Source organism: Chiloscyllium plagiosum, chromosome 39, assembly GCF_004010195.1.
Source record: "Chiloscyllium plagiosum isolate BGI_BamShark_2017 chromosome 39, ASM401019v2, whole genome shotgun sequence".
NCBI classification, from domain to species: Eukaryota; Metazoa; Chordata; class Chondrichthyes; order Orectolobiformes; family Hemiscylliidae; genus Chiloscyllium; species Chiloscyllium plagiosum.
The window spans coordinates 10,416,428-10,536,470 of record NC_057748.1 but is presented as its reverse complement, the minus strand read 5'-3'; the positions used below and the strand labels follow the sequence as shown (position 1 = coordinate 10,536,470).

Genomic DNA, 120,043 nt, shown 5'->3' with positions numbered 1-120,043 from the left:
GAAAGTGAATCAAAGGTGATGTGGGGGATAAAGCTTTCTCACGCAGTGAGTAGTTAGGGTATGACAGCCTGGAAAAGTGGGAGCAGCACGGTCAATTGAGGCATTGAGGAGGGCAATATTTGGACAGAACTCATGCGCAAAGATCCAGGGAAAAAGCAGGAGGTCGTTCTTGGTAATGATGCCCTTTTGAAGAGCTGCTATAGACACGTGGGCTGATTAGCCAGAAAAGGATGGCAATTTCCTTCCCCTAAAGGACATTAGTGAACCAGATGGGTTTTTCCTCACAATTGACAACAGGTTCATTAAACTCTTAATTCCAGATTCTCATTGAAATCAAATGCTATCATTTGCTATGGCAGGATTTGAACCAGGGTCCCCAGAACATTATCTGAGTCTCAGGAATAATAGTTCAGCGATAATACCACTCAGCCATTGCCTCCCTATAATATGGAGTATAAAAGATGGAGTTAAATAGAATACAACAAAGATCCTTGAGTTGGGTCTGAGAAAATGAAGGAATCGCTCACCGCTCCTGGTGGCGCAGTTGGCCTCTGATTGATCTGCAGCTCTCAGGGGGTTGGGAATACCCCACCTCCCTCCCCCTCAACACGCACCATCCAACACCCCTACCTGATTACACGGAAGCAATGTTGCTTAGGTTAGCATGGAAGGACTGATGTTGGTCCGTCCAGCTGAACCAGAGAACTCAAGTGGCCTCAGGGCATCTCCTGGGGAGGATTGTAGGGAGCGCTGCTCCTTGAGCAGTAGTTGGAGGTAGGGGGTGGAATGACACCAATTGCTGGAACCACGTGCTGCATTGTTTTGAAGGAGAATCGAAAAGGTTGTGGTGGTGGCCACGTTTGTATTTATTCCTCAATCAATGTCACAACAGAATTTCTGTCTGTTATCAAATAGGTGTTTGTGGGATCTTACTGTGTATACATTGGCTGTATATTACAGCAGCAGCTACATTTCAAAAAGCATTGCTTTGCTTGTTGAGACACTGCGTGGTGATGTCACTTTGTCAGTGCAAATCGCTTTTTCATGCTTTTAACTTGGATCCGTTTACATGTCCCCTTCTCTGCGGTTGGGTTAGTTCAGTTGGCTCGCAACTCATTGTACCCACAGCCATGGGTTCAATTCTCATAGCAGTTGAGCTGACCACAAAGGCCCTACCTTCTCGATCTCACCTGAGGCGTGGTGACCTTCAGGTTAAATTCTCTTTCTTTCTGTGTGTCTCTCTCTCTCTCTCTCTCTAATAAGACAGCAGTTCTGTGGAATGATGTTAAAAATCACACAACACCAGGTTATAGTCCAACAGGTTTAATTGGAAGCACACTAGCTTTCGGAGCGACGCTCCTTCATCAGGTGGTAGACCAGGTTGGACTCTATCCTGGTGCTGTGTGATTTTAACTTTGTACACCCCAGTCCAACACCGGCATCTCCAAACATGACTACTGTGGAATGATGACACCTTTACCTATTTCCTTCTGTCCCTGTTCAGCACAAGCAACACTCTACGTCTTCCCAGATGAGAGTGAGGGATCCATATTTAAACAGTTCGACTGTCTGTGCTCTCTGCAGAAGCCCATTGGCTGATTTTTCAGCATTTTGTGTTTGTTCCAGTCCCGCATTTTATTTTTTAAAAACCGGTTCCAGCCTGCTCACAAAACCCTCATACATTTTCTGACTGCAGCCGGCTGGGGTTTGGCGGTGGAAGTTGGGTGACCGGGTCCCCGCAGCGTGGCGTTTGACCCAAAGACAGAAAGATGGCGGCAGGGAGAGGGCCGCTTCCGAGACCTGGTGGGGTCTTCCAGAATTGGTGGCCGACTTGTCAAGTCAGCATTGGTTGTGGTGAAGTTCCTGTGAAGTAAGAAACTTTGTGGGTTGCAAGAAAAGGGGAAAACAGTGAGGATAAATCAACCTTTAAAAGAAAATTTAACTTATGCGTACCTGAGGAAATCTGCGGTGAAGACATTTGCTCCACTGGAAGAACCCTCTTCAGTCAGTGAAGAAACCTGTGATAAAGAAGCTTTTCGAGGGCTCCTGCTCCTGTTACGGTGCATAAACAAACACTAACATCCTGCTGGACCCAAAGCAAACCAAGCGTACTGCCAAGGACATGACAAACACTGAAAGCACTCACTGTTAAGGCACTGTTTGAGCAGTGTATAGGTGCAAGAGTTTACAGAACTATCCACACGTTTCCAGAATAAATTGAGCTCCCACAGCGTTTTAACATTTTGCCTTTTTTTAGCTGCAAAACATGAAAATCTCTCAAGAGGTTAAAAGGAGAAAAATGTGAATGCTGAGAATCTGAAACTAGCGCAGAATTCTACGGTAATGTCACTTGCTGAATAGTCCAGGAAATGATCTGGGGGGCAGGGGCTCAAGGTCCACCATGGGAGCTGGTGGGATTTCAATCCAATTAAGAGATCTAACATCTTGTAAAGGTGGCTACAAAGCTAGCATCAATGGCTTTTTAAAACCAACCTAGTTCACCGGTGTCATTTAGGGAAGGCAATCTGCTACTCTTACCCAGTCTGACCTATATGTGGCTACAGAAGGAGATGTGTAATAGTCTCTACTCTCCCCCCCACTGCCACTTCGAGGGTAGCGTGTGGTGGTACACAGATTCCAGGCATCCATGAAGGATCTGATGGGCAGCACCCTTCTCAACATCAGCCAAACGATGTCTTGGTGGCTGTTGGAAAGTTGTGATGACTTTGGCAGTCTGCTCAGGGAACAACTTGACAAGATCCACCCTGTCCTTTTCCCACAGGGTCTCAAGGTCGCTACGTGCTGACCACTCCCTGATGGACTTGTGGTCAAAGATATTTCTCTTTACAAATTTCTGCACAAAGGACGGGTCATATGGTACAGTCTAACTACTTGCAGCGTTCCATGGCAACAAGGCCAGACCCATCCTTTGCAACACGGCGGACATGTAGAACCTCAGTAAGTAGCGACACTTGGTGTTTGCGTACCGAGGGTCTATGCACAACTTGATGCAGCCGCACACAAAGGCGGCCATCAGGATGAGGGCAGTATTGGGTACGTTCTTCCCCCCACTTTACCCAGAGCTGCAAAGACAGTCTGGAGAAAGATCTAATGGTTTTTGTCAGGGTTCGTCCCAGGCAGCTCCATGATGTGGGACTCTGTGCTCTATGGTCTGTTCCCCGTGACACACACGAAGGCAAACAGCAATTGTCCTGGAGGACCATCAACTTGGTGAAATGAGTTGGTCTTCCAAAACAAGGAGTTGACCTTTGACTAAGTCATAGAGTCATAGAGATGTACAGCATGGAAACAGACCCTTTGGTCCAACTTGTCCATGCTGACCAGATATCCCAACCCAATCTAGTCCCACCTGACAGCACCCGGCCCATATCCCTCCAAACCCTTCCTATTCATATACCCATCCAAATGCCTTTTAAATGTTGCAATTGTACCAGCCTCCACCACTTCCTCTGGCAGCCCATTCCACACATGCACCACCCACTGTGTGAAAAAGTTGCTCCTTAGGTCCTTTTGATATCTTTCCCCTCTCACCCTAAACCTATGCCCTCTAGTTCTGGACTCCCCCACCCCAGGGAAAACACTTTTTCTATTTCCCCTATCTATGCCCTTCATAATTTTATAAACCTCTATAAGGTCACCCCTCAGCCTCTGACGTTCCAGGGAAAACAGCCCCAGCCTCTTCAATCTCTCCCTATAGTTCAGACCCTCCAACCCTGGCAACATCCTTGTAAATCCTTTCTGAACCCTTTCAAGTTTCACAACATCCTTCCGATAGGAAGGAGACCAGAATTGCCCGCAATATTCCAACAGTGGCCTAACCAATGTCCTGTACAGCCGCAACATGACCTCCCAACTCCTGTACTCAATACTCTGACCAATAAAGGAAAGCATACCAAACGCCTCCTTCACTATCCTATCTACCTGCGACTCCACTTTCAAGGAGCTATGACCCTGCACTCCAAGATGTCTTTGTTCAGCAACATTCCCTAGGACCTTACCATTAAGTGCATAAATGTATAAGTGCTAAGGTTTGCTTTCCCAAAATGCAGCACCTCGCATTTATCTAAATCTGCCACTCCTCAGCCCATTGGCTCATCTGATCAAGATCCCGTTGTGATCCAAGGTAACCTCCTTCCCTGTCCAGTACATCTCATGTTGCGGAATGGCACATTCCAAGGTCCAGGACTATGTGGTGAAGGACACAGTAGAGCTTGGGGCAGTGAGGATAAACCACCGTCTGAGGTCTTTCAGCCAAAGTACAATGGGGATCCAATCAGCTATCAGACCCTCCTGGTGCCTCAATGTATGTAAATGGTGTTCTGCACGAGGGAGAAATGCCTTTGGTTTTTGCAACTTGTTGGGCCTGTCGTTAGCCATGCCTCAAACTCTGTTGTCTTCTGAAAGATTATTATTCTCCATAAAAAGGATCATTCCAACACAACTGCAGGAAACGTCAATGTTTTTCTTGATGTGCAAAGACTGTACAGAACGACTTTACTACCTATAGAGGTAGATAAAGTTTTCTTTATGAATAAAGTACATTTTTGCAGTAAGAAATATACATGACTACAACATGGTTGCCTCTTAACTGCCCAGTTCTAACACGAGAGGCCGTGCATTTAAGGTGAAAGGTAGAAAACTCAAAGGAGATGTGAGGGGCAGGTTTCTCACACACACGAGAGTGGTCGGTGCCTGGACCGTGTTGCCAGGGCTGGTGGTGGAAGCTGACATAATAGGGGTGTTTAAGGGATTTTTAGTTAAGCACATGAATAAGCAAGGAATGGAGAGATAAGGACCATGGGTAGGCAGAGGGATTCGGTTAATTTCTTGTCATGTTCGACACAGCATCATGGGCCGAAGGGCCTGTTCCTGTACGGTACTATTTTGGGTTCCATAGTATGGCCGAGCAAGCCACTCACTTCAAGGGCAATTAGGTTGAGGAAGCACTTGCCGCTGAAAGCTGGCCAGAGATGTTCACATTCTATGAATTTATAAAAAAAATTGGACAGCATCTAAGAATAAGGTATTAGTTCATGTGACAGAGAGCTGAGCACAGCACCTACACTGACACTGCCAGTGCAGTGCCAAGGGAATGCTGCACAGTCCGGGCTGTTGCCTTCTGAATGAAATGGCTAACCAATGCCCTGCTTTAGGGGAACTTTAAATATCCCCCACCCACTGTTTTGAAGGAAAGGAGGGCAGCTTCCCCCCCCACACCCCCTCCACTTCAGTTGGCCAATATTTATCCTTCGGCCCACACCAATGAAATATTCTGAAAGGTTCATACACAAAGAAAGGTCAAAACCACAAAGGTTGGAGGGCGCGTTCTCCGGTGTTGGACGTTTTACAATAATCCTACCCTGGCACCTTGCCCATTCTGGTTCACTGGTTAGACAAAAGTAGCTAGATCCCTGGCCTGGTACTCACTACCCTGTTCCTTTCCAGGTAAAGGCCCCTTGAGTGGAGTTGGAAAATAAGAGTGTTTCCCACTTCCAGGAGGGCTTTTCATGGAGGTGCCAGCTTAATTAGAATCTCTATGATGCAAAAGGAGGCCATTTAGCCCATTAAAGTCTGTACTGACCCTCCAAAGTGCATCCCACCCTATCCCTATAACCTCGCATTTACCATGGCTAACGCATCCTTGGATACTACAGGACAATTTAGCATGGCGAATCCATCTAACTTGCACATCTTTGAACTGTGGGAGGAAACCAGAGCACCCGGAGGAAACCCACGCAGAAACAGGGAGAACGTGCAAACTCCATCCAGACTGTCACCCAAGGATAGTATTGAACCCGGGTCCCTGGCACTGTGAGGCAGCAGTGCTAACCACTGAGATACCATGCCACCCAACTGTCTTAACTATTATGAGACAGATTCTACATTCAATTCATGGGAGTGGGGCGGAGGTGTTGCTCAAAGACAGAGGACTTTTGGAGGAATGGCAGGCTGCAAAAGAGAGACAGCACTTCAGCATGGAAGTGAAGTGACCCATCATTCCATTTTTGGTCCAGCAGCTGGGTCGACCCAATGGGAATGGGAGAAGGGGATGAGTTAGGATCCACAGGATGGACTTTGACTGCTCCTGAATCTAGTCCAATAGGGAAGTCCTCCAAGACCCCGAGGAGAGCTGGCGCCATAGCATCCCACAGGATACTTGCCTCCAGGCAACTACACTACCCCCACCTCCCCCCATCCCCCCATCCGTCCAATTCAAAAGACGGTAACATTCCTGCAAAAAAGACAAGCGTTGGCAATGGAGTCAGGAAATGAGCACGTCAGGTAGTGCCAGTGCTTTCAGGCTATACCCAGCTCTGTGCCTGCCTGCCATTGGGCCTAAAAATCCAGGCCTTGATGTTGGCACTGTAGCCTCAAATAAGATCCCTTTGTTTTGCACTGGGCGCATTCTAATACTGTATTAGCCATCAATTTTTCCACAAAACATAAATTTAAATGGGAAGTTCTCAGGGATTTTGTCCAAACTCTTTCTGATTTACCTGGAATGACATGGTACACTGAGGTGAGTCAAGTCGATTGTATATTATTGACATTTGTGACACAATGGAAAAAATAGTGTGTCAGCTTCCAGAAAATTCCACGCCCCAACTAAAAACAGTTTTGCCAAATGTGTTTTCCTGGGAACAGTTGCATTTCTTATTTTGAGAAATCTAGAATTGCCAACGATTCTGGTTTAGTGCACTAACAATAATAAAGGGAAGCTATGTAGCTCCTCTAACTTAGTAAGATGTTCCAAGGTATTACAGGGGAGTTATCACCATCAGCCACAGAAGCAGGAAGAGACCACTCAGCCCCTCAGCTATTCTCTACCATTCAATATAGTCATGATTGATCTGTTTGGATTAAGCATTTGTTCCCATCTATCCCCCATAACTCTGTCTCTTCTTACTCATCAAAAATCTGTCCAACTCAGCCTTGAATATATTTAAAATTCTAGGTGAAAGTGAGGACTGCAGATGCTGGAGATTAGAGTCAAGATTAGAGTGGTGCTGGAAAAGCGCAGCAGGTTAGGCAGCATCCAGGAAAATCGACGTTTTGAGCAAAAGCCCATCAGGATGAAAGGCTGATTCCTGATTAAGGGCTGTTGCCTAAAATGTCGATTTTCCTGCTCCTCGGATACTGCCTGACCTGCTGTGCTTTTCCAGCACCACTCTAATTTATATTTAAAATGCTCTCCACTTCTTCAGTATAGAGAACTAAAGACCCTCTAAAAGATTAAATTCCTTCTCTTCTCTCTTATATTTGAGCAAAATCCTCGCTACTGTCACCATCTATGTTATGTTGCAGTTAAACCAACTGGGATGCCTGGGGTAGTGGTTGCAGCCTCTGATCTGGACTGTTAATCTGGTCAAATCAGGGAGCCCTGGCTGACAGATATAATGAGGTTGTGTTCACTCTGAGTTCTGAGGAAGGGTCACCTGACTTCTCTCCACAGATGCTGCCAAACCTGCTGAGTTTTTCCAGCAATTTCTGTTTTTTGCTTCTGTTCACTCTGAGAACTGGCTCTGAGAGAGCTGGATCAGCATCATGTAGTCTTCACGTGTAAATAAAGGGTGACTCGGTGACGGGATACCGGCTTCTGTGGAGTTCTGGGGTAGTTTCACTGGTGCTAATCCCTCTGCTTGGGGTTCATCTAAATTCCCAATGGTGAAGGACACCCCTCATGACATTTTCAGCAGAAGAGAAGCTCAATCTCGATGCACATTAAGGGTTTATTCTGAATCACTTATTAACCACACCACCTGTCTACCTCCACCTATCATTTACTCCTTGCTACCTACCCCAACCCTTTCTTCTGCAGAAACACCAATCTTTTTCTCACTGCTATCAGTCCTGAGGAACTCAACCCAAAACGTTAACTCTGATTTCTCTCCATAGATGCTGCCAGGCTTGCTGAGCTTTTCCAACAATTTTGTTTCTGATTTCCAGCATCAGCAGTTCTTTTGGTTTCACTTCTTAACTAGTTACATTATATCTGAGATACATGATGGGCTCTTGTGGCATCAAGCTCAACTTAAGAGTAAGAACACATTACTAATGCCAAAACATTGTGGTGCAGACAAAACAGCTCAACCTATCATTTAGGCATTAGTTAGCTCCTCCCAGGAACAGTCCTCAATATTTCAATAAAGGGCAGATCTCATCTTCTGACGTCACTTAACCCTTTCGATAACTGCTTTATATAACATCCTCCATTTTAAAATGGGAGACCCTTGATTCTGAAATCACGTCTCTCATTCTGGATTGCTCCACATGACCATGCACCGTCCCAAGCCCCTCAGAATCTTATGCGTTTCGATCAGATCACCTCTCACTCCTCAAAACTGCAATGAGTACAGGCCTAACTGGCTCAGCCTTTCTTCCAAAGTCAACGAGACACTCCAAGGATCAATCCAGTGAATGTTGACTGAACTGACTATATTGCACATATGTAAGGCCTAATAATCCAGTTCTGGGGACTTGGCTTTTAATTCTACCATAGCCTAATGACAACCATATAACCATTGTTGCAAAACCCCATTTGGCTCCATAATGTCCCTTTAAGAAAGGAAATCTGCTATTCTTACCTGTTCTGGCCTATGTGACTCCAGGCCCACAGCAATGAGTTGTCACTTCACTGACCTCTGGGCAATAAATGATGGCCGAGCCAGCAATGCCCAAATCTCATGAATCGTTTTTTTTTTTAAATTCATTCAACAAGAAGACTAAATTATAGTACATATTATTCTAGTTGCGGTCTCACTAATGCCAACATTCTATTTGTCTTCCTAATTACTTGTTGTACCTGTTTATGACTCATGTACAAGGACACCCAGATCACTCTGTATCAGAGCATTCTGTAATCTTTCTCCATTTAAATAATATTTGACACCGAGCCATAGAAGGAGATTTGAGGGAAAGTGGCCAAAATCATGATCAGGGTATTAGATACAAATCAGCTTCTAAAAGGAGAAAATTGAAGTTTAAGAAGGGAATTACAGAGAGTAGGAGCTGGAACAAGCAAGGCACAGCTGCTTACTGTGAACAATTAAAAGCAGGGACATACAAGATAGCAGAATTATCAAGTAGGGCTAGAAGGAATGACAAAGATCAGGAGGATCTGGGTCTGATTGAGGATGTGAGTGAGTGAATATCAATCTCTGTATGAGTGAGGGAGTTGAAATAACTCCACAGAGGCTGGTATCCCATCACCAAGTCATTCTTTATTGACACGTGGAGAGTCCTTTACACTGATCTAGCTCACTCAGAGTGAACAGGATGTCTGACACTGCTCTTTTTGTAACAGCCCCAATCAGGGATCTCACGTTCTATGAGGTCCACCGGGCTGACCTCATTATGTGAAGTCAGCGGCTAGTTCACAGTCCTGTGCAAAGAGTCCAGGTGTACCTGAAGGATCTCACAGGTAATGCCCTTCTTACCACCAGCCAAGCGATGTCTTGGTGCTTGTTAGAAAGTTCTGGTGATGAGGCATTCTGCCAAATGGCTTTGACAGTCTGTTCAGGGAATAACCCAGCAGGATCCACCCTGTCCTTTTCCCACAGGGTCTCAAGGACACTGTGTGCTGACCACTTCCTGATGGACTTGTGGTCAAAGGTATTTTTCTTTACAAATTTCTCCACAAAGGACAGATGATACTGAACAGTCCAACTACTTGGAGCGTTCCACGGCAATGAGGGCAGGCCCATCCTTCACGACACCAGGGACAGGTAGAACATTAGTACGTAGTGACACTTGGTGCTTGCATTCCGAGGGTCTATGCACAGCTTGATGCACCCACACACAAAGGTGGCCATCAGAGCTTTGCACCTGGTGTCACTGCTGACACAGTCCATTGTAAACCTCCAGATGCAGTGGAAGATGGGTGGGGTAACTGCAACAGTGCAGTTTCAGGGATTGGGCAAATCCACATCACGTTCAACAACTGAGGAAGTGCCTCACACCTGATGACAAGGTTTTTACCTGCAATGGAGAGGGAGCAGTGCTCCCAAAGGTCCAGTTTCTGCATCACCTTGCTGATGCGCGCTTCCTAAGATTAGATTAGATTAGATTAGATTACTTACAGTGTGGAAACAGGCCCTTCAGCCCAACAAGTCCACACCGACCCGCCACCCACCCATACCCCTACATTTACCCCTTTAACCTAACACTACGGGCAATTTAGCATGGCCAATTCACCTGACCTGCACATCTTTGGACTGTGGGAGGAAACCGGAGCACCCGGAGGAAACCCACGCAGACACGGGGAGAACGTGCCAACTCCACACAGTCAGTCGCCTGAGTCGGGAATTGAACCCGGGTCTCTGGCGCTGTGAGGCAGCAGTGCTAACCACTGTGCCACCGTGCCGCCTACCTGCCACCGTGCATGCCCCGGCCATGCTGATCTGAAGGAAGAAGATGGTTCGGTAACGTCATCTCAGCCTGACATCCTGAGGATCAGCAAATCCTTTTATGCCAGTCTGTATGACACAAAGCTGCTCCTGTCCTCTATCATGGAGGTCTTAGATAGCATGTGGGAGAGGCTGGACCAGCTGTTATCTCTGGATTAGCTGACCAAAGCCCTTAGAAAGAATAAAACTCCCAGAAATGACGGCTTACCAGCTGAGTTGTATTCAGCTCTGTGGGACTTGATTGGCCAGAACCTGCTGGAGGTGTTCAACAATATGTTTCTAGCAGGTAACATGTGCAAATCCATGAGGGAAGGTATCATCACCCTCACCTACAAGTGGAAGGGGAGAGGGAAGAAATTAGAAATTGGTGACCAATCTCACTGCTGAACGCAGATTCCAAAATCCTGTCTAAGGTCATCGCCAACTGGGTCAGGTCAGCTCTGGGATCAGTGATTCACCCTGACCAAACCTGCACTTTACTGAGCAAGACATTCTCTGGGAGCCTCACACTTCTCAGTCAGCTACGTGCACAATAAGGGGGTGGACCCCTGCCTCATCCTGGACCAGGAGGAGGCCTTTGACAGAATATCGCACCCCTTCTTATGGGACTTGCTGTCCAAAATGGGCTTTGGGGAGGCAATCTGTAATTGGATCCGACTGCTATAGGAAGTATGTTGTGAAACTTGAAAGGGTTCAGAAAAGATTTACGAAGATGTAAAAGCCAAAATAGTTGAGCTTTAAACGATCCCCAAATATATCAGATCATTTACTTGTTTGTGCTGTACTATGGATTCTTCTGGAAAAGAGCTTGAGACAGAATATTTTTTCACAAACCTTTATTTACACGTTTTCCAGTTTGAGCCATGAGGATTATTCATATATCCACCAGATTGTATCCACTTTGTCCCTCTTTAGATTGACTCACCACTCCCTCTTCTGTCTTTTCTGGATATTTCTATTTGAAAAGCACCTTCTGTCTATTTATGAGCCAAACAGTATGACCACAGAGAATCATACCATCTAAAGATCCACAGATTAGTCTTTTTCCACAAACTTTCATTTTATAATCATGATGTTATTACACACCTCTGGAGCAGCTGGGACTTGAATATAAGCGTCCTGGTTCAGAGAACAAAAATAGCTTGAAATCAGAGAGCTGCTCTGATGAAGAGTTATCTAGACTCGAAATGTTAGCTTGCTCTCTGTCCATGGAAGCTGCCTGACCCGCTGTGATCTCCAGCGTTTATTGTTTTCAGTAGATACCAACAGTAATTTGCTCCACCTGATTCAGAGGGGAACACTACCGCAAGACCCCTTTTCACAAATTTATGCTTCCATGTTTTGATAACTTCAGATATTTTCATTTAAACTTCTCAAGCATTTAACCTGTGGGACTGGAACCTAGGACCTGTGAGTCCAGAGGTTACCACGGCAGCACAAGACCCCCACACCCCGCCACTTACAGCTGGGCTGCCATTTATTTTCTTGAGATGTGTTCATTAGTGCCTTTTCTGTATTTTATCAGACATCCTTGGCAAGGGCAGCATTTGCAGTGGTCTGGAGTCACACGTAGGCCAAATCACGTAATGATGGCAGGCTCCTGGAATGGGGGCGAGGCATTGGCTGCAGTGATGGTGGAGTGGGGCTCCTGCTTGTTGGAGGCCCGGAGTGTGGGCTGTATCAGCGGCAGTGAGTTGTTGACTGCAGCGGTGTTGGTGCCTGGAGCGGGGACACCTGGTTGCAATAGGCCCTGAGCAGGAACCTTGCAGACATCCTGGAGCTGCGTTTGGCACCCCGGCCAATGAAGATGAACTTTACTTAAGTACTTCCTTTTTACTCTTTCCTACCTCAAAATGGCACCGGATCATGACAATGAAACACTTTCCACTGTATCTCCCTAGATATATGTTCATTCATTCATTAAAGAAAGGACGTGAATCTATTTGTCGAAGTTCAGGTTCTTATACACTTGAGGGAAGATCAGGGTGCACTGGCAGCGCCCCACCTCTGGGCCAGAAGGCCTTGATTTAAATACATGTGATGGTACACATCTGACCAGGTTGTTGAAGAAGATTGATAGCAGTTTCATGGTCATCATTGCTGAGACTAATATTCAACTCCAAATTTATTGATTGATTTTAAATTTCATCAGTTTGGCAGGATTCAAACCAATGCCTTCAGATTGTTAGCCTGAATTAGTCGCCCACTGATTTCTTTTTGTAGCTAGATTGCTTTGTAAAAGCCCATCCAGATATTCCTTCATTCTCTGAGGGGAATCTGAAGTTATTGTATCTCCCCATGACACTAGACGAAGGTACGATAGCTCACTGGCTAAGCTTCAGGATAAGTATGTGAGAAATCACCATAGCAACCTGTGAAATTAATTCTGAAAAATCCAGTTATTTGTAAACAGTCCATCTCATGGCGGTCAAAGGAAGTAAATATCAGGTGCTCTGTAGTAGTGGCAACAACATAACATGGCTCATTTTGCTCCACTATGTGAGATCATTTAGAGTCCATGGATGTTTACAAAGTAGAAGGAGGCCATTCAACCCATCACCCCAATGCCAGCTCTTTAACAGAGATTTTCTTTCTAGTTTGTGACATGCAGATGTTGCTTGCGTTAGCCATCCCTAATTGCCCTTGATAAGGGCGAATCACCTTCACAAACCAATGCAGGTGTAGGGACACCCTGGGTTTTGACTCAGCACTGACAAAGGACATCTTTCCAAGCGAGGATTCTGCGTGGCGATGACATGAATCAGTAATCAAAATGGCAAATATAGGAGACACTGCATCAGCATCCATGGAGACAACAGACTAGTAACTGAACCAGGGTATGAGCACAAGAAAAACAAAGCTGGAAATGAGTTGTGTTGCTGCAGATGCCATTTTACAGAAGAGATGTCAATTTAAGGGTCCATTTGACTGCTCAAATGGATGTAAAAGATTCCATGATGTTTTGAGAAGATGAGTTCTCTCCCTGGCTGATATTTATCCCTTGGACAGCATAATTTTAACAGATTAGGCATTATCATAATTTTGTTTGTGGGAGCTTACTGTGTGCAAATTGGTTACCACTTTTCCTAACATTCCGGCACAATCACTTCATTTGGCTATCAAGGACTTTGAGGAATCTGATGGTTGCAAGTAAGTACAAGGCTTTCTTTGTTTCATATTTATATGAAATGAATCAGATTTAAGTAGATTCAGACCGAAGCAAAAATTGGGGAGAAAATCAGAAAGGAGAAACATTAGAGAGGTGCTTGCAAAATAAGATGACATGGTTAACTGAAAGCATGAAAAAACATGAAACAGAGCATTTCAATAGTTGAAATAGGAAGGTCTTAAGAAACATCGGATAATGAAAGAGGCTAGGATCCAACAATGCAAAATGAATAAAGATAGGCTGACACTCCTCTCAACATAGTGTCCTGACAGCCTCCACTCCAAACATCACAGTGTCTCTCTCTGTGATTGTCTTGTCTATCAATTATAGCCCTTTCCCTCGTCTTATTACATACTTCATAGAATCCCTATAGTGCAGAAACAGGCCATTCCGCGCAACAAGTCCACTCTCTAAAGAGCATCCCACCAAGACTCACCCCCATACCTCCCCTCCCCAAACTCTGCATTTCTCATGGCTAATCCACCAGCCCTACACATCCCTGGACACTATGGGAAATTTAGCATGGCCAAACCATCTAACATGCATATCTTTCCAGACAAACAGTCACCCAAAGCTGGGATTGAACCTGGGACTGTGGCATTGTGAGGCAGCAGTACTAACCATGCTGCCCTTTTTTAAAAAATGGCTGACCCCATATCTTATCTGTACACCACATGTCAAACGTTTGGGTTTTCTCATACTATTTCATTCTTTCTTACCATTTTCTTTCTTTTCTTCTTTCACAAGATGTGGGCACACTGGCAAGGCCAACATTTATTGTCGATCCTAAATGCCTTCGAGATTGCGGTGATGAGCTGCCTTCTTGAATTGCTGCAATCCATGTAGTGCAGGGGCACCACAGTGCTCTTGGAACGAAGTTTCAGTATCCTGACTCTGCAATTATGAAGGAACAATGATATATTTCCAAGTCAGGAGGATGAGTGGCTTAAAGGGAAAGTTGCAGATCGTGATGTTCCCGTGTAACTGCTGCCCTTATCTTTCTACTTGTTTGAAGTCATAGGTTTGGAAGGTGCTGTCTAAGGGACATTGGTGAGTTATTGCAGTGCATCTTGTAAATGGTACCTACTGCTGCCATTGTGTGTCACTGGTGAAGAAAGTGAATGTTGTCGATTTTAGGTGGGTCAAGTGGTGTACTTTATCTTGGATGTTGTCCAGCTTTTTGAGTGTTGGTGGAGCTGCATTTATCCAGGTAACTTGGTAAATATTCCATCACGCTCCTGGACCATGCCTTATAGATGGTGGACAGGCTTTGAGAAGACAAGTGGTGAGTTACTCACTGCAGAATTCCCAGCCTCTGACCTGATCTTGCAGCCACATATGACTGGTTCAGTCCAGTTTCTGACCAAAGTAACCCTCAAGATGTTGGTAGAGGGGCTTTCCATATTGATAATGCCATTGAATGTCAAAATGATGGTTAGATTTTCTCTTGCTAGACATGACATTTTGTGGCGCAAATGTTACTTGCCCCTAATTAGCATAAGTTTGAATGTTGTTTAGGTCTTGTAGAAGAATTTGTGGTTGTGTTATGTATTATAGTTGTTGTATGTTATGTTGGGACCATTTCACTTTGAGGTGTAAATTATGTGACACTGGTGAGTGTTCAACCAGCACTCATGGGCTTGTTCTAACTTGTTTGAGCTTTTACAGATTACACAGCTTCAGAATAAAACCTCTCTTTTGGATTGCAACAAACAATTAGCTCGTATACCCTTAGTTCTGACTGGAGCTTAATAATTACCCAACACAAGACAGCTTCAGCATCGCAGGAGTTGCAAATGATGTGGAATATCATGCAATCATCAGTGAACTTCTGACCTTATAGTGGAGCGAGAGTCATTAATGAAGCAGCTAAAGATGGCTAGATTTAAGGCAGTGTCCTGAAGAACTGCAAATCTTCAAACCTGATAGACGTTTCTCAAACAAAGGGCTAAAGTTTCTCTTCCACAGATTCTAGCTGGCATAGAGTCATAGAGTCATAAAGATGTACAGCACAGAAACAGACCCTTCGGTCCAACTTGTCTATGCTGACCAGATATCCCAACCCAATCTAGTGCCACCTGCCAATACCTGGCCCATATCCCTCCAAACCCTTTCTATTGATATAGCCATCCAAATGCCTTTTAAATGTTGCAATTGTACCAGCCTCCACAACCTCCTCTGGCAGCTCATTCCGTACACACCACCCTCTGTGTGAAAAGATTGTCCCTTAGGTCTCTTTTATATCTTTCCCCTCTCACCCTAAACCTATGCCCTCTAGTGCTGGATTCCACCTCAGAGAAAAGACGTCTATTTATCCCCTCATGCCCCTCATGATTTTATAAACCTCTATCTGGTCACCCCTCAGCCTCCAATGTTCCAGGGAAAACATCCCCAGCCTATTCATCCTCTCCCCATAGCTCAAATTCTCCAACCCTAGCAACATCCTTGTAAATCTTTTCTGAACCCTTTCAAGTTTCACAACATCTTTGATAGGAAGGAGACCAGAACTGCACGCAATATTCCAACAGTGGCCTAACCAATGTTCTGTATAGCCGTAACATGACTTCCCAACTCCTGTACTCAATACTCTGACCAATAAAGGAAAGCATACCAAATGTCTTTTTCACTATCCTATCGACCTGTGACTCCACTTTCAAGGAGCTATGAACCTGCACTCCAAGTTGCCTTTGTTCAGCAACACTCCCTAGAACTTTATCATTAAGTGCTGAGTATTTTCATCATTTTCTATTTTCTTTCTTATATTCAGCAGTTTTCACTTTTACTTAACTGCACATTTAGTAAAAGAACTGAAAATTATGATTGCATGCGACTAGTCAGACGATAGCATTGATATTCTCAAGTTTATTCGCAGACTTACTACTCGCCCTGTGTTTGCAAACCTAGATGGAAACACTTCAATTTTAAAATTCTTTGAACCTTGTTTACAAATTTCTCCACAAGCCCTTCTTTATATTTGTAATCCTCTGAGAAGTTTGCAGCCCTCTAATTCTGGCCTTTTGGCTCACCTTGGTTCTAATTACTCCATTTTGCCGACTGCTTTTTCAAAAATCTGAGCCCTAAGTTCCGGAATTCCCTCCCTAAATCTGTCAGTGTTTTCACCTCCTGAAATAACATACAAACCAGGAGTAGGAGTAGTCCCTGAAAGGGTTTCTTGAGCCTGCTCTGCCAAACAATTGAGTCATAGAATCATACAGCACAGAAACAGTCCCTTCAGCCCAACCACTCCATGCCAACCAGATTTTCTAAACTTAACTGGTCCCATTTGCCTGCATTTAGCCCATAACCCTCTAAATCTTACCTATCCATGTATCTCTCCAAATGTCTTTTAAATATTGTAATTGTACCCCCTTCTATGACTTCCTCTGGCAGCTTGTTCCCTTTGTGTGAAAAAATTGCCCCTCAGATCCCTTTTAAATCTTTCCCCTCTCACTTTAAACTTATGCCCTCCAAGTTTTTGACTTCCCTACTGTGGGGAAAAGACCTTGGCAATTCACCTTATATATGCCCCTTATGATTTTATGAACCTCTGTAAGATTTCCATTCAAAAACACTTCTCAGGGTCCAACCATTAACTATGTAAATGATGCCCTGGTTTCTTCACCCAGAAACTTATTCACCCAGAGAGTGGTGGCTGTGTGGAATGCTCTGCCCCAGAGGGCAGTGGAGGACCAGTCTCTGGATTCATTTAAGAAAGAGTTGGATAGAGCTCTCAAAGATAGTGGAATTAAGGGTTATGGAGATAAGGCAGGAACAGGATATTGATTAGGAATGATCAGCCATGATCATATTGAATGGCGGTGCAGGCTCGAAGGGCTGAATGGCCTACTCCTGCACCTATTGTCTATTGTTTATCTCGCCAAAATGCAACGCCTCACACTTATCTGAATTCAACTCCATCTGCCATTCCTCAGCGCACTGACCCAGTTGTTCAAAATGGTGTTGCATTCTTCGATAACCTTCTGTACTGTCAACTATATCATCACTTTTGGTGTCATTTGCAAACTTACTAACCATCCATCCTATATTGTCATCTAAATTGTTTAGATAAATAATGAACAATGGTGGATCCAGCACCGAACCTTATCGCACACAGTTGGTCACAGGCCTCCAATCTGAACAATAACCTCTAAATTCATGGCTGAACTGACTCTAACCTCAAATCCACACTCTTGCCAATAATCTTTCAACATCTTGCTTACCAATAACTCTCTATCTCTCTCTTGAAAATGCCCACAGTAGTGAGGATTAAGCTGTAGCAAAATGGTTGAGTAGCCACCACAGTCAGGAGTGATTAGCAGGTATAGCATAGATTGTAAATGCTAGTTAAGAATTTTTTGTATGTAGACATTTTAGATTTGTGAAATGTTAAGACTTTAGTTACTTCTTTTTTTGGACAGTATTTATCACCCATATCCTACAAATGAATTAAAAAATGAATAGATTGGCAAAGTGGTGTTGTTCTCCTTGGAAAGCGATAAATTCAGAGGAGATTTGAAACAGGTATTCAAAGTGGAGATAAAAGTCAAAATAGACAGACAGACAGACAGAAATCATTGCCATTGGACATCGATATCAGCTGATCTGCAAACAAACATGGCACAATGGCTCAGTGGTTACTACTGCTGTATCACAGCAGCAGAGTTCCTGGTTCAATTCCAGTCTAGAGTGACTGTGTGGAGTTTTCACATTCTCCCTGTTTCTACTGGATGCTCTGCTTTTTCTTCCCAAAGTCCAAAGGCAAGCAGGTTAGACAAATTGCCTCATAGTGTCAAGGGCTGTGCAGGCTGGGTGAGTTAGCCATGGTAAATGTGGGGATAGGGTAGGCTGCTGTTCAGAGTCAGTGCAAACTTGATGGGCTGAATGTCTTCTTTCCCCACTGTAGGAATTCTATGATGAAACATTTTTTTTTTAAGAATAGGGCTTTGGAAAGGGAGTTGTATACCCAAAAATATAAAAATTTGCAAGTCAGTGGAGAAATGACAGGAAAATGGGACTGGTTAGCTCCAAGAGATCCGGCACAAGCACAATGGACCAAATGGCCATTATCAATGCTATAACGATCCTAGGATCTTATATGAAGAACATCAATGCAAGGGCTTTCAATGATGACCGTTGTCATCGACAGGGAAAAAAAAGTTTGTAGCTCTTAACCTGAGTCAATGTGGTTGCTGGAAGTGCTTTCAGAGAGACAGGTTAATAGTGAAAGGTAAACCTTGGGTAACCAGAGCTCAAGATAGATAATTAATTTTAAATAAAGAACATAATTCGTCAGGTTAAAAACTGGTAGTTGCAGCAGAAGTTAAATTTGTTTGCACTTATTTTCTTTTTTTTAAAATTGATGAATGGGTTGGAGAAAAAAGTCGCTTAGCAACGCAAGGTAGGCTCCGGGCGGCCTACACTTCTGGTACACCCGAACCTGCTGGCTGCCGGAAGTGGGAATTGCTTGACGTGCCGCTGATCAATCGGAGGACAGAACGATGAGGTGATGGAAGACACTCGACCAATCAACTTGTGCAGGAGGCGGGACCGGCTCGCCATCAGGTTTGGGTGGCGCGCGGAGCCACCTCGGGATTGTCTCAGTTGGTTTAAAGGTAAGTTTGTGACATCAGAAATATTTTTTAAAAAATGATAAATATTTTCCTAACTTTAACTTAGGGGTTGGGGATGTTTTCGATATTTTAAAAGTTATTCCAGCTGTTGGAAACGGAAACCTAAGCCATTGCTCTTTGTTTATAAATACATTGTAAATGTCCAACCCTTTTTTACACTGATTGTTTTTTCCTGAGTTAATGCAGTAATTCATTTTGCTAATATGATTTTCTCATTGTAATAATTTTCTTCCCAAAGAATATTGAGCACAATATCAGGAGTACTGGGCATTCCTTGCTCCAATACCTGTTCTCCCAGGTGAATGGTCATTTTCTATCTGTGAAACAAGACACACAGCAATATATATGTATATATGTTGAATGTTTAACTTTGTAAAATCATCCTTGGGTGCTTTGTGGGAGCGTTTGTTGAGCATTATTTGACCCTGTGTTACATATGTCAAAATCCTATAAGTGGTCTGCAGTGGGGAGAAACTGTTCCTGTTTTGCCAGATGGATCAAAAGCTGGATGGTATTAGTATAGGGTGATAAGCCACAGAAGTAATGGAGACCATGATGAACAACTTCAGTCATCAGTTAGGGTCTCAAATGCACGGCTTAAGAGTGTGGTGGAGGCAGATTCAGTTCAGGCTACCAAATGAGAATTGGATACTTATGTGAAGAGAAGAGGTTTGCTTGACTTTGAGCAAAGGTGGGAGATTGAGACACTTCTGGAGAATGAGCATAGACATCACTGACCAAATGGCCTCCTGTGCTGTAACTGTTCAATGCTATGACCTAAGGCTTGTCTAGAGAGCTCTCTTTTGAAAGAGGACGATAGACCTGAGGGGTTTAGGGATTGAATTCCAAAGTTTAGGGTTGAGCCAGCTGGGATGACATGACCAACAGTGACAGAGTAATTAAAATTGAGGTACACAAGATGCTGGAATTGGAGGACTGCTGGGATTTTGGAGGGTAGGGCAAAAACCAAGGATGAGAATTTAAAAATCTAGCTGTTGGCCAGTGTGGGCCAGTGAGCATGGGGCGCGATGAATGAATTGCAGTTGATGAAGTTAATTGGTAGATTGAATAGAGAGGAATCGTATTACATTATTTTAAAAATCTGGACAACAGTGAGGCTTGGTGCTTCCTGCCTGAAAAGTTGGTAGAGGCAGAAACACCAATATTTGAAAAGTGTTTAGGGAAGCACCATAAGTTTTGAAACCTATTGGGTGATGAAATCAAAGGCTAAAAAATTAGATAAAGCCAGATACTTTCTATGCCAGCAGAAAAGTTATGGGCCAAATGGTCTCCTATGCTGTAAATAGTTAAAAATCAAACAACACCAGGTTATAGTCCAACAGGTTTAATTGGAAGCACTAGCTTTCAGAGCGCCGCTCCATCATCAGGTCATTGTGAAGGAGCCGCGCTCCGAAAGCTAGTGGGCTGGAAGGCTGAGCTGATTGTCTGTTGTAAATATTCAAGTCTACTTTCATTGGGCTTCAAAGACTGGAATTGAGGGACATAACAAGGATAAGACCAAGGAGGTCATTTACTGGTTTAATGTAAATAAGGGCATCATCAGTAATGAGACTTTGATTGGTAGCTGGATTCTGGATTAGTGGGGCTGGAAGAGCACAGCAGTTCAGGCAACATCCAACGAGCTTCGAAATCGACGTTTCGGGCAAAAGCCTTTGGTAGCTGTAGAGATGTCATAGTGGAGGGCCATAGTGGGTGGAGAACCCATGTGAGATGGCAAGGTCAAGGTCTGACCATTAGTACACATGACTTTGAATATTGCTGTAATAGAGCAATCCTGTTAAAGCTTTGTCTTGCATTCATCAGGACAGTTGCAAGAGTGCTAAATTTTCAAAGGAGTTGACTTACCAACCAGTCAGCATACTTTTCTCATTTGCTGCTCTCTTTGAAATTTGGCATTCTTGTTTCTACCCTGACGAGTGCTGGATGAATAGGTTCAGTGGCATGTTTCCCTTTTTTCTTCCAATACTCGAAGTTCTTCATTTCCAGCAACTATACGTGAGTTTATACAGAGAGAAATATTAAAGAACGATGAAGGGAACTGAACACTGGAGAGAAAGACTGTTGAGATGACGATGGCAATCACCAATGAAGAGAAATTCCTTGGCGTGGAGATTGAGGGTAGAAACCATAATCATTAGTGAGTTATTGAGCTGATCGGGAAGCTCTATGCCAAAGTCTGATCCTGTTACAGTCGTGATTCGAGTGGTGCTGGAAAAGCACAGCAGGTCAAGCAGCATCCAAGAAGCAGGAAAATCAACATTTTGTGCAAAAGCCCTTCATCAGGAATAAAGCTGGGTGGCTCAGGGGTGGAGAGATAAATAGGAGGGGATGGAACTTGGGGGGGGGGAAGGTAGCTGGGAGCGCAATAGGTGGATGGAGGTGGGGGGAAGGTGATAAGTCAGAGAGGAAGGTGGAGCGGATAGGTGGGAAGGAAGATTGACAGATGGGACAGGTCATGAGAATGGTGCTGAGCTGGAAGGTTGAAACTGGGTAAGGGGGTGGAGGGGAAATGAGAAAACTGGTGAAGTCTACGCTGATGCCCTTGGGTTGGAGGGTCCCGAGGCAGAACATGAGGCGTTCTTCTTCCAGTCGTCAGGTGGTAAGGGAGCGGCGGTGGAGGAGGCCCAGGACATGCATGTCCTCGGCAGAGTGGGAGGGGGAGTTGAAATGTTCAGCCACGGGGCCATTTCAACTCCCCATCCCACTCTGCTGAGGACATGCAGGTCCTGGGCCTCCTCCATCGCTACTCCCTTACCACCCAACGCCTGGAGGAAGGATGCCACCCCTGAGGCTCCTAACTTCATTCCTGATAAAGGGCTTTTGGCTAAAACGTCGATTTTTCTGTTCCTCAGATGCTGTCTGACCCGCTGTGCTTTTCCAGCACCACTCTAACCTTGACTCTGATCTCCAGCACCTGTAGTACTCACTTTCGCCCTGTTACGGTCATGCCTGTATTTACCTCAACTGCTGCTGAAATCCTCATAACTGGTGACTCCTCCTCTTTCTCCATTAGAACTGAGAACTGCTTAAGGAACAGGGAGTGGTTCAGGCTTGTAACTATACATGCATTTAAAGGAAAACTAACTAATTACATAGTGGAGAAATGATCAGAGGCTAAAGTAGTGTGGGAGAGGCTCTTATGGACTGTAAGCACCAACATAAGTCAGTTGGTTTGAATGGCTTTACTGTTTAACTGCATTAGATGATAGTTAACTTGGCATATCTCTCGCCTTTCTTCATTCCAGACTCGACAGCTTTTCGTTTGAATCTTCCATTCCCTGAATTATCAAAGATTTTCCCTGGTCCTGAACTTTGCCTGTGCCCTACCTTGCAGCAAGCCCCATGGCCGTTACTTCACTCTCTCTTCTGCACTGCTTCCCTAATCGGAATATTGGCTTCTGTGCATCCTTCCCAAGCTATCAGATATGTTTTTGGGTTCAGGAGTCACAGGTATCTAAGATAGACAGTCAGCTATTTGTAAGTAGTTTATTAAGAACCAGTGGTTGATGTGATGCTTTTACTAAATAGTCAGAAAAGGAAGATGACCTGTGATCATTGGAAGCCTGAAACCAGAGGAGAGTCCAGAACTAGAGGGCATAGGTTTAACATGAGATGGGAAAATTTTAAAAGGGACCTGAGGGGCAACATTTTCACACAGAAGGTGTATGGAATGAGCTGCCAGAGGAATTGGTGGAGGCTAGTTTCAACATTTAAAAGGCATCTAGATGGGTATTGGAATAGAAAGGGTTTAGAGTGATTATGGGCCAAATGCTGGCAAATGGGACAAGGTTAATTTAGGATGGCATGGATGAGTTGGACTGAAGGGTCTGTGTCCATGCTGTACATCTCTAAGATTCTGAATCTATGACAAATGAACGGTTGGCATATTGTGTGTATTGATCTCTGTAGCTAGGGATGGCTACATCATGCTGCAGTTTTAGAGGACCCTTCCCTTCATCGAGTTCCATTTTGCCTGGTCCATCTTCTGACTGAAGAAGGCAGCCTCTTGACGAGGCCTACCACCTGGTAAGGACTTGATAGCATACTTTATTCCTGGGAGTTAGTATTTAATTTCTTTAAACTTTTCTCAGCAATGAATGCAGGAAAGTTACTCAAGATGTCACGCTGGTTCCTCCCCTGACCAGATCAATTTCCCAAAAGTAACTTGCTAGGTTATAGCTGACAGAGTTTTACTAATGTTCAATTTATTTCTTCCCAGTATAACTTCTTTTTGCGCTCAAAAGCCACCCAGACTGTTGGTTTTCCTATTAGTTTTTTTTACTGTAAATTAACATTAGTTAAACCTCAAGTAACTTTTCCCATGAGTACATGAAATAGCAACTCATATGAAGTGACTTTATCAATTCCAATTCCTTAATCATTTCTTTTTTTCATATATTAAAAAAAAATTCACTTTTTTACAAAAAGAAACCCAAAGAGATATAAAAGTACGGAAAAGTAGAAATACTATCGAGCTATTATATTGTACTACAGTAACGTTGACAATAAACTGCCTACTATTCTTCAAGAAAAAGTTGTCCCATATTTACTTAAACCAATTTAGCTTAAACTCAAATTAAATAAAATAACATTAAATTAAATTACAATCCACTCAAATTAAATTACACTACATTACTCCACTCACCGCACCCCCATCAAGGCTGCTGTCCATGGGAGCAACAGCTATTATACTTGTATTTACTAGGCTCCCTCTGCCCCCTCCCCGGGGTCCCGAGATCACCATGTACAGCCCTCGTGGCTATATAAAGGTCCTAATCAGTATTGCTGACAGATCCATGTCTATGTAATTTAGAAAGGGCTGCCATGTCTTATAAAATTGCTCTGTTCCATGGTGCACCGTACTCATCAGATAATCTTGAGGGACGTGCTCCATCACAAGTCTGTGCCACCCTGCGAGACCTGGTGGTTTTTCTGATATCCAATTCATTAGAATGTTCTTCCTCGCACAGTGTGTAAGAATATCGAATAACCTCTTCCCATGCTTACCCAGAGAGGGCAGATTCAGTAGTCTGAAAAAGAGGGACGCTGGATCTTCCCTAACTTCCATTCCCAAGATCCTTTCCAGCTCATTCACTATCTCCACTCCGCCACCCCCCCCCCCCCCCCACCACTCAGGGCGAGAAGTGGTGGAAATGTCTGTTCTGTAGTTTTTACGATGTTCACTGAGTGATGATTTGATCAGGCTTGCCATTATCAAGAAGAATAATGTTGATATCTCCAGTTCAAATTTCAGGAATGAGGTTGCTACCTTTAAGCAGTACATTCAACGAGCCAGAAATGCTTTCAGTGTTTAGAGGTAACTGCAGTTTCAAATGTAGAGTGTTGGAAAATAAATGATAATGAATGGCCAGATTGGTAAGACTCTGAAAGGCAAAGACTTTAGTCCGAATTTGATTCTGTTGATGCATTTTTCAAATGTGTAAGAGTCCTGTGGAAACAAAATCCATTGTGACACTGGTTAGAGATGAAATGAGTTAATAGTATGCAACCATATCTGTAAATTTCAAAACTTAAAATGCATTAATGTCCAAAAACTACATGAATGTTGTCTGAAGGAATGTTTTAAAAATGTAGCTGTCAGCAGAAATATTTAGTTTTCTTGTTTGTTTCTTCAAGGGACAGAGCGAAACATGCTCAAATTTACGTTTTTAAATAATCTTGCCCGATCAATAGTGAGCCAAAACACATTTTAATTTTGTTTTGTGAAATATGCTTGTTATTTTCTTCTTTGGTCGAATTTACCAACCCAGCTAGATCTGAAATCTGGCATGGACTGGATTTCATAATTGTCAGATTTGGGGTATTCTACTTGTACTTTAGACAAGTAAGCTAGTGCCCTGCTGACCTGTGAGATGCTTGAAAAGATTGGACTCAGAAGTAAAATGTTGCCTTATTGATTGTTGTGAGTCTCAACCTTGTGAATTTTAGTGGGCTATTTGACCACTGAGGCCATCACAAGTAAGCTTAATCTTGTCCTCCAAGCCTGGTTTGCATTGGATGGGAGACTGCCTAGGAACATCAAGTTCTGTAAGCTTTAAGGTCTCTTGTGGCACAGTGATAGCGTCCCTACCTCTACGGCAGAGATTCAAGTCTCACCTGTCTTAAATATGTGTCATAACATGTCTGCGCAGGTTGTTTAAAAACATCTGATCCTGTCCTGCTTCATAAACATTCAGGATGGGGCAAATGAAGGAAAGATGCTCCATTCCTGATGAAGGGCTTTTGCCCGAAACGTCGATTTTTCTGTTTCTCGGATGCTGCCTGACCGGCTGTGCTTTTCCAGCACCACTCTTATCTAGACTCTGATTTCCAGCATCTGCACTCCTCACTTTTGCTCAAATGAAGGAAAGGCTCCAGAATGAACAGGCTACAAAGCAACCCAATTTCATATTTTATAAAACTTATAAATATTATGAAAATGAATGAGAATTTAATGAACTCAGCCTGACACCATATAATCAGCCTTTAATTTCAAATGCAGTGTGCAGTGGACCTTTCAATTTCATTCTGTAAAATAAAGTGAGCTGCATTTTGCAAGGCACTATATGTATTTCTAAATGTTCATAATTGATAAATCCTTTTATTATTATGGAGTTCATTTTTACTTTGATAATTTTCTACAACTGTTATGAATAATGATGACTTGCTTTATTTGTCTCATTGTCACAGTTTGAGCACCTGCTGTCATTATTTTTCATAAATTATTGATCTATTTATCTATTCATGGCAATCAACTGCAAGGTCTAAACCACAACTCTTTACCCGAGGTACTCTTTAAAGTCTTCTATCTTTCTTCACTGCAAACTGCATTAATGCCACAAACAATGAAAGTGAATCTGGGGCTGGGGCTTAGAAGTGCTGCCTCCTTAACAGCTAATCAATTGCTGACAGCAGTTTACTTGTATTATGTGACAAAGCATTAGTTTGTTTTAAGAACAGAGTAAAACTTTGAAGCTTTTTGTTTTTGAGTTTCTGGGCCTGATGAAAGAGAGAAGAGCTTCAGGGATCTGGTTTGAATCCCAACCCTAATTTTAAAAGCAGCACGGTGGCTCAGTGGTTAGTACTGCTGCCTCACAGCTCCAAGGACCTGGGTTTGGTTCCACTTTGGGCAACTGTGTGAAGTTTGCACATTGTCCTCCGGTCTGCCCGAGTTTCCTCCAGATGCTCCAATTTCCTCCCACAGTCCAAAGATATCTAGGTTAGATGGATTGGCCATGCTAAATTGCCCATAGTGTCTAGGTGGATTATCAATGGTAAATGTAGGGTTTCTGAGATAGGATAGGGGTTGGATCCTGGTGGGATTAGATTAGATTAGATTACAGTGTGGAAACAGGCCCTTCGGCCCAACAAGTCCACACCGACCCGCCGAAGCGAAACCCACCCATACCCCTACATTTACCCCTTACCTAACACTATGGGCAATTTAGCATGGCCAATTCACCTGACCCTGCACATCTTTGGACTGTGGGAGGAAACCGGAGCACCCGGAGGAAACCCACGCAGACACGGGGAGAACGTGCAAACTCCACACAGTCAGTCGCCTGAGGCGGGAATTGAACCCGGGTCTCAGGCGCTGTGAGGCAGCAGTGCTAACCACTGTGCCACCGTGCTGCCCATAAATGCTCTTCAGAAGGTCGATGTGGACTCAATGGGCTGATTGGCCTGCTTCCAAATGATTGGGATTCTAAGATTCTATGAAGGCTTGAGCATGTCATTGTGACTTTGTGTGGTTCTTTATTCACATGTATTCTTTCCAAATGCAGTGCACAACAGTATGGTGATTGCAGGCCATGGAATCCATACGTGTAACAGCTAGAGATCTTTGCGAATATGATGATCTTGCAACAAGCCTGGTTTTGGATCCTTATCTGGGTTTTCAAACCCACAAAATGAATATCAGGTATGCCAGTTTTCTTTCCCTCATGTAGCCATAGTTGAGTGAGTGTGGTTGTCTCTGAAGCATAGCACAGATCAAAGGTTTTGGACAAAAGGGTGGAAATGAGAAGAACTTTTTTATGCAGCGGATAGTAATCTGGAAATCGCTGCCTACGAGAGTGGTGGAAGCAGAGACAATTGATTTCAGTAGGGAATTGGATAGGCACTTGGAGGGGGGAAATAAACATTCAGGGTTATGAGCATAGAATGAGGTGGTGGGTGGAGTCTGGATGGGCTGCAAGTGCTCTACGGAGTGGTGGCATGGATTCAGGAGGCTGAATGGCCTCCTTTGACTCCATAATGTCCCAAAGCAAATGTTGTGTATTAAAGTTCCACCCACAGGCTTAATGAATCCAGGTTAAGTACTGAGGGAATGCTGCGCTATTGGATGGGCTGTCATTCAAATGAGCTGTTGAGCTGAGCTCCCATTGCCTTGAGTTCTGATGACCCGAAATGTTAACTCCACTTTCCCACCACCAAAGCTGCCAGACCTGAGTTTCTCCCAGAAATTTAGGTTTTTGTTTCCTATTTCTTTCTCAGATTAACATAAAATATCTCATGGCATTATTTCAGAGAAGAACATGGATGTTCTCCCTAGTGCCCTCACCAATGTTTACCCTTTAATCAGCATTGGGAAAAACAGATGATCTAGTCATTATCACATTACTGTGTGGGTGGGGCTAGCTGGGGGCACATTTTCAGCTGCAGTTTCTATGCTACAGCAGTGACTACACTTCATGCCGTGGCTCATTGGCTGTTAAGTGCTTTGGGATATCCTGAGGATTTGAAATGCAGGCATTTGGTTTTTTTTTTGGCTGTAACCAATCTGTTTGAGTTCTATTATGCAAACCTCCATTTAAACTGCTTGTGCAGTTTAAGATGATTAAAGGATTTCTCCGAAACTACTTCATCATGGTGGGGGAGGCAAGGAATGTCGAACAAGTGGGTCTGACATTAAAACTAGATGTGGAGGTGCTGGTGTTGGACTGGGGTGGACAAAGTTAAAAGTCGCACAACATCAGGTTATAGTTCAACAGGTTTATTTGGTATAGGACTATAACCTGGTGTGTGATTTTTAACTTTAAAACTAGAGTTAGGCCATTGATAAATCACTTGTTCCCATGGCGGATATTGGAAGTTTGGAATTGTCCTTTCCAACAGACCAAGAATTAGAAACTAATGGGATGAGTTGGAGTTACAATATAGATCAGTCATGGGCTACTGGATAGAACCGGTTCAAAGGCCTGAATGGTCTTATCTCCATGCTATGCCCCCTTCATTCTGTCCAGCTTTGCTTTCTGCCTTTCTCCTAAGAGATTTCCTAAACGCTGTATTTTTGATTTCTCTGCTTTTCTCCAGCTTCTTCACTGCATTCGTCTTGTCTGATTCGGCCACACCACCGTGAACCATGATTTAAAAACCGAAGAAAAAACTGCCGATGCTGTAAATCAGAAACAACAACAGAAATTGCTGGAAAAGCTCAGCAGGTCTGGCAGCATCTGTGGAGAGAAAACAGAATTAACATTTTGGGCTGAGTGACCCTTCCTCAATTGTAAGGAAGTACCACTCTGCCCCAAAGCATTAACTCTGACCTCTCTCCATAGATGCTTCCAGCCCTGCTGAACTTTTCCACCAATTTCTGGGGTTTTTTTTTATTCCTAATAGTTTATGAAGCTACTCCTGGTAACGCTGTCTGTAAGCATGAAGCTTCTGCATGTCCATAAAATTCCACTGAGCCTGCGATATTAGCAACACAACCACAACACACAACTTAGTGTAACATTTAAGATTTGGATGAATTGAAATTTTCTTTTTTAACTAAAGCAAATTCATCAGCTCAAAGCCTCTCTCAGCCTTTCCTCTGCCTGCTTCAGCTCAGTATGGAGGTATGCAACACACAGTACCCTGCCCATGGCTTTATTCATCATCGTTCCACCATTCCCCCTCTGGTTATTGTGTGCAAAGAAGTACATACTGCTTGGAGCACCTGTTAGTGAAGTTGTCAGCTCAGTTTTTATGAAAAGAACTGCTCGAAGGTCATGGTGTCAGTTGTGGTGGTTTTACTGTGACGCCCTGTTAGAATAGATTAGATTAGATTACTTAGTGTGGAAACAGGCCCTTCGGCCCAACAAGTCCACACTGACCCTCTAAAGAGCAACCCGCCCAGACCTATTACCTTACATTTACCCCTTCACCTAACACTACGGGCGATTTACCATGGCCAATTCACCTAACCTGCACTTTTTTGGATTGTGGGAGGAAACCAGAGCACCCGGAGGAAACCCATGCAGACACGGGGCGAACGTGCAAACTCCACACAAACAGTTGCCTGAGGCGGGAATTGAACCCGGGTTTCTGGCGCTGTGAGGCAGCAGTGCTAACCACTGTGCCACCGTATTATGCTGGTCTTGACTGTCCAGCTGCTTCGCCTGTTCCCACTAGCTCTCAAAGACAGAGCAATGCCTCATCTTGTGTCAAGAGTAATGTAACTCCCAATTAACTAATATTTCTGAATATTCTGTACCACCCATTCCCCCAGTAGTGACTTGAGATAGGACTTTGTCCTATCTCAGCGATCTCTAAGAATATGTCCTGGCTTCTTTACTAGGGCTTTCCCAGTTTCTTGGTAATTTGTTAGCTCCTTGACTCTCTTCTCTAAATTAGCTTATACCGTTACCAACAGGCTCTGTGTCACCATTGTGATGGTGCACCTTAGATATGTTTTGTTGAATGTGAAACCCTGTTATATCCTGATTGGCTTGTTTGTCAACTTTTGGTGTATTTAACTGCTGACTACTAAGTCATGGAGAGTTATAGAGAACCCTTTGTTCTTATTTGACTTGGGGTTGAAGTATCGTGCCTAATTCTGGATGGTTCTGTGGTGATCTTTCATTCCAGCAACCGACCTGTTGTAAGGAGACACCAATACCTCAGGGACATTCTACAAAAGTTTCTTAAGACACGAGATTTGGAGACAGTGTATCGGGCCTTGACATTGGGAGACTGGGCTTGGCATTATTTCTTGCACAAAACTCCTCTCGAAGAAGAAATATTTAAAGCTCAGGTGAGTGAGCAGGTGGATCTATGCTAAATTTTCTCCCTTTCCTTGGGGCTTTCCTGCAGTAAGGATATTGGCAACCTTGTCATCTTACCCGAGTGCCCAGTTTTTACCTTAGGCTATACTGTTATTGAGATGATCACTGCCACATCCCATTGCAACTTCACCCAACGTTTGTATCTGTGTTTAGTAGCACAGGATAGATTAGGATAGGAAAGGCAAGAAGGCTATCGGGTTGTTATTCTCTTGTTTGCTTTTCCCTCACGCAGGATTGTTCAGGCCAACTGTGGAGTCCCTGCCACAACCTCAACAGCTTTCTCTGCCTCATTATCGGACTATGCAGTACACCTAGGGTAGAACTGCGTACCTGTGTTCTTTGTCATGATTCGGAGATGCTGGTATTGGACTGGGATGTACAAAGTTAAAAATCACACAACACCAGGTTATAGTCCAACAGGTTTAATTGGAAGCACACTAGCTTTCGGAGCGCCGCTCCTTCATCAGGTGATATTGGCACTATAACCTGGTGTTGTGTGATTTTTAACCGTGTTCTTTGCGTTAATGTTATGTTCATTATGTTAAGGCGAAACAGATAGGGGAGGTTAGGAGGTAAATAGGTAGATTGGTGAGATATCTTCACATATGAAGAAGAACTGTGGGACTGTGTCCTCATGTCAAGACAGCTCATGCATGTAGTATCTTTCCAACAGAATTGATCCCCATTTGGACATAACTTCATGTAGGCCCTGGGTTCTGTTACTTACCTCACGCCCACGATTAGAGCCGATTTTACTGCTCCTCAGATGCTGCCTGAACTGCAGTGCTCTTCCAGCACCACTAATCCAGAATTGTGGAAATCCCCTTTGTGCCATTCTGATATGTGCTAAGGAATTTATTGTATGGATAGCTGCAGCACACTCTGCACTTGCTCGCCTTCACTAACCTTTCAGACATTTCTTCATATTCCACTAATGTCGTGCCCCGGTGGGATGCTCTCTGCTTTTTTTGTGGAGATTGATGCATGTGGCAGTCCCATGCAAACATTGATTAAGTTGCTTCACGGACTCCAAGGCTGCCTGTAATTTCTGCAGTCTTGAGGAGTCTGGGTTCCATGTTTACCTAGGCTGTGTGAGGTTGAATTTACTGTTTAAGGGGGCTATTCCTCAAGTTTTGTTTGATTGTCATCCCCATGCTCATGATCTTTAGCTATGTGGTGTGGAGACTGGGCGGGGTGGGCAGATAGAGGACTTCCTCATGGGTCTGCCCCTGGGCAGCCGTGGTGGCCTGAACAAAACCAAACTGTGGGCATTTGAGGTGGTCATTTGATGTAGCTGTCTGCATCTTCTGTGGTGACGTATACACCCAAGTGCCCTTGGAATGTATGCCAGTACATATGAGGCATTCGCCAGTCGCTAGGTGCATCATCAGTCTCAGAAACGGTGTTTTACTTTGATAAGGTTTTCTATATTCCATTTCTACTACAGTGTCCCTTTTACCATTAGTTTTTTAGGTTTTGTACTTCACCATCTGACTTGGAATCTATTTCTTATCTTGGCCTGTCCCCTTTTATCAAAGTGTGCACTTTGTGGTTTGCAGGAGCAATTAGAAAACACTGAGCTATCCATTCTAAATTCTTGGTAAATGATTTTGTTCTAATCCTCTGTCTCATTTTCTGTACAATATTGGAATACAGCAACTCACTAAGGCCATAGCTTAATAGCCATTCATTGTGAGTCAGTACAGAGAGTAAAGATTGACAGGCAACTCCATTGGTATCACAACCTATCCTGATTTTATCCTCCTCCATATCAACAAACTATCTGGATCGGAATAAAGCACCCTCTCTGATTTTCTCTTCACACTTCTTCCAGCTATATCCCATTCCCTGGGCTGAGACACTGACACCAGTTGTAGCAGCCTTGTCTGAGACTATCCATTTCACTTCAAATCAGGCATTTTACTTAGTTATAGTTAATTGATAATAATTTGACCTATTGTAAGTTCAAATTTGTTTTTGGTATTGGCTTTGGTTTTATGACCAGTTAACATGCTGTGTATATACATAAACTCATCAAATCTACTGTCACGGTATTATTTGGAATACATGTTCTATTGTTAAACTCATGCATTACTGTCCTTGATTTAGGTATTCCGCTACCTTCGAATATTCCTACCTGAAAGTGGCTTTGAAATTCTACCTTGTAATCGATACTCTTCAGAATCCAATGGAGCAAAGATTGTCTCCTTAAGGAAGTGGTATGTATATTTTTGTCTTTAATGCTATATATAAATGGAGAGAGGCTGGTGTTGTGGGAGAAAACACTTTTTTTGTACCTGTAACTTGATTGGAAGATTCCCCTGGCAAACTGGGTAAATGTGGCAGCTCGTCTCGGTTCACAGGTTCTGGCCCCACCTCTGGTCTTGAGCACAAAGCCTTGACTGATGCTTCTGTACGCTTGCAGTGCTTTTGAATGAGATGTAAAACAATGACCTATCTGCCTGTTCAGGTGAGTGTCGAAGATCAATTGGAGCATTCAGAAGAGCAGTCTTCTGGATAACAACATTTATCTTTCAAATAACGTAGCCAAAGTGGTTGGTGCTGATCATTTATCTCATTGCTATTTGTGAGATCTTGCTGTGCTCACTTGCCAAAGCAACAGAAATAGCTAAGCTTCAAAAAGGTGGAAGATGTGAAAGATGCCATCAGAGCAAAAATTCTTTCTTTTGAAGTTTGTTGGGTGTAAGGATTGTAACATGAAAGGAATCTGGACAGTCTAAATTGCATTTCTGATCAGTGATTAGATTAAATTAGATTCTCTACAGTATGGGAATATACTGTAGCCCTTCAGCCCAACAGGTCCACACCAACCCTCCAAAGAGTAACTCACCCAGACCCATTCCCCTCTGACTAATGCACCTAACACTATGGGCAACTGAGCATGACCAATTCACCTGACCTGTACACCTTTGGATTATGGGAGGAAACTGGAGCACCCGGAGGTAGATACTGGGAGAATGTGCAAACTCCACACAGACAGTCAGTCAAAGCTGGAGTCGAACTCAGGTCACTGATGCTGTGAGGCAGCAGTGCTAACCACTGAGCCAGCCCCACCGTGCTGCGCAGAATAGTACAAAAACACAAATTGTTCCTAACTTCACATTGTTGGTCTTTAAACCTTTTGAGCACAAAATATTTCTGCAGAAACTCCCCTCTACCTACAGCAGGTTTGCTCATGTAAATACTAATTGTACACAATTGTGTCAGATTCTCAATGTATTGATGGATAAGATTTTGAAAATTTAAAAGTCTATGATCCCTAATCTAGTTTAAAATGTAGCAGAGAATGTTTTTTGATGCGTAACTGATCCAAAATTGAATTACAATTAAACAAAACCAGATTGTCTGTATTTTGTGAGAGGCTGAAGTTTTCAACAGTTGCTGGAAGGGCAATTGGAAAGTACAGTCTTCAGGCAGTATCACTCAGCTGTGTGTAAGCCATTAAGAACAACAAATGGGATGGTCACAGCTGCTCAGTCAAGTAGTAAACAACATTATTAAGCTTATTAAACTTTGCAGAATACATGCTCTACTTAGGATATTCTAAGTGGCACCTTTTGTAATTGGTTATGACAATGACATAGGCACTGCCCTGGAAAACATTTCATTAATGTGGTTTAGAGAGTTGAGTACAAAATGTACGCTGACATGCCCAATGTAGTACTGAGGGAGTGCAGCACTGTCAAAGTTACCTTTATTCACATGAGTGGTTAAACTGAGGCCTCTCACACCCTCACAGGTACGTAAGTGACCCCATGGCATTATTTTGAAGAATAACAATGGGAAATTCTCCCCAGTGTCCTGGACAATATTCCTCAAGCAACTTGTAATGTGGAAAACAAAACTAGTAACGATGCAGACGTTGGCTGAGGAGTATTTCATTGGTTATAAAATGCTTTGGTCAATTTGAGACTGTAAGCGGCACTTTTTTGTGATTGCTGATTTGGATTCCACTTAGCTGGACCTCACCAATGCGGCTTCCAATAGGGAACAAGGGTACTTAGAGTCATAGAGATGTACAGCATGGAAACAGACCCTTCAGTCCATGCCGACCAGATATCCAAATCCAATCTAGTCCCACCTGCCAGCACCGGCCCATATCCCTCCAAACCCTTCCTATTCATATACCCATCCAAATGCCTCTTAAATGTTGCAATTGTACCAGCCTCCACCACATCCTCTGGCAGCTCATTCCATACACGTACCACCCTTTGTGTGAAAAGGTTGCCCCTTAGGTCTCTTTTATATTTTTCCCCCCTCACCCTAAACCTATGCCCTCTAGTTCTGGACTCCCCAACCCCAGGGAAAAGACTTTGTCTATTTATCCTATCCATGCCCCTCATAATTTTGTGAGCCTCTATAAGGTCACCCCTCAGCCTCCGCGCTCCAGGGAAAACAGCTCCAGCCTGTTCAACCTCTCCCTGTAGGTCAGATCCTCCAACCCTGGCAACATCCTTGTAAATCTTTTCTGAACCCTTTCAAGTTTCGCAACATCTTTCTGATAGGAAGGAGACCAGAATTGCCGCAATATTCCAACAGCGGCCTAACCAATGTCCTGTACAGCCGCAACATGCTTGTTTGGTGCAAGAGGAAATTAACCCTAGGCTGCTTTATTATACCTAATTACTTGTTGCAGAGATGCTCAAGCTAGTTGCAGAATCTCTGAGTCCACGACTATCATGTTGATTGTGTAAAATTAGCCTTCCCACAAACTTAGAATTATCTAATTATTATATTCCCTTGTCCACTGAAGGATTATACTAGGATATGTTTTCCCGTAGAATGTGAGTTTTGATAGGAATTGACTTCCAAAACACTATCAATTTTTCATCTGTCCATTGACATCCCCACGTCAATGTAGTTTCCAGCAGGCATCAAAGGATGGTGTGGATGTGGATGTGTGCGTGTGAGGTGCTTTCCCTCCCTTATTGGGGAGATAAGGGGAGACCATTCAGACCCACACACCTGTTTGGCCATTCGATAAGATCATGGCTGATCTGATAGAAACTTCAGTCTGCATTCTCACTTACCCCCAATAATCTTTGACCCATTGATTAACACGCATCTACCTATCTCTACGTACAATATGTTGAGGAACTCTGCTTCCAACTTTTTTTCAGGAAGAGAGTTCCAACTTCACACAAAGCTCAGAAGAAAAACTCACCACATCTCTGGTTTAAACAGGTGATTCTTGGTTTTAAATGGTGACTCCTAGTTCTAGATTCTCCCATAAAAAGGAATATCCTCACCCACAGCTACCCTGGTAAAATCCCTTAGGATCTTGTATGTTTCAATTGAGCTGTCTTTTACTCTTCTGAATTCCAGCACATACAAGTCAGGTCTGTCCAACATTGTCACATGAGACAACCTGCTCACTGCAAGAATAGTCTTGTAAATATCCCCTGAACTGCTTCTAACACATTAATATTTATAATTAAGGTGACCAGTATTGTGCCCAGGATTTCAGGTGTGGTCTCATAGCTCCCTGTATAATTGCAGGATAATGTCCCTACTTTAGTACAGGATTTGTTTCCTCCCGTGGTAAATAATTAAATTCTGTCAGCTTTCCTAATTACTTGGTGTACCTGTGTACTAACCTGTGGTGATTCATGCATTAGGGCATCTACGTTCCTCTGCAATACAGAGCTCTGTAATCTCTCACCATTGAGATCATTAGCTTTTTTTATGATACCTGACAAAATGGACGCTTTCACATTTTTCTACGTTAGGCTCCAGATTTTTGTTCACTCCTTTAACCTATCTTTATCCCTTTGTAGCCTTTTTTGCAACTTAATTTTCTACCAATCTTATGTCATCAGCTAATGTCACAATCGTCTCTTCAGTCCTTTCATCAAAATCATTTATATGAGTTTGTAAACAATTGAGGTCCCAGGACTGATACCTGTGACACATCACTTGTTACATCTTGCCAACCTGAAAAAGACCATTTATGTCTAACCTCCATGTCCTGTAAGCCAGCCAACCTTATATCCCATGTTAATAAGCTACCCATTACACTGTGAACTTTAATTTTCTGCAATAGCCTACGATGTGGCACTTTATCAAATGCCTTCTGAAAATCCAAGTTTAACACATTCTCTGGTTTCCCTTTATCTAGAGCGCATGTTACCTCCTGAAAGAACTCTATTGGATTATTCCTCTTTCACAAAACCATGTTGACTCTGCCTGATTATGTTGAATGTTTCTGTGATGTTTAAATAGATAGCCTGAGGTGAAGACTCCATTGGAGAGCTCTTGCTACATCTTTACGTGGGATAAGTTTACTGGCAAAGTCTTTGGGTCCCAGAGGATTTAGGATCTTAATGGTCTGTGAGGCTAGTTTTCACACTGAATAATGCCATTCCCAAACAGCACAATGTTTGTGCAGTAACATTTTCAGCAGCTTTCCTGCCCACTGCAGTTTAATCAGCAGTCTACTTCTTATTTCACAGGAAGGAGAATGATAAGATTGAGTTGCTAGTTGGCTGCTTGGCAGAACTTTCTGAGAAGGAGGAATCCCTCCTACGCCCAGGGGAGAATGACTTCAGTGTGATGTACTCTACCCGGAAAAAATGTGCTCAACTCTGGCTGGGCCCTGCTTCCTTCATCAATCACGGTATGTAGATAACTGACCTTTTTAAGGATTATGTATTTCTGTCAAAAATATTTGCCCATTTTGTTTTATATGCTCTACATCTCAAGAAGGCTCCACTGATACTTTTATCAGACGTACGTTGTCTTGAGATTATATTCAAGTCTATGAGAACCCTGCTCACTTGCTCTTTGATGCATTACTCACAGAATATCATTGATACTCTGAAGTGGCACCCATAGAAATAATGGGGACATGCTTTTGTCCCAGCCCTAGGGAGACTGACCTGGAGCTAGCTGACCCTGAACTTACTCCATATCGGCCAGTTTCACTGCATTAGATTTTAAACTGAGACCCAGCCTTGGTTCAGTGTGAAATAACCTATGATACTACTGTTTTGTAGAAAACCATTGGAGTTACCTCTGGTGTGCTGGTTAATATTAATCCCTCAATCATCCTCACTAAAACATCAGCTCATTATTGTAGAGCTGTTTTTGGGAGCTTACTGTGCCCAAATTGGCTGCCACATTTCCTACAATGGTGTTGACTCAACTGGCAGTGAAGCATTTTCTGAGGTTGTGAAAGGCGCTATATCAGCGCAAACTTTCTTTTTGTCTCAAAACTACCCATCCTGCTAAGCTCATAGCCACTATGTCCTTAGTTAGAAGCATTGTCAATTAATCGGGGCGGCACAGTGGCTCAGTGGTTAGCACTGCTGCCTCACAGCACCAGGGATCCGGGTTCGATTCTAGCGTTGGGTGACTGTGTTTGCGCATCCTCCCCGCGTCTGCGTGGGTTTCCTCTGGGTGCTCTGGTTTCCTCCCACAGTCCAAAGATGTGCAGGTCAGGTGAATTGGTCATGCTAAATTGCCCATAGTGTTAGGTGCATTAGTCAGGAGTAAATATAGCGTACAGGAATGGGTGTGGGTGGGTTACTCTTCGGAGGGTCGGTGTGGACTTGGGCCGAAGGGCCTGTTTCCATACTGTAGGAGTATCTAACCTAATACTCCTTTCTCAGTTTGTGGTTAAATGTACTTTGTCCATCATAACGTTTATGTTTAAAACCAGTTTTTCCTTCCAAAGACAGTTTTACACTTGATGTCTGTCCTGAGAATTTGCACGTTTTTATGTTTAACAAATGTATTATCAAATTAACGTAACATCCTTTCAGTTCTGTGGTTAGGATTTGAATTTCAATCAATCTGATACGATGGAAATTTCTTGTCTCTGGTTCTAAGGAATCTAAGTGAACTTTATTTGAAGAAGTCTCCACTCAGTCCTGAATGAGCATGCACAGCCTAAACCTGTTAATAAAATGCATTAATTGGTTTTAAGTTGCTGGTTCACTTCGTTCTCACTTTTCTCTCCTCTTGTCTGTATTACATTTTATCTATTGTTTTTCCACATAATTATGTAAGAAACAATGAAGGACCCAGCCCTGACTCAACCCACCCAATGCTCTCCCATCACCAACCCTCTTCACCTTACATTAGTTCTTCGAGTAACTACCCATTTTCTATCCTCCAAGCAAATCTCCTAATCGTTCCCAAGGTTTACCCTGCATTCCCATAGCCTTATATTAAGATGAAGCTTTAGGAATTGAGGAAAGCTGCATTCCAGCACTTCCTGTGGTCCACTGATGATGTAACTTCCTTTGTGAATCCAGTATGCCTACTGTTTACTGAGTTGTTGGTTGGATTATTCTCACCTTTATTTCCAATAATCCATTCCACTATTCTACCACTGTGCAATCAGACCGAAAGCCAGTAGTTTCAATTTGTCCACCACCTTTGACTGGGAATCACATTAATATGTTTCCAGTCTGCTACAATAATGTCCCAGTGACTATCACTTCCGTCTTAATCATCATTTCTGCCTTTGAAATCTCCTTCCTCGGTCTCTCAGTGCTCTGGGATAAATATCATCTCTTCTTTGAGATTTATTTTGAGTGCTTTAGACTTTCCACCTTGACCTTCCTATGAAAGAATTGATTTATGGTCAACACTGTTCCAAATCAAGGCTTGTTGTCTTAAAATAGTAACCTTGATTTTGCTATTCCAAACAGTCCAATTGTCATCATTTCTTGTAATCAAGAAATTGATTACCTTTCAGTGAGATACTATATGTCTCAAGTTAGTATTTTTTGAAAGGAGCATGTTTGAATAAAGTTAACTTTAATTATTAATGTTCCTCTGTTTTCTCTCTCTATCTATCTCTCGCTGTCTCTCTTCCCTGAAGACTGCAGACCGAACTGTAAGGTAAGATAGCAACCGTTTTCATTTTCAGCTGGTTTTATATTGTTGTAATAGCTGCCTGATGTTGGACCAGGGGTTTTGAATGCAGTGCTCAAAACTATGCCCAGCACTTGTGACCGCTCCTCGGTGAAGGCACCAGCTCGCACTGGAGTATAAACCTCGTTCTGTATCAGCAGATTTGGTCTTCAATCTTCCAATAGACCAAGGGCTATGGTCTGGGCTATTATCTCAGTGCAGGATCTGGAGCATTGTCGGAGATGCTGCTTTTTTTGGGGGGATGAGATGTTAAACTATGGCTCTGTCTGCCAATATTTGTTCCTCTTCCAACCTACAAATCTGAGTTACTCGCCATTCCCCTGTATCTGTTGTTTGGGAAATTGGATAGAAAGGGTTGGACACTTGTTAAAATTAATTCTGTGACTGTGTTCTGTATAGGCCCCAAGGAGGTAGAAAGCTTTTCTTTGCTTGCTTGACTTTTGGACAAAACACATGCGGTAATTAGGAGTGTGACCCTGTCGTCGCATAGTTGAAGGTCACTTTGTCCAATTTAAAAAGATCTAATTCCCTTCTGGACAGAGATGTGCTAACCTGATGGGCATCAATTCTTGAAACTTTCCTGCTTCCTTATATTCACCAGGCAGTGCCTTTCTGCACAATTCACATCATGTTAATTGTGAATTTCTTCCCGTTCCCTTTATAAATCAGGAGGACATCATTGACTCAGTACAACTACCTCTGTGTGTTGCGTCCAGAAAGATATTAGTTATGTTAATTGTATTGTTAAGGGAAAGGATAAAGAATTGAAGGTATTTTTCGATTAAGTACCTTGAGCAAAAATTTCATAAAAGGAACTTCATTTGGGACTGATGATGGTGGTGAAAGCTGGACTCCATCAACCCCTGACACTACTATTTATTTGGTGTGTTTCCTTTAATAAAGTGTTGCACAACTGCTTAATTGTGAGCAGAAACTCTGGTTTAGAGCATAGAAGCTGTGTGTACCGCTCTGTAACACGGTGTCTCCATACTTCAGTGTAAAACACAACTAGCTGGATGTGTTATATTTCCTTGCTGTTTGGAAAGTGGCTGCAGAATAACAGGAATTTGCCCCATATTTTTCTGTTTTTGTCCTTCCACAGTTTGTTCCAACTGAAGGTGACCGAGCATGTGTCAAAGTTCTTCGAGACATTGAACCTGGAGATGAGATCACCTGTTACTATGGTGACAGCTTTTTCGGTGAAAAGAATGAGCTATGCGAATGCTACACTTGTGAAAGGTAAGGGATATAATCATCAAAAAGCAGAGTCCTGTGGTTTTCTGGAAGAAATGCCAGAGATTTTCAGGATATCAAGGCAGTAGCTGCGGACAGAGAAGCTCTTTAACACTTCAGGCTGATTATCAGAATTTGACGAAGTCAGGAATGAGGTAGGATTTGAGCAAGGGGTAAGTGGGACCAGGACGAAAGGAAGGTCTGTGACTGGGTGAAAGACAGAAGAGTTTGACTTCCAGGACAAATGGGAATGCTGTTGGAGCAGCGCTTGGCCCATATCCCTCTAAACCCTTCCTATTTATGGAATTTCTGATATTGCGCTCCACCACCACCACCACACCCCACACCCAACAACATCCTGCACCCTATCTCGTTGACATCAGTTGCCTTTTAAATGCTAAAGTTGTACCAGCCTCCTCCACTTCCTCTGGCAGCTCATTCCATACACGCACCACCCTCTGTGTGAAAACGTTGCCCCTTATGTCCCTTATATATCTTTTCCTTCTCACCCTGAACCTATGCCGTCTAGTTCTGGACTCCCCCACCCCAGGGAAAAGGCCGTGTCTATTTATCCTATCCATGCACCTCAATCTTAGAATCCCTACAGTGTGGAAACAGGCCCTTCAGCCCAACAAGTCCACACACCCCTCCAAAGAGTATCCCACCTAAACCCATTCCTCATTCCTCTACATTTACCCTAGATTAATGCACCTAACCTACACATCCCTGAACACTATGGTCAATTTAGCATGGCCAATCCACCTAACCTCCACATCCTTTGGATTGTGGGAGGAAACTGGAGCACTCAGAGGAAACTCACGCAGAAACTGGGAAAATGTGCAAACTCCACACAGAGAGTTACCTGAGGGTGGAATCGAACCTGGGTCCCTGGTGCTGTGAGGCAGCGGTGCTAACCACAGAACCACCGTGCCTCTTAATTTTATAAACCTCTATAAGGTCACCCTCCACTCCGACGCTCCAGGGAAAACAGCCCCAGCCTATTCAGCCTTTCCCTGTAGCTCAAATCCTCCAACCCTGGCAACATCCTTGTCAGTCTTTTCTCACTCCTTTCAAGTTTCACAACATCTTTCCGATAGGAACGAGACCAGAATTGCACGCAATATTCCAAAAGTGGCTGAACCAATGTCCTGTACAGCTGCGACATGACCTTCCAACTCCTGCACTCAATGCGCTGACTAATAAAGGAAAGCATACCAAACGCTGCCTTCACTATCCTATCTACCTGCGACTCTACTTTCAAGAGACTATGAACCTGCACTCCAAGGTCATTTTGTTCAGGAACACACCCAGGACCTTACCATTAAGTGTGTCCTTGTCCTTCAAGGGGGGAGAGGGCCTGGATTTGGAAGGTGCTATAGAAGGAGCCGCAGTAACTTGCAGTAGTGTATTTTGTAAATGGTAGACACTGCTGTTACTTTGTGCTAGTGGTGAAGAGAGTAAACGTTGAAGGTGTTAGGTGGGTGGCAATCACGTTTGTTGCTTTGTCTAGGATGGTGTCAAGCTTCTACACCGGTGACTACCAGCCCTTTGGTGAGACAACGTAAAAGCTGCTAGAAAGGAGAAAATGATCAGAAATTCATGAATGAAGCTCCATTTTATTCCTTAAACGAAAAGGTTGATCTTTGCTCTTTCCAGGCGAGGAGAAGGAGCCTTCAAGATGAAGAAGCGTGTCATTGACATGGGCGCATTCTGCAAGTATGGACTGAGAGAGACGGACAGTCGCCTGAGCCGTATGAAACAGAAGGGCAAAGGACGACGGCCCAAGGGAGCACATGTTGATTTATATCAGAAAACGGTGGAAAGAGCCTTGTGGCAGAGTGAGTATAGCCACAGAAAAGAAAAGCTTGTACAGTAAAAATTGAGTTAGCCGGTGCTCCTCCAACTGGAATTTCTGAAATTGCTCCCCACCCCCCACCACCACACCCCAACAGCATCCTGCACCCTATCTCATTGATATCAGTAGTACTATATAAAATATTAGTGTAGTCTGTCTGAAAAGACTGTAAAAGAACTGGCTAAACATTGGAAGTATTTTTCCCTCCATGTTATCATGAAAAGAGTCAAAGGTAGAGAGGTAGTAGGCTTCTGCATGTTGTATTATACATCAAGAATTGCTTTTGTTGGGTTCCTTTGATTACTAAGAATGGCAACCACCAGAAAATTTGATTTACCAGCACCACCCTATCGTGGTGCTTGCTGAATAATGGGAAATTTTACTGTTTTATTAGGTCAGCCAGTCAGGATATCTGGAGGATGGTGGTGCTGTTATAGAATGTGTGGGCGCAACAACATTCTGAGGAGTTCACTAAACGGAATTTTTCTTTTATCGATAGTTGAGCACATTAAAATTGATTCATAACCATTGTATTCAGCTTTTGTTCACAAGCTAGTTACAGATAAGAAAGATAATGTGGCTCTCCTGATCTCATCCATCGAGAACGAAGTCCCAACTCACGTGGGGTTCTTAAATGATTTTCACTTTCACTTCTCTTTCGGAAAGTCCATTCCCTAAATGCACCAGCTCTGAATTTTCCATTTACTCATTTCAAACTCTGCCCCTCTTATTTTTTTTTTACTATCACCGTTTAACTTTCCGGATTTACCTTGCCTGCATTATTTTTGAGTAAAACCTTGCCTGCATTAGTCATGAGTAAGTCTAGAAAATCAACTAGTGGAGGGTCTCCTTGTGGTTCTGCTCCTGGGCGTGACCGAAGTGGCCATCAATAGTTCTAGGCAGAGGGCTGTTATACCTGACTCTTTCGTGGTTACGTCTGTGCTACGGTGTCTGTTGAGAGGGAGTACATAGTGTTCACTGGCATGACTGAGGCCTTTAGACACTAGTGATTTCCGTTAATCATTAGTCTGTATTTTTGTTGCAATGCCACATCAGGGCTGTTTAACCTACTTTGTTAATTTCTAGGTTAAAAGAGCAAAGTTCAAGATCTTGGTCTCTAGCTCTTATTTATTCTCTCATGGGTTGTGGGTGTCAATGGCAGCACCAACATTGGTTACCCATCCCTAACTGCTCTTGAACTGAGTTGCTTGCTGGACCATTTCAGATCACAGTGAAGTGTCAACCACATTGCTATGGGTCCGGAGTCACGTATAGGCCAGACCAGGGAAGAATGGCAGATTTCCTTCCCTGTAGCATCTGAGGGAACCAGTAGGATTTCAAGATTTAACGTTTCTTCTTAAATCAGCCTAGCAATCAGCCTTGTTGCTGAATTTTACAAACTTTCCAACATCTTTGTCTCTTCTGGTTACCAGAACTGGACATGGTCCTCGAGGTGTCGACTGACCATCATGTTATAAAGTGTCTACTAAGGACATTGGCATAGCCCAGGAGCAGGCTGCATGCCCCTCACTGCTGATCAAGCAGACCACGAACAATGGTTGTAAATTCCACAGGTAAATGGGGACCCTTCTCTAAGAATCTCCTACCCCATGTTTCAAATCAGATTGGTTGTTAGATGACCCTAATGCCAGCACTAGTGGAACAACTATAATTGGTACCAGTATCTTTCTGGTGTAGAGAGGGAAAAATAGCCCATTTAACTGCTATGCAGTGAATGTTACTGGATTGTATGTGTTGGTTGTGATGTGAGGGTAGATCCAACTCCATTATTATACTCTTATTATTGGTTTAAGGGCAGCCAATTCTCACCAGCTTGAGGTCTTAGGGAATGGATGTATAGATGAGATAGCAGCAAGAGCATTGCAAAATAGGACAAAGGCCACTGTGTTTGGAGCCTGTCCGCCTATTGCCGAGCGTGTTTATTGAACTTGAGCTTTTTTTTTTTACTTTCAGCTTCAGCCAGAAGGCTGTCCTTAAGTTCACGGAGGGGTAAACGTGGAAAATGGAAAAGGCGGACTCCAAGTAGAGCCCACTCAAAGTCACCACCTGTGCTTCGCTCGACGTCTTTGCAACTGCAGAAGGCTCAGGCCGGTGAAGAGACGGACGTGGCAACCGTGACGCATTTGCAGAATGGGAGCCAGACTGCTGATCAGGGAGGGGAATCTCCTCCATGGAAAGGTGAGGCAGAAAGCCGTCACTGTGGATTTGGCCATTCCTCAGTATCCGAGCTTCAGCCCACTGCTGGGCAAACTGGTCCTGAAACACCTGTAACATTCCAGAGGCCAGAAGGCATCTTCCTGAAGGACCTGCGAGTGGATTTACACGATTGCACGAACCTGGCTGGACCATTGACCAATATAGAAGAAGCAGCTACAAGAGAAAACGGGAGGTATTTATGGGACAAGCCAGAGGTAGACCCGGGGCCAGTTACCCCCCAGTGTCCAGGAGACGTGACCACACAGAAAGCTCCAGCCAGCACCAATGCAGTCCTAGCACCTAGGCTCAAGTCAAGAAAGTTAGCACAGCTCATTTGGAAGGATTGTAATACACCTCATTTACCTGGAGTGACCCTTCCTTCATTGGACCAAGCACAAACAAAACCCCAGAGCACAAAAGAAGCCATTTCTCCAGGCTCACCACCTCATCATTTACAGACTGCCAGTGAGAAGGGGTCTACTGGCACATTGACCAGGAAACGGAGGAGGAGGAGGAAAAGGGCATTGAGAAGGAGAACCTGTCAAAAGAGGAAGAGCACACGAAGCCCAGAGATACCACCAAGGAGAGCATTTGGTTTGACCCACTTTGTGAAAATCGATTTGAGTAAGGATGCCGTCCTTGTAACCAGTGTCAAAAATGAAGCACAGAGCTCAGCACAAGGCAAGGCAACCTCTCAGCAAAACTGCAGTCAAAGTCCACAGGTTTCAGCGGACGGGAACTGTCAAGCTGCGCACTCAGCGGAAATCCGGGATGTCCGCGTAGTTCTGGAAGATATTTCGAAGATCTGTGAGTGTGCCACTCGGACATGGTACGTTCGAAGGAGGATGGCTGCGAAGCGAAGCATGGGCGCTGAGGGAGGGAGCTGTTTGGTGGATTCCAAACTGGGAGCTGAACACACAGCAGCCGACAGATTGTGGAGGACTTTGCCCTGTGCTGAGCTTCACTCTCCTGCGAGCAGGCCAGTGAGACAATACAGGTGGACAGCTCACGGGCAGAAAGCAGGTGGCCGCCAGCCGCTAAAGCAAACCAACAAAAGGAAAGCACCCGATGGGGAGAGAATAGCAACAGTGAATGGATTGGGCTCAGCAGCCATTAACAACTCAGTGCATGATGCAACCCAGCGCAAACGCTCCAAACATTTCCCAAGCTGCGCACAGGAGACAAGGGTGTGTAGCAGAGAGGTGACGGGGCTGGGACCATCACAGAGTGCAGTGTGTGCCGAGGGCATGCTGGCCCACGATTGTTTTGTTTCCTCGATGGAAGATGACAAAAGACCTGCAGCTTTCACCCCGTTTGCTAGATCCAAGCGCCTGCGTCTGGTTGTCAGTCATGGCTCTATAGACTTTGATATCTCCTCTTCGGCGAGTGAAGACTCTGTCTGAGTACTATGTTGGGGTCAGAAGTGTATCCACCCCACCCTCCTTTACGCCCTCACCCACCTCCCCCAACCCTCAAACCCCATAACGAACTATCTTACAAAAAGGAGAGAAAAAATTCAATTTCTAATGCTGCCCATACACACACACACAGAGATAATGTTGAAATTCCTTCCTCCTGCATTCTGTTATTGATGAGCTGACAGGTTGAACTGTAGCTGTTTCCCTGGTTTGCACAATGATTTTGAGATGGTGGGGCTCTACTTGACATCATCTTTGCACTCCCAAGCATGGGATTCTGCCAAACCCAATTGGAAGCCCCAAGGGATTTGACTTCCCCTGTCTGCGGGCTTCCTTTGTTCTCAACCAGTGCAGGGGTGATTAGCATTCATGTTGGCCTCATTGTAATTTGAGAATGTGGGGGTTTGGGAAATCAGCCGACCTCTACTGAGGACAGCATCAGCTGGGATGCTCTTTGGATCAAGCAGCTGGCTTAGTCGTTCCGTATCTGGGTTAAGGGGGGCACTTGACTGAGGTACCAGAGAGCTGCCACTGTCCTGAAGCTGCAGGAGTCATGAGAAGGCAGGAGAGTCGGGGAAACTTAAAGAAACAAAGCTTTATCTCTGTGCAAACTAGGAAGTGGCTGTGTCTGTCCTGCTGGTCGATTTAGGCCGTGGATTCTTGAAGTAAGTAGCTCGCGAACTGGCAAGTCACACAGCATGTAAAGTACAATTCATAGAAGTGAGATTAGTTTGAACTTTCCTTCGAGTGCTCCTTAAAGAGAATTTGAAGTACACTCTCTCCCATTTTCTTGACTCGGTCCCAGGGACAATTCGTAAAGCTTCATATAACCTCAGGATAACAACTTTTGGTGCTTATTGGTCAGCTGATGTGCTTGATATCCTTCCTCATGAGAAAAGTAAAAACTTTTTTTTTAAAGCCAAGCCTTTCCTCTTTGTGTCTGTGAAGTCTAAAAGCAGTTTTACAGGTTTTCCTTTTCTCGTGGTTCTCACAAGGTCTGAAATTTCACGCGTCTCCAAGAGTCAGTGATGTCATTCGGATTTCTGGGATCATGAAGCAAGCAGGCAGACCATTTGGCTTGTTGTCCCAGTGCTGGTCTTTTTGTTTAAACAGTTGTCTTATTTAGACCTATTTCCTCGTCCTTTCCACATAATTTTGCAATGTTTCCTTTTCACATACATTTATAATGGTATTCTCAAAGTTGTGATTGAATCTGCTTCCAGAATGTAACAATCTATTGTGTTTAAGAAAAATCTCAACTCCCTCCTCACCCAGCTCTTGTTGTCATAGAATCAGAGAGTTATTTAGCATGGAAACAGACCCTTCGGTCCAACCAGTCCATGCCGAACTTAATCCCAAACTAAACTAGTCCCACTACCTGCCTGCTCCTGGCTGATTTCCCATCAAACCTTTTCAATTCATGTATCCATCCAAATATCTTCAAAAGTGTGGTTTCAGTAAAATATAATGGCAAGACTGTTATGGAAAACACTCAGTAGTGCAGCTAAAAGTTTGGATCTTTAAAGTGGGACATAGGCAGTTAGAAACATGTACTATTCATGGTGTTTCTGTCCATGTCTTTCACTGGATTTGTGAGTAATTTGATACAGTGATTTAAGAATGCAACATCAAAGTGTTTTCTTCCTAATATCTTAGCACCAGTGTGGTAATTCAGCCCATGACAACACTGACTCTAGCTCATGGATTACAGGGTGAGAATACAATATGTCCCTGTGCTAACTGTAGAAGTGTAAACATGTGAGTCTGTTTGTGCACGTCTGGCTGTGTGCTCCCTCTGCTGGCCTGAGCTGGGTCTTAAAATTTACTCTTAGTTGTACTGTTCGTCAGAAGCAAAGGATGCTAAATCCCTGCCATTTTGTCCAGGCAGTTCAGCTAAAGAGAGTCCCATTAAAAGGAATCAAGGTTAAAGGATCTAGCTATATGTCTTAGGCTATGCATTTTTAGGCTTCCTATCTGCTGTCTGGAAACGTTCTGTCTGTGTAACTAATGACTAGGATAAGTGATTTGGCAAAGCAGTAACACATAAAGAGAAGTGTTCAGCCCTTGGAATCTGCTCCCCTATTCAGTTATATTATGGCTCTACGTCAAAATCCACCTTCCACACATACTTTGATTCCTATGATAAGTAAAACTCAATATGTCTCACTGATAAATATACTTTGAGTGTCCACAGCACTCTTAAGTTAGGGGATTGCAAAGATTTAGATCCTTTTGAACAAATCTGTCCTCGCCTCAGTCCTAACCTGAGATTGTGATACCGAATTCTATCCATTATTTGTCTCAAATTATTCTTCTTTGTTTAGTTTCTGCAGAGCAATTTTGATGTTTTATTTTGTTAAATATATTAAGTAAATGTCTGTTATGCAAGTTAATCTTGTTGCATGTGTGTATCAACCTTTTCTCAGTTGAGTTCAGGAATCTAAAAGCACTGATATCTAGGAATAAATATTGGAATAATTGCATTTCCTGCTATAAGTAAATCTGCAATAACCCCTTTTTTAAAAAAAAGATGTAATTATATTTATTTTCTAATTTATCCAATCAATATGAGAATATTGATCCCAGATATCAGATTCTGTGGCATTCTCGGAGAGTGGAATGGAATTGTAGATTGGATACAGCACAGGAAGAGGTCATTCTGTTTGAGGTACTCTCAGCAAGAGCAACTCAGTGAGTCCCACCTGCCTGCCTTTTCCAGGAACCTCTGAAATGTATTTCCTGTTCAGCTAATTATCTAAATTGGTGCTGCCTTGAAAGCCAAGATTGAATCTGCCTTTGCCACGTTCTCAGTGCATTTAGATCCTAACCCACTTGCTGCATAAATATAACTTTCCTCATCTCACCTTTTGATTCTTTTGCCGTTCACCTTAAATTGGTATTCTCTGGTTCCTGACCCTCTTACCAATGAGAAATGTTTTTCCCTGTCTACTCTGTCCAGATTCATCCTAGCTTTGAATGAAAAGCTCCAGCTTTTTCTGTCTATCTACAAAACTGAAGTCCCTCACCCCTAAAACCATTATGTTATTCTTTTTTGCATCTTCTGTAATTCCTCCTTAATGTGTGGTGTGCAGCTTGCTAGTTTTGAGCACCTCATCCAAGTATTTGTTGTTTGGATAAGTGTATATACACACATGTACACACACACACACTTCTTTATTTTTTAAAAAATTACAATTCAGTCACTGGTTTTGGATCAAGACCAATGTAGAAATGTTTATCCCATATATCAGATTTGGCATCCTTTTGCTTTTGTATCCGTTGTTGTTGATGTTTTAACATTTATATCACATACCCATTGGCTTCATAATCAAGTGGGTTTGAAGGGAACAAAATTATTGCACACATCTAAACATAATGTTTTTTATTGTCAAGCTGTTCTGATCTTTGTCTTCTCCCCTGCTGCAGCCTGCCTGCATGCTACACACCATTCCATGGAGAAAATACTTTAGAAATTAAAAATTAGGGCCAACATATATTTATGAATCAATCCAGTCGGTAATTCAGGAGAAATGTCTTTATTGAGAAGCTGATATGAACATGGAACTTGCTGCCACAGGGAGTACTGAGGTAAGTTGAATTGATCTGCTTTAGTGGCTAGCACTGCTGCCTCACAGCGCCAGAGACCCGAGTTAGATTCTGATCTGGGCGACTGTCTATGTGGGGTTTACACCTTCTCCCCCTGTCTGCGTGGGTTTCCTCCGGGTGCTCCGGTTTCCTCCCACAATCCAAAGATGTGCAGCTTAGGTGAATTGGTCATGCTAAATTGCCCATAGTGTCCAGGGATGTATAGGTTAGGTACATTAGTCGGGGAAATATAGGGTAGGGGAATGGGTCTGGGTGGGATACTCTTCGGAGGGTTGGTGTGGACATGTTGGGCCAAAAGGCCTGTTTCCACACTGTGGGGTTTTCTATGAAACTAAGTGGAAGTTAGATCAGTTCTCCTGTGAGGTGCTGTCTAAGGAGACTTTCTGAAGTTATACAAGATGCACTGTAGAAATTCACCAAGGCTGCTTAGACTGCACCTTTCAAACCCATGACCACTATCATCTAGAAAGACAAGGGCAGCAGGTACAGTGGAACACCACCAGCAGCAAGTTCTACTCCAAGTCACTCCTCATCCTGATTTGGAAATACATCATCGTTCCTTCATTGTCACTGAGTCAAAATTATGGAACGCCCTTGCGTGGGTCTACCTACAACACATAGACTGCAGCAATTCAAGAAGGCAGCTCATCACCATCTCATGGGCAATCAGGGATGAGTAATAAATGAGGGGAGATGCATGACTTTTGAAAAAAAGAACAGAAGGATATTCTGGTCTGATTTGTGGAGAGAAACAGAGATAACATCTCAGGATTGTGACATTATAACAGATCTGAAAATGTGAACTCTCTTCTCTCTGCAGTTGCTCCTACTGCTACCTGTTGTGTACTTCCAGCAGTTTCTGTCTTTTATTTCAGATTTCCAGTATGTGCAATTCTGTGTTTTGAATTCTGGTAATAATCAGTAAAGTAATGAAAGGAAGCATGTGTGGACTTAAGCATATAGCAGACCACTGAGTGTCCTGTTTCAGTTTGTTAAATTCTATGCAGTCACTTATTTAGAAGTAGTTTTTTTTTCTCACCAGCATAGCTGTTACTTGAGGGGGAAAACAAACTCTATCCTCAGTTAGTTTACTGACCAGGGGGCAGTAGTATCCAAGCCAGATGTCAGTCTCTGCTTCATCTTGGAGTACGATGACAAAAAGGCAGGACATTACAGAGTTTTGGGGAAGGTGGGGGGGAGGGGGAGAGGGGGGAAGAGTGTGGTGAGGAAGAGAAAATTGAGCAGGAGTTCACATCCTGGATAAATGGATACAAAAGAATAGATAGAAACTTTAGGATGTAAAACTTAAAGCAGGACCTTTTTAATGAAATTAGGAAACTTCTAACTTCAAAATATGGTTCAAGTTTAGAACTTTATTCTGCAAATTGTACTTAATACTAAAACAAAAGCGAGATACTGCAGAAGCTGGAAATCAAATAAAATTGCCTCCAAATGAAAGGTGTAGATAGGGATACCCACACAGGCCCTGGTTCTGCCTGTTTTTTTTTTGCAACACCTTGATCCAATCCTACATGAGGACCTCCTTCCACAACACACACTCCGGTATAATTGATGATTGTTGCTTTCTGATCTCATCTGGAACTTGAAAAGGAAACAAGCAGTTTGCTTCCAATTTCCATCCCTCTCACTTTTATCTGGTCAGAAGCGAGAGTGTGGTGCTGGAAAAGCACAACCGGTCAGGTAGCATCTGAGGAGCAGGAGAGTCGACGTTTCGAGAATAAGCCCTTCATCAGGAACGAGGTATGAGGGCTAGGTGCCTGAGATATAAATGGGAGGAGGTTGGAGCTTGGGGGAAAGGTAGCTGTGAATGCAATAGGTAGATGAAGGTGGGGGGTGAAGGTGATAGGTCGGAGAGGAGGGTGGAGCAGATAGATGGGAACGACGATGGACAGGTTAAAAGGGCAGTGCTGAGTTTGAGGCTTGGGACTGGTATAAGGTGGGGGGTGGGGAACTGAGGAAACTGGTGAAATCCACATTAATCCTGTGTGGTTGTAGGGTCCCAAGAAGAAAGATGTGGTGTTCTTCCTCCAGGCGTCAGGTGGTTAGAGTTTGTCGATGGAGGAGGCCCAGGACCTGCATGTCCTTGGCAGAGTGGGTGGGAGAGTTGAAGTGTTCAGACACGGGGCAGTGAGGTTGGTGGGTGCAGGTGTCACAGGGATGTTCTCTGAATGGATCTGCATATTGGCATCCAGCCTCCCCGTTGTAGAGGACAGCACATTGGGTGCAACGGATACAGTAGATGACATTAGTGGAGGTGCAGGTAAATTTCTGTAGGATGCGGAAGGGTCCTTTGGGGCCTTGGACGGAGGTGAGGGGGGAGGTGTGGGTGCAGGTTCTGTGGTGGCAGGGGAACGTGCCAGGAGTGGGGTGTGAGCTGGTGTGGATCTGAAGAGGGAGTCACTGAGGGAATGGACTCTCCGGAACGCTTTTAGGGGTGGGGAGGGAAATATATTCCTACTGGTGGGGTCTGTTTGTAGGTGGCGAAAGTGGCAGAGGATGATGCGATGGTTACGAAGGCTACTGGGGTGGAAGGTGAGGACTGGGGTGGGGGAGTTCTGTCCTTGTTGCATTGGGAGGGATGGGGTTCAAGGGCGGAGGTGCAGCAAGTGGAAGAGATGCACTGGAGGGCATCAACCACCACGTGAGAGGGGAATTTGCGATCTTTGAAGAAGGAAGCCATTTGGGATTTTCCAAGGTGGAATTGGTCATCCTGGGAACAGATGCAATGGAGGGGGAGGAATTGGGAATAAGAGATGGCATTTTTACAGGAGGCAGGGTTGGAGAAGGTGTAGTCCAGGTACCTGTGGGAGTTGGTGAGTGTGTAGAGGAAATTCCTTCTTCAAAGATTGCAATTTCCCCTCTCACGTGATTGATGCCCTCCAGCGCATCTCCTCCACTTCCCACACCTCTGCCCTTTATCCCCACCCCTCCCAATGCAACAAGGACAGAACTCCCCAACCCCACTCCTCACCTTCCACTCCACCAACCTCCGTATACGTCACATCATCCTCTGCCATTTCTGCTACCTACAAACAGACCCCACCACTAGGGATATATTGCTCTTCTCCCCACCCACACCCCCCATCCCCAAATCAACGTACCATAGAGACCATTCCCTCTGTGACTCCCTCGTCAGATTCACACACTAACACCCCCCACCAGTTCATACCCCACTCTGGCACCATCCTCTGCCACCACATGAAGTGCAAAACCTGCACCCACACCTTCCCCCTCACCTCCGTCCAAGGCCCCAAAGGATTCTTCCACATCTGACACCTCCACCGATGTCATCTACTGTATCCATTGCACCCGATGTGGTCTCCTCTACATTGGGAGACTAGACGCCAACTTGCGGATCATTTCATAGAACATCTCTGGGATACCCGCACCAGCCAAACCCACTGCCCCGTGGCTGAACACTTCAACTTCCCCCATCAGTCTGCCAAGGACATGAAGAACCTGGGCTTCTTTCATCGATGAACCCTAAAACCTTGCAATCAACAATGTCCACCACATTTTTTGCATTTCTGCCCTCACCCCTTCCTCTCCTTCCCAGAAGCAGGACGTAGGGTTTCCCTTGTCCGTTTAATTTTCATCCCACCAACCTTTGCCTTCAAAGAATTATCCTTTGCCATTTCAATCACCCCAGTATGATGCCACCACTAAATTCATCATCTTCCCCTCTCCCCTGTCAGCATCTGTAGGGATTTCTTCCACTGTGACATCCTGGTCCACTCCTCCATTGACCCCAATACCTCATTTCCTTCTCGTGACACCTCATGCAATTACAGGAAGTGTAAAATTTTCCTCACTATCGAAGGCTCCAAACATGACTTCCGGATGGAGCAGTCTTTTGGGACCCTGCAACTACACAGGATTAATGTGGATTTCACCAGTTTCCTCTTTTCCCCTCCCCCCACCTTATCCCAGTCCCAAGACTCAAACTTGGCACAGACCTCTTGACCTGTCCATCGCCTTTCCCATATATCTGCTCCATCCTACACTCCAAGCTATCACCTAACTTCCTTTTTCATCTATCTACCACATTCTCAGCTACCTTCCCCCGCCCTGCACCACTCGCATTTATCTGTCAGCCCACAAGCCTCATTCCTGATGAAAGGCTTATGCCCAAAACCTCAATTCTCCTGCTCCTTGGATGCTGCCTGACTGGCTGCGCTTTTCCAGCACCACACTCTCGACTCTGATCTCCAGCTTCTGCCATCCTCACTTTCTCTTTTATCTGGTCTGTCTCTGATTCTTCCCTTCCTTAACTTCTGTACCTTCATTTGACATGAATGCTTGTCAGCTGATATTCATTACAAGTTCCCATCTCCAACAGATACATTGGCTACATTTCCTTATACAGTGTTTCATGTAAGCATTCCAGTCTCTCAGTTTTTCCATTGCATCTGTGCCCATGATGCCACCTTCCACAAGAGTCCTTCCAACATGTACACATTTTCCCTCAGTTAAGGAGTCCTCCATTGCCCTCTTTCCCCCACCTGAACTCTGGTGGGCAGGGCCCTCAACAATATCCACCACATTTATTGCATTTCTGCCCTCACCCCATCCACTGCTTCCCAGAAGCAGGAAGTAGGGTTTCCTTTGTCCATTTAATTTTCATCCCACCAACCTTTGCATTCAAAGAATCATCCTTTGCCATTTCAATCACCCCAGTATGATGTCGCAAATAAACTCATCATCTTCCCCTCTCCCCTGTCAGCATCTGCTGGGGTTTCTTCCACTGTGACATCCTGGTCCACTCCTCCATTGACCCCAATACCTCATTTCCTTCTCATGACACCTCATGCAATTACAGAAAGTGTAAAATTTTCCTCATTATCAAAGGCCCCAAACACAACTTCCAGATGAAGCAGTCTTTTGCTTCCACTTCTTTCAAGTCTAGGTTACTATATTCACTGCTCCTAATGTGGCCTTTTCGATATCATGAAGACAACACAGACTGCGCAACTGTTTGGCGGAAAACTACTGCTTGGTCTGCAAACGTGACCCTGACCTTCTGGTCACTTGCTATTTCAATAAACTTGCTCTCATCCAAACAAATGTATGTCCCAGGTCTGCAGCAGAGTTGACCAACATAAGCTGCAGCAGCAACAACAGCGCTTAAATCACTATTTTGCAATTTACGGCCTTTAGGACTCACCATTGAACTCTAATCATGTTTCTCTTCCTCCTCTCCCACTCTTTGGTTTTCTTGGTTTTGCCTTTTTCAGCAGAGCTCACGTATATTCTGTCATTAACACCTACTCTGGACCCACTCACTTCTCGACAACTGTTACCTCTCCCATGGTGATCTCTAATTTCACTTATCCTCTAATCTTCCCTTTCATTCCACTTGCTGTTTCTGCCTTTTTCAACAGCATATAACCGATCACTTTTCTACCTGGCTTTGGTTCTGAAGAATTCATCGTGGTCTCAACATTAGTTCTGTTTCCCTCTTTGATACTGCCTGGCCTGCTGAGTTTTTAATATATAGCATAGGTTTGAGCTAAGAGGACAGTTGAGAATTATTTTCACTCTGAAGGTTGAGAGAATGTGAAACTCAGTGCCTGAAAGGGTAGTTGATTCAGGTCTCCTATAATATTTAAGCAGCATTCATACATTCACTATTCACAATCACTTCCATTCTTGAAGGGCAAGGGCAGCAGATACATAGGAATACCATCAGTTGCAAGTTCTCCAAGCCACTCACCGTCCTGACTTGGAACTTTACTGCATTACCAGCCATGTCAGTAATTTGTCAGTAATAGTTTTGTGGGCTTCTACCTTAGTTAACACTCATTCTCCATGTCAAAACATGCCTTCTCCACACAGACTGCCGCTGTTCAAGAAGACAATTCATCATATTAGAATAGATTCCCTACAGTGTGGAAACAGGCCTTTTAGCCCAACAAGTCCACACCAACTCTCCGAAGAGTAACCCACCCTCCTCTGACTATGGACAATTTACCATGGCCAATTCACCTGACCCGCACATCCTTGCAATGTGGGAGGAAACTGAGCACCTGGAGGAAACCCATGCAGGCACGGGGAGAATGTACAAACTCCACACAGACTATCACCCGAGGCTGGAATCGAACCTGGGACCCTGGTGCTGTGAGACAGCAGTGCTAACCACTGAGCCACCCCAAAATGCAGGTTCATGATTTGTATCTCACCTGAACCAGACAGGCTTTTGTAGTAAACAACAACGGTCACTATTTCATTAGCCTTTAATCCCAGATTTTTATTCATTTGAAGTTCGCCATCAGTCATGTTGGGATTTGAACCCTTGCCCCATGAGCATCAGCTTGGGGTTTTTGCCCTGTGTCATTACCATTACACTACCACTGCTCTATTCATTTACAGGACATGGGTGTTACTGGCCAAACCAAAATTTATTGCCCATCCGTAATTAGTCATGAAAGATGAGGAGAGATTGAGTATATTGGACCGCTACCTACTGGAATTTAGAATAATGACCCATGTCTTATAAATAAACAAAAAAAAAGGTTTATAACATGGCAAAGACCATAATGCATGGGAGCAGAAGTAGAATATTTGGCTCTTCTAGTCTATTGCACCATTTAATGAGATTGTAATTGATCTAATATTCCTGAAATCCACTTTCCTGCTTTATACCGTAACCTTTGATTCCCTTCCTGATTAAAAATCTGTCAACCTCAACTTTGAACGTACCAACCCTTTGGGGAAAATAATTCCACAGATTCAATACTGTCTGAGAGAAGAAGTTCCTCCTCAAGTCTGTCTTCAATTGATGATCTCTTACTCTGAGATTTATCCCTTCAGTCCGAGATTGTCACACAAGGAGATACAACCTCTCAGCATCTACTCTATCCAATCTTTTCAGAATCCTATATTTTTCAATAAGGTTTCTGTCATTATTCTAAATTCCAATGGGTAGCAGCCCAACATACTCAATCTCTCCTCATAAGATTAATCTTACCATATCCAGAATCAATTATCAAAGTAATTGCTCTGCAAACTCAATTCTTTTTATCTTTAAGCTCATGTATTCCCTCCCCTCCCCTCCCCTCCCATTTAATTCTAAGCCTGCTAAAGTTATGCGTAAGAAATCTCTTTGATCTTTTCAAGGCAGTGACTAGATGTCAGTTGAGGGTAGTGCAGTTGATATAATTTGTGAACTCCACTAAGGCTTTTGACCAAGGTCTTACATTGCAGTCAGTTTAAGAAACTAAGAGCCCATGATATCTAGGGAAATTTGGCAAGCAGATTTGGAAATTAGGGAAAGCAGAAACAGAGAGTTTTGTGACTGGAAGCCCATGTCAAGTGGCATACCACAAGATTTGGTGCTGGATCCTGTTCTGTTCATATGTTAATGATGTAGATATGAATTTAGGAGAATGAATCATTAAGTTTGCAGATGACATGAGAACTGGTGTTGCAAATAAAAAAGAGGAAAACCTTAGACTACAGGACGATATAGATGGGCTGGTCAGATGGTCTGAAAAGTGATAAAAGGAATTTAATCCTGAAAAGTGTTAGGTGATGCGTTTTGGGAAGGCTAACAAGGCGAGAAAGTACATATTGAATGGTAGGATCCTTGGAAGTACAGAGCTTTAGAGGTGCCTTGGGTGAGCATGTCCAAGAATCTTTGAAAGCAGTGCCACAGGTTGATGAGGTGGTTAAGAAGGCAAATGAGATTCTTGACAAATAAGAGCAAAGCAATTATGATGGAGCTTTTGTCCAACATTAATTAGTCCACAACAAGCCAGGCAGCCTCAGAAGGTGGAGAAGTTGACATTTTGGGTATAATCCTTCTTCAGGAATATCCCAACCTCCATTCCTGAAGAAGAGTTATACCTAAAATGTCAACTTCTCCACCTCTTGCTGTGGCTTGCTGTGTTCCTCCAGCTTGTCTACTTTGGATGCCAGCATCTGCAGTCTTTTTGTCTCTAATTAATTAGTCCACAGCTGGAGTTTTATTTTTGCAGTTCTGGTCACTGTACTATAAGATGTAATTGTACTAGAAAAGGTTCAGCGGAGATTAGCCTTGGTGTTTCCTGGGCTGGTGCAACTCAATTATGAAGAGAGATGAGATCAGCCAGGATTGTTTTCCTTAGAACAGAAATGGCTGAGGGACAGATCTGATTAAAATGTACAATTGTTCTGATATACATAGGGTAGATATTGAGAACCTTTTTCCCCTTAGTAGAGGGGGCATAGTCTTAAAGTAAGGAATAGGAGGTTTAAGGGGGAACTGAGGAAAGAATTTTTCACCTGGAGTGATGGGAATTCAGAACTCACTGCTTAAATGTATGATAGAGGCAGTAAGCATTCAGACATTTTAAACAAAATAAAACAAAGAACTGTGAATGCTGGAAATCTGAAACAATTCATATTGCTGGAGAAACACAGCATGTCTGGCATCACGTGTGGAGAGAGAGAGTTTATGTTTTGAGTCCAGTGACCTTCAAGCATTTGAAGGAATTTCTGTTCTTGTTTCTGAAGAAGTCACACTCAGAACATTAACTCTCCCCTGTCCACAGATGCTGTCAGGCCTGCTATGTGTCTCCAGCAATTATTTTTTTATTTTGGTTTGAGATGTTCAGTATTTGCAGTTCTTTTCTTCATACCCTAATTCAGGACTGGATGCTGGACTCATAATATTAACACTGCTTTCTCCCCACAAAATATTTACCAAGTATTTAGATGACCACTTGGCCACACACAGGCCAAGTGCTGGAAACTGGGACTAGAATAGATATAAACGATGGATTGAAGGGCCTTTATTTGTGTTGTTAAAAACTCTTTGATGGTCCAAATCACAGAGCCAAAGTCCAGTGTCATCCTATGGTTTATAATAAAAAAAACTGCTGATGATTTGAAACAAAAACAGTAATTGTCGTTGAAAATAAACAGGGTCTGGCAACTTTTATGGGGAGAAAGCAGAGTTAACGTTTTTAGATTCAATGATCCTGCCTCCCCCTCTCTGGCTTCACTGAGATAAAGGCCTCAGGGATGGAGAGGGTGAGGGGGGGCAGCTGCCTTTCAAAGATGGCGGGTGCTCAGGCGGCAACATACGCGGACAGTTGCCCCGCAGTGGCGTCACGTCCGGCCCACTGACGCAACAAGGCCGCCGCGACGCGACATCCGGCAAGATGGTGGCGCCCATTGGGCTGAACGCGTTGGAAGAATCTGGAAAGGTGGAGCGGCTTCGGCAGCGGTAGGGAGTGGCCGCACGGCCGGGAGCGGTGACCGGTGACCGGGCCAAGAGGTCGTGTTGGGGCGGGAAAGAGATTGGGGGTAAGTGACCTTCTCTCCCCCCCCCGGTAACGCTGTGTTGGAATGGGAGCCCGTGGAGGTTTTGGGTGCGGGCCAAGAGGTCGTGTTGGAGGGGGGGAGGGGCGGGAAAGAGATTGGGGGTAAGTGACCTTCTCTCTCCCCCCACCCGGTAACGCTGTGTTGGAATGGGAGCCCGTGGAGGTTTTGGGTGGCGACCATTTTGAAGCGTCTTGTTGATGGCGGAGGAGGTGCTGGGGTTAGGGGCTCAGGGTAAGGGTGGACGGCCGGGATTTTAGCTCCATGGGTATGGCTGTTGGAGGAGGGGGAGAAGAAGGCCATTTCTGCAGATCGTGTTTTTGTAGCTCTAGGTTACAAACCGAAGCCAGGACAATGGATTGTGTGCCCACTATCATATCACCCTCAGTCTCGTTAAATGGCAGTGCAGGTTTGAGTGACCTACTTGTCTGTCTTAGGCAGCTTTCCTATTCCTGGAAGCTGTGTGTAACAACTGGCTGAGTAAAGTGCACATGTGCTGCCGTTGCAGTATGCTTACTTCTGGACCAGGAAGCATGAGTTCAAGGCTCTCCCATTCTAAAGATGTGTAATAACACCTCTGAGCAAGTTGATTTGAAATTATATAATAATTGGTTGAGACTGGTCTGTACAGATGACTTTTTTTTTAAATCAAGAAGTACTTTTTTAAAAATCCCCATATTCTCCTGGCTATGTTCTATCCTTGAGATGCTAAAGACCCAGCCAAAACCAATGAAACTTACAATGGATTTGAACAAAGAGGATGTAAAAAGACAGGTTCAGTGTCAGTGATTGCAACCGAACTGGGAAGAACCAGTTGCATTGAATCAATTCTGAGAAATAAGAGTTTTGCATTTGAAAATTGAAGGATGTTCTGTTTGAAGTGTTTAAAATGGTAAAAATAATTTAAATAGATAGAGAACAACTGTCTTTGGGGGAAGACAAGGACAGCTTAAGTCATTTCAGAGAAAGCTCAGCAGTTGAAATTTCCTTATGAAGTCACTGTCTGTACTTCCACCACACTCCTAGGCAGTGAGTTCTGCCGTGGGCGGCACGGTGGCACAGTGGTTAGCACTGCTGCCTCACAGCGCCAGAGACCCGGGTTCAATTCCCTCCTGAGGCGACTGACTGTGTGGAGTTTGCACATTCTCCCCGTGTCTGCGTGGGTTTCCTCCGGGTGCTCCGGTTTCCTCCCACAGTCCAAAGATGTGCAGGTCAGGTGAATTGGCCATGCTAAATTGCCCGTAGTGTTAGGTAAGGGGTACATGTAGGCGTATGGGTGGGTTGCGCTTCGGCGGGGCGGTGTGGACTTGTTGGGCTGAAGGGCCTGTTTCCACACTGTAAGTAATCTAATCTACTCATTACAGAAAGAAAAGTTTCTTTCTTAAATCTGCTTTGCATCTCTTTCCTAAAACCTTTAATTGGTGTTCCTGCGTCTTTGTACAATCAACTTTGCCTACCTTATTTAAACAGGTTATAATTTTGTACTCTTCCATCAAAATTTCCCTTGATCATCTTTGATAATTCTTTCAACTTAGTATGGCACAAAAAGCTATTAAAATCATTTCAATTCTACCATTGGAGCAAATCTTTATTTGATGTTTCCTGTAGCTTGTGAGTTATGTCTTGCCTCCTGACGATACATTTTTCACCTGCAGCATTCCATGTGTATGTTACAAGGAGGAAACAAAATGTAGGCCAGATGGCATCTTTTTTAAAATTGAGGGATATGGGTGTTGCTGACAAGGTCATCATTTATTAATCATTCTTAATTTCCTTTCAAGTTTGTGAGCTGCTGCCTTCAACTGTCGTAATTCCATTGCGTATTGGGAAGGGAGTTCCATGGTTTTGACCCTGCCACAGTGAAGGATTGCTGATATGGTCCCAAGTCAGGATGATGTGTGACTTGAAAGAGAGCTTGTAGGTTACGGTGTTCCTATGCCTCAGCTGCCCCTGTTGTGCAGGGTGGTGGAGATTGTGGTTTAGATGAATGAAGTCATCTTGTAGAGGGTTAGTGGTTAAACTGATGGATGGGGTGGATGGTGAGCTTCTCGAGTGTAATTAGAATGACATTTGTGTTCGATAGAATAAAATAGATTTTATTGCTACATATATTCAATTAGTATAGTCACAGTTTGTTTTGTCGCCAACTACAGTACTGATTTAGATACAAAAGTACCTAGGCATAGATTCTCTTATTACAAGATTTTGGACAATACGGAAACAAAATATGCAGCATTACAGGAAAGACTTCAGTACAGCAGACCATGGTGTCACTTAGCTTCCAATCTGCACCAGGCCCTGACTGAACATTGTGCTGGCGACTAGCCGCAGCAGGGGGCTGGAAGGTTGCCACAGCATGCTGGGTGACCCCTATGAGAGGAGGCTGGAATGTCACTATGCCATGCTGAGAGGAGGTCACAGTGCCAGGCCAGGAGGTTGCCATACCATGCCAAGAGTCCGTTGGGAGATTCCCACGCCAACACCAGGAGGTTGCTATATGCCAGGCCAAAGTTCATCGTCAGAGGCCAAAAGTCAAGACAAAAAAAAAGCACTAGGGAGAAGAAAAGAAGGGCAGGTGGATCAGACCAGCTCTGGCTGGCACGTCCTACTCTGCCATCTTGCAACAACATAAAAAAGTGGAGAGTATTCTGTCTCGCTCCAAACTTGCACCTTTATAGGTGGTACACAAGCTTTGAGGAGTTGAGAGATGTGTTAGTTAATTAAACATCTTTTGAATCCATAGCTGTTGAGTTGCTGTTGAAGTCACAGTATTTGAATGGCTGGTCCAATACAGACTCTGGTCAGTGGTTAATTCCCCACCATCACCATGCCCTCTCCTACCTGGTGTTCAAAATGGATGTTGACAACGTGGGATACAGCAATGACAATGCCAGTGAACAGGGGGCACCTTGTTGGAGGTGGTCATTACCTGGCACTTCTGGTTGTGATGTTGCAAATGCAGTCAACATGTAAATAAAGCCTTTCTCCTTCATGTTTACTGACTGACCTATGTACTTCTGTAGCATGTGCAATGAGAACCTGAACGTTTGTGAATCCGGGCATAGGAAAGTAAAGATGAGATAAGACCACTAAGTCTGTCTACGGTTACTGCATCCACATGACAGTACAACCCTACTCCGCCTGTCTTTTTTTTTATTATTCATTTGTGGGATTTGGACATCGCTGGCTGGCCAGAATTGATAGCCCATCCCTATTTGCCCATGAGACGCTGGTGGTGAGCTACTTTCTTGACCCGCTGCAGTCCAGTTGCTGTGAGTTGACCCACAATGCCAGTAGGGAGGGAATTTCAGGATGTTGACCCAACGACTGTGAAGGAACAGCGGTATATTTCCAAGTCAGGATGGTGAGTGCGTTGGAGGGGAACTTGCAGGGGGTGGTGTTCCCAAGTACCTGCTGCCCTTGTCCTTCTGGATGGAAGTGGTCATGGGTTTGGAAGGTGCTGTCTAAGGATCTTGTGAATTTCTGCAGTGCATCTTGTAGATAGTACACACTGCTGCTACTGAGCACCAGAGATTGAATGTTTGGAGATGTGGTGCCATTCAAGTGGGTTGCTTTGTCCTGGATGGTGTCAAGCTTCTTGAGTGTTGTTGGGGCTGCACCCGTCCAGGCAAGTGGGGAGTATTCCATCACCCTCCTGACTTGTACCTTGCAGATGGTGGATAGGGTTTGAGATGTCAAGGAGGTGAGTTACTCGCTGCAGTATCCCTAGCCTCTGACCTGCTCTTGTAGCCACTGTGTTTATGTGGTAAATCCAGTTGAGTTTCTGGTCAATGGTATCCCCTAATGATGTTGACAGTGGGGGATTCAATGATGATAATACCGTTGAATGTCAAGGGACAGTGGTTAGAGTGTCTCTTATTGGTGATGGTCATTGACGAGAATTTGTCTGGCACGAACGTTACTTGCCACTTGTCAACCCAAGTCTGGATATTGACCAGATCTTGCTGTATTTGAGCACAGACTGCTTCAGTATCTGAAGAGTCACGAATGGTGCTGAACACTGTGCAATCATCAAACAATCCCCACTTCTCATCTTATGATAGAGGGAAGGTCATTGATGAAACAGATGAAGATTGTTGGCCCTAGGACACTACCCTGAGGGACTCCTGTAGGGATGTCCTGGAGCTGAGCTGACTGACCCTCCACAACTACAACCATCTTCCTTTGTGCCAGATATGATTGTAACCAGCGGAGTGTTTGCCCCCTGATACCCATTGATTCCAGTTTTGCCAGGGTACCTTGATGCCATACTCGTCAAATGTGGCCTTGATGTCGATGGCTGTCCCTCTTCCCTTCCCTCTGGAATTCAGCTCTTTTTGTCCATGTTTGAACCAAGGCTGTAATGAGGTCAGGAGCTGAATGGCCGTGGTGAAACCCAAACTGGGCATCGCTGAGCAGATGCTGTTTGATAGTGCTGTTGATGACCCCTTCCATCACTTTACTGATGATGGAGAGTCCACTGATTGGCTGGGGTTGGATTTGTCCTTTTTTTTGTACAGGGCATACCTGGAGAGTGACTGGCTGCCAGTAATCAAAATTCTGAGACAATTCATGTACAACAGTGTCCTTCAGGGAAAGAAATCTGCCACCCTTACCTTCTCGGGCTTAGGTGTGACCCCAAACCTATGGAACGTTTAAGACTGAGATTAGAGAAGTGTTTTTCTCTGAATGCCACTGATGTAGAACTCTGTTCCCCAGGCTGTAGTGAAGTCTGGGACTTCAAAATCTAACTTTGCTTTGAATAAGTTCCGATGGAGAGCAGACAGGAAAGTGGAACCGATACCACAACCATGTTAGCCGTGCTCTTCTAGAACATGCAGCTGGGTCAAAACAGTCTACATCTGTGTTGCTACATAGCTAACTCTTAACTGTCCTCTGAAAGAGCCAAGCAAGTTGTTTACTCAAGTGCTGTTAGAGATGGTAACAAATGCTGGCCTTGCCAGTGACACCCACATCTCATGAAGAATAGAGAGAAAAATCCCGACACAATGATACTGGTGCACTCTGTCTCAATGGAATGGTGGAAAGAATGAGAAGTTTTTCCTCCCATTCTTTGCTTGAAAGAAAGACACAAGTGAAACATTTCCGAATTTCAGCACCCTAAATAAAAATCAGAAAATGGTGGAAGTACTCAGCCATTTTGGCAGCATCTTTGAAAATAGAATCAGAGTTATGAGTTCAAGCAAATGAACTTTTTTGTTAAGAGGTATAACCAGTTTTAGGTAAGCACTGAGGCAGAAAAAGTGGGCATGAGGAGAGGGAAAGAACCAAAGGCAAGGTTTACGATCAGGTGGAAGACAGGGGAGATTAATAGCAGTGCGAAGTAAAATCAGATAGTAGGCCATGTGACTAAACCAGACTGCAGTCTGCTTTTCCCATTCAATAAGTATTTCTGGCATTTTCCATTTTGCTTTAACAGGTTGCTCTTTGGTTTTCCTTTTTTCCAGATTGAGCCTTTTTTAAAAATGGCGGACGGTGGATCTGAGAGAAACAGGCAACATCCCAACAATCTGCAGGGGCTGCTAAGGCTTGCAGTGGAAGCTGGGTCAGTGGGGGATACAGCTCCTGAATTGCATCCCATGCCAGAGGAAGTATGTGTGAATTATTTGTTGTTATTTAACCCACCTCCTGTTCCACACCCTACCCGATGGCCTACTGTTTAAGAGGCACGACAAAGTTAGACAGGTTAGCTGTCTTGGTACTCAAATACTTGCATTTACCAAGTTTGCTGTTGTGAGTCTGGGTAGCAATAAAGCTATAACAGAACATGTTGCAAATGCACTAAAAGCAAGCACCATATCTATGGAGAGAAATGGCAAGTCAACCTTTGACTAATAGCACATCATTTGAGCCATGTCTTACTCAATATTTCCAAAGCTTATTAAAATTTTGGGTGAATAACGATTAGCTTCAGTTGTAACAGCAAGTCCTTGTGAAGAATGCATGCACAATGTAGACACGATCATAACTGAAATGAAAAGAAATTCTTGCATTTTATATTGTTTTGCAGTCAATGAAACACTTTTAAATTTGCCCTCTTGTAAAGCTTGAAATGCAGCAGACAATTTGCAAACAACCCAGCTCTGAGATACAACAATGTGCTGATGGTCACATAATTGGCTTTTTGTGACGAAGGATAGATATTGACCAGGACGTTGGGGATAACTCCCTTGCTCTGAACCATGGCCATGAAATTGTTTCATCCCACGTCAGGAAGCTGCCAGGGCTTTAGTTTAAAGACATTACTTCTGACTTCATAACAAACCCTCAGTACTGTGCTGGAAGTGTCAGCTGAGGTTTTTGTCCATGTCTCTCGAGTGGCATTTGAACCCATGTCCTTCTAATTCTGAATGCTATAGCTGACACCAAAAACAGTTGCCAATTTGTGGCAGATAATAGAATCCCTGAAGTGGAGAAGCAGGCCATTTTGGCCCATCAAGTCCACACTGCCTTTCTGAAGAGCATCCCACCAAGACCCCCCCCCCCCCCCCCCACCACAAAAACTATCCTGTCACTGTAACTCTGCATTTCCCAAGGCTAATCCATCTAGCCTGCACATCCCAGGATACTGTGGGTGCTTTAATATGGCCAATCCATCTAACCTGCACATCTTCAGACTGTGGGAGGAAACCCATAAAGGCACTGGGAGAACTTGCAAACTCCACACAGAAATCTCCCGAGGCTAGAATTGAACCCAGGTCCTTGGCTCTGTGAGGCAGCAATACTAACCACTGAGACACCATGCAGATATTCAGTTTAGTGATCTATTCAAAAATTGGGAAGAAAGGTGATGTATGGCATGATCTGCAAGGATTGTTGTCTCCTAAAACTTAAAAGTTGTCTGTCTGCAGCATTAAATATCTTTGTAGACTCACTTCTCATTTCAACTTTTTAAATTTCATATCTTCCACGTAAATTTTATCTTCACCTGAATACATCACAATCCAGGAATCAAGCTGGGGAGTGTCAGGTTGATGTTCGATAAAATCCAGCTCTGCTAATTGAACTGAAGTAGCCCAGAGCCTGACATCCGTCTTGTACATGTGTTACTGCTGTCTGACCTCTTATTTCTCGCTCTCACACTCTTCCTTTTTCCACCCAAAGCGAAGACAGTGGCTGCAGGATGCACTATCGGATGTGTTTAATGGGCACCTTGATGAAGTGAAACAGATCAAGGATTGTCTTCAAATTCTGAGCGATACTTCTGAAGATGACCTGAACGAGGATGGAAGGAGGAGCAATGCACTCGATACCGTGGCCGATCTGTGTGAAAACCTAGACAATGCAGGAGGTAATTGATGTTGCCTTTGAACCCTGGGAGTCTTTTCCAATTTCTAAAGACTTGAGGAAAGTGTTGGCTTTTGTATAATAACTTTTACACTCTCACTATATCCAAAGTACTTTATCACCAATGACGTTCTTCAATGTGTAACTGCTATTATGGAGACTGGAAACCATGACTGATCTTTTTCAATGTTCAACGAAGGGAGGTTTATTAATGCTCTTTTTGCTTTATTTAGATTTCTGTAAGCTGGGTGGCATGCAGATTGTGGTCCAGAAGTTCCTGGAATGCCCGGACCCGGAGCTCCGATGGCGAGCGGCGCACCTCATTGGCACCTGTAGCCAGAATAACCCCTTTGTCCAGGAGCACGTGTTGAACCTGGGCACCATGTCCAAACTCCTGGACCTTCTGAACAGTGACAGCAACGACATGGTGCGAATCAAGGCCCTCTTTGCTGTATCCTGTAAGTGATGCCAGTTTTCCCTGGATGTAGTGGAGAAAGGGGTAGGAGTCGCCATGGTAACATCAGGCTTCCCTCCGTGCTAGCTCCATGACTATAAGAATGACTTGTGTTAATTTACCATCTTTCGTGACTCCAGAATGTCCCAAAGTGCTGCAGAGACATCCGAGTACCTTTTGAAGTAAAAACCCTGTTGTGATTAGGGGAAAAAGCAGCAGTCAATTTGTGCACAGCAAACTACCACAAACAGCAACCAGATATTTTGTTTCTTAATCGATTGAGTTAGAATATATTAAAGTTAGCTTTATTGTCACGTGCTCACGTGAGTACAGTGAAAAGTTTACAATTTGCCACTTACGGCACCATTTAAATACAAAGGTATCTTGGTATAGATTCTTCAGTACAATGTCTTTGGGGAAAAAATCAGCAAGTGAAGAAATTAAAATGTCCAGCAATATAGACCTTTAAAAGTACAAAGTCATAGGAATAAATTAGAAAAGTGAAGAGATAAAACGTTCAGAATACCAATACTTCCACAATAATATAATAAAGAAAAAATAAATTTAGAAGGAGAATTTTGACAAAGTTCACAGTCTATTTCACAGCTCTGAGCTTGAGGATCCCCCTCCCAATGTCCAGAATTCCCCCGCTCCTCTTCAAAACAGCATGGAATCATTTGTGAGCATCTGAGGGTGCTCAGGCCATATTAGAATGCACAGTGTGGAAAATTGGGTGGGACTGTCAATAACAAGCATTTATGGAGCACCTTTACTGTAGAAAGAATCTCCCAAGGAAGACATGTACACTGAGAGAAGTACAAGAAAAAGCTTTAGTGATGGCATGGGTCTCTCTACACTGCTGTCTTAAAGGTGGAGGCAAGGTTTAGAGAATTAATATCCAATGGATGGACCTAAACAGCTGCTGATATGGCCAGTGTCCAGGCCCACAGGGAGGGATGTGCAGTTGAGGAGACAATGTTGCAGTGGTAATATCAGTGAGCTAGTAATCCAGAGGTGAGGCTATTTTTTTTATTGCAAAAGGATACTTTATTCATCAAAATTATCTATAAGTATATAGGTTCTAAAAATAACATTGGAATTTGACATTCCTCTAGAGTTTCCCTGCAGTTGCAAAACAAGATAATTTTCTACTCATGCAAGGTGTCTTGGACCTTAATACACTCTTGTTACACTTTTTCTCTTTATACTCTTTACCTGTAGTTCACCTTACTCCTGATGAAGAGCTCATGCTCGAACCGTTGATTTTCCTGCTCCTCGGATGCTGCCTGACTGGCTGTGCTTTTCCAGCACCATACTCTTGACTACCCCCACCTCCAGTCCTGAAGAAGGGTTGTATCTGAAACATGAACTTCTCCACCATCTGATGCTGCCTGGGTTGCTGTGTTCTTCCAGCCTCATGTTTGGCAGAAAGACCGAAGACAGTGGTCTTTTCCCACTGCGCCTTGGTGGCAGCTGTCTTTAGTGTGTCCCTCAGCACGTGGTCCTGGACTTTGGAACGTGCCAGTCTGCAACACTCAGTCACCTCTTTACCCTGCAAGACCAACTGTTTTAGACAGACTGAGAAACATCTTTCACTGAGTTAGTGCTCCTCCAGGCGCAATCAATGCTAGAGGTTCAGGCTAATGCTTTGGGGGCAGGAGTTCAATTCTTACCATGGCAACTTTAAATTCAGTTAGTTAATTAGGAATTGAAAGCTAACCACAGTGATGGTGACCGTGACCAGTGTCATTGTCCAATAAGTCGATGTGGGTCAGTAATGTCCTTTAGGGAAAGAAATTGGCAGCCCTTCACCTCATCTGACCTACACATGACTCCAGATGCATAGCAATGTAGTTGAGACCCTCACTACTCTCTCCAATGGCATAACATGCCACTCAGTTCAGGAGCAGTTATGGGATGTACAACAAGTGCTCTTGTCAACAACATCCACGTTGCAGGCAGGCATTTGACTAGGCGTTTAGGCAGAAAGTATAAATGGACGTTTTTCTTTTTAATTTCTTCATGGAGTGTGGGCATCGCTGGCAAGGCAAGCATATTTTTAGCCATCTCTTGAGACGATGTTGGTGAATTGCCGCCTTGGTTGCTGTAGTTCATATGGTGAAGTTATACCTGTGTTTTACAATGTCCAGGTCTGATTTCTTGGGGAGGGATAAAGATTTTGCTTTTACAGTACACATTGTCATCAAATATCACCTTATCCTTGCAGATGAAGAACTGGACTGTGCTTTTGAATTAATACCTGTTGTGCTTTGTTCATTGTTTCACCAACAGTAGGTGTTGGATATCGTTTGCTCGCTGAGCTGGAAGGTTCATTTTCAGACGTTTTGTCCCCATACTGGGTAACATCTTCAGTGAGCCTCCGGACAAAGCACTGCTGGTGTTTCCTGCTTTCCGTTTGTGTTTGGGTTACTTTGGGTTGGTGATGTCGTTTCCTGTGGTGATGCCGTTTCTGTTCTTTTTTGTGGGGGTGGTAAATGGGGTCCAAGTCAATGTGTTTGTTGATAGAGTTCCGTTTGGGACCCCATTTACCACCCACGAGAAAAAGAACAGGAAATGACATTGCCACAGGAAATAGCATCACCACAGGAAATGGCATCACCAACCCAAGGAAACACCAACAGTGCTTCATCCGGAGGCTTGCTGAAGATTGTGCATAGTATGTTGACGAAACGTCTGAAAATGAATCTTTCAGCTCAGCAAGCAAACTTGCATCCAGAACTTCAACCTGAGCTACCAGTCTTCTCAAGACTTGCTAACAGTAGGTGTTTATCATACATTGGAAGGTTGACCTAGATACTAATGCAACCCCCTCTCCTCCCACTTCTTTTAGGTTTGGTGCGTGAGCAGGCGGCTGGTTTACTTGAGTTTGTCGACCGCGATGGTTTCTCCGTGCTGATGAGAGCCATGCAGAGCGGCATTGAGAAGTTGAAAGTGAAAGCTGCGTTCCTGCTGCAGAACCTGCTCATCAGCAACCCTGAGCACAAAGGTCAGAATTTGCCTTAATCAAGGTGTAGATAGATGGGTGATCCCACATCGTCCTAGCCCAGACTGAAATTGTGGGGCAATTGGGTTTGAAGTTTTATTTCTTCATTTTTCCCCATTTATCTCCCCTCTTCTACTGAAGGTGCTGACTCATGCTAGGAGGCAGTTCCACATTGGTCGTTTATCCCCAGTAAGTATTGGCAGGCAGTTTGATTTTGCCCTCCTGCATGAACACACACTGACAGAAAGAGTTGGTGAGCACTAGTGCAGGAGGCTTGTTTATGACTTCAGTCAGGTTTGTTGTGGTTGAGGCTTGTTTTGGAATCTGGAATCAACTGAAACATCAAAGTCCAGGTTTTATATTTGGCCACTCCAGTTGGTACATTTGTCCCCACAGCTTGCACTTACTGTAACAACAAAAGCTTGTATTCATATGGTGGCCATAAGGGGGCATGAGAAGTTGGCAGGTAGGATCAAGGAAAACCCTAAAGCTTTCTATAGATATATCACAAATAAAAGAATGACTAGAGAGATACTAGGGCCAATCAAGGATAGTAGTGGGAAGTTGTGCATGGAGTCCGAGGAGATAGGGAAAGCACTAAATGAATATTTTTCATCAGTATTTACGCTGGAAAAAGACAATGTTATCGAGGAGAATACTGAGATACAGATTACTGGACTAGATGGGATTAACGATCATAAAGAGGAGATGTTAGCAATTCTGGAAAGCGTGAAAATAAATAAGTCACCTGGGTTGGATGGGATTTATCCTAGGATTCTCTGGGAAGCCAGGGAGGAGATTGTAGAGCCTTTGGCTTTGATCTTTGTCATCACTGTCGACAGGAATAGTGCCAGAAAACTGAAGGATAGCAAATGTTGCTCCCTTGTTCAAGAAGGGGACTAGAGACAACCCTGGTAATTATAGACCAGTAAGCCTTACGTCTGTTGTGGATAAACTATTGAAAAACGTTATAAGAGATAGGATTTATAATCATCTAGAGAGCAATAAGTTGATTCAGGATAGTCAACACGGTTTTGTGAAGGGTAAGTAGTGTCTCTCAAACCTTATTGAGTTCTTTGAGAAGGTGAGCAAATGGATGAGGGTAAAGCAGTTGATGTGGTGTACATAGATTTCATTAAGGTGTTTGATAAGGTTCCACGCGGTAGGCTATTGCACTAAATATGGAGCCCTTGGATTGAGGGTGATTTAGTGGTTTGCATCAGAAATTGGCTAGCTGAAAGAAGACAGCTGATGGTGGTTGATGGGAAATGTTTACCCTGGAGTTTAGTTACTAGTGGTGAACTGCAAGGATCTGTTTTGGGGCCATTGCTGTTTGTTATTTTTATAACTGACCTAGATGAGGGCATTGAAGGCTGGGTTAGTAAATTTGCAGATGACACATAGGTCAGTGGAGTTGTGGATACTGCTGAAGAATGTTGCAGGTTACAGAAGGACATATATAAGCTGCAGAGAGGTGGCAAATGGATTTTAATGCAGAAAAATGTGAGGTGATTCACTTTGAAAGGAACAACAGGAATAAAGAGTGCTGGGCTAATGGTAAGATTCTTGGTGGTGTAGATGAGCAGAGAGATCTCAGTGTCCACGTACTTAGATTCCTAAAGGTTGGCACTCAGGTTGATAGGGTTGTTAAGGTAAATGGTGTGTTAGCTTTTATTGGTAGAGGAATTGAGTTCTGGAGCCATGAGATCATGCTGCAGCTGTACAAAACTCTGGTGCAGCCACATTCGGAGTATTGTGTATAGTTCTGGTCACCGCATTATAGGAAGGATGTGGAAACTTTGAAAAGGGTTCAGAGGAGATTTACTAGGATATTGCCTGGTCTGGAGGGAAGGCCTTATGAGGAAAGGCTGAGGGACTTGAGGCTGTTTTCATTAGAAAGAAGAAGTTTGAGAGGTGACTTAATTGAGACGTATAAGATAATCAGAGAGTTAGATAATGTGGACAGTGAGATCGCTTTTCCTTGGATGGTGATGGCTAGCATGAGGGGTCATAGCTTTAAATTGAGGGGTGATGGATATAGGACAGATGTCAGAAGTAGTTTCTTTACTCAAAGAGTAGTAGGAGCATGGAACGCACTGCCTGCAACAGTAGTAGAACTCGCCAACTTTAAGGGCATTTAAATGGTCATTAGATAAACATATGGATGAAAGTGGAATAATGTAGGATAGATGGGCTTCAGATTGGTTCCCCAGGTCAGTGCCACTTCGAGGGCCAAGGGGCCTGTACTGCTCTCTGTTCACGTTCTTAACATTATACAATGAGGCGTTTCACCATTGTGTTATGAAGCAACGTGTGATGCCAAATGGCATGAGGAAATTTTAGAACAGTTCGCTTATTTAAAAGAAAATAAAATAAAGAACTGCAGATGCTGGAGATCTGAAACAAAATCTGAAGGTGCTGGAAAAAAGCAGAGTGAACGTTTTGAGTCCAGAGACTATTTGTTGGAACTCTTATTTAAAGGGTTAGGCTTTGAAGAGCAGCTTAAAGGAGGAAAGAAAGCCAAAAGATATATAGGAAGAGATTTCCACGTCCATTCATGGTACAGTCAGGTTTCACCAGAGGCCAGAATTCCAGGAGGGCTGACAATTCAGAGATTATTGGGGCTGTCAGATGTTATAACGATGGGAAGGGTGAGGCCATGGTGGGGTTTAAAAATGAGGTTGGGAATTTTAAGGTTGCTTCATAGGGAGGTTAATGTAGTTTATCATGTGCAGCAGCGATGAATGGTCTGGGCTTGAAATCATTTGGAACATGGGCAGTGAAGGTTTGGGTGACATCATGTTACTGGGGCGTAAATTTGGAAGGCTACCTAGGAATGTGTTAGAATAGTCTGGAAGTAGCAAAGCTTTCCTGAAGCAGTGGGAAGTGTAGGTGGAGTCAGTGGAAGGAAGGTTTGAGTTTTGTGATAGATTGAGCTGCATTCACAATTCTGTAACCTCTTACGGTCACGGAGCAGATATCTGTGCTGCTGTGATGCATCCGGATAGGAGATGCATGTGTAAAAATTGTTAAGACTCATTGTGGCCATGCCGAAGTTCCTTAACCTTCTGAGGAAGTAAACTTTGAACTGAATGTTCAAGCCATCTCAAAGGGCATTTAAGAGTCAACCACATTACTGTGGTTGGGAGTGGAATGTGGCCAGACCAGATAAGGGAGATGTACTTCTTTAAACTATGTTGGTGACTTCTTTTTGATAAAAATCATTGATCATTTCTTGATCACTATTACTGACTACAGATTTTGCTAATTGAATTTAAATTTCACTAGCTGTAGTGGTGTGCTTGAAACCTTATCAGGGCATTAGCCTGAGCCTTGGAATTGGTGATCTAGTGACGTTCCCACTATGCCACCGTCTCCCTGAGACAGGCGATGTTACAAAGGTAGAAATAGGCATCTGCACAGAACTGTTTTATTCTGCAGCCACTCTAACTCTGGTAAAATGCAATCAAATTTGACCTGATGCAGGAGCAGTTTAGGCTTGACCACTCGGTTTACACACCAGAGCTTTCACATTAGTACAGAGCCTTAGTATTGTAGTGGATTTAGGGTCAGTACGGGAGCCGGGTATGGTGGTGTTTGATGCTGCCTAGATTTGTTCTTGTACCATTAATATGTGACGTTATCTTAGATAAGGATTGCACAGGGAGCATGTAATTTGATTCCTTGCGTGGCGTTGAAGGCACGGATCTCGCATTGCTCATCAAGGTCCTCATTAACATGGCTGCTGACAATGGCAGATCCCACTGATTTTCTGCTTCGTAGACCAGGAAATTCCACATCGCAACTCCAGTGTGTGCTGACTGAGTTCTTTTATGTGGAAATGACCCTTAACTGTAGTGTTTTCTAACCCCTCCCCCCAAAAAGTCCCTCAAATCTTTACTGGAGGTACCTTTGAAAAGTAGACAGGATTGGGCTTGTTTGTGATGCTGTGTTTGAATAGCCCACCGACTCTTGGATGGGATTTTTGTCAAATTGGGATAGAGCTGACACAGATGGAACTGCAATCCAGCAAGAAGCCAGTACTTCATAAAGGGAGGGGTGAAACTTGATCATATTGAGAGAGCAAGACTACAGGAACTGTCAACCCTGCTTCAAGCAGTAGTAGGGATTTGCAGATCCTTCATACATAATTTAAAATAGATCAAGAAGAATATTTCTTACAATGCTGTGAGGCCATTGAAATCATTGTCACAAGGCCATTGGATTACAAGTTTGCATTTTCCCTACCTACAGATGTTCTCTGCTCAATGGGGATGGTACAGCAATTAGTGGCACTCATACAGACAGAACATGATTCCTTTCATGAGCATGTTCTGGGTGCACTTTGCAGGTGAGTGAGATAAGCCTTCTTTCCCTCTCACAGTATCATTACTACTGTTTACTGACCTTGCAATTACCCACTTGTGCATCTATTCCTCTGAGTGAGCATTGGTGGACTGTTTAACCGTGGGGACTTTATCGCTGAGCTCGATCCTGTTCAGGCTCAATCGTGCACTTTCCTGCTGTGATTCCTTTAATTAGCAGGTGGAGACAAATGAGTTCAAATAGCTAACTTATTGAAGTTTCGGGATAGAGCAAATCTGTTTGATGTTATGTTTGGGGAGATTTGATAAAACTGTGGAAGATTGTGACAGGTTTACAGAGGCTGACAAAAGCAGTTACAGTTAACTGATCACACAAGAACTCAGGGACACAGATTTAAGCATTTGGACCATGGAAGGAAGGTGGAGTTTGCAAAGAACTTGCCTGATGCAGCAAGTGTTAATGGCCTGGTGCTTGTGGCTCATAACGTAGTGGAAATGGAAACTAAGAACAATTTCAGAAGGAAATGAGCAAAATAAATTTGTAGGGCTACGTCGAATGAAATTGCTCCGCAGTGAGCTGGTGTGAACTCGAGCTGCATCACTGCTCAGTAAGTTGTCATTATTCTTTATGTTGGAACATTGGAGGCATAAAAGGAGAAAGGAAGTGCTCACCTTTGACATTTACCTTCAGTCTGTGGGAGGAAAGAGTGGGTCCAAATTGGTATTTTAAGCTTAAAGAAGATCAGTTATGAGCACAAGAAAGTAGAGCTAGCTGGTAAATTAGAATAAGAAAGAGGTGAATAGAGATGCAGTGCAGACTCGGAAGAAATGCATTTCAATGAGAAACAAAAATTCCAAGGGGAGGACCCACTAACTTTAAAAAAAAAGCTAAAGACAGTTTCAAACCTGAAGGAAAAACACATAAATGGAGAATGCTGGTGAATGTCAGTAGATTAATCGCTCCTTCCTTAATTATTTTTAGTCACTCTTTCTGTTTTATTTTGTTTAAAGTATGACAAAAAAGCTGGAAGGGTTTCTTTAGATACTTAAAAAGAAAAGAGATAACAAAGTGAGTGTAGATCCTGTAGAAAGTGTGACTGTAGAGTTAATAAGGGTAAGCAAAATGGCAAATGAATTAAACAGATATGTTTCATCAGCCTTCACTGTGTCAGGTTCACAGGTAATATACCAAAAATAGCTATAAGTCGGGAAATGGAAAGGAGAGAGGAACTCGCAATCACCAGGGAAGTGGTATTGAGCAAATGACTGGAGCTGCAGCCAGCCAAGTCCCCACATTCTGATCAACTTCTTCCTAGGGTCTTTGAAATAGTGTGTAGTGCGATAGGTGATGCAGGTCGTTCTGCTATAACGTGTTTCTCCAGCACAAATTCACTGTAACGTGATTGGCAAATTGGGGAAGCTGTTTCTAAAGTGCCAGCTTTTTGAAACGTGCTGGCTGTAATGCAATTACATCGCCAACACTTTAAGTGCTGCATCTAAAGTGTGATTTTTTTTTTTATAATGCGGGGGGTTTGCACAAGAACACAACTGTTGCATTGTAGAGCTGCCCATGTGTTGGTTTCCATTTTCTAAAATTCTCTAGATTTGGGAAAGGTTCCATTTAATTGGAAAGTAACGAATGTAGCTCCTTTTTTTGATTGAAAAAGGAATGGAGACAGGGTGCAGAGAACTATAGTCGAGAGTGTGGTGTTGGAAAAGCACAACTGGTCAGGCAGCATCCAAGGAGCAGGAGAATCGACATTTTGGGCACGAGCTCATGCTCGAAGTATTAACTCTCCTGCTGCTCAGGTGCTGCCTAACTGGCTGTGCTTTTCCAGCTTTTCAACTCTGATTTCCAGCATCTGTGGTCCTAACTTTCTCCTGCTCTAGTTGTTAAACCATGATGTGCTATTTTCCGAGATGCACAGGACCAGTTATTTTTATTTTAAATTAAAAGTATGCAAAAGTTTGCTTTCTGTTGTACCTTCACTCTTTTTATGTGTGTGCGTGTGGGGGAAGGGGAAGCAAGCGCGGAGGTTGTTGTACATGATAGGCCCTGACCAGGTTTCTCTGCTTGAATGGCTCTGTGTTTTCTCTTTCCCCTCTGCAGCCTTGTGACAGACTTTCCTCGTGGCGTGAGGCAGTGCCAAGAACTGGAACTGGGTCTGGAGGACATTCTGCTTGAGAGATCACAGATGCTGAAAGATCAAGAAGAATTTCAGGTGCGCAGGAGGTTTTACATATGGCTTGACATTGGAAACCCAAGCTAGTTGCTATTGTATTATTGTTAGAATTATTATTGCACACTTATTCTCCCAGAAGCCACTCAGCTGAATCAGTTTGTTTTTTTTTGAAGGGGTCATAGGTGTTGTTGGCGAGGCCAGCATTTGTTGCCCAGAAGAGGCAATGGCCTAGTGCTATGATCACTGGACTGTTAACCCAGAGACCCAGGGAATGTTCTGGGGACCTGGGTTTGAATTCTGCTGTGGCAGATGGTGGAAGTTGAACTCAATAAAAATCTGGAAGTAAAAGTCTAAGGATGACCACAAATCCATTGTCGATTGTTAGAAACTCCCATCTCATTCACTGATGTCCTTTAAGAAGGAAATCTGCCATCCTTTCCTGGTCTGGCCAACATGTGACTCCAGATCCACGGCAACGTGGGTGACTCTTCAGGCCATTCCTGAAGAAGGGCCTGGGCCCGAAACATCGAATCTCCTGTTCCCTGGATGCTGCCTGACCTGCTGTGCTGTTCCAGCAATAAAGTTTCAACTTTGATCTCCAGCATCTGCAGACCTCACTTTCTCCTGGGTGACTCTTAACTACAATTAGAAATGGGCAATAACTGGTGGCTTGGCCAACTACATCCTCATCCCGCGAAAGAGTTTTTTTAAGCAATCCCTAATTGCCCTTCAGCTGAGTGACTTGCTTGGCCATTGCAGTGATCAGTTAAGAGTAAATTACATTGCTTTGGGTCTGGACTCTCAAGTAGACCAGACCAGACAAGGACTGCCGATTCATTCTTTAAAGGGCATTAGTGAGAAATGGAGTTTTTGACACTTGGGCATAATTGTCAATTTTACCATTATTGATTATCGTTAGTCACTAAGACTAGCTTTATATTCCAGATTTATCTTTTAATAATTGAATTCAAGTTCCACCCCCTGTTGGAGTCAACTCCATGACCCAGGCTCACTCAGCCAGTAACAATACCACTACGTCATCCTCTATCACGAGGATCCACATGAGCCTTCTCTCTACCTTTGTATTCTTTTCTCTCCTGTGTCGCATGTAAGCAATAGCTACAGAGTACAGAGGTTATTGGTCAACCTTTTGTTGCTTTTATTAGAATCATGCATTTATGGCCCCTACTTGAAAACATCTGTACGTCCAGCTTGACCTACCCTCTGCAATCTTAAGGACCTCTCCCAGAATCTACCTTCAGCCATCTCATTTATAGGGAAAAGAGCCTAAACCTGTTTAAACTTTTCTGATGCTTGTAACCTCTCAGTCCTACCGTTCAAACCATTTGCACTTCCTCTGCTGCCTCTATATTAGATTGCTTACAGTGTGGAAACAGGCCCTTCGGCCCACACCGACCCGCCAAAGCGCAACCCACCCAGACCCATTCCCTTACATTTACCCTTTCACCTAACGCTATGGACAATTTAGCATGGCCAGTTCACCTAACTGGCACATTTCTTTTTGGACTATGGGCGGAATCTGGAGCACCCAGAGGAAACCTACGCAGACATGGGGAGAACGTGCAAACTGCACACACAGTCACCTGAGGCGGGAATTGAACCTGGGTCTCTGGCACTGTGAGGCAGTAGTGCTAACCACTGTGCTACCGTGCCGCCCATTATGGGAACATACTAAACAAGTATTTTCTTTCTGCAATGTGGACTATTTGTTGCTTTCTTTGACCTGTAGAATTCTGTGAACCTGTGACAAGTCCTTTATCCACAAATTTGATATTATAGTTAAGAAAAAGAAGAAAGCATATGTCATGTATAGGCAGGAGAGATTGGGTGAAACCTGAGAAGAGTATAAAGGCAGTAACAGTGTACTTGAGAGGGAAATCAGGAGGGCAAAAAGGGGACATGAAATACCTTTGGTAAATAGGATTAAGGAGATTCCCCAAAGAGTTTTTATAAATCTATTAAGGACAAAAGGGTAACTAGGGTAAATAGGGCTCCTCAAAGATCAGCAAGGCGGCTTATGTGTGGAGCCGCAGGAGATGGGAATATACTAAACGAGTGTTTTGCATCAGTGTTTACTGTGGAGAAGGACATGGAAGATATAGAATGTAGGGAAATAGATGGTGACATCTTGAAAAAAATCCATATTACAGAGGAGAAAGTGCTAGATGTCTTGAAATGAATAAAAGTGATAAATCCCCAGCACTGTACCCTTGAACTCTGTGGGAAGCTAGGGAAGTGATTGCTGGGCCTTTTGCTGAGATATGTGTATCATCGATAGTCACAGGTGAGGTGCCGGATGACTGGAGGTTGGCTAATGTACCACAATTTAAGAAAGGTGGTAAGGAAAGCCAGGGAACTATAGACCAATGAGCCTGACATTGGTGGTAGGCACATTGTTGGAGGGAATCCTGAGGGTCAGGGTTTACATGTATTTGGAAAGGCAAGGACTGATCAGGGTTACTTAACATGACTGTGTGCGTGGGAAATCATGTCTCACAAACTTGGTTGAGTTTTTGAAGTAGTAACGAAGAGGATTGATGAGGGCAGAGCGGTGGATGTGATCTATATGGACTTCAGTAAGGCGTTCGACAAGGTTCCCCATGGGAGACTGATTAGCAAGGTTAGATCTCATGGAATACAGGGAGAACTAACCATCTGGGTACAGAAGTGGCCGAAGGTAGAAGACAGGGGAGAGGGTTGCTTTTCAGGCTGAAGGCCTGTGACCAGTGGAGTACCACAAGGATCGGTGCTGGGTCCACTACTTTTTGTCATTTATATAAATGATTGGATGTGAGCATAAGAGGTACAGTTAGTAAGTTTGCAGATGACACAAATTGGAGGTATAGTGGACAGCAAAGAGGGTTATCTCAGATTACAACGGGATCTTGATCAAATAGGCTAATGGGCTGAGAAGTGGCAGATGGAGTTAATTCAGATAAATGCGAGGTGCTGCATTTTTGGAAAAGCAAATCTTAGCAGGACTTGTATACTTAATGGTAAGGTCCTAGGGAGTGTTGCTGAACAAAGAGACCTTGGAGTGCAGGTTCATAGTTCCTGAAAGTGGAGTCACAGGTAGATAGGCTAGTGAAGAAGGCGTTTGGTATGCTTTCCTTTATTGGTCAGAGTATTGAGTACAGGTGTTGGGAGGTCATGTTTCGGCTGTACAGGACATTGGTTAGGCCACTGTTGGAATATTGCGGGCAGTTCTGGTCTCCTTCCTATTGGAAAGATGTTGTGAAACTTGAAAGGGTTCAGAAAAGATTTACAAGGATGTTGCCAGGGTTGGAGGATCTGAGCTACAGGGAGAGGCTGAACAGGCTGGGGCTGTTTTCCCCGGAGTGTCGGAGGCTGAGGGGTGACCTTATAGAGGTTTACAAAATCATGAGGGGCATGGATAGAATAAACCGATTAGTTTCTCTGGGGTGGGAGAGTCCAGAACTAGAGGGCATAGGTTTAGGGTGAGAGGGTAAAGATATAAAAGCGGCAACGTTTTCACGCAGAGGGTTGTGTGTGGAAGAAATGAGCTGCCAGAGGAAGTGGTGGAGGCTGGTACAATTACGGCATTTAAAAGGCATCTGGATGGCTATATGACTAGGAAGGGTTTAGAGGGATATGGGCCAAATGCAGGCAAATGGGACTAGATTGGGTTGGGATATCGGGTCTGTTTCTGTGCTGTACATCTGTATGGCATCAATTTTAAAGGTCAAGTTTCTGACCATTTATTTAAAAATTGGTGGATTAGATGTTGACATCTTTGCAGCCATCTGCAGTACCACAACGCTCCTGTTGACAATGCTGTACTCCTCAATCAACTGATTGTTCAGCATCTCACAGGTTCAGGAAAAAACAGGTGAAAGTTTCAGATGTGTAGGTTATGTCAAGTATCTTCCATCATACCTGACTGACTGACTGCAATTCAAAACCCAAAAGTACTGCACATCGAGTTGTGGACAAGAAGATAACTTTGTTTTATTATAATCCATTTCCTTTGTCATTTGTTGAAGTGCAAGAATTTATAATAATTGAAGAACTGTGGATGCTGGAAATCTGAAATAAAAAGGGTTATGAATTACAAAAATACTACTTTTAGTGCTTTAGTTTTCTCCCACAGTTCAAAGATGTGGGCGGCACGGTGGCACAGTGATTAGCACTGCTGCCTCGCAGCGCCAGAGACCCGGGTTCAATTCCCGCCTCAGGCGACTGACTGTGTGGAGTTTGCACGTTCTCCCCGTGTCTGCGTGGGTTTCCTCCGGGTGCTCCGGTTTCCTCCCTCTTCGCTGTCCACTATACCTCCAATTTGTGTCATCTGCAACACAGTCCAAAGATGTGCAGGTCAGGTGAATTGGCCATGCTAAATTGCCCGTAGTGTTAGGTAAGGGGTAAATGTAGGGGCATGGGTAGGTTGCACTTCGGCGGGGCGGTGTGGACTTGTTGGGCTGAAGGGCCTGTTCCACACTGTAAGTAATCTAATCTAATGTGCAGGTTAGATGGATTAGTCATGATAAATTGCCCATAGCGTCCAGGGATGTACATATTAGGTTGATTAGTCATGGGAAATGTAGGGTTACATGTAAGGGGCTGTGTCTAGGTGGGCTGCTGTTTGGAGAGTCGATGTGGACTTGATGGGCCGAATGGCCTGCTTCTACACTATAGGGATTCTTTGAAACATAAGCTGTAACCCTTTTATCCTAAATACGCACGCGATTTCAAATAGGACAAAAGACAGTTTGTCTCAATGTTTTGGGTGGAGGAGAAAACATATTTGGGGCAATACTATTTTGTAACACAAGGGCAGACCACAAAAGTAGAATGGGTTCTCAATTTTTATGGATGATTAGAGTATGAGGAGATCAGCAGAGATGCTAAAAGAATGAAATCTGTCTGACTTTAATCTTTCAACAGGAAGAGTTGGAGTTCTGCGAGCATCTCCTGCAAACTTGCTTCAGCCAGCCAGAGGAGCATGGGATGGATCGGTGATGTGCTGCTGCACTGTCAGAGAAAAGTGCTTTGATTTTTTTCAAATGGCTTCCCACCATTGGAATCTGTAAAGACTCCAAAGCCTAGAGTGTTTTGAATGAGCCTACATATTACACGTATTTAAAAATGTGGACTGTTTAAAAAACTTTTGTTTGATCTTTTAATGGTTCCAGGTAGAAATGTACAAAACTCCCAAAAGGAGCTTTTCCCGGTTACCCTTCATAATGAATTCCTGTTCGGCGTTCAATTTGTTTCCAGCCACCCTAATTTTCCTTTAGTCAACTGTAGGATAAATACAGTCAGCAAGTTGTGACTGGTATTAATTATAATTTCAGTCACTTACTGTCTAAAACCTTTAGCTGCAAATGTTTTATTTCAGGTATTAGGTTGCTGACAGACTGCTAGATAGAGACTGTCCTCAGCTATGTTGTGTACAGTTGCTGGCCTGATAGTACCAAGAGCCACTCTTGTGGTGCTGTCGTAGTGTCCCTACTCCTGGAACAGGAGGCCTGGGTTCAAGTCCCAGAGATACATGAATAGGTTGATTTAAAAAGTACTTTTAGTACAGCAATGAAAAGACATATTGTTGCAATTTGCATGCATCAGTTACCCCATTCTTTCTAGCCCCTGCTTGGCAGCTTTCCTGCAGCCAGCCCAGGGACGCACGGTTTGCTTCTGAGTGTCTGTCTGTCTGTCTGTGCTCTCGGGCTGCTGTGACGCACAAACCCAGACAAGTGACTTCAATCTGGTGAAGTTGCTGAGAACGGTACCCTAGTCTCTGATCTCGGGACACCTTTCCCCACGCACTGGTCTATAATTTGAAGTGCTCGCTGTAGCAGTTCAAATGAAAAAATAAGTTGAATTTTAAGCAGCGAGGGGCATTTTTAAACTCTGTCATCTAATGCAAGCATTTTAAGTTACCTTCTTAGTCTGGAAACATTAATTAAGCACTGTGTGCAGGATGACAGGGGTGTGATTCATTCGTGTGTTGATGACCACAAGGGTTGCTGACTCTGACTTGGCTGTGAGTTAATGCTTAACCTGCAGTTCGAAGGATTAGCTGCGGTTCTGCTGAGAGAGGGCAGCCTTATGTGTCTCTAGCTGTCAGGTGGCCTCTGGGCATCGTGCAGATCCTGGAAGATGCACACTGTGTTACTGATCACTCCACAGTTCATTCTAAATTCAGAAGCAATGTTGTATGTTGATTTAAAAACTGAAGCAAAGATATGACTGTAATAACCCGGCAGTATTTGAAGTCTTTATTTTGTTTTTCTGCAAAACGTTATGATTCAGTTTCTGTGAAAAAAATATACTTTTTGAATACATTCCAATCTACATTTTTCTTTGACTCTGGCAGTCATCAAATTGACACGATCTCCCTTCTGTGTTTTTTTTTAAACATAATCTTCACCTTTCTCTAAAATGACTCAGTGTCATGATATTGGTCCCACTGTTCACTTTCCTGAAGAAGGGCTTCTGCCCGAAACGTCGATTCTCCTTCTCCTTTGATGCTGCCTGACCTGCTGCGCTTTTCCAGCAACACATTTTTAACCCACTGTTCAACAGACAATCATCAGTAAACAACAACTTTCATTTATGTGGCTCTTCTAAGTAAAATGTGTTACTGATTAAAAAACACATTTTGTCAAAAACCTTTTGTCTTGCACTCATCAGGGCCCTTTGCAAGAATGCCAATTCACAATGTAGGTTTGCTCACTGAGCTGGAAGGTTCGTTTTCAGACGTTTCATCACCATAACTAGGTAACATCTTCAGTGAGCCTCCGGGCGAAGCACTGCTGGTGTTTCCCGTTTTCTATTTATATGTTTGGGTTTCCTTGGGTTGGTGATGTCATTTCCTGTTCTTTTTCTCGGGGCGTAGTAAATAGGATCCACGTCAATGTGTTCATTGATAGAATGCCAATCCAGTGTGAAATCCAGCATTTTCACAATTAGAGAGAAGAATGCTAATTGGTTGGTACGTGGACTTTGGTAAAATTGCCATGATGATGTTTGATAATTAAGTGCCAGGCTTTGTTTCAGTTTTTCAGACAGATTGATGACAAATCAGAGTCAACATTATAAACCCTCCAAGTGACTTCCTCAACCAGTGACTGACTATTACTTATTCATTAACTTGAAACAGGTGCATTGCACGTATGTGCTCTTTCTTTTGGCAAAGAACAGGGTCCTGTGCATTAAGATACATAGCTTCCAGTACACACTGAGAGATCAATTGACAATCTGAACTTTGTCAGCATAACTCTCTGTATACTCAGGAATCTCCAGCAATTGAATTAGCTTTATTGTCACATGTACTCAAATGAGTACAGTGAAAGTTTACGAGCAACCACTAATGGTACCATCTTAGGTACATATGTACCTATGCAGATTATTGAGTACAAATTCTTCAGAAAAATTAGAAAAATAAAGAAATAAAAAGTCCAGCATTAAAATACGAAATCATAGCAAAAAAAAATGAAAAGATCAGAAATAAGTCTTTCCATGATAATATCATCAAGCAAAAAGTTTGAAAAGAGTAGAAGACAAAATCCAATTGGTCCGTTTCTGGGCTTGAGGACATGACCCTTGCCTGTGTTGGAACTCTGAACTGGACCCACCGTGCTGCCAAAGAAAACGCTGCATGGAGTCACAGACCAACCCTGATGAAAGCAACCACACAATGCTGCTAAAAGTTTGTCAATTATCTCCAACGTTGCACACTATTTCATGTTTTGCAAATGTAGGCTGGTTGGTTGTTTTCAATCCCTTGCTTTTTGTGAACAGCTCAAGGAATATGTTGTTTGGTACAACATGCCTGTGTGTGGGATGCAGGGCATACGTACCTGATATCACACCAACACTGAAATTTATATACCACAATACTCGTTTGTGCGATGGACTGAATATCCTTTGGCATTATGGCAGCATCCTGTAAGTGGCGAGCACCACTTGTTCCTAGTATATATCAGAATGAACAACCAAGCTTCACTTTTTTGCTGAAACCTTTGAGATACCTTTGCATCTTTTATGCATTTATGCAGCAAGAAGTGCTCTGATCAGGATAACCATATTACTGAAGGTGGCATGAACACATGGCCTTTCTGATCATTAGTTGGTACATTCTTCATGGCAACACATCTACAAATCAGAATCCAATTCTCAACCAATTGGCACATTCAGACATTATAATTCAAAGTATTCTTGTGAATTGTTCTGATGGGTGTTGATGAAAAAATACATCACCCTTGCTAAAGGTGCACATGGTACTCTGGACAAGTCTTGTGAATATGGCTGTATGTGATGCATCCGGGTCAATGATTGATTTCACCCAAGCTAATAGCAATCTACCTTCCTCCAATTTCCAAGTACTTGTCAACACCCCATGGGATCTCGGTACCTCCCCACTCAGACCCATTTTAGCTGCTTTCCTGTCTCTATTTCTCTTTCCATACACTTTGGGTCAATCTATCAATGCAACTTTGTGGCCATCAGCCATCAAGTCCTGGAGTGGTACTTGAATCTAGAAGTCTGACTCTGAGGCAGAGACATTACCCACTGCTCTCTGAGACTGTTATATATTTTGCAGAAGTTTGAACTCCAAAATTACAGGAAGGACAATAAAATTCAACTTGACACCATACTGGAGCTCAAAATGTTTCTGCTTTTGTCTCACTAACTCCTTCGTTAAGTGTTGCAATTGCTTAGTAAGATTACCTTCTGTGGTTAGTACTGCTGCCTCACAGCGCCAGGGACCCGGGTTCGATTCCAGCCTCCGGCATCTGTGTGGAGTTTGCACGTGATCCCTGTGTCTACGTGGGTTTGCTCTGGGTGCTCCAGTATCTTCCCACAATCCAAAGATGTGTAGGTTAGGTGGATTGGTCATGCTAAATTGCCCATAGTTTTCAGGGATGTGTAGGTTAGGTGCATTAGTCAAGGGTGAATGCAGAGTAATAGGGTAGGGAAATGGGTTATGGTGGGATACTATTCAGCGGGTCGGTATGGACTTGTTGGGCCAAAGGGCCTGTTTCCACACTGTAGGGATTTGATGATTTGTGTTAATGTTTGGGGTATTTGGACTCTGTCATCAGTATCCCCAATAATTACCATTGCTCCATTAATGTACTAGGTAAGCATAATTTCCCTAATACCACAGTACTTAAATCAGCATCACACATAGATATAAATTGGCAACATTTTGGAAAAAAAATTACGTATTTCAAAACATCATCAGCCTTCATCCTAAATACACTTTTCTTTGACTGGTGGGATAACCGCTAAACCATTGCATGTCTTTCTCTAACAGCCACTGACCTCAAGTAATTCACAGTATGTAAGGTATTTTGACATATAGCATGTAAATGCAAATATTTAAAATCATAGAAATGTACAGCATGGAAACAGGACCTTTGATCCAACTCATCCAGGCCGACCAGATATCAAGTCCCATTTGCCAGCTTTTGGCCTGTTGTGGTTCTGTTCGCCGAGCTGGGAATTTGTGTTGCAGACGTTTCGTCCCTTGTCGAGGTGACATCCTCAGTGCTTGGGAGCCTCCTGTGAAGCGCTTCTGTGATCTTTCCTCCGGCATTTGTAGTGGTTTGAATCTGCCGCTTCTGGTTGTCAGTTCCAGCTGTCCGCTGCTGTGGTCAGTATATTGGGTCCTGGTCGATGTGCTTATTGATTGAATCTGTGGATGAGTGCCATGCCTCTAGGAATTCCCTGGCTGTTCTCGGTCCTAGAGGCATGGACCGATCACTGCAGCGGACAGCTGGAACTGACAACCGGAAGCGGCAGATTCAAACCACTACAAATGCCGGAGGAAAGATCACAGAAGTGCTTCACAGGAGGCTCCCAAGCACTGAGGATGTCACCTAGACGGGTTGAAACGTCTGCAATACAAATTCCCAGCTCGGCGAACAGAACCACAACAACGAGCACCCGAGCTACAAATCTTCTCTCAAACTTTGAGCTTTTGGCCTATATCCCTCTAAATCCTTCCTATACATATACCCATCCAGATGCCTTTTAAAGTTGTAATTGTACCAGCCTCCACCACTTCCTCTGGTAGCCCATTCCATACATGCACCATCCTCTGCGTGAAAACGTTACCCCTTAGATCCCTTTTAAATCTTTCCCCTCTCACATTAAACCTATGTCATCTAGTTCTGGCCTTCCCCATCACAGGGAAAGGATCTTGTCTGTTTATGAATTGAAACAATTGTACAATTGACATTGTTCATTAAAATAGCACCCATTTCATTTCCCCATACATTGATTCATGTAAGCATAGGAGAGAATAAACCTGTGACTGAAGGAGTAGCTTCTCACCATTTCCATCCATTCTATTTATGGGGGTGACTTTATTCAATTGAGGTCTCGAGGTGAAGTTTAGGTACAATTTGCCATATATCCCTACCAACAATCAGTGCATTTTGAACATTTTTCACTCTCAAAATTCCTCACTACAATTGTAATCGTAATACTTGAGGGGGAATGTTCTGATGGCAAACATTTCAAATTGAAAACTGGTGTCAAGTGAATTAAAATGCAGCTTTCTTTGACATTGAAAATTCCACTCTAGTGTCTCGATACAGTAGTAATGTTCTTAATATTTATGATATACATTGTGTGTCTGCACTGCATGTTATACACTGGTTTGCATGTATAGATATATTTAACTGACTTGTTCATACGTCTATTGATTCATGTCTGGGGTAGGTGGGACTTGAACATGGATTTTCTGACGCAGAGTTAGGGACACTACTAATGCACCACAAGACCCTCAAAACAATGGCAAATATGTGTCTTGAACCAATGCCCCTGAGATTAAGGTGCTCAAACCATACCAACTGAGCCAGACTGCATACAATTGAAAAGCTGTGGATGACACTTCTGTAATGGACAGATGGTATTCAAGTGGTCATGAGCCAGGAGTCCTTCTCAAGAGGTGTGATATAGCATCCATGTGCAGGCTGACCAAAAAAAATCTCCAATCAATCTGCTCAGGGATATTATTAAACAACTCTGGAGAAGATGGAACTTGAATGCAGATGTTCTGGCCTAGAGGTAAGGGCACTACCACAGTGCCACAAGACCTGCCACAACCCAGCTCTTTTATTAAACCACTCTGTTCAAACAGATTACGACAAAACACAAGAGCAATTGGGACTTGTATCTAGGTCGCTTGGCTTAAAGTAGAGACACTATTGCTGCACCAGATATTTTTCGATTGGAAGTTGCTGGAGAAATTCAATAGGTCTGCAACCTAGTGAGAAAGCAGTTAACTCTGCTTCACTGAAGAACTGAATAAGGGTTACTGGATCCAGAATGTTAACTCTGTTTTCTCACCACAGATGCTGCCAGATGTGCTGAGTATTTCCAGCAATTTCTAATTTTGTTTCAGATTTCCAAGTTCTTTGCTTTATTTTTGTGAGCAGAGATGATATGACTTTCCTCTGGGGCAGGTGGGATTTGAAACGAGACCTCCTGGCATACTGGTAGGGACACTTCCACTGCGTCAAATATTTTTCTGATCAATCTGTTCAGTGGTGTTATAGTGTAACCCTGGAGCAGGTGAGAGTTGGGGCACCTGGCCCAGATGTAGGAGCAGTACCACTATGCCAGATACTTTTCTGATCAACCTGTTTGGAGATGGGTTACGGCGCACCTCTGGAGCAGGTGAGATTTGAGCCTGAGGCTGATGGCTCAGAGTTAGGGACATACCACAGCAATATATTTTTCTGATCAGAAAACAAAAAATGTCGGAGATCACAGCAGACCAGGCGGCATTCCATGGAGAAAGAGCAAGCTAATGTTTCGACTCTAGATGACTCTTCATCAGAGCCAAAGTGAGGACTGCAGATGTTGGAGAGTCAGAGTCGAAAAGTGTGGTGCTGGCAAAAGCACAGCAGGTCGGGCAGCATCTGAGGAGTAGGAGAATCGATGTTTCGGGCACCACATTCCTGATAAAGGGCTTATGCCAGAAACATCAACTCTCTGCACCTCAGATGCTGCCTGACCCGCTGTGACCTCCAGCACTTTTTTCTGTTTCCAGCACAGATTCCAACACCTGCAGTAATTTGCCCCTATTTTCCTGATCAACCTGGCACGCCTCTGGACCTGGTGAGATTTGAGTCTGGGGCTGCTAGCCCAGAGGTAGGGGCACTACCACAGTGCCACAACCCAGCTCTTTTATTAAACCACCCTGAACCAAAAACATAAATTGCTGGAGGAGATCAGTCATTATCAGTGGAGAGAGAGAAAAGGAAAAGAGAATTAAGGTTTTGAGTGTTCTTTGGCACTCCCCACTGCTCTGGGCACATGGTCTCCCAGACCATGCCCCAGCTAACGAGGGTGCAGGGGGTGTAAGATGGTCAGCCTCTCCCTTCCCCCCCCACGCAACCGGCTGGCTAGGCACCGCGGTGCACGCCGGGATACTGGAGGACCGGGTCGGGCGGACATGTTGTGTGAAGGGAACCGGAGCGAGTGAGCGATAGTAAATAGCAACGGGCGAGCGGGAGGGAGGGAGACGGACACCGAGCCTGAGGGAGGGACAGACAGAGAGAGAGAGACACACACACACAGAGCCACCTTCCCCAACTCCCCCCACCCGCAGCCTTCACTTCACTCCCCTCCCCCCGTTTTAATCTTTAAAAAAAAAAATATTCGTTCTTGGTCTTTCACCATCTCCGACCGAACAGGAGAGAGAGAGAGAAAAAAGAAGTTGGTCGCCGAGGCCTAGCGGAAATAGGTCAATCCCCGGGCTTTCCTGGCGAGCGGGGCCGGGCTGCGGGTGAAGGAAGGCGGGCGGGGAAGGGAAGGAAGGGAGGGACGCGGGGGTGGGGGGGTAAGCCGGAGGGCAGGTTGCCGTCAGGTTTGGGAAGTGGACCAGACGGGCGCCCAATGCAGCTTCTCGGCGGACGACTGCTTCGCATTTCACCGTCTCCATCCAACCAGCAGCACCTCCATTACCGTCTGGCGGCGGGGACCTACCCACTCACCCTGATTTAAAAGTAAGTGCCTACCTCTCACAGCTTGGGACCTCTTCACTCCTTCTGTTTGTTTGTTGGGTTTTTTTGTTTGGGGGGGGGGGTGATGGTGCTGTGCCTGGTCAACCTGTGGATACTTTGATGGTGCTGTGCCTGTTCAACCTGTGGATACTTTTACATTCACTTTCTCCTCCTGTGCGTCCTCCCTCTCTCTCTCTCTCTTCCTGGTACCACTGGGGGAGGGGGCGGCTGGCAAGATTATCTTTCAAACGTGAAAATCATTGCACGAAGCATTTCAGGACAAATCATGTTTTGCTGATTTACTGAGCAGTGCAGTTTGCAGGGTTCTGAAAGGAATGCGTCATTTGTGGGAGTGCAGAGGGCACTATTCAGTTGAGGTGTACAGAATTATGAGGGGCCGAAGTGGACATGCATTTCCCTAGGCAGCGAACGGGTATAAACTGGAGGTGGAAGGTTTCGGTGAAAGTTGGGGTTCTGTTAGCCAGAGTATGGTACAGTCTGGAGCCCGACCTGAAAGGGTGTTGGGGCAGAATCCCTGTGCTGGAAATGCTGGAACCAACATGACTATGGACCAAGAGCAGACCGTGGGGTAAAGTCGATGGTTCTTCCTCAGCTGTCATTGAGGTGATGGGCTGAATAGCCTAATCCACGCTTTAAATTTCTTAATTGTTAGCTCAGTCTGAGTTCTATAAGACAAGAGCAGAATTAGGCCCATATTGGATCTGCTTTGCCAATATAGATGCTCTTCAGGAAAATAAATCAACTTGACGTCTTTTCCCAGTTCACTATTCAAAGGCCAAGGCAGTTTTATAGAAAAAAGTTGATGTTCATCGTCAGTTGAGAGGGGAATGAGGCTGGACTGTGATGCTGTTCACAGTTAAATAGCTTGTCGATATCTTTTGTTAAAATCTGTGCAGAAAGAACAAAAATTGGATGAGGTACTTGAGTAGCTGGTATCTATGGATTTCAATGTTAGTGGAAGTTAGTGTGTTCAAGTGGCCCTCACTTGACTGTATCCTATTTCTGCAAAGGATGTGAAGGTATTTGAGACAGCGTATAGGGCGGCACGGTGGCTTAATGGATAGAACTGCTATCTCGCAGCACCAGGGTCCCAGGTTTGATTCCAGCCTCAGGCAACTGCCTGTGTGGAGTTTACACATTCTCCCCATTTTTTCGTGGGTTTCCTCTCACAGTCCAAAGATGCGCAGGTCAGGTGGATTGGCCATGCTAAATTGACCATAGTGTTAGGTGCATTAGTCAGAGGGAAGTGGGTCTGGGTGGGTTACTCTTTGAAGGGTCAGTGTGGACTGGTTGGGCTGAACGGCCTGTTTCCACACTGTAGGTAATCTAATCATAAAATGTTTACAAGAATGATTTCAGGGATGTGGGGTGTGGATTGAGTGCAGATGCTGGGGCAGTTGAGAGTAAACAAAGCACATGGAATTTTTTTTTGTTAAAGGGCTGAAAACCAGAGCAGGCCAATTCAAGTTCAGTGGCAAAAATACTGACAGCAACATGAAGGAAATAACTTTGAGAAATAGTTTTTCTTAGTGGTGAATGGGCTAGGATTCAGAATGCTCTACCAGCGTGTGTGGTAAAAGTGTGTTCAATCATTTTTTTAAGGGAGTTAGATAATTGTTTCAAATAATTTGTGGCCTGTGGGTGGGGAGAAAAGAGTTGTGCTTGTAGTGAGCTGGGCTGAGATGATGGACCGAGTGGCAGTCATATCCATTATGATGATAGAGTTGATCTAAACATTGGGTTAGAAATAATGTTTTTTAAAAAAATCAAAATAGTCATTTAATCCATCAGAACTTTATTTTCGGAAATTGGCTCATCCATCCTGAAATCTGGTTGGATTTTAAATAGACTGCATGTTTTTCTTTTTCTTTTATCCCCCAGCAAATTATATCAAACAATTGCTGGTGAGGATGAAAGATCTTCCTCGTGTAAGCTTTTCTATGATTTGTCAATCTGCTGTGCTGCTGAGGAGCCAGTTCACAGCCTGTTTCGAGTTCCCATAATTTAAAAGGTGTAGACTTCAATGTGTAATTTCCTTTAGTTGCTGGATCTTGGTTGTTCATTGGAATGGAATTTGGTTTATTTAAAGTGTTGATAGTGAGGGGGAAAGGAGTATATCATTGCCAATGTGTGTTTTATGTTCACTTTCTTAACCACTATTCAATGATTTCTGCTGGAAAACTGTCTGCCTTGCATTAGAATAGGTTCTGACTGAGTCTTGGGCCCCAAAAGGCTCACAAGAACAGAGCAGCATAGGGGTGACAGCTGAATTGATAGGTCATCACCTGCAGGAGATGAGTGCTCCTGAACAACTGAATTTAAAATACCTGCAGTAAGTTCCCTGCCTGCTGAAGCAACTGGTCCACACAGAGGTTGCAGGATAGGAGGTTGCAATCTATCTTGAATTGATAACTTAGGCACACAACAATTACTGGAGATCACTGAGGTTGATGGAAATGATTCCTTGCAAAGATTTAATATCCCAGCAGGAGAAAATCAGGACAGAGGGGCAAAAGCAATTGGAGAAATTTAGAATTACATGCGCTGAATAATGTGTTCTACATAGCAATGAAGCTTCACAGTTAGTCAGGTTATTTGGACTTGAGTGATGTAATGTGACAGATTGTTTCAAGCATTTCAAAATTGTTTTATATCTTTCCATTATCATGTCATAGTATGCACCATGAAGAATGTCAAGATGATTTAATATTGGAAGATACGTGCAACATAATGGGAGGTTTTTTTTTGTTTGTGCTCCGAGTGGCTTCATGGTGTTTATCCAAGTGGATTATACAAGACTTGTGCATTCCTGATGCAGGCATGTAAAGTGGTACTGAGGGAATGCTGTATAGTCTGAGCTACTGTCCTTTGTTTGAAACTTCGAACTATTATCCTGCCAGTAGATATTCCATGTCAATGTTTGAGCAAGCATATAAGGGAGTATTCTTATTTAATCAGCACCACAGTAAACAAATGAACTAGTCGTTTATATTATTGCAGATATATTGCCAATGTAGAATGGCTACCAAGTTTGCACTAGAAAGAAGATTGTGAATTTTGGAGAGATTTAATCCAAACTGTATAAATATTCATTTGTCTTATTTACACTGGTCCAGTTTTGGTTATGGTACGTAATGTGGTGACTTTGCTGATTTGTGATGAGAAAGATAAGGTCCTTATCGCTTAACTGAGTCATCGGGTGTAAAGTATTCCATATTGTTTATTTGACAAGTATAGTTCAACTGAAATGACATTCTAAGTCACAAAGGTACATGCCTGTATGTGATTCTGTGTATATTTAATCTAGAATTATGAACTATTAAAATGCCAATCACTAAGATGTGTCCTCACTGTGGTACTTTGCTGATATGGGCAGGGAATAAGTGCATTATCTTAAGAGCTCTGATCTGGAAGAAAGGGAGATAGGGTTGTGGTGAAGGAAAGGTTTGATTTGGGAACAGTGGTAGTGTAATAGCTGGGCCGATTAATCACATGGTTTGACCAGGGTGTAGTTTCTGCAGGTCAACTTTGCAACTCTGAAGAGAGATTTAAGGTTAAAGTTTGCTCCCAATGTTCGAGAATCACTGACCATTATCGATGAGGAAGCTGATTTAATTAGGCTGCCGCTTAATTTTAATTGCCTTAACAATGTCAAACAATAACCCTTACTTTGGAAAATATTATACAACTCATTCAGTGTGTTCTATATCCTAAATTGGATTGGTTTACAGAGGGACTTCGATTATCTTAAGGACACAGGCGGGGAGTATTTAGTTCAGTTAATCGAATGCCGGATAATCGAATTCTGGATACGTGGATTAGCTGAGCATCGGGACATTGCGATCCTGCCAGATAATCCGATATTCGGATAATCGAATTCCAGATAATCGAGGTTCCTCTGTACTTCACTAAGGAAAGTTTTCTGATGGGGCTAATTTAATTTTATATGTTGAATTATTTTTAATTGTTAGGCACTTTTCTATCTTTCTCTTACTGTCAGTGTTGGTTGAAAGATTGGAACAACCGACTGGTCAACAAAGTAATAGATGCTCGTCTTTTGCTAATTGGAGCATTGTTTGGGGATTTTGCATTTGAACCCAGAACCAAAAATGAATTCCACTGCTGATCACTTTGGAAAATGTGCACGTGGCTGTTGGAAGGAGATAATTGAGTTTGGCTCTGATGTCATGTAAAGTCGGACTTTGGGCTGATGTTTTCCGCAGGTAAATGCACAAAGGATGAATGATTGTTTGAGGTTGAAGGGGTGCTTGTGGCTATGTAACTTTATCCCACTGGAGTGGGAGACATCGAGGGCCCAAGGGCCTGTACTGCGCTGTATTCTTCTATGTTCTATGTTCTATGATTGTTTGAGGTTGAAGGGGTGCTTGTGGCTATGTAACTTTATCCCACTGGAGTGGGAGATGGGAATATCGCATGAGATTTCATGATTCCCTAGTTTACCTCGATCAATGTCTCTCTTTTTAATCAAGTGCTTAAAACATGTTGCTGTTTAACTAATTCACAGTGACCTAGTTACACCACCTGCAATAATGGCAGCTGGAAAAGGAATGGGTTCGATCTGAAATCTTACTAGAAACAACTAAGAATAGCTTTTAACAGTAATCTGAATGGTAAACCAAGTGTTGCCTAAACTGCTTTCCCTAGTTCAGCCTTCATTGCTGTGCCTTTTTCTGTACCTTAAGAAAGACTGTTTATCATTGCTGCTTAACAAACTCACATGAACTTTCAGGAAGAAAAGATTAGCTCTACAAAGCTTATTCCATTTGGGAAACTGTCAACCCTACGTAACCTCCATCTTGTACCACTTAATCCCTGGTCTGAATGTCTCCTGAAGCTGTTTATATCGTTTCAGAAGATTTCTTTGGCAATTCGTTTTGCAACACACACATCCCTTTCTGAGCATCAAAAGAAATTACCCAAACTTCCCTTGGCTGAATTGTAGTCCTGGTGTTTGGAACTTTTATATATTTTGTTTAAACATTCGCCCAAAATCTTGCTTTCACTGGCAGCTCAGCTGAGATTGGAAGCTCGCCATGTTTGAGACAGTACATCTCAATGACTCATAACGTCACTGTGAACCTAAGCCCAACTATCCCATAGTGAACTTGTTTGCACTCTGACCTGCCCCATCCTCTTACGAAACTTTAGCTATATCCCCACCTTGGGTGATGCTGGAGGGAGTGGTTGAAGAGGTGTGCAGCTTTGCAGGGTGGTGCATGTTCTCCTAAAACTTGGCTCTTTCTGTTGCACATAACAGCACGTTTTAATTTGAACCATGCACATGAGAAAACTGCGGGTTTAACATTCTCACCTCTCGTTGCGTTATCTGATCTCTGAATGTATGGTAGTAAAAATGGTATATTCAGCATCTCTGGCAAGTGATCGCACTGGATTCTTGCAGTTAACTGTCTTGTCCACTGATTTCATAGTGAGATGGTGCGTGTGCAGCATTGGATGAATTTGTGGTTCAACCTGTATGATTAACCTGTGCATAAACACTTGGACAATATACCAGAGATGACTACACTCTGGCAAGTGTCAGCACACAACAGGAGAGCAAGGAAGAAAACATTTAGTTTGAGAGGGGAAAGATATGAAAGAGACCTAAGGGACAACTTTTTCACGCAGAAGGTGGTACGTGTATGGAGTGAGCTGCCTGAGGAAGTGGTGGAGGCTGGTACAATTGCAACATTTAAGAGGCATTTGGATGGGTATATGAATAGGAAGGGTTTGGAGGGATACGGGCCGTGTGCTGGCAGGTGGGACTAGATTGGGTTGGGATATCTGGTCGGCATGGACAGTTTGGACCGAAGGGTCTGTTTCCATGCTTTACATCTCTATGAAAACAGCTGAAAGAAATCTTTCCTTACCTGCTTCACAGGCTGGCCACTGGTTTGGTTCCAGAAACTCTGAATAATTCTCTCCCCTCCCCCCTCTAGCTGGTTTTGTTTATGAAATGTTACAATAAAATCACCCTGGTAACAATATATAACCATGTAGTTCTTGCAACATCCACTATATCTAAAGTAGAGCATTCTTGGCGTGTTGCACTGCTGTTGTAAGGCCCATTGCCAGACTTGGTAACAATATTAAAGTACATGTGTTTCCTGAGCTGCTGAACTATTTGGGCCTGCAACATACCCCTATATTGTGTGTTGTCTGAGCAGACCTGTTGGGGGAGGTGTTGATCTGAGGTTAGGCACTGTTCTTCCAGATAGGGCCGAATGGGAGGGGCTGCTGCTGCTAACGTACTGAGCTGGTTACATTTGCCAATGACGCAATGTTGGAAGAGTGACTTTTCCAGGAAGAAGGATGCAGCGTAAAATTTGCAAAGAAACTCCAATTACATATTGAGCCTGGCATACACTAAACAATCGTGACTTCTTCCGTGTATATTAAAAAGAGCACGGGCATAAAAAGAGCAACCATTGCATGAAATGAGATTGGCACATGGAGAAAGAAATTGAGAGTAACTACCTGTACAAAGCTGACATTTTCGGGATAAAAGACAAATACAATGAATCAGTTTAAGAAGCTTTAAATAAAAATTGTTATATAGTCAGGAAAGAGAAGGGGCTCTTGTGGCACAGTCATAGTGTCTGGGCCAGAAAGTTTGGGTACAGGTCTCACCTGCGCTGGAGGTGTATAGTCAGGAGAGATAGCAGTTATAGAATGCACTGGTTAGCTATGCTTAGAGTGCAGTTCAATGGTAATACCCACACGAGCTAAATTTACATCAGAGAAAAGAAACAGTACAGGCCCCAGGTGAAAATGCAGTGAGCTACAAGTTAAGGTTAATGAAGCTTAACCTTTGCAGTTAATAACAAAGTCAGCTAAGTAGACCCATCAATGTATCTAAATATTAAAATATCTAAAGTTCGACAATACTTCAGGCCACTGGAAAGGTATAAATTGAAATTAGTGAATTGAATTTTCAAGGAGTTAACAGAAATATTGCCTACACTGATTATATTGGTAAAAACAATGACTGCAGATGCTGGAAACCAAATTCTGGATCTTTAACTCCTACGTAATATGGTGATTGTTCACAACCAAAATGTATGAATGAATGTGTTAAGAATGTGTGGCATCAGATGTTTGATTGAGCCCTGACGTTTCTTTTTTTCGTTAGCTACAAGAAATTGTCCTGAGCAGATGTCTTGGAGCATAATGCATGGCTGATTTCTTGTCTGTGCTTGCACGCAATACAGAAATCTAAGATAGCTCAGGAAATAAAATGTGAGAGTGGCTGAAAATTTTGGTTACTCATATAGTTGACATTTGCAAGGCACTTGTGTGCAAGTTATCCTTGTTATAGATTGCTCTGGTCATATTTCTTGAAAGGAACATTGCCAACTACCTATAAATAGTGACTTTTAACTGTGGAGAAATCCATCACAAACTCTTGTGGTTGAGTTGACACATTCAAACTTCTTTCTCTCAGCTTTTGCCAATGATGGTGAGCGGTTTGATGAGGAAACAGTGTTAGTTTTACTTATTTCTTGTATCCGGTGTCCCTTGTCCAAAATGTCTGTCCTCGCAGACAAATCAAAATCGACATCTTTTCCTTTGCATTTTCCTGATAATCAGTGCTCCCTTGGCTAGTTATGCTTTCTGTAATTGCAGCATTATTGGAGAGGCATTGATGTTATTAATGTTGCAGAGACTTAAACATTGCTAAAAGGAGGCAGGAGGTCAAAGCTATTTGTCTTGCAGTCACCAGGATTAAGATGCAAAATGATAAGCATCAACTTCTTGTCTCCTTTTAGTAATGCAGAGACCTCAACTCTTTCAGTTATGCTTATGTAACTTTAGATTCTGTGCTACTTATCTCCATGGTTGCTCTCTGTTCTTGCTACCCCTTCTTAGTATTCGAAGTGAGAGTCTTTGTTTAAAATCAAGACCACTCGTAGTTTTATATATGTTACTACTCCCTGAATCTAACTCCTCCCTTCTCCTGTTTCTTCCTCTCCTGTTGTATTTTGTTAATTAAACTCCTACTCCCCCTGATCTGGAGGTGAGGTTATAAAACTATCTTTCTTAAAATCCCTACTTCTGTCAAACCAAATAACTTAAAATCATGCTTAAACCATCCTTTTCGGTTATTGCTCTATCTTTCCTGCATTTCTCAAGTTTCAGATCTATTTTTGCCTTGCATCTAGGTACCCAGCTCTCTCATTGTCTATTTGGGATTCTGCAGCATTGTCTCTTTCCCCATAAGACACAGATGTGACGATTAGAGTCACGAGTGACCTTGTGTTTGGTCACCATGGCTATTTTTATAATCCCTTTATCATCCACAATCTCTTGCTTTGATCTTTCTAGCCCTATTCAATGTCTTGACAGCATGTCTCTACGAGTCTGTTCACCATTTGGTCCAGTTGATACTTACGGCTGCCTTAAATAACTTGGTGAATTCCCTCAATAAGTGTACCAGGGATAAATCCTAGTTTCTTTCCTTTTTCAGCATTTGTATGTTACTGTTCTATCAATTAAATACACCATTCTGCTACCTCTTGACTCCAAGACTCACTTCACTTTAACTATCTGTCCCAATTTTTAAATTCATCATAACTACATTTTTAATGCTGCCAGAAATTTTGAAATCTCATCAGCTCCTGCCTTCCACTTCGTCTTGGGTTAAATCCAGTGGTATCAAAATCTTGATGTTTTCCTTCCTGACAGTCAGGTTTCTATCCCATGTCATTTGTAATAATACTGTCTTTCATGATTAGACCAACTTCTACATCTTCCCTTTCTCCTATAGTGTTGATGAGATTCTTAACTTGAAGTGACAAAGATGGGTCTTAAAGTATCTGCACAAATGTTTGTGTGTCACTTCCCTAATGGTGACTCAGAGCAAGTTCTCTAGCCTCAACCCAACATACTTCCATCATCCTGATCTCTGCTTGACTACCTATCTCATTGTATGTTAGTTTCAACATCCTTGTCCCTTTATTTCTGAGTGCCTGCAAAGGCTTAGCTCATGTCCCTACTGGTGTCTTTATATCACAGAGACCTCAAGTTAAAACCCTGTGAATTGTTTCTGATATGCATGGTGATGATCATTAAACATTTCAAAGAAACATTTACACATCAGAATTTTTGTCGATGGTTACCAAGACAGCTACAATTCTTTGGGTGTGGACCTAGGAAATAGCAATGAATACATCTGGAAGTGACTGGTAAAGTTGCAGGTAGCAGAGCAAGAGGGAAACAAGGGAGATAAACACTGACCGCTTGAGTGGCATAACAGTACAAATTTGAGAACAACATCAAGCTGTTGGCTGCCTTCAAAGATTGTGAATGTTGATGAGCCATGATTTAAAAGATAAAGGAGGAGCAGTATTTCATTTTGAAAATTCTGTGAACTGAGAGAGACTGATCAACCTGAAAGTTTCTAAGACTATTGGGAAAACTGTATTAACCTATTAACAATGCATTAATTGGATAAGAAGGAATGATTAAGTTGGTGTGCTAATCATTAATTGGATTGGTGGGCCTGGTAGTAAAGAAGCTTAGCTGACAGGGTCTTGTGACGCAGTGATAATGTCCCTAACTTTGTACCAAAAGTTCCTATCTCAGGATGTGATAGTGATGTATGTGTATCATTCCACATTCATACAAGCGGTGTTTGTGTTTGAAGTGGGATATGGAGGAGCTAGTTAAGGTGAATGAAGCTTTGCATAAGGGACATTGTTGCCACCATTAATTAAGGGTAGTTGTTGATTTCCAGCATTGGGTAGAATGCTTACAAAAGTTGTTTCTGACATAATGTAGGTTTCATTGACCAAAAGTTAAAGGATATTAACTTCAAAAGATTTTCCCTTTCTGCATGTTGAGAATTAATAAGTGTGAGGGAAAAAGTGAGGACTGCGGATGTTGGAGACCAGAGTTAAAAAATGTGGTGCTGGAAAAACGCAGCAGGCCAGGCAGCATCCAAGGAGCAGGAGAATCGACGTTTCAAGCATAAGCCCTTCTTCAGGAATTCTTCATTCCTGAAGAAGGGCTTATGCCCGAAACGTCGATTCTCCTGCTCCTCGGATGCTGCCTGACCTGCTGTGTTTTTCCAGCACCACATTTTTCAAAATTAAATAAGTGTGTACATCTATGCCTCCAGGACCACTAGTCCATATTCTACTGGGTGCCTCCTTGCAGTTTGTGGTTCTGTCTTAAAAGCTTACCTAATACTGTTTTGTGAGATTGTAATGGTGTCAACAGTCTCCTGCTCAGTGAAATATCCACTTATTCATGTAGTCGTCCAAGGCATTCCTTAGGCAAACATATTTGGGGAGGAGTGATTGTGTGAATCACTTAAACTTCTGCTTGGTGGTTAATGATTGTGATGGGAGTGTGCCTGTTTGGATATGAATTGAGAGCAGGATTTTGACACTTACAATACTGTTTTCCTCTCCCTCTGTCTGCCCCTTTCTGTCTCCTCCTATTTGAAATTCATTATATCAGTTCACTAATGATGAATGGACACTAAATTGATACACCAGAAGAGTGGCTCTTCTTTCTTTCTTGTTTCACCACTTTCAGCAGAGATGTGGTTAAGAGAGAGATGTTGGTGGAGACCAGGATCAGAAGTAAACTTGAAAGTAATGCATGTGTCTTCCAGTCTTACCTCTATATGTTTCAGAGAATATAGAACATGTCTGCAGATGGCCTATTGGGCCAGGATAGATCCGAACATCATCATAGTTGCTGCTTGCAGTGGAAATGCGAGAATGTGCTTTGATTTTTTTTTATTGAAGTGTTTGTACTGTGCCCAAAGACCAGTGTATAAGTTGGACTGGACATTTATTTCTCTCCTCATTGTTCCATACTCGAGCAAATGCTTTAATGATTTACAATTCTGTGGGAAAGCTGTTAGTCTAATACTATTGAGAGCTTAGTGATGGGTCTTGTCAAATCACTTAACACTGCACCAGTAAATACCTACGAATCACTGTCTAGTCAGCTATTATGGAGGAAGAAACTTTAAATTTAAAGTTTGTCAAAAACAAATAATTATTAGAAACAGGTTACAGTTGAATTTGGGCCCTTAATACTTTCTTTCAGCGCCTGGTTGAGGAAAAGAAACTGAAGCAGAGCTAAATAGCAGCCAGTAAAATTCACTGTTTTTCTTCGTTATTTATTCATGATATGTAGGTGGTGTTAACAAGATCAGCATTTGCCCATCCCTAAATGCCCTTACATTAAGTAAGTTGCAAGATCCATTTCAGATGGCTGTTAGGAGTCAACCACATTGCTATGGGTCTAGATTCACATGTAGGTCAGATCTTGCAAGGGTGAACCAGATGGGTATTTACAGCAATCCATGATAGTTTTCTGGTCACCATTACTGAGTCTAGCTTGAAAGGTATTTCCTAAACCACTCACTTGGAGGTGTTATTGTTCACTTCTGGAAGAGCTGGGACTTGAACCTGGCCTCCTGGTACAGAGATGGGGATAAAACACGCCACCACAAGACCACTGAGATTATCTTTAAATTCCAGATTTGTTAATTGAATTCATATTCCACCAGTTCCTGTGGTGTTTTTGAACTCATGTCCCAGAAGCATCAGCTAACTTTCGTTCAAGACAGTAGTAAAGTGCAGGCAAGGAGTTTATAGGTATTTCAGTCAATCTATTCAGACATGTTATGACACACCTCTGGAGCTGGTGGGACTTGAACCCAGATCTTCTGGCTCAGAGGTAGTGACAATATCACTCTGCCACATGAGCCCAAAGTATCTGCGACTTGGTCAGGAAGTGACAATTCAGCAAGGCTCACTTGGAATTTGAACCCAAGTACTTTCATGTACTCAGTCACTGATCATTCTAAAGTGAGAATTAACCTCCTAGATCAACAGGTCAGCTATACAAGGAATTATAAAACTTCTGACCAGAAATTGTGGTATACCATTTGGCTGGGGTGAAAGTGGTGGGATTTAATTGTTGCACCAGAGTGGACTGCACCAGCACCTGCAGGGACAGGCAAGTGTCAAAGCCATGTCAGTCTGGGAGCATGGATGTCACTGATATCTAAATAACAATTTTAAGAGGAAAGTACGTCCGTAAAAGAGAATTGTCATTTCATCTGGACGCCAGTGATTGTCGTTTAGATTAATGCTTGCCATGCTGTCTTTATTTCGCAGCCTTCCTATGTAAGAAATAAATGGCAAATGATGGTGGGCTCTTCATCTGCAATGGGCATCACGCCAGCATGTGCATTTTCATTTGGTCATGGGAATGTGATCTGAAAGATAGCAAGCTTGATGATTTTATTTCCTTCATCCCTAGCATCTGTGTTCTTAACTGCTAACCAAATTGAATTAGCTAAACCAAATATATCATTAAACTGAGCTTGGGACCTAGTGATCTATGTACCTCAGAACTGCAACTTCAGTGTAACTGTTTCCCTTTGCTTCAAAATTAAGTGCAACTTTAATGAATCTGATGCAGCACATAAACCAGTCCCACGTCAGCATGCCTGATCTCACACCAAGCTTTCAGTTAACTGAGATTTGTAACCCTTTGTGGTGGCAAATGAACATATATATGCTTGATTGGAGAAAGATTGGAGCTTGGAGTTGAAGTCCTCTGTCGTATCTGACCTGCCTGTAGTCGACATTTCGATTATACTGAGTTGCACCACTTGCAAGCGATGGCCCGTCAAATAGTCAGCTTTTTCAGGATAGGATGTACAGTGGCAAAAATAGGAAGGAGCATCAGACGCTTGCCCATCAATAGATGGGCCTTCAGGGATTGCATTCATTTTCTAATTTAATAAGGCAAACTAAATTCCATCTTTAAAAGAACTCCAGGGAATGCTCCCAAATACTGTAGCTGTGACCTCACCCTCCCTTTCATCACCTTGCCTCTTAAAATAAAGGCCTTTTTATATATTGTTTGGAAAAGCTCCTCCATCAGAGACCTGTGCACCTATGTAGAATGATGAAGAGTATCCACTTTGCGCACAATGTCTGGAGACTTCTAAAGGGTAAGTATCTGTTTTTCTCTCCATTTTACCAGTTTGATGGTGTGAGGGAATTATTGGGAGTGCAGAGGTTTTTAATGATATGTCTGCCAGAAAAGGAAATCTTCATTCACCTTTGATTCTGCTGGTTGGCTTTAGATGTGGCAGATGGTGGTGAGTGCAATGTGTAAATCATGGCATGCCAGAAGAGCAGGATACTGCTTTATCACAAAATCATCAAAGGATTGCTGGCTTCGAGATGTTTTCCTGGCCCGTTCACATATAAAGTATAACAGCACCAAGCAGTATGATTTGTTTATAGATTTGTCTGCTTCCAAACTTGGATTGGATCTTGAGTGTATTTTTAGCTCCAATAAAGTCCTGCTGATGCTAATAGGGAGCTGATTTAGCAAAGAAACCTCAATAAAAATGGCAATCTCAGCTAGGATTAATGTTAAAATATGTCAACTCGAGCGCTGACTTTGATTTCCTGTGCAACAATTTGGTATAAAACTGCTGAATGGGTTTGCAGTGCAAACGTGTTTTCCATCAGGGCTGCTTAATGAACTGGGTGCCATTTCTGAATTGAAATATGTGGGTGGCCCAAGTGTGGGTGGATGTAGATGGCTGAGGTCATTAAAGTGCTGCAGCAATTTGATTGCAGGAAACGTCTGAATGAATTTACTCCCCCAATAAGCAGAATGATGTTTACTGAACAAAATGAAAATATTTAATATTTGGGCATGTTGGCTGCCAATAAGAGGAAGCCTGGAGTGTAACTTGTGTGGGCTTTCCCTGGGTACTTTTATTTGAAGCTATGAAAAAGATAGTGCAGGTGTGATGCTTTGTAAGTTGCTGAAGGAAATGACTTGAGCTCTATGCCTACTAATCATTCATAGGCCTAAAAGGAAGGTTCTTGCTGTCTTGTTCAATGAGATGCAGAAAACAGAAAGGATGTGCTATTTAGTATCACTGGCATAAAGCTGAGGTTAAGGGTAAAAGCCCCAAACACTTTGACTAATGTTTCATGCCAGAACATGAGAGAAGCCCCTTCAGTAACTGTGACTATTAGAGCCTTGCTAGGTTACAGACCAATTGCCAGTCTCATCTGAGTTAGCTGGGGTAGGTAGCATTGAGAGTTTAGAAGATTGTTGAAGCCTACTGATTCACTGCATGGTAGACAACAGGTAAGAGGATAAAGTTTGAGCTCAGTTATGCTCCGAGACCAGCAGTCAATGTAACTAGTCACATCTGTCATGATGTAAGAACCATTCCTAGCAAGGTCTCAATCATCACCTTCGGAAGACTGACAATTGAAATGTACTGACATAGAGAAGGGAAGAGATGTTAGGTAAATTAGCACTTGAATGAAAATCCTGTCTATTTTGGTTCAAGGAATTGGAGCAAGTGAGATGTAACTTGGAGGTGATATGGCTGAAAAATTGCACCACAGTGCATCCATTTTAGTTTTGAATGGCTGACCTATTCCAGTGGGCTATACGATCTATCACATCTGCCATGAAACTGGAGATCGCAATCTTTTTAGACTTGTTCATATCCACCTCTAACTTGAATCCATCTTCATATGTTCTGCAGCACAGCTAACATGTTTCAGAACGGACATTATTTTCAGATGTCTTGCACAGTTGTTAATCATGGAATTTGGCTTATAGAATGCTAACTGCAAATGGTAGAATTTCATCTTGAGTCTCCTGCCCAGTGTGGTCACCTGTTGAGCTTGATGCTTCTTACCCCTGTCCATTTACCTTTGGCTCATGCTGTAATCAATATGTTGCCAATTACTGGTAGCTCTTGCCAGTTAACTTTTCTTAAAGCAGTTTAGGTATTGAGAATTAAGTTTCAGCAAACCTATACTCGGTACTTATTTCATTTTGTGTGCGTGTGTGTGTTGCTCGCATGGTTTTAATCTCCTCTTTTCCTTTCTCTGACCCAACATTTGTGGTTTCCCTAATTATATTTTTATATGTCTCTTCTGTCAATCTATGATGTATTTTTTTTCTTGTGCTATATCTTTGAAGGCAGTGACTCATCCTGACGTGCATTTCCGCCACTCCCTGGAGCACTTAACTACCTAGCTTGATTGTCTATTCTTATTACGTTAATTCGGCAGAGAATACTGGAAGTTTATTGATTATTGGATGGGAGGAAATTACAGCTGAACTTAATTTAGGTCTTACCCAGTAGCCAGATGTGTACTTTGCAGCAGGAAGAAAGGATTTGTGTTCATATAAAGTACAACCTTTTGGGTGCTTCCAGTCTTTTTCCAGTAGTATGTTTTGCACAGTAGTCACTGTTGGGTACATGGCAGCCAGTTTATGCACAGCAAGCTCCCACTAAACAACCGTATGGTTGTGAGCAGGCAAATAATTTGTCCTGTTGTTAGTTAAAGAATAAATATTGGCTCAGAACACCGGAAACCCCCCCCTACGTTTTTCTGAAACAGCACATCAGATTTCTTCATATCCAACAGAGAGCAGAATTGGCCTCAGTTTAACATCAAGATTATATTTTTGTGTTGAACTTTCTTGATATAAGACCTAAACCTATCACTGCCTTCTGATTTGGGAAAGATCAGGTGCAGGAGCTTTACCTGACTCTCTTCTATACTTTCCTCAAACCCACTGGTTCTGAGACCTATTTTAGCATCATTCTGCTACCTGAAATGATGCCAGCCAATGCAGGTATATAATCAGCACCTCCTGGCTTTGCGATATGTTTTCAAATTGAGAGGTTGGCTAACTGAGATGGTAGAAGTGGAAGTGAGGATTCAGTAGCGATGTAGTTTGTAAGCAGGTCTGTACTGAAACTCTTGAGTTCACTGAAAATGGAGTTCCACTGTAGCTGGGTGTTTCAAGTTTGAACTTGGTCCTCCTGATGTGTGGTGAAATAAAAATAGGAATGATATGTTTATTAAAACCACGACTTATCAAGAAGATGAAAATATTTGTTGCGTGTTTTGACAATTTGTTGAGAAGGGATTCTGAAATGGTTAGATGTGTTTCTTTGACATTGCTCCTGATCAGTGTAACAGTGGTGAAATAATTGCGTTGATTTAATAACATTTGAGAGCAAATTGAGTGTAGGGAAATGGGACAGAGAGAAATATCCACAAGGATTGCTAACTTAATTTTCTTGCTTTAAGTTAATAGAACATTGGGTGAGTATGTAAGGGCCTGTGTAAGGGCCTGTGTTCCTTCTAGCCTGGCACTCAAATTTTTATACACATGCAAACCAATGCCTCAGATGTAGAGACAGGAAAAAAAATTACTGCACAATATGTAATGTATGTAAACTGGTGTTTTGCTGAATAAACAACAATAATTAAAGAAGTACATATATGCATGTGTACATTCTGCTCTGTTTGCTGATGAGTGGGCTGTCTAAATCGACCAATAGAAAGCATTCAGGCTCCCCCTTTTTCCCCCATGTATTGTTGGATGTTCATTCATTTTTCAGATAAGCTATTTTCAGGCAAAGAAATTTAACTCTGTCTCTATATTGTTTGGGTTTTCTTCCCCCTTTAATTTTGTTCTTCAGACGTACATATTTTAAAATCTGGTCTAGCTTTTAGTTAGAAATTAACAAAGGGACCACCATTAAACAGGACATTGTTAGTGAGGTCCATGCGTGTGATACTTAAAATGTGATACTCAGTATGACACTCTAAAACATCTCGTGAGTCCTTCCGGGCAGTGATTGCTGTTTGGGTGGAAGGTCAAATGGGGCAGCAGCACCACATCTGGCCATGGATTGAGTGACCGTGATTGAGTGTATCCCTACAGGTGAGAGTCCTTGCAGCAGATTCCTTCCACCTGCAAGCAAGGACGTCCTCTTTTTCAGTTCTCTTCTCAAATGCTTTGACTTTTGCTTCAAAAGCTGCAATGTATTTTCTTTGTTTCAGGTGAGGGAAAGGCGATGGAATCTGTGCCTTACCCAGGTTAGCAATTTCACTTAAATGTGGACTTGGTGTGCTTAACCAAGGATTTCTTTGAAAAACTAATACCATCTTTGCCTTGCTCGCTAGATATATCCATCCAAAACATTGGGAATTCTAGCCCAAGGGTGGATGTGTGGGACTTGGTTAATGAGTTTAATTTACCAAGTGAGTTATTACGAGAGTGCCACTAGTTTCCAAGTTGCCTTCTCCAAAAAGGATTTCTTCCTGATGCTGATGCTCTGTCCCTAGCTCTCTAATGTCCTCTTTCTGCTCTATACAGCTGATACAGTTTGATTCCTCCCTGGTTGTGTTTTGCTCATTCTTAAGGTAAGGCTGTGTTGGCAAAGTCAGGCTTACCTGTCTCTAGTTGCCATGCATAAAGATGGTAGTGAGCTATCTTCAGCCACTGCAGTCTGTGTGGCGAAAATAATTTGGATTGCTGTTAAATAGGAAATTCTAGACATTGATTTAGAGGTCAGCAGTTTACAGCTCTGATCACCTGGATTTGGGAGCTGCCTGTCAAACAAACCTGAGATACAGTATTGTGGGTAAAGCCCAATTACAATACTCATGATCTGCTATATTTCATATCTGATTGCTTATGCACTGCAATCTCACGTTCAGAAATATACTATTTGGAAGTTAAGCAGACCTGGCGGTTTTTGAGTACAGTACTTCGTAGGGTAGCTGTCACCTATTTTGTTGAGTTAAAATAGATACAGTGCTTGTATATATTCTTTCTGTCTGCAGCAGTCAGATTCCTGAGTATTAACATATGTAACTGCCAGGGTATGCAAGTGCATCTCACTGCAAATCCTAAATTGGTTGTCGGTGTAATTCTTTGTACACACAGGATTATCCAGCAAATGCTGTCCAATTATGAAACATGACACTGGACATTGAATTGAGAGATTTGTAAGCAGAATCTGGTAGGAACCTTGCTTTCTGCAAACAGCCAAAGGGTTGTGCTGTTTGATACCATCCACCAATCTTCAGGATGTATGACCTTACACACCTGATGTTATACCAGCACCGAAGTTTATATATTCCATTCATCGTTTATGTACTCTTAAACATACATGACAGCCATTTGCTGGTTCACTTCTCAGTACTGGGCTTTGACCAATGGAAGTCAACCTGCCTGGTTTGAAGTTTCACAAAGCTGTGCACTTATATGTCAGTCATCATTGACTGGTGCATTCTCCCAAGCATTGCCTCTACCAGTCAGAGTCTACTTGTGAACTAATTAGTGCTTTCCTCTCCGAGTATGTCTTGATTTCCCCCTTACATTGGTATTCTTGAGAATTGTTCTGACGAGTCCAAGGCAAAATATTTTGATACTGTTTGTTTTGTATTTTGAATAAATATTTATATCTACGGTATTTTCCAGCTTAGACTTGTGGTTAGGCATTCTAATGTCTTTCTACAATCCAGAAAGTTCTGAAACCCGGGGTGGCTCAGTCCCGAGCATTCCAGGCTGGATATAGTGTGACTGCATTCAGGGTTTGCTGAAGTTCCTGATTTTATTGTTTCTTGGTTTTCTACAGCGCATCATGTTTTGGAAGTTTGACCTACACACGACATCACACATTGACACGCTCCTGGAACGTGAGGATGTTACGCTCTTTGAGCTCATGGACGAGGAGGATGTCCTACAAGAATGCAAAGCCAATAATCGCAAGCTGGTGGAATTCCTGACACGGCCAAGTAGTATGGAAGCTCTTGTCACTTGCATCACGATGGAACCATCTGAAGATATGGATGAGAAAGTTCGATACAAGTAAGGGGTTGTTCCAAACGTTTGATTGCAATGGCAAAAGCATTTGATTTTGTAAAATTTGGCTCTGGATGAAATTCATTTTAAAACCTTTTTCCTTGATTCTTAAAGTTATTAAGACATTGGCATGCAGTCCAGAAGTATTAGATATATTCTTACATCTCATTCATGTGAGCCTTTATTAATTTATTAGCCTAGGTAGAATATGATGCAAGGCTATATAATTGTATTATGATGGAACTGTCCCTATTAATCCAGTGTACACCCTGGATTTTCTGGCAACTATGGAGGGCTGATAACTGGGATGGAGAAACATTTTCCTCTCCCATCCCCACAATTGTGCCACTATCTATCGAGTCAGCAGATCCCATTTCAGGATAGGGATCAGAATTTGGACGATGCTTGTCTTCCATGCTAGGCAGTATATCCACCAACCGAGTGAAAAAGTGAAGAGTACAGCTATTATTCTTCCAAATACAGGGTTTATTTTCCCATTCAAACTGAATGAGACAACTCAGCAACCCTATTGATATGAGTTCAATGCATAAATCTTTATATCAAGAAAACTTAATATGAAATCTAGTTTCATTTCCATATAGTTTTGGGAGTTGAACTTTGCACCATTTCCATCTTCAGTTATGGGGTCTGCCTTGCTTCTTACCTTCTGTCCCTTTGTTCCCAACTTTGTGCAGCCTTTAAATCCAGAGCTTGGTATTGCTGTTCTTCAGAATTTTATCTTGCTACCAATTTTCTCCACTGCATCTCCTTTCTAGGAGGAGGCACCTCCACGAGCAGCTTTCTGTTTCCTGCTTGTCAAACTTCCCAGCTGATCATGCAGCACGGTGGCTCAGTGGTTAGCACTGCTGCCACACAGCGCCAAGGACCCAGGGTCGATTCCAGCCTCGGGTGACTGTCTGTCTGTGTGGGGTTTGCACGGTTCTTCCTGTGTTTGCATGGGTTTCCTCTCGGTTCTCTGGTTTCCTCTCGCAGTCCAAAGAAGTGCAGGCTGGGTGGATTAACGATGGGAAATTGCCCATAGTGTCCAGGCATGTGCAGGCTAGGTGGATTAGCCATGGGAAATGCGAGGTTTCAGGGAAATGGTAAAGGTTGGGCAGGGTGCTGCTTGGAAGGTAGGTGTGGACTTGATGAGCTAAAGGGCCTCCATCCACAATGTAAGCACTCTATGACCCTTTAAACTTGCCTTGCTTTAACTAAGACCCGGCCTTCCATAGATTCTAACTCTTTTGAATCTAGTATGTGCAATTGCAAAGTAGATCATGGTATTAAGTCTCAGAAACAAAAGTTTGTGTCTGCCCATGATTTGTGTATATGCAAATATTAGACCTTCAGCATTAGCGCAAGGAAGCATGACGTGACCGGTAGTGAGGCAGCATGAAATTCATGTCAAGTCAAACTGGTGTGAACTGCTCTATGGTTAGCCTTGTCCCCTCTTTCTTAAAAAAAAATTACATAACTGTTTTGTATGGTGGGTAGTGAATTCTTCTCTAACTGTTTCTTAAAATAGCCCAAAGTCTTGCGAGCTCAACGTATGGCAATAAGCACCAGTATCAGTAGTTATGCAATATTTTTCGAGGAAACACCAGAACCTACTAGTGGATTGCAGATAGTAAAGAAGCCTTAAATTTTTGCCTTGATCATCCAAGCAATTTTAATATTTTTCTACCTTTGTTTATATCCTATTTCTCCTGTAGTAACTATGTTTTTGCTAAGTTTGACTTCACATGTGCTAAGCATACAATGATATCTGATCCATGTGTCTATTATTTCACATGAAATCCTGGGCTGTCAGCATCAGTAAGGTGCTTGACTATAAAAGCACCAGAGCTTGGTTCAAGCCCAACTTTTCTCACCTGTGGTTTCGAGCAGGAAACTGACATTCTATGTATTTGCTGCTCCTTAGTCACTATCTAGCTATTTTTCAAAATACCAGCCATTAATTTACCCAACATCTTCCCTGGAAAAAAGCTTGCCTTTTGACCCACTTGCCTTATTAACATCCGGCTTGTGTCCAATTCTCTTTGTCTCGCAGGTCCTTCAACAAGTTGTCATTCCCAGATCAATACCCTTCTTTCTTATTTTTCATGCTTCCATCAAATTGACAGCTTTCACCAGAACCATGAACAACATTTCTTTCTTGCTTTATAATGAATTTTCTCTTCTTGAATGTCTTCGCTCACCATTCTGTTTACCAAATACAAAGTAATTTGAGTAAACAAGATTGTTTTGTTACTGTGAAATGTAGTTTAAATGCTACATTTGATCTAAGATTCTATTTGCATGATATTTCTAATCAAAGATATGATTGATACCTGTTAGATATTTACCATTTATTCTTTGAATGGGCTGATTTAAATAGCACTGGAAAAGAGAGATTGTATTATGTTATCAGATTGTATTGTAATTTCAAGGGAAATTGACTGGTTGGCACTTTAGGTGGGGAAGAGGGTGAATACAGCTAAAGATTTGCCTCATGCAAGGTGAACTTAAGAGGGCGGCACATTGGCTCAGTGGCTAGTACTGCTAACTCTCGGCGCCAGGGACCCTGTTTTAATTCCAACCTTGGGCGATTGTGTGGAGTTTACACATTATCCCCATGTTTGCATGGATTTCCTCCAGGTGCTCCAGTTTCTCCCCTCAGTCCAAAGATGTGCAGGTTAGGTGGATTGGCCATCCCAAATTGCCCATCGTGTCCAAATTGCCCATCGTGTAATTTGGGTGGATCAGCCATGGGAAGCAATAGGGTGGGTGGGAGGGCATGTGAGTCTTGGAGGGATGCTTTTTGGAGAGTCGGTGTGGACTTTTTGGGCCTGTTTCCCCACCATAGGGATTCCATGGATCTGTGGATTCTATGGAGGCATTTGGACAGAGTTCCATAGATAAGACTCACATAATCCTCATCTGCCATTGTGGACATATAGTCATTGCTCCCAGGAGTCAAAACTGCCAGCCAAGAGATTACCTCCTAAACGTTTGCAACATCAACAAATGTAGCATCTGGCATTTACGAGGATAACCAGGTCATCTGTTCTTGGCATTTTACCTTTGATTTGTCTCAGTTGGCTGGACAGCTGGTTTGTAATACAGGGTGACACTAGCAGTGTAGGTTCAGTTCCCACACCAGCTCAGGTTGCCATGAAGGACGCTCCATCTCGGCCTCTCCTATCTCTTAAGGCGCAGGACGCTCATGTTAAACCACAATCAGTTGTGTCTCACTGATGAGAGAGCAGCCCTCTGGGGCTATGGTGACTTTGCCTTCATCTTTGCCTATGATGTTGGTGCATTGAGCAATGTTGACAGAACATCTAGTAGCTTCTCTACTGGTCAACAAATAGATCTCCAGAGTCTTACCTGCGCAGGTAGATGCTGCCTTGGTTTTATATATTGCATCCATAAAGCGCATCTGTAACAGCTCAGTAGTCTGTCCTTGCCACAACAGTTGACAGTGCAACAGAACCTGTCTAAATTGTGAGCTGGGTCAGCAATGACTCACAGTGCCGTTAGTCGTTCGAAGTTCGTAGTAATTATATAACAGTGCCTTTACATCAGATTTTGAAATGCACAAACCATGAAATATGAAACAAAACACAAAGAATTGCAGATGCTGGAAGTCTGAAACAAAAGCAAGCAGCTGGAGAAACTCACCTGGTCTAGCAGCATCTATGAGGAGTAAGTAGAGTCAATGTTTTGGATCCAGTGACCCTTCTTCAGACTTCTGTGTCACTGGATCCAAAACACTGACTCTCTGTTTTCTCCTCAGATGCTGCCAGACCTGTTGAGTTTCTCTAGCTGTTTGTTTTTGCTTCATGAAATATTGAACTCTGTTGCAAGGAAGTTGTGAGCAACTTTGTTGCTAAGATTGAGACTCTCCATTCAGCTGTCTTTGCTGCTCCCCTGCCTTGAAATGCCTTCAACTTGCACAGTTTTCTGGCTTCTCTCCTTTTTTCTAAATTTGACCTCTCTCACCTCATCTTGCACATGAGACAAATCTTTGACTGTACTGACCCTCTCCTCCATCTAAAGCGCTGACTAGTCAATTTCCCTTGAAATTACAATACAATCTGATATCAAAATCTGTATTATGTCTTTTCATGCAGTTCCACTTTCTTTCAAGACTGTTAGCACCCCACCAGAAAGCCTTCATGGTCCTTTAGTCGTCATCAATTTGCATTTACTTAGTGGGTAGACATTTGCATTATTGCCAGGACTGTCACCGACCTCATTACCTTTGGAAATTTCCCACCTCCAACGTAGCCGTCTCCCAACCCTGAACAGCCGCTTCTACCTCCTTCCCAAAATCCACAAACCAGACTGCCCTGGTAGGCCCATCGTATCAGCCTGTTCCTGACCCACCAAGCTCTTTTCCTCCTACAATGCCTCAATCCACTCCCCACTTGTCCAGAACCTGCCCACCTATATCTGCTGATATAGGTTCCTCTGATGCCCTCCACCGTATTGACAATTTCCAGTTCCCTGGCCCTAACTGCCTCCTCTTCACCAGGGGTGTCCAATCTCTCTACACCTCTGTTCCCCACCAGGGTGGTCTGAGAGCTCCTGGCTTCTTCAACCAGAGGCCTGAGCAATCCCCATCTACCACCACTGCTGCTGCTCCTGACTGAACTTGTTCGCTCACTGAACAATTTCTCCTTTAATTCATCTCACTTTTGCCAAGTCAAAGGAGTGGCTGTGGGCACCCGCATGTGTCCAGTTATGCCTGGCTCTTTATAGGGTATGGGGAACAGTCCTTGTTTCAGTCTTACACAAACCCCCTTCCACAAGTCTTTTTCTCAATGTATCGATTTGGTGCCGCTTCATACTTCTGCCAAGGCCTTGAAAACTTCATTTGTTTTGTCTCCAATGTTCACGCCTGTATAACCTTCACATCGTCCATTTTTGAGACTTCCCTTCCTTTCCTTGATCTCTCTGTCTCTATTTCAGGGAATAAGCTGTCCACTGCAAAGCCTCTGTCTCCCATAGCTATCTTCGCTACAGGTTATCACACCCCACATCCTCAAGAACTTCATCCCTTTCTCTCAGTTCCTTTGCCGACATCGTATCTGTTCGGACACTACCGCCTTCCAAAACAGCACTGGTGACAGGGCTTGCTTCTTCCATGTCCATGGTGTCCCACCTACTGCGGTTGACAGGGCCGTCAAACTGTAACCATCCTGTCACCCATGCTTTCACCCTTGCCCCTTCCCATCACTCTCAACAGCGTGATCAGGCTCCCCTGTCCTCGCTTTTCATTCCACCAGCCTCTGCATTCAAAGGATCATTCTCCACCATTTCAGACAACTCCAGCAGAACACCACCAGCAAACTCATCTTCCCCTCATTCCCCCGTCTGCATTTTGCGGGGATTGTTCCCTCTGGGAAGCACTAGGCCATTCCACAACCACCACCCACCACCACCACATGCGCGCACACGCGCACAACACCAGGTTATAGTCCAATAGGTTTATATGGAAGCACTAGCTTCCGAACAACCACCTGATGAAGGAGCAGTGCTCAAAAAGCTAGTGCTTCCAAATAAACCTGTTGGACTATAACCTGATATTATGTGATTTTCTTTTTAACTTTGTCCACCCCAGTCCAACCCTAGCACCTCCAACTCATGAACATTAATGGAATGAGACCTGGCTTGACTTAGGATGCAAGTTTCCTCTTAAAACTCCCATTCTTCAATTGTTTCAATTGAACAACAGAGCAGAGTTGTATTTATATTAAGTCTTCTACAGCCAGGAGAACATTGCAAGATGTTTTACAGCTGAAGAAATACTGTGTGATGTAGTCACTGTTGTAATGCAGAAAACATGGTAGCCAATTTACACATAGCAAAGAGCAATGTGATAATGCCCAGTTGATCTGTTTTTAGTGGCATTGGCTGATTGATAAATATTAGCCAGGATTAAGGAAATTCCTGCTTGCCTTTGAAGTAGTGTTGTGGGATCTTTGTACATCCCCTTGAAGGGGCAAATGGAATAAAAGCAAAGTATTGCAGATGCTGGAAAACAGAATTTTCTTCTAAAAGCAGAAATTAGTAAAGAAACCTGTATCTGGCAGCATCTGTGGAGTGAGAAGCAGTTTAGGTTTCAAATCTAATATAACTCCTGAGCATTTGACCTCCTGAGTATTTCCAGCACTTTCTGTTTTTATTAGGACAAACAGAATCTAAGTTTAACTTCTCATCTGAAAAGTGGCACCTCTGACGTGTGGTAATCTTTCACTACAATGCTGGAGTGCCAGCCTTATTTTGTCAAATCTTGAAATGGAAGTTAAGCCTGCAGCCCTCTGACTTGGGACGAATGTTCTTCTCACAAAACGGTAGCTGATACTGAGGAGAATCTAATGTTAAAAAATTTTATTTGGACCATTTGAACCATGGCTTTAAATCAAGTGTTGTAGTATATTGTCTGTAAGTATTTAAAGGAGGGTGAATTTTAATTCAACTAATTTTGCCTTACTCTCTCTTCATTTTTAAAATCATTTGTATGCAAATCCTGGTGAGTGATATTAAAATTGGGAATGGGCCACTGGCTAATTCAGATACAGAATGACATTATCCAGCATTCTGAGATCAGATGTATCACTGCTGTACATGGAGTAAAGCACCTCTTCCTGTGTTCTACTATCTCTGTCCCACCATTGCAGAAATCCTTACTGGACTCACGTATTTTTTCATTTCTCACAGACCAGTCAAAGTGAAGTTGCAAGATTTTTGGCATCAAAATTTTGGCTTATGCTTTTAATATCAATACCTCTGATATTGCTGCCTCCTCTAGCAATGTTCTTTTCATTACCTGCTATTATGTGTCTAATTCAATATTTAAATTCATAAGGTATATTGTCAGAGGCAGTAATGTCTTTCTGATTCAGAGGAACAGACACAAAGAACCTCAGGTTTTAGGTTTCATCTGACGGACGGCATTTTTGAGCAATTTAGCTCTCCCTCAGTGCAGCTTTGGAATATCTCCACCGTATTGACAATTTCCAGTTCCCTAGCCCTAACTGCCTCCTCTTCACCAGGGGTGTCCAATCTCTATACACCTCTGTTCCCCACCAGGATGGTCTGAGAGCTCCCGGCTTCTTCAACCAGAGGCCTGAACAATCCCCATCTACCACCACTGCTGCTGCTCCTGACTGAACTTGTTCGCTCACTGAACAATTTCTCCTTTAATTCATCTCACTTTTGCCAAGTCAAAGGAGTGGCTGTGGGCACCCGCATGTGTCCAGTTATGCCTGGCGCTCTTTATAGGGTATGGGGAACAGTCCTTGATCCAGTCTCCATGCTTCAGGCTCTCTGCCTTTATTCCTGATGAAGGGCTTTTGCCCGAAACGTCGATTTTGCTGCTCTTCGGATGCTGCCTGAACTGCTGTGCTCTTCCAGCCCCACTAATCCAAAATTTAAATTCATAATGTTAATGAGAAGATGAAAAATGATTAGGATAAAGTATTATCATTGGCCTGAGTGTTGTTATGGCCTCCTTTGTATTTGTTAAGTTATCTCACATGATCAGCTCTGCTAATTTGCACTTTCTGCACGGAGGGATGGAACTGCAGCTTAAGATCCTCAAACCATGAGTAAAAATACTAAGTCCCTGGCAATAAAAACTGAATTTACTTGTTCAAGCACCATAAACTACTAGAATCTAATTATAAATGGGCAGAATTTCGGAATGAGATCACAAAATGGTTGTAAAGTTCCTGTAATAAAAGTGCAATTTTAGTCATTTGGTCATGCAAAAGCTGTAATCCTGACAAGTGAAGCTTTCACCCCTACATTTACATTTCATTTCTTTCTTCTCTTCCCACCTCTAAATTTTAGGTATGCACCACAGCAAGTTATAAAATAACATCAGTCTGGTGCTTCTGGTGTTGGTTCTTATGAAGTTTATTACTTTGTATGTCAATTGACATACAATCGTGCATCTAGGTCAGAAGATTATGGATTCGTGCAGCTCAAGAGGTTTCAGTTCATAATCTCAATTGATATTCCAAAGCTGCACTGAGGGAGAGCTAAATTGTTCAAAAATGCCGTCCGTCAGATGAAACCTAAAACCTGAGGTTCTTTGTGTCTGTTCCTCTGAATCAGGAAGACATTACTGCCTCTGACAGTATTGCTCACAGAGCTGCAGGCTTTCTGTGTCCTTGCCAACATTCCTCCTGCAATTAACACCACCAAAAAAAAACACACTGGTCAATTTTGGTGCTGCTCCAGATACAGAAGTTTCAATTCGTAACCTTTATATAAATAAAACAGTGTTCTATTTCCTGATGAAGGGCTTTTGCCCGAAACGTCGATTTCAAAGCTTTTCGGATGCTGCCTGAATTGCTGTGCTCTTCCAGCACCACTGATCCAGAATAATAATTATTTATGTCAAGTACCCTGAATCTTATTAACAAGTCAGAGCTTATGAAATAAATGCTTCTGATCACAACAGAGTTTTAAATACAAGTCCATGCCCTCTTGAAAGAAGGACTTGCATTGAGAGAGCTCTAGACATCACCTTGAAACTTCTAAGTGCTTTTCGAATGTAGCCACTGATGCAATGCAGGAAGTGCATTTGTAAATTTGTGCACAGCTAGATCCCATGAACAATGATGAAAGATTTTCTTTTCATGATTGAGCAATAAATATTAGCCAGAATACTGATTGGGGCGAACATCCCTACTCCCCTTTGCTTAATGCTGTGCGATGTATTACATTTGTCTGAAAGAGCAGGCATGGCCTTCGTTTAGCATCTTGCCGGAAAGGCTTTACTTAGTGCATTTCTCCATTAGTACTGTTTCAGGTAAGGTCAAGTACTCCTGATTCTGGATTAGCTTGAACCCATAGTCTTTTGACTCTGGCGAGAGTGCTACTTGTTGAGCCACGGCTCAGTTGAGAGATTTGCTTTGCCTGTATGTTTAAATAAATGTGTATTATGTTGGTAGTGTGCAAATTTGGGCTCAACTTGCATAAAAGCAACTTCCACTTGAGTATCTTCAGCATTCACTCAGTCCACTATCAATGCACAGTGGCATTAGTGTTGACCAATTATAGGTGCACTGCACGACTTAACAAGGCTCTTCCAGCAGCAACTTCCAAACCTAAGTCCTTTACTATCTCGCAGGAGAAGGGCAGCAGGCACATGGCAATATCACAGTCTGTGAATTTCCCTCCAACTCAATTACTATCCAGATTTGGGATTTATATTGCCACAACCTTCAACGTTCCTTATTCAAGACTGTGGACTCCCTTTCTAACAGTTTTGAAACAGTACCAGCACCACTTGGGCTGCAGCGTTCCAAGGACGCTGCTCACTACCTTTCTAAAGGGCAATAAATGCTGGCTTAACCACTAACACCCACATCCATTGAAACTTTTTTTTTTCAAAAATGTCCTATGTTCTGCAGAAACAGGCATGTATTGAAACACTTGAGACTGAAACTATTTCCAAGACAGGAACATTTGTTCACTTGGACTTCCTTACAATCAATGAATTGCTTTTGAAGTGTAGTTACTATGGACCAACCAGTCTGAACACAGCAGCATCTGGAATGCAGCAGTAAACTGTCCAACCAGGGATTAATGTCCAGATTAGTGAGTAGGCTCTTGCAGTTCTTCAAATATTCCCATTGATCATTTGCATCCACCTGAACCAGTAGGTTGTGCCTTGGGTTTCCTGTGCCTTCTGAGAGATGTGCTTCCAATAATGCAGCACTTCCTCTGTGAAGCACTGAAATGTTGCGAATAAACGAGGGGATGAATGCATGACCATGTGACTCAAACCAAACTTTAGCTAATGAACAGTGACGCGCCAGGAGCAATTTTTGCTCGCTGCTGTGACAGTTCTCGAACATGATGCTATCTGCTGAAAGTGTGGTGTAGGTCATATTCGTTATCGCAGTTGTGGTATATGGGAGGCTCTGTGGGTAACAGGCTCCTCCCTAATTCAGGGGAGAGGAGGAACTGTAGATGTCACTTGCCATAGTGGTTATTGGAGCTGGTCTTGTGTCTCCCATAAACGGAAATGTCGGGGAGGGTGGCACTTGTAAAGAAAGGAGAAAATTGTTTTTTTAACTAGAATGAGTACATTGATGTGGCCTGAAATGCAGAAGTTTCAGAACACACTGCATTTGTATTCTTGGGGTGAAAACTGTTGATCTACAGCCCAGACTCTGCTTGTATTCTACTGATCCAGAGTCAGTTGCAAATGTGGCTCATCAAAGCACTCTTTAACTAATAATGTTGTGCAATGAAGTGTTTCCCCAGAATTGTCGTAGAGAACAGCAAAATTAAGATTCTGTGGGTGTAGAAAATCTAAAGTAAATGTAAAGTGCTGGAAATAGTCAGCAAGCCTGCCAGCACCTGTGGAGGGAAAAACGGCCCTTGTTTGTGAGAGAGTGAAGAAAATGACTTCCTCAGAACCATCTGGAATGAACAGATTGAAAGGCTAGTAGAAAACTGTCAAAGCGAATCAGTATTTGAAAATGAAGGGCTCCGAGTAAAAAGGTGAAGAGTAGGACTAATTGGATCATCTTTCAAAAATCTGTCACGACATGAGGGATCTGACTGGATTTTCTGGCAAGGTTTGTAAGGATCGTGACAAGGAAGAGGGATAGCTGCAGGCTGATTACTTGCGCCACGTGGCACGTGCACACACCCTCCTCATTTGTTCTTCTCTTAACTGCATCCTCCCACCCACTAGGATTTTGCTTGTCTGTTTGAAGTTAGAAACCTCAGGATAGAACTGCAATCAAGCCATGGATCCTCCCATTCTGTATTCCTCAGTATGGTTGTGAGTGAAACTTTTAACCACTAAACCATCAGGGAGTTTGTGGGAGGAAAGTTAGCTCCTGAACTTAGTTAATTTTAATCTGATCTGCTGCAAACAGGCTTCTGCTTTTTTTTTTGCAACCGTTTAATGTAATTGAGTGGAAGGATACTTGCTTTCAACTAGCTGCATTCAGTTGGTGCTCCAGTGGGTACAGTTGTGGTTAAAATAGGCCACTAGAACGATGAGGAAGCTTTGCATGCGTCTGGTATCCAAGTGCTGCATGGAGTAAGAGCAAGGTTAACTCTGCATTTAATCAAAACAAGCGGGTTAGGAGAAGTCCAGTTGTCTGTCAGGCCTGCTCTGCCTTTTGATAGGATCGAGACTAATATAATTGTGGCCTCAATTCCAGGTTTCTGCAAATCCCCAATACCCTTTGTTAATCAAAACTGCATCAACTTCTGCCTGAGAAATATTCAACAACTCCACCTTCACCATTCTCTGGGAAGAGAATCAGAAAAAAAAAATTTCCTCCAACTCCGTCTTGTCTGGGACACCCCTTATTTTTAAACTATGTTTTTCCAGCATCCACCCAGTGAACTCCCTTCAGAGCATTGAAACAAACCCCTTGGGTCTCCGATGGGTATTGGCCCATCATGCCCAACAGTTCCTCAAACGTAATTTCTTTGTGCCAGGAACCGGTTGAATGAACGTTCTTTCCTAATACTCCTAATGCAATTATGTCATTTTCGAAAAACAACCCGCTACAAAGGTACACTGTTCTCTTGATGTGGTCTCATCAATGACCTGTGCAACTGTCGCAAAATATCCCTTTATGGAATAATATTCCATTTCCCTTCCAGTAGACAACTACAACGTACCATTTGCCTTCCTAATCCCATGCCTATCCTGAGAATGTCTCTCTCTCCCCCTGTCTCTCTCTCCCCCTGTCTCTCTCTCCCCCTGTCTCTCTCTCCCCCTGTCTCTCTCTCCCCCTGTCTCTCTCTCCCCCTGTCTCTCTCTCCCCCTGTCTCTCTCTCCCCCTGTCTCTCTCTCCCCCTGTCTCTCTCTCCCCCTGTCTCTCTCTCCCCCTGTCTCTCTCTCCCCCTGTCTCTCTCTCCCCCTGTCTCTCTCTCCCCCTGTCTCTCTCTCCCCCTGTCTCTCTCTCCCCCTGTCTCTCTCTCCCCCTGTCTCTCTCTCCCCCTGTCTCTCTCTCCCCCTGTCTCTCTCTCCCCCTGTCTCTCTCTCCCCCTGTCTCTCTCTCCCCCTGTCTCTCTCTCCCCCTGTCTCTCTCTCCCCCTGTCTCTCTCTCCCCCTGTCTCTCTCTCCCCCTGTCTCTCTCTCCCCCTGTCTCTCTCTCCCCGTCTCTCTCTCTCTCTCCTCGTCTCTCTTTCT

General features: G+C 43.2%; 3 protein-coding genes across 12 annotated transcripts in view; all 3 read left to right on the top strand.

Annotated features, from left to right (window-relative positions):
* Positions 1–18,956: 18,956 nt before the first annotated feature.
* Positions 18,957–49,440, top strand: LOC122542218 (histone-lysine N-methyltransferase KMT5C-like). Of its 5 annotated transcripts, none has more exons than XR_006309760.1 (11): positions 18,957–19,208; positions 27,032–27,168; positions 30,102–30,267; positions 32,408–32,517; positions 36,772–36,935; positions 39,150–39,169; positions 40,305–40,441; positions 42,092–42,273; positions 44,265–46,590; positions 48,498–48,616; positions 49,352–49,434. XR_006309760.1 is itself a non-coding variant. In XM_043679715.1 (9 exons), the coding sequence occupies exons 2-9, from the start codon at positions 27,059–27,061 to the stop codon at positions 45,908–45,910; spliced, it is 2,535 nt and encodes an 844-aa protein (XP_043535650.1). In that variant the 5' UTR covers positions 18,957–19,208; positions 27,032–27,058; the 3' UTR covers positions 45,911–46,848. The 5 variants fall into 5 exon arrangements, 1 of the variants encoding a protein (XP_043535650.1); XR_006309761.1 differs by having other exon boundaries at positions 48,498–48,593; positions 49,352–49,415; XR_006309759.1 differs by lacking the exon at positions 48,498–48,616 and having other exon boundaries at positions 49,352–49,440.
* On the top strand, positions 49,425–82,452 carry hspbp1 (HSPA (heat shock 70kDa) binding protein, cytoplasmic cochaperone 1). Of its 6 annotated transcripts, none has more exons than XM_043679717.1 (8): positions 49,425–49,513; positions 64,324–64,467; positions 65,981–66,167; positions 66,397–66,621; positions 69,469–69,624; positions 73,876–73,972; positions 76,057–76,168; positions 81,053–82,452. In XM_043679717.1, the coding sequence occupies exons 1-8, from the start codon at positions 49,478–49,480 to the stop codon at positions 81,125–81,127; spliced, it is 1,032 nt and encodes a 343-aa protein (XP_043535652.1). In that variant the 5' UTR covers positions 49,425–49,477; the 3' UTR covers positions 81,128–82,452. The 6 variants fall into 6 exon arrangements, with proteins under 6 accessions (XP_043535652.1, XP_043535654.1, XP_043535655.1 ...); XM_043679719.1 differs by lacking the exon at positions 49,425–49,513 and adding an exon at positions 58,586–58,760; XM_043679720.1 differs by lacking the exon at positions 49,425–49,513 and adding an exon at positions 58,797–58,840.
* Positions 82,453–88,948: 6,496 nt separating this feature from the next.
* The window catches only part of LOC122542217 (serine/threonine-protein phosphatase 6 regulatory subunit 3-like), a 99,751-nt gene continuing 68,656 nt past the window's right edge, over positions 88,949–120,043 (top strand). Inside the window, exons 1-2 of the mRNA XM_043679714.1 lie at positions 88,949–89,136; positions 107,645–107,877. Coding sequence (XP_043535649.1) covers positions 107,651–107,877 — 227 coding nt within the window. The 5' untranslated portion in view covers positions 88,949–89,136; positions 107,645–107,650. The remainder of the gene's footprint in view (positions 89,137–107,644; positions 107,878–120,043) is intronic.

What these genes read in the sequence shown, in the direction of transcription:
- LOC122542218 (XM_043679715.1), top strand. Translation starts at nt 27,059, where the DNA reads ATGGAATCCATACGTGTAACAGCTAGAGATCTTTGCGAATATGATGAT. An exon ending in ATTGTCTCCTTAAGGAAGTG is followed by an intron (nt 32,518 to 36,771) that starts GTATGTATATTT and finishes CTTATTTCACAG; the next exon opens with GAAGGAGAATGATAAGATTG. An exon ending in GAATGCTACACTTGTGAAAG is followed by an intron (nt 40,442 to 42,091) that starts GTAAGGGATATA and finishes TGCTCTTTCCAG; the next exon opens with GCGAGGAGAAGGAGCCTTCA.
- hspbp1 (XM_043679717.1), top strand. Translation starts at nt 49,478, where the DNA reads ATGAACATGGAACTTGCTGCCACAGGGAGTACTGAG. An exon ending in GGCCCTCTTTGCTGTATCCT is followed by an intron (nt 66,622 to 69,468) that starts GTAAGTGATGCC and finishes CACTTCTTTTAG; the next exon opens with GTTTGGTGCGTGAGCAGGCG. An exon ending in GTTCTGGGTGCACTTTGCAG is followed by an intron (nt 73,973 to 76,056) that starts GTGAGTGAGATA and finishes TCCCCTCTGCAG; the next exon opens with CCTTGTGACAGACTTTCCTC.